Source organism: Cervus canadensis, chromosome 18 (assembly GCF_019320065.1).
Source record: "Cervus canadensis isolate Bull #8, Minnesota chromosome 18, ASM1932006v1, whole genome shotgun sequence".
Taxonomy (NCBI): domain Eukaryota; kingdom Metazoa; phylum Chordata; class Mammalia; order Artiodactyla; family Cervidae; genus Cervus; species Cervus canadensis.
This window is the reverse complement of record NC_057403.1, coordinates 11,822,070-11,951,734: the sequence shown is the minus strand read 5'-3', so window position 1 is coordinate 11,951,734 and position 129,665 is coordinate 11,822,070. Positions and strand designations below refer to the sequence as shown.

At 50.4% G+C, this 129,665-nt stretch overlaps 1 protein-coding gene and 2 long non-coding RNA genes across 3 annotated transcripts; 2 read left to right on the top strand and 1 right to left on the bottom strand.

Moving 5' to 3' along the window:
- Positions 1 to 14,816: 14,816 nt before the first annotated feature.
- PEG3 (paternally expressed 3) lies at positions 14,817 to 37,614 on the bottom strand. Its single transcript, XM_043434690.1, is given in 12 exon segments — positions 14,817 to 20,763; positions 20,766 to 24,292; positions 24,509 to 24,601; positions 25,075 to 25,177; positions 27,184 to 27,284; positions 27,373 to 27,519; positions 28,229 to 28,318; positions 28,524 to 28,999; positions 30,162 to 30,278; positions 30,731 to 30,806; positions 33,695 to 33,770; positions 37,395 to 37,614. Coding segments are annotated over 8 exon segments (6,891 nt in total). The 5' UTR covers positions 28,915 to 28,999; positions 30,162 to 30,278; positions 30,731 to 30,806; positions 33,695 to 33,770; positions 37,395 to 37,614; the 3' UTR covers positions 14,817 to 18,324.
- Positions 37,615 to 37,867: 253 nt separating this feature from the next.
- Positions 37,868 to 115,657, top strand: LOC122420067. Its single transcript, XR_006263165.1, has 3 exons — positions 37,868 to 38,436; positions 69,917 to 70,090; positions 115,390 to 115,657. It is a non-coding gene; the product is annotated as an uncharacterized LOC122420067 (long non-coding RNA).
- Positions 115,658 to 116,241: 584 nt separating this feature from the next.
- LOC122420066 lies at positions 116,242 to 118,031 on the top strand. The gene is made up of 3 exons (XR_006263164.1): positions 116,242 to 116,699; positions 117,716 to 117,814; positions 117,931 to 118,031. It is a non-coding gene; the product is annotated as an uncharacterized LOC122420066 (long non-coding RNA).
- The last annotated feature ends 11,634 nt before the right edge of the window (positions 118,032 to 129,665 follow it).

Sequence of the window (129,665 nt, the reverse complement as noted above, 5' to 3'; positions counted from 1 at the left end):
ATATATTTATTAGATAGAACATGCAAATAAAATATTAACAGTTGGTGAATTTGGATGAACTTTATACCATTTTTGCAAAACCTGTGACTCTCACGTTCTTTTCTAATAAGATTTTCTAACGAGTCCTCCCCGGGACTGCGGCAGGCACTAACAGGAAAGCCGTTCTCGCAGGCAGCTGACCCAGGGCCTCCCCTGACCTCTCCCCACGGGCCCCCCTGGTTCTCACCACGGTCCCTCCAGCCTCCCTTCCTGCCTGTTAAGAAGCCCAGAGACAGAGCCGACGCCTCATTGGCCAAGGGTGAGTCACGTGCCCAGCCCAGGACCAATCACCGGGAACCTTGGCACGGCCGGCTCTGATTGGTCAGGGGCGTACCTGGCGCTGGTCTGAGGATGGGATCAGATCCACCCAAAGTGCGTGGAGACAGGGGGTCCCCCCAGAAAAGTCAATGGGGTTAGTAGGAGAAGTAGGACTGGTACCCAGGGGGTCAAGGCCGCAGCTGCCTCCACAGGAGGGACCGTTCCCTAATTCATTGCTTCATTTAATCAGCCCGAGTGTATACAGTGCCTGACGCGGGCTACATCTGTGCTAGGCAGAGGGGGATATGTCATTGAACAATGGAGGAGGGTCCTGCCCCCACAGAAGTACTCTAGGAGGGGAGGCAGATGATGAACACACAGATACAAGGTATGTTCTCAGAAAGTTCTCAGTAATAAAGCTGATGAAAATTCAGCAAGGCAGAGGGTTAGAGCCAGATGGGGAGGAAGTGTCTAAGGGAGGCTTCATGGAGGAGGTGACACTGGAAGTTGGAATTAGGAAAGAGAGGAGGCAGGAAAGAGGGCGGCATCTCCAAGAAGACCAGCCCCCAGAGGATGGGGCCACATCGTCAAGGGTATAAGGGGTGCCTAGCCACCCACAGGTTCTCCTGGGCAGAGAGGGTGATGTATGTGCCTTTCTTCTCAGAACCAAGGGGGCTCCGGTAAAAGTGACAAAAGAAGCAGGCTTACCAACGGACAGATAGGCAGGAGCTTGGCTGACATCTTCCCCTTCTCTTTGTTTAGCAGATCATCAGGGTTCTCAGAAGGCAGGGCTGAGTGGGGAAGAAAGAGGAGTGAGGCCATCGTACCCTATAAGGCTTGAGAAACTCAGTAGCTAGACCTTCATCATGAAACCAGTGATAAAAACTAACCCGTGTTGAGTACTTGTCATGTGCCAGGCACGCTTTTCAGCATTCTACAAGCAGGGGAGTCTCGGGACCTCCTGCATGAGGTCATGTCTGGGGGTTCATCCCGGGCACTGCTCAGGGCCCTCTTTCCTTTAGAGGAGCCAGGGACAGATATTTAGGGTTGGAGACCCATGGCCTGGACACTTCCCCACAGTTCCCACCCCACGTGGGTCTCACCTCCTTTCTCCGGAGGCTTGGTCTGCACCTCCTCGGTCTCCTGGCCCTCGATGGTGCTCAGAGGCAGCATGCTGACCCCACTGCTGCTCCCTGCGGACAGGAGACAGAGTGGTCAGTGCCTGGGCGGTGGAGCCAGGGGGCCCGGGTGTGGCTCTCAGAGGCCGGCTGGACTCAGACAGCCCCATCCCCTCCCCACGTCTCCAGGTCCCCAGCATCCAAGGGGACGTGCTGGCAATGCCTCCTCCTGGTTCCCTCCAAGGCCCACGGTGTGGCCTGGGGAGAGCGGTTGTCATGGCGCCCGGCAAGGACAAGGGCAGGGCTTGTGGCACCTGGGGCTTACCCCCTTTAAAACTAGAAAAACTGTGACACGAAGGGCCGGGACCAGGAAGCTGCAGCTCGGCTCACGGGGCACCAAAGGCGCCTCTGGGGCCTGGCATACAGCAGGCGCTCCGTAAGTGCACGCGTGGAGCAGTCCCTGTGCTGTGTTTCAGCTCCGCCCCAGGGCTACCAGGCAGCCTGACCCAGGGGTTCAGACAGGCCGGCCCCTGCTGTGCTCCGGGCATCCAGGTCCGGGAGGCATCAGTCCCGCCCTCAGGACCGAGGTGAGCGGAGGGGCCTCAGACCCCCCAGCACAGCCCTGGGGCGGGGCCGGCCCTGCAGGGAGGGGGCTCTTCACCGCCCGGGCAGGCTGTGTGTCTCGGGTGAGAACTGGGGGATTCCACTCTTAACAGTCACGAGCTGGGGATATCAAGGATCAAGTTCACCAGACTTAACATTATAACAAATATGCAGCAAACTGAGATTTGACTTTCAGACACACAAATCAGTTTGTAGTATGAATATCTCCAAACACTGCATGGGACGTGTCTACATTTTAAAACTTCATTTTTTATTTATTTCAGTATATTACTTTTAAGTATAGGCAAATGCCATGAAATATTTGGGATGTACCTATACTAAAAGGTAATTTATTATTTGTTGAAAATCTAATGTAAGTATTCGTCCTGTGCCCCAATTTGGGGATACTTAACCTCTTGTGCTGTCCGCTTTCCCCTCCACAAAAGGAGCAGAATGATGATATGTGAGGATTAAGTAGGATTAAACGCATGTCAAGTATTGAGAACACAGTCTGACCCAGACTCAGGCAGTCCTGTGTTGGATCCAAGTCTATCGCTGTTGGGGGAGGTCAGGAGGCCTCCCCCCACCGCCTCCCACCCACCTTCCCTGAATCACTGTCTCTGACGCTGGGACCCTCCAGCCTGACCTCTGACCTCGGACCTCCCCAGCGCCCCTCCCCATCAGTCCAGGGCCTCGTCCTGGGCCAGGTCGTCCAGGGAGAGAAACCCTGCAACAGGGAGAAGCCCCCCGGTCACCGAGCCGCTGAGCCCAGGGGCAAGGGGCGGGTCACCAGGTCAGGGGGGTTCAGAACTGGGGCGGCCCTCCGGGACCCTCAGAGCTGGGACGACCCCCCAGGAACGTGGTGACCCCCTCGGGGCCTCTCCCGCACTCTGGCTCTCCATGAGGCGCTCCAAGACTCTGTGGCACCCGGGGCGCCCAGAGGTGTATTTGAAAGACCCGAGAGCCACCAGAGGTGAAGACTCAATCCACCGTGTGCCCTCCGGCCCCGCCGGCCCACCCCGGACCCCCGGGCCCGGCGCCTCCCCGGAGGCCGCCCCCCTGGGAGGCACTCCCCGGCCCAGGTGCGCGCGCAGGGCCCGCGGGGCCGGGGTCAGCCGGTGTCTTTCCTCGGGAAGCGGGCGGAAGCTCCCCTGCGCGCCCCCAAGCCCCGCCCCGCCCCGCACGGCTCTCTGCGCCCGCGCTGACCCCGCTGTCTGAGGTGCCCTGACCGCCTGGCGCTCACAGCACCCCCAGCCCATCTCTCCCGCCGCCTCCAGCAAACCCCAGAGTCCCGGGCCCGCCCCCCGCCCCCCAGAACCTCGGGGGGCAGGACCCGAGCTCCCCTCCGCCTCCCCTGGAGGGGACCCCCGCCTCCGGACACCCCAGCCTCCTGTGTCCCCTCCAGGCTCCCCTCCTCCCAGTGGCCAGACAAACGCTCGGACTCGAGTCGCCCCGCGGCTCACGAGGGGCTGAGGACGCCCCCCGCCCTCAGGGGAGCCGGGGCTCCTGCAGGGCCCCCACCGCGCGCGCCCTGGGGTCTCGGGGGACCCCAGGCAGCAGCCCAGAGCGCGCCCGCGCCTCCTCCCGGGGCGCCCCCGCCCTCCCCGTGGGGACCCCCTCGCCCCGCGCGGCGCCCCCTCCCCTTTGGCGCAGACCCCTCGGAGCTGCGGCCCGCGGGACTGACCTCCGGACCCAGGGAACCCAGGCTCTGTCCCGGCTGCTGGGCAGGGGCGGGCGGGCTTGCTCAGCGCGTGTCCTTGGCGCTGGAGCCACGCTGGCTCTGGAGATGCGAAGGGATGCTGTGGACAAACTCGCGGGAATGAACGCGGCTGAGTCGCTTACAGACACGCACAAACCCCCACCCCCGCCCCTAAACACAAGTCAGGTGGTTAACACGGTCTCTGACACCCGCACAGGCGTTGGGATGTTCACCGCAATTTCATTATTCGTGGGGAGGGTCCCGTGCCTCTTCCTCCAGGAAGACCCCCAGCCTGCCAGCATCACGGTCCCTCTTCTGAGGTGTCCCTACTGGACCTCAGCGCACGGCCCCTCCCCCAGCGCCCCTCCCCCACTGTCCCGGCCAGGCCTTCCTGGGAAAGGCACAGAGGCTCAGGCTTCAGAGACCCAGGGGTGGGGGGCCGCTGGGGACCCCTCGGGGGTGGGGGAGGGGTGGGTCCTGCAGGATCACAGACACACAGTGACTCCCTCCCGCGAGCTGATCCCCTGCCTGGGACTCACAGACTCCCAACTCCTGGGACTCTCAACAACTCTCAGACACACCCCGGCCCCAGAGCCCCAGGTGTGCAAATGAAGACGCACTTGTAGATCCCGAAACACACGCAGATGGGCAGTAACACATCCTGAGGTTCAGGAACACTCAGGCACATGCACACACACACACACACACAGATGTGCAGATACACACAGCTTCAAATACTGGGCACTTCTAGGCACACACAGTGAGGACACACACTTTTGCACGCTTAGGACACCCTTTGCACTCAAAGGACACCCTATGGGACATTCAGACCACCTCTTTCTGACACCCCAGAGTCCACCCTTAGTCTCACCTGGGGACCCATCTCCCCAGAGGCCTCCCCCTCTAAGACCCCCCCGTCACTCCCCTTTACACTCTCTCCAGATGGTTTTCTTTAAACCTCAAAATCACTCCTTTGGGTTTATAGACTTGGAAAAAATTGAGACCTACTAGGAAATCAAATCAGACAGATATGCAAAATTCCATCCACAGAAATCCGGGCCTGCAGACACACACATACCTGGAAAATCAGTCACCCCCTTAGCCTTGTAGGCCTTTTAAAAACAGTAAAAGTCACTTGCGCCCCCACATACAAATATGTAGATTCAGATTCATACAACTTCAATCTGCATGGACACGTACACACACACTTGTAGAAACACACATTTTTCAGATAAACACTTTAGACACCTGGGCATAAAGACACAAAACGCACCTGCAGACATACCTCAGAAGCACCCCTAGACACATGACCCTGTCTGGCTGACACCCCGGGCCCAACCTGGACCCAGCACCCATGGCTGCCCCCTCTCACACGCGTGCACCAGCCGGACTCCCAGCCCCCACCGTGCCCCCAGCCCCTGCCCTCAGCCCAGCACTCCTGCTCATACCTGCTGCAAGCTCAAAAACCCTTCTAATTCCCCACACTTCACACCCACTCTGGGGAACACTCAGATGCCTCCTGAGGGTCTCTCTGCAGCTCCAATGCCCCCCACCAACTGCCTCAGGTGTTCCCTGCAAATCATTTATACTTGCCCCATCCGGCCAAGTTCATCACTGGCCCTCTTAACTCTCAATGCACCCCTCCAGCGTCCGGGAGGCCTGCCACCTCCATCAGATTAGCACGCCCTTCACAGAGTGAGCTGCCCGAATTCAGACACACAGTCAGACTCTGCTCCACGCGCACGCCCACACCCCCTAGGTGCCCACACACTCCACCTGTCAGAGCAGGTGCGGACTCTCACGGATGCCTCGCAAAGTCAGAATCCTTGCAGTGTGGAATTCCACGAAGGCTCCCGCCCTGGGACGCGCGGGACAAGGCCACACACTCCGAGTCAGTCCCACGCACCCCGGGCATCCACACAGCTCCCTCCCGCCCTGACACGCTCACCTCGCACCCTGACACGCTCACTCACTCACACCCACCACCCCAGACCCTTCACCCTCGGAGACACAACAGGTCAGGGAGGGGTGGCCCCGGACCCAGCCGCTGTCACCCCCCCCCCCCTCCCAGAGCGCGCAACTGAGCCACCCCGCTCCTCCAACCCTCTCCCCATGCCCCACGGACAGAGACAGAGCACACTCTCTCTCCCTTTGCCCTCCCCCCGCACCAGCCCACCTCCCATCCTCTCCTGCCGCAAACTCACCGCTCGCCCGCACTGTTGGCCTCGTCTCTGAGCCTAATGCAGGTGGGCGGAATTCAAACCTGGACTTAAGCGCGCCCAGCGCCCGCCCACCGAACTACAAGTCCCAGAAGGAACCGCGCCTCGCCGCCCCCAGCCTCTCTGTGTCTGCTAAGGAGCCCGAGTCAGGGTGGCGCGCGAGGGCCGCTGGGAAATGTAGTCCTGAAACCGAAGGCGTGGCGGAGGTGGTGGGGAGGGGGACCATGTGGCTTGCCTCACTCCTTTCACCCTAGCCCTGGGTTCCTGCGGCTGGAGAGAGCTTTACCTTCATCTGCATGTATGAAGGGGTAGGGAGGTGGGGGACTTCATGCTTAGTACCTCATCTGCTTCAGTTGAGTTCAGTTCAGTCGCTCAATCACGTCCGACTCTTTGCGACCCCATGAATCGCAGCAAGCCAGTCCTCCCTGTCCATCACCAGCTCCCGGAGTTTACTCAAACTCATGTCCATCGAGTCGGTGATGCCATCCAGCCATCTCATCCTCTGCCGTCCCCTTCTCCTCCTGCCCCCAACCCCTCCCAGCATCAGGGTCTTTTAAAATGAGTCAACTCTTCGCATCAGGTGGCCAAAGTACTGGAGTTTCAGCTTCAACAGCAGTCCTTCCAATGAACACCCAGGATCTCCTTTAGGATGGACTGGTTGGATCTCCTTGCAGTCCAAGGGACTCTCAAGAGTCTTCTCCAACACCACAGTTCAAAAGCATCAATTCTTCGGCGCTTAGCTTTCTTCACAGTCCAACTCTCACATCCATACGTGACCACTGGAAAAACCATAGCCTTGACCAGATGGACCTTTGTTGGCAAAGTAATGTCTCTGCTTTTTAATATGCTATCTAGGTTGGTGATAACTTTCCTTCTAAGGAGTAAAAGTCTTTTAATTTCATGGCTGCAATCACCATCTGCAGTGATTTTGGAGCCCAGAAAAATAAAGTCTGACACTGTTTCCACTGTCTCCACATCTATTTCCCATGAAGCGATGGGACCAGATTCCATGATCTTCATTTTCTGAATGTTGAGCTTTAAGCCAACTTTTCCCCTCTCCTCTTTCACTTTCATCAAGAGGCTTTTTATTTCCTCTTCACTTTCTGCTGGAAGGGTGGTGTCACCTGCATATCTGAGGTTGTTGATATTTCTCCCAGCAATCTTGATTCCAGCTTGTGTGTCTTCCAGCCCAGTGCTTCTCCTGATGTACTCTGCATATAAGTTAAATAAGCAGGGTGACAATATACAGCCTTGATGTACTCCTCCACTTACCAGAGGATAAAGTAGCATCACAGACTCAACGGACGTGAGTTTGAACAGAATCTGTGAGATGGTGAAGGACAGGCAAGCTTGGCAGGCTACTGTCCACAGGATTGCAAAGAGTGGGACACGACTGAGTGACTGACCAACAATGACATCCCTAGAGACCCTGCCTCAAAACTTCCAGCACCCCTGAGCAGCCTTGAGCCGCCCAGGGCAGTGTGTATCCAATAAAAAGCAAAAACTGCATTCAACAAGATCACAAGTTTATGCGGATTTTCTATGAGAGTAATTTTAAAATAGATTTCAAACAGTACTTTAAAAATAGATGTAGACATTTGAACACTTGGTATCTGGCAATATTAAGAAATTATTTTAAGGGTAATAGTGGTATTGGGAATAGTTTTTAAAAGAGAGTTGTCTGGTGAATATGTACTGGGATTCGAGGAGGGTTTAACACATGCAAATCATTAAATTATACAACATTAAGAGACAAAGATAAAGATCATATTATCATCTCAATAGATGAAGAAAAAGCTCTGGACAAAATTTAATACCCTTTCATGATAAAAAGTTCCAATACACTGGCTATAGGAGGAATGAACCTTAACTTAATAAAGGCCATTTATGACAAGCCAACAGCTAACATCACATAAGTGGTGAATGGCTGAAAGTTTTTCCTGTAAGATCTGAAATAAGACATGAATGCTTATTCTTACCAATCCCATTCTACACAGTACTGGCAGCACTACCCAGAGCGATGAGGCAAGAAAAAAGGAAACAAAAGGCATTCAAATCAGAAAGGAAGAAGTAAAATAGATATTTAAGCGAAAGTCCTAAATACCCCACCAAAAATCTGTTAGAACCAACACACAAATTCAAGGAAGTTGCAGGGTACAAACATCAACACTCAAAAACCAACAGCACTTCCGTATACTAAAAACCAACTATCTGAAAAAGAAATTAAGAAGCAATCCTATTTATAAAACCATCAAAGAGAGAAAATACTTAAGAATAAATTTAACCAAAGAGGTGAAAGATCTGTGCACGGGAAAATATGAAACACTGAAGAAAGGAATCACAGACAGACATAAATGGGACAATACACCATGTTCATGGATTGGATGAATTAATATTGCTTACATTTCTATTCTATCCAAAACAATCTTCAAATTCAATGTTGTTGCTGCTGCTGCTAAGTCACTTCAGCCGTGTCTGACTCTATGCGACCCCATAGACGGCAGTCCGCCAGGCTCCCCTGTCCCTGGGATTCTCCAGGCAAGAACCGTGGAGTGGGTTGCCATGTCCTTCTCCAATGCAGCAAAGTGAAAAGTGAAAGTGAAGTCACTCAGTCGTGTCCGACCCTTGGCGACCCCATGGACTGCAGCCCACCAGGCTCCTCCATCCATGGGATTTTCCAGGAGAGTGTACTGGAGTGGGATGCCATTGCCTTCTCCCCAAATTCAATGCAATCCCTATCAAAATTCCATAGCATTTTAACAGAAATAGAAAAGAAATCCTGAAATTCAGATGAAACTACAAAAGACCTGACTAGCCCATTCAAACTTGAGCAAGAAAAGACAATTTTGGAACCATCACGTTTCTTGATGGAAAAAAAAAAAAAACCCTTAAAAATCTATAGCCGTAACACTGGTATGGAACCAACATTAAAACAGATATAGAGCAATGGAACAGGATAGAGAGTCAGATATAAATGCATTGATCTTCAGATCTTCAAAAAGTTGCTAAGAACACACAGTGGGGCACAAATAGTCTCTTTAATTAATGGTGTTGCAATACTCAGTTTTGGATATAAATGACTATTCAAATACAAAATATTTGGACCTTCGTCTCACAAAACACTATACAAAAACTATTCAAAATGGAGTAAATACTTAAACATAAGACCTGAAACCATAAAACTGCTAGAAGAAAACATGTCAGGAGAGCTCCTTGACCTTGGTCCTGGCATTAGTTTTACTGGATATGACACCAAAAGCACAGGCAACAAAAGGAAAAATATGGAAACAGAATTATGTTGAACTAAAAACCTCTACAGCAAAGGAAACAATCAGGAGACTGAAAAGAACCTGTGGAACGGGAGAAAATATTTACAAACTCTTCCCTGGCACCTCAGCAGTAAAGAATCCACCTGTCAATGCAGAGGATGCGAGTTCTGTCCCTGGGTCAGGAAGATTCTCTGGAGGAGGGCATGGCAACCTACTCGTGGTATTCTTGCCTGGAGAATCCCATAGACAGAGGAGCCTGGTGGGCTACAGTCCACGGGGTCGCAAAGAGCTGGACAGGACTGAAGCAACTGAGCGTCCACGAAGGCACACACACATCTGATAAGGGGTTGATACCCAAAATATATGAGGAATTCATACAACTCAATGGCAGAGAGATAAATAACTGACTTAAAAAAAAAAACAGAAGGTCTGAATATACATTCTCCAAAGACATACAAATAGTCAACAGATATATAAAACAGTGCTCAACATTATTAAATATTCAGTTCAGTTCACTCAGTCATGTCCGACTCTTTGTGACCCCATGGACTGCAGCACACCAGGCCTCCCTGTCTATCACCAACCCCCGGAGTTTACTCAAACTCATGTCCGTTAAGTCGGTGACACCATCCAACCATCTCAGCCTTGTTGTCCCCTTCTCCTCCCACCTTCAGTCTTTCCCAGCAGGGTCTTTTCAAATGAGTCAGTTCTTCACATCAGGTGGCCAAAGAACTGGAGTTTTAGCTTCAGCATCAGTCTTTCCAGTGAATATTCAGGACTGATTTCCTTTAGGATGGACTGGTTGGATCTCCTTGGAGTCCAAGGGACTCTCAAGAGTCTTCTCCAACACCACAGTTCAAAAGCATCAATTCTTCGGCCCTCAGCTTTCTTTATAGTCCAACCTTCATATCCATACATGACCCCTGGAAAAACCATAGCTTTGAGTAGACGGACCTTTGTTGGCAAAGCAATGTCTGTGCCTTTTCATATGCTGTCTAAGTTGGTCATGACTTTTCTTCCAAGGAGCAAGCGTCTTTTAATTTCATGGCTGTAGTCACCATCTGCAGTGATTTTAGAGCCCAAGAAAATAAAGTGTTTTCACTGTCTCCCCGCCTATTTGCCAGTGAAGTGAAGGGACCAGATGCCATGATCTTCATTTTCTGAATGTTGAGTTTTAAGCCAACTTTTTACTATCCTCTTTCACTTTCATCAAGAGGCTCTTTAGTTCTTCATTTTCTGCCATAAGAGTGGTATCACCTGCATACCTGAGGTTATTGATATTTCTCCCGGCAATCTTGACTCCAGCTTGTGCTTCTTCCAGCCCGGCGTTTCTCATAATGTACTCTGCATATAAGTTAAATAAGCAGGGTGACAATATACAGCCTTGACGTACTCCTTTCCCTATTTGGAACCAGTCGGTTGTTCCATGTCCAATTCTAACTGTTGCTTCCTGACCTGCATACAGATTTCTCAAGAGGCAGGTCTGGTATTCCCATCTCTATAATAATTTTCCACAGTTTTTTCTGATCCACACAAAGGCTTTGACGTAATCAATAAAGCAGAAATAGATGTTTTTCTGGAACCCTCTTCCTTTTTCAATAATCCAACAGATGTTGGAAATTTGATTTCTGGTTCCTCTGCCTTTTCTAAATCCAGCTTGAACATCTGGAAGCTCATGGTTCACGAACTGTTGAAGCCCGGCTTGGAGAATTTTGAGCATTACTTTTCTAGCGTGTGAGATGAGTGCAGTTGTGCGGTAGTTTGAGTATTCCTTGACATTGCCTTTCTTTGGGACTGGAATGAAAACTGACCTTTTCCAGTCCTGTGGCCACTGCTGAGTTTTCCAAATTTGCTGGCATATTCAGGGCAGCACTTTCACAGCATCATCTTTTAGGATTTGAAATACCTCAATTGGAATTCTATCACCTTCACTAGCTTTGTTCGTAGTGATGCTTCCTAAGGCCCAGTTGACTTCACATTCCAGGATGTCTGGATCTAGGTGAGTGATCACACCATCGTGATTATCTGGGTCGTGAAGATCTTTTTTGTACAGTTCTTCTGTGTATTCTTGCCACCTCTTCTTAATATCTTCTTCTTCTGTTAGGTCTGTACCATTTCTGTCCTTTATTGAGCCCATCTTTGCATGAAATGTTCCCTTGCTATCTCTAGTTTTCTTGAAGAGATCTCTAGTCTTTCCCATTCCGTTGTTTTCCTCTATTTCTTTGCACTGATCACTGAGGAAGGCTTTCTTATCTCTCCTTGCTATTCTTCCGTTCATATTCTCTGCATTCAAATGGGTATATCTTTCCTTTTCTCCTTTGCTTTTCACTGCTCTTCTTTTCACAGCTATTTGTAAGGCCTCGTCAGACAACCATTTTGCATTTCTTTTTCTTGGGAATGGTCTTGATCCCTGTCTTCTGTACAACGTCACAAACCTCCATCCATAGTTCTTCAGGCACTCTCTCAGATCTAACCCCTGGAATCTATTTCTCACTTCCACTGTATAATCATAAGGGATTTGATTTAGTCACACCTGGATGGTCGAGTGGTTTTCCCTACTTTCTTCAATTTAAGTCTGTATTTGAGGGAAATGCAAATCAAAATAATAAGAGGGCCATTCCTGGCAGCCCGATGTTTAAAGACTCTGAGCTTCCCGGCACAGGTTAAGCCCTGGCTGGGAAGCTAAGATCCCACCTGCCTTGTGGCCAAAAACAGTCACGAGAGACAGCACCGCATGCCTGTTAGGATGGCTATTATCAAAAAAGACAAAAGATAACTAGGGTTGTTGAGGATGTGGAGAAAAGAGAACTCACATACTTTCAGAGGAAATACAAATTGATACAGCTCCCATGGAAAACGTGGGATAAACACTGCATGATCTCACTTACATGTGGAATTGAAGAAAGTCAAACTCTTAGAATAGTGGTTGCCAGTGTCTGGGAAGTGTGGGAAATGAAGGGGTGTTGCCCAAAAGGTATAAAGTTTTAGTTACACTGGATGAATACATTCTAGAGTTCTAATGTACAGCTTGGTGACTTTAGTTAATAATACTGTGTTATATACTTGAAAGTTGCTAAAAGAGTAGATCTCTCTTCTTGCCCCCCAAACATAACCATGTGAGGTGATGGATATGTTATTTATTTTGATTGCAATAATTATTATACAATGTATATGGAATCAACACATCACATTGTAAACCTCAAATAGATAAAGCTTTTTAAAATTAAAGGTGAACACCAGGCTACTGGCATATTTTAAATTAATTCATTTTTTGGCTGCGCTGGGTTTTTGCTGCGGCTCTCAGTGGCGGAGAGCAGGGACAGCCCTCTAGTTGTGGTTCAGGAGCTTTTCACTGCAGTGGGTCCTTTGAGGGGCCATCACATCCATGAGGCTGTCAGAACTGCCCTGCCCCCGCTCCAGGATCTGACTACACCAGCCGTACTTCCTCGTCTTTTTTTAAACTTATTTTGTATCGGGGTGTAGTTGTGACAGTTTCAGAACAGCCAAGGGACTCAGCCACAGATATTTACATGTGCCCACTCTCCCCCAAACGCCCCTCCCGTCCAGGCTGCCGCCTACCCCTGGGCAGAGTCCTCTGTGCTCTCATGGGTCCTTGTTGGTTCTGCATTTTGGATATAGTCGTGTGTGCACACGTCCATCCCAAGCTCCCTAACCACCCCCCTCCATCCTTTCCCCCTGCAACCGTAGGCGTGTTCTCTGCGTCTGTGTATGCTTCCTCCTTTTCAGTACGGGGGTTCAGCTCACCCCAAAGGACATCAGAGAGCATTCCGAAAGCTGCCGCTCCCACGGGCAGCGCCCCCTGCTTCCCCTTGTGTGAGAGGGAGGTGGTGGGTGAGGAGTGTTTTCAAGGGCTTGGAGCTTCAGAGGGGTCCCTGTGTTTCCAAGTCTCCTAGACACCACCATTCCGATTGCCAGGATTCCATTTCTCCGGGGCTGCCTGAGCTTTTCTCGCGGGAAACAGGGCGGGGCTCTGGACGTGGCCAAGCACAGTCAGAGGGAGACCCGCAGCGTCGCGGCGTGCATCAACAGAAGCCCACCTGCGGCTCTCACCCGGACACCCTTCACAGTCTCGGGGGTTGTGACAGTTGCTGTCAAGCCCTCCCCTATTCCCCACGCCCCCACCCAACCAGAGGAGCCGGAGGACTGACGTCCGGGCGGTATGCAGAGATCTTACTGCCGCGTGGCCTGTCTTCTGGGCCCCCCTCCCCATCCCGGGGCCTGACCCTGAGTTTTTCAGAGTATCCCAGTTGCCCTCAGGGTTTATCATGTCCAGCCCACACTCTGTCTCCATTAGGGCTCTTTGGGGCTACAAATGGCCAACTTTGGCCAAGTAGAGCAGGGGAGGAGAAGCCTGCAGGGACAGAGCGCTCAGAGGATGAATGGGAGGCATTGATGCCTGGTCAGCGCTGACCTTGGGAGGACTCTGTGTTCAAGGGGCCTGAGCGGCTCCAGGCTCAGCCCTGGGGACAGGGACGGGGAGGGGCCGGGAATTGAGCCTTCTCACCAGACTCGGCAATTCCCAGGGAGGGGAAAGGACTCGGGGCCGGTGACAAAGTCAGCTCGTGGGAGAGGGGTTCCGAGGGAGCCCCAGGTGACAGTGTCGCCAGGATCCCCAGGCGCTGGGCGCCCAGCGTCCCTGGCGCACGTGGCCGTGTCCATCTGCACACCCAGCCACGCTGGTGTGAGCGCCGGGCCGAGCCCTGGTCTGGGTCTGACGGGACCACGGCGACCCAGGGGCAGTCAGCTGAGGCCGGGGAGGGTCTGACCCGGGGAATGAGAGTGTGGTGGGGCACTGGGGAGCTGTCCGAGAGGGCCAGCGCTGGCCAGGCAGGCCCCAGTGACCCTCACCTTTTCCCTTCCTACAGGACATCCTTCAGTGACGGACCCTGCACGAAGTCAGCCTTAAAAGAGAACCGACCCCTCGCTCTGATGATCTCGGACGCAGGGGAGGATTATTGAAGCTGTCACTCGAGAGCTGGTCAGGCACCTCCAGACAGAACCATTCAGCTTCAGGGGAGTTAGGGACCCACATGTCATGTAACAGGCCTTCTGGTGGCTCAGACCGTAAAGAATCTGCCTACAATGCAGGAGACTCGGGTTGGGAAGATCCCCTGGAGGAGGAAGTGGCAACCCACCCCAGTATTCTTGCCTGAAGAACTCCGTGGACACAGGAGCCTGGTGGGCTATAGTCCCTGGGGTCACAGTCGGACACGACTGAATACAAAGAGATTCCAAATCACAGTATTTAAACATTTTTTATGTTACGGGGGATCATTCTTGTTTGTGTTTGAGGGAGTATTCTATTTAGATGAGATTAAAATTTTAAATGCAGACTCAAAGTAAGTGAAACTTACTTAACGTTTAATGTCAAGTTTAAAAACATTATTGAGATGTATCTTTTAATTTTATTAGTGCAGTTACAAATGTGGCTTTGTGTAGTACTGAGAGATCCCTTAGAAGTGAGCTCTTGAAATACACAATAATTAAAAAAGGCATGAGATTTGTAGGGCCTAAGGGGACACTAAGTGCTTGGATTTTGCTAACCACCCCAAACACTTCAAATGGACAAAAGAAGAGGCTGAGAGCTATCTTACTTTTAACTTTATTTTTATTGGTGACACGATTACAGATAGAACGGCCACAACCATACTAACAAACCAAAAACCTGTGCACAGAAACAAGATGAAGAAAACACGTCAAGATGTTAACCGTCGTCTTTGGGTGATGGCGACAGGGGCACGCCTCTCTTCCACACTTCTGTAACTGCCAGCTTTCTACCACGGGCAGACAATGCGGTTACCACGGAGGTGCCCGTGATGAAAGGTCGGTGACCGGGACAAGGAAACAAGCCTTCCAGGAAAGCGAGCCCCACAGCCTCACGCCGCAAAGACCACACAACCGTTTCCTCACTGCTTCCCGTGTTTCCTCTCCTCTTCCGCCCTCTGCATTCTCACCTCAGACACCCCCGTCCTCAGACTGTGCACAGATCAAGGTTTAACAGCAATGATTGTTGGGTGTCGGGAATATACGTGAATTTCTTTTGCTTTACTAAATCTCCCCCAAAATATGCCATGAGTATGTATTAAGAGTTTTAATGGAAAAACATACATAAGATTTAATACTCAAAACACCAAAGATCATTCAAGAAATTTGAGACAAGATAGTTAACCATAATCCCACAATGACAACACTACTTTAATTATTTTCTGTAATTTTTTCTTCATTGTAGACTTTATGCACACATAATCACCACGGTCATAAATCACAAGCTTGTGCACTGATACGAGATGGAGGAAACAGATCAAGATGTTAACAGTAGTTGTTGGGTGTTGGGAATATGGGCGACTTTTTTGTTCTTTTCTAATTTATTTTGCATTTTTCAATTATTCCTCTGGGTGTGTATTATGCTTGCTAATTGAAGCAAGCATAATAAACTTTGTTATCAGGAAACTATTTTAAGGGCCATCTGAAAACATTAAGATGAAAGCGTGTAACCGTAATTCCACAAAGGTAACACTTAATCTGAGTACACGTTTGGGACACAGTTTTAAGCCTGTGCACAGAAACAAGGATAAACAATATAGTGAGGCGTAGATCTGTCATCTTTGGATGGTGGGTATATGGATTTTTTTTTTTTCCCTCCACTTTTCTGTATTCTCCAAGTGCCTGAATAATGATCTCAAATTATGTTCACAATGGAAACGTGATTATAAACTTTTGATTAACACTATCATAAAGAACAATCAAGGAATTTAAGAAAATAATGCTCAACTATAAGCCTACAACAGCACCACCACCACAGCTTTTGACTATAAGCATACATTTTTAAACAGCTATAATTGTAGTATAAATATAATTCTGTGTCCTGCTTTTTCCACTTGGTATTCCGTAAATATATCTCCACGTCACTACATAACTCTCCATGATTATCATTTCTAGACAGCTGCATTCAGACTCCGCGGACACATGCCCTTCACCTTGCTCCTATTTTTGGCATTTGTCAGTTGTTCCTGTTCTCTCACTGACCGAAGGACGGCTGGAACGGACACCGGCAGGCGGCTCTCTGAAAACACTCTGCCAGTTGGTGCCGCCGACAGCGATGAGCGCCAGGTTCACCCCCACGCCGCCCGGGCTGGCTCTCAGCCCGGGCCCCCCCGATGCTGGCCTCGCGGCCCCTCGGGGCGCTGGGGCGTCCATTCCAGTGCTGTGTCTCGTGATGCAGCTGCCCTCAGGCCACCAAGTGGCCCTTCTCCTAACTGCCAGGACACCCTGCTCATTCATTCACCCCCCATCGGGCCTTCCAGTCCCTGCTTCCGATGTTCCTTCCATCCGACACCACCCTCCCAGGTCTGTGTGAGGCATCAGGACCCCCTGCTTTGGCTCTCCCCAACTTTGGCGTTCCCTCCAGCTCTGACACGCTCTCCCCAGCCCTCGTGGCAGGGACCTAGGAGAGGGGGGTCCGGACGCAACTCCAGAGCAGGCCTCCTCGCTCTGCTCTCCCAGATGATCTGCTCTTAGCTTCTGCTCACTGCATCTACAAGATCCTCTTTTTTTTTTTAAGTTTTTAAAAAAATTTTTTAAATTTTTTTGCCAGCCAACTCAAAGCCAAGAAATTTCTTAATAGTCATTATGCAAAGAGGGGGCGGGGAAGCAGAGGGAGGGCACAGAACAGGACGCAAGAGACCCCAGAGCGGTGAGGTCAGCTTGGGACGAGGACACGGGAAACCGGGGCCGCTCTGAGGACAGCGGGGGTGCTTGTCAGGAGGGCGCTTCCTGAGAGGGGGGGACAGATGGCAACGAAACAAATTAAGGCTGCCGGGGAACCTGAGTCCATGTTGAGCTTGAGTTGGCTGTAAAGAAAGATTTTTTTTTTTTTAAATGCAAGTTAGATACGGGGTTGGCTGAGGGTCAGACAGGTGGAGAGAAGGATTAAGTCTCAGGCTGGAAAGCTCTAAGGATACTAGCTCCTGGGCGCCCAGGGTGCAAACTTGCCATGTGGCGGCACGGAAGGGCCAAGCCACGTTGCTACTTGTCACTTAAGGCAGGAAGCGCGCAAAGGGAAGTAATGAAGAAGTAGCCCCTCATCCGTATTTACAACAGGAGAGCCCCCCTCCCCCCGGTGGTTCTCAACCTTCATTAGGCACACGTGATCTAGTGATGGTTACAACCCACTCTTTAAAGGCAAGGATGTAAGACTCACAGGGAAAAGCTTCGGCTTTTGTAAAATTCACTATCGAAGAGACATCAAGGTGGGTTAAAAAAATAAAAATAACAAAAACTTGTAGTGTTTTTTGCATGAGAACCACTGCAAGGTTACAAGGTGGCAACCAACCAATGAGGTTACAAAAGGCCAATCCACATGATAAAGGCTTACACAGCACGAGGTTTCAAAAGTGTCGGTGTAGACGAGGCGGCTGAAAAGGGAGCAGAGAGGCTTCCCTTCACACAGCAAAGCGGGCAAGGCGCGCTGCCTTTCATGCCTACACCGTGAGGGGGCTATGTAAAGAATAAGGAACCACACAGTAAGTCAGTCAAAAAGATACGGATAGGGTTCAAACAGCGCACAGTAAATCTTTCTAAAGCTCTAAAATGCTTACAAATATATTGTACTTTGTTGCTCTCTTCCTCCTCCAAAAAAAATAAAACAGCAAAACCAGAGTACCAGGTGAGGTGCGGCTGCAGGTGAACCGCCGGTGAGGGTCACACTCAGTCCAGTTCGCTGTGCTGTGTTCTGGGTACATCGCGGGAGGCGGTGGCGGAGGTCCCGGGCGGTCACAGATGGGTGCTCTCTGCAGCCGCGGAGGCCCCGCGGAGGGCGGGTAGGTGCCCTGCTGTCCCGCATGTACCTGCTGTGCTGGACACGGGAGCCGCCGGCGTCTGCACCTGGGGGCCGAGAGTGTGAATCCAGGCCGGAGGGTGCAGTGCAGGCCGGCTCGGGGGTCCGGTTGTGCGTGGGTGAAGGGGGCCGGGTCCCAGTGGAGGCCCCGGCCCGCCGAGCCGAGGGTCTGAAGTCCAGGTCGGGTGGGTGCAGTCCGGGCTGTCGCGGTGGGTCTGGTGTGTGTGGGTGAGGAGGGTCGGGTCCCGGGGGCCCCCGGGCCTCAGCCGGTGTGGGTGTTCTGGTGCCTGGCCAGGGACAGGCGGTCGCTGAAGAGCTGCCCGCACACGTCGCACTTGAAGAGCTCGTCGTCGGGCCGGCCGCCCTCGGGGCCGCCGGCGCCCTCGCCGTAGAGGCCGGCGGGCTCCAGGATGATGAGGCTGGCGTGCGCCGTCAGATGCTCGGCGTAGGCGGCGCCTGACGGGAAGGTCTCGCCGCACTCGCCGCAGTCGTAGTAGGGCTCCTCCACCTGGATCTCCTGCTCCTCGCCCTCCTCTTCGGGGTCCTCGATGCCCGCGCCGTCCGGCTCGTCGGCGTCACCCTCGGGCTCTTCGGCGCGCTCCTCCGGGTCCTCGATGCCTGCGCCGTCCGGCTCGTCGGCGTCCATGTCGGGCTGCTCCGCCTCGGCGTGGGGCTGCTCCGCCTCGCCGCTCGGCTCCGCGGCCTCCCACTCCGGGCCCTCGGCCTCCGCCTCGGGCTCGGCCGCCTCCGCCTCGGGCTCGGCCGCCTCCACCTCGGGCTCCGCCGCCTCCGCCTCGGGCTCGGCGGCCCCCACGTTGGAGCCCTGGAGGCGCAGGACCTCGCGGGGGACGAGGACGTTGGCCTCGGCGCCCTGGGCGGCGGCGGCGGCGGCGGCCGCGCCATCCTCCTGCAGGTGCAGCCTCTGGTGCTTGGCGAGGATGGTGCTGTGGATGAAGGACTTGCCGCAGTCCTTGCACTCGTAGAAGGGCCAGTCCCTCCTGGGTGGCTCCGTGAGGAAGGACGTGTGCACGAAGGCGGCCCCGTAGGCGTAGGGCTCGCTCTTCTCGTGCACCCGCATGTGCTCCTGGAGGTCGGCCTGGCTGGGGAAGGACTCGCCGCAGGTCTCACACTCGTAGCGCGGCTCCTCGCCCGGGCCCTGCTGTGGCTCCGTGGGCGCCGGGCCGGGCCCCGCCGCGCCCGCGCCCCCCTGGCCCTGATCCGGCAGCCCCTCGCCGGCGTGGCCCCGCACGTGCTCGCTGAGGACGGAGGCGTGGATGAAGTCCTGCCCGCACACCTGGCACTGCAGGGCCGCCCCGAAGGGGACGCTCTTCGGCGGGGCCTGGGGCCGCCGCGGGGCGGCAATCAGCGGCTGCATGAAGGGCTCGTACCGCCTGTGGCCGTAGAACTGGTCCTGCTCGTGGACCTTCTGGTGCTCGAAGAGGAAGGAGCTGTGCACGAACGACTCCCCGCAGGCCGGGCACTCGTAGAGCTGCTCCCCGAGGCAATCTTTCTGGTACTCGCTGACAGGAGGCGCGTGCACCGCGGGGCGCGTGTACTCACGGCTCTCCACCAGGGGCTCCCGGCGGTGGACCTTCTGGTGGTCGCGGAGGTCCGCGCGGTCCGCGAAGCCCAGCCCACAGTCCTTACAGCCGTAGATGGAGTCTTCGGGCTCCTCGGGCTCGTCCTGCTCCTCCTGCTCGTCCTGCTCCTCCGTCTCTTCCTCTTCACCCTCGGGCCCGTCCAGGCCCAGGTCCGGCATCACAGGCTCTCCAAACAGCTTCCCGTCATGGAAATTCTCTCGGGCATAGATCTTCTGATGTCTGGCAAGCTCTTCAACGGTGGCAAAGCATTCCCCACACTCCTTACATTCATTGAGAACTGGCGGCTCGCAGTAACTGGCCTCACTTGTTAGCTCAGCATAGCTGGTCTGAGCTGGTGGTTCAGAGTAACTGGTCTGAGCTGTAAGCTCAGCATAACTAGTCTGATCTGCTGGCTCAGAATAACTGATCTGAGCTCCTAGCTCAGCATAACTAGTCTCAGTTGGTGGTTCATCATAGCTTATCTGAGCTGCTAGCTCAGCATAACTAGTCTCAGTTGCTAGTTCAGCATAACTGATCTCAGCTGATAGATCAGCATAAGTAGCCTCAGCTGGTGGTTCCTCAAAGCTGACCTGAGCGGCTGGGTCAGCGTAACTGGTCTCAGCTGGTTCTGTATAACTAGCCTGAGCTGGTGGCTCAAAGTAACTGGTCTCAGCTGCTAGTTCAGCATAACTAGTTGGAGCCGCTAGTTCAGCATAACTGATCTGAGCTACTAGTTCAGCATAACTAGTCTCAGCTGGTGGTTCCTCAGCATATCTGGCCTGAGCCGGCTCCTCGGCATATCTGGCCTGAGCCGGTTCCTCGGCATAACTGGCCTGAGCCGGTTCCTCGGCGTATCTGGTCTGAGCTGGTTCCTCGGCATAACTGGTCTGAGCTGGTTCCTCGGTATAACTGGTCTGAACTAGTTCCTCAATGTAACTGGTCTGAGCTGGTTCCTCGGTATAACTGGTCTGAGCTGGTTCCTCAATGTAACTGATCTGAGCTGGTTCCTCAATGTAACTGGTCTGAGCTGGTTCCTCGGCGTAACTGGTCTGAGCTGGTTCCTCGGCGTAACTGGTCTGAGCTGGTTCCTCGGCGTAACTGGCCTGAGCTGGTTCCTCAATAGGTAACTGGTCTGAGCTGGTTCCTCGGCGTAACTGGTCTGAGCTGGTTCCTCGGCGTAACTGGCCTGAGCTGGTTCCTCAATATAACTGGCCTGAGCTGGTTCCTCGGTATAACTGGCCTGAGCTGGTTCCTCGGCATAACTGGCCTGAGCTGGTTTCTCAGTATAACTGGCCTCAGCTGGTTCCTCAGTATAACTGGCCTGAGCTGGTTCCTCAATATAACTGGTCTGAGCCGGTTCCTCGGTATAACTGGTCTGAGCTGGTTCCTCAATGTAACTGGTCTGAGCTGGTTCCTCGGCGTAACTGGTCTGAGCTGGTTCCTCGGCGTAACTGGTCTGAGCTGGTTCCTCGGCGTAACTGGTCTGAGCTGGTTCCTCGGCGTAACTGGTCTGAGCTGGTTTCTCGGTATAACTGGCCTCAGCTGGTTCCTCAGTGTAACTGGTCTGGGCTGGTTCCTCAGTGTAACTGGTCTGAGCTAGTTCCTCGATATAACTGGTCTGAGCTGGTTCCTCGGCATAAGTGGTCTGAGCTGGTTCCTCAGTATACTTGGCCTCAGCTAGTTCCTCAGTGTAATTGGTCTGAGCTGGTTCTTTGGTGTAACTGGTCTCAGCTGCTGGGTCAGTGTAACTGGTCTGAGCTGGCTCCTCAGTACAACTGGTCTGAGCTGGTTTCTCATTGTAATTGGTCTCAGCTGCTGGGTCAGTGCAACTGGTCTGAGCTGGTTCCTCAGTACAACTGGTCTGAGCTGGTTCCTCGGCGTCATTGGTCTGAGCTGGTTCTTCGGTATAGCTGGTCTCAGCTGCTGGGTCAGCATAACTAGTCTGAGCTGGTTCCTCAGTACAACTGGTCTGAGCTGGTTCCTCGGCGTCATTGGTCTGAGCTGGTTCTTCGGTGTAGCTGGTCTCAGCTGCTGGGTCAGTGTAACTGGTCTGAGCTGGTTCCTCAGTGCAACTGGTCTGAGCTGGTTCCGCAGTGCAACTGGTCTGAGCTGGTTCCTCAGTGCAACTGGCCTCAGCTGGTTCCTCGGTATAACTGGTCTCAGCTGCTGGGTCAGTGTAACTGGTCTGAGCTGGTTCCTCAATACAACTGGTTTGAGCTGGTTCCTTAGTATAACTGGCCTCAGCTGGTTCTTCAGTGTAACTGGTCTCAGCTGCTGGGTCAGTGTAACTGGCCTGAGCTGGTTCCTCAATACAACTGGTCTGAGCTGGTTCCTCAGTATAACTGGCCTCAGCTGGTGCCTCAGTGTAACTGGTCTGAGCTGGTTCTTTGGTGTAACTGGTCTGAGCTGGTTCTTCGGTGTAACTGGTCTGAGCTGCTGGGTCAGTGTAACTGGTCTGAGCTGGTTCCTCAATACAACTGGTCTGAGCTGGTTCCTCAGTATAACTGGCCTCAGCTGGTGCCTCAGTGTAACTGGTCTGAGCTGGTTCTTCGGTGTAACTGGTCTGAGCTGGTTCTTCGGTGTAACTGGTCTGAGCTGGTTCTTCGGTGTAACTGGTCTGAGCTCCTAGTCCAGCATAACTGGTCTGAGCTGCTTCCTGGACATAACTCATCTGCAGTGACTGGCCTTGGTAGCTGGTCTGAGGGTCAGTGGAGGTCAGGCTGCGAAGGACAGACCGTAGGTAGTTTTTATTTCCGGGGAGCTTCTTTCTGCTGTGGATCTTCTGGTGTTCAGCCAGCTCAGAGCTACGGACAAAGAACTCTCCACACTCTTGACATTCGTAAAATCTCTCTCTCGGGCGAAACGTTTGAGGCTCACCAAAACGCAGCGTGTGCATCATGGAGGTGTCATAATTCTTGCGCTCGATGTTCTTCTTCTTGGAGCGTGCCTTCTGGTGCTGGCGGCCGTCTGAGCTGGAGCCGGAGGCTTCACCGTCTCTCTTCCACCCGCTGGGGCCTTCCCCAGCAAGGTGGTCCAGAGGGGCGGGGCGCGACGCACGGTAGAAGACCGAGCTCCTGAAGAAGCTGTGTCTGCCTCCGGCGTAAGGGCTCTCCCAGGCCGGGGTCTTCTGAGGCGGGTCACGAAGGCCTGAGAGGTATGTGGAGGGCTCCCCGTCCTCCCTGAGGCCACGGGGAGGCCGGAAGGCGGCCAGGCTGTGGAAGATGGCCCTCTCGTAGGCACTCCTCTCATAGGCCCGGGCCTCCTGGCTGTCTTCGGGGTTGCTGCTGATGGTGAATGCCTTCTCGTCGTCGTCGTCCTCGTCCTCAGGTGGCCTGGTGATCGTGTGACTCTTCTGAGACCCAGGCATGGACATGCTGTGGAGCAGCGGCTTCTCGTACCCTCGGCTGTCGAAGCAGCTCTTCCGAGAATGAATTTTCTGGTGCTCCATGAAGTCTGAGCTCCGCCCAAAGGCATCCCCGCCCTCTCTGAAGTCGTAGAGCTTCTCCTTGGAATAGGTTTTCTGGCGCCTCTTCAGGGACTGGCCAGGAATGAAGGTCTCCTCGAAGGCTCTGGCCCTGCCGTCGGACGGGCTCCCGCGGCTGTGGATCTTCTGGTGCTCCCGCAGGGCCGCGCTGTGGTGGAAGGTCTCCCCGCAGACCTTGCACTCATAGCGCTTCTCCTTCCCGCAGGCCCTCTGCAGCTCGCCGAGCATGGGGGTGCGCCTCACCGCGCCCGTACTGCGCTCCCGCTCCCTCTCCCGCTCCCTCTCCTCACGGCTGTGGATCTTCTGGTGCTCGATCAGGGCCGAGCTGTGCAGGAAGGTCTCCTTGCACACCTTGCACTCGTAGAACTTGTCTTTGCCGTACATCTTCTGAAGCTGACTGACGGTGGGGCTGGGCAGGTGGGGCTCGTGCTGCTCCTCGTCCCCGCTGCCCCCCAGGTGCTCTCGGGCGGGGCCCCGCCGACGCTCGGCCGGGCCGGTGGCGCCTGCGGCCTGTGCGCCCTCGGGGCGCCGGGTGCCCGCGGGCCGGCTCTGGGCCTCGCTGACGGCTGCGCTGTGGACGAAGGACTCCCCGTACTCGTACAGGCTCTCTCGGGTGTGCACGATCTGGTGATCCACAAACTCAGAGATGACCGCGAAGGACCTCCCGCACTCATCGCACACGTAGGGCATGGCCCCCAAGTCCGGTGGCTGCGACAGGGCCACGGGCGGCGCGCCCAGGTTGCTGCCGCCCACTGCCCTGGCAGCCTTGCGGGCCTCACCGCCGCTTTCGAAGGGCCGCTTCCTCGCCCCGCCCCTGGGATCGTGCACTGGGCCCTGCCCCTCCGCGTCGAAGTGGTAGCGCCTTTTTCTCTCCAGAGCGCGCCTTTTGGAAACCAGGTCTGAGCTACAGCTGAAGCCTCCTCCCCCAAAGGCGCCCCCCTCTGAGGCTCCCGCCTCCCTCCTGCTGAAGGACGCTTCCTTCCAGTCGCCGCCCGGCCTCCGGGAGAGCCGGTGCGGCCGCTCATTCGGCTCCCGTGCCCGCCCGGACCTGGAGCTGCGCGCCACGTCCTTGATGAACTTCTCCATGATCACCCCGTGGGAGGACTCGGCCTCACAGATGCCCCGCCGGTGGGATGACTTCCTGGTCTCGGGCGCTGTCTTCAGACCTGGAAGCAGCCCCGTGTGAGCACTCTCCGGGGCCCCGACTGCGTGCCCCCAAGTGTCACTGCACGCCGCCACATGCCTGTGTGCACACCCGTGTGACTGTGTGTGCTGTGTCTGTGCACGCCGCCCCCCCCCCCGCCCCGCGTGGCAGTGCGTGTACACCGCCGTGTCTGTGCGTGCACCTGGCACCCGCTCCTGCCGCGGGGCCTCATGCTCACCTCTACTGGTGCTCGGGTAGGCACTTCTCTTTGACCTCGACGAGTGGCCTTGGGTCATGTGTGAGTGGCCGTCGTCCTCGGCAAGCTGAACCCCTGTCCGCAGGAAGAACACAGCATGAGCCGTGTCACTGCAGACGACGGGCTTTCTCTCGGGTGCTGAGCGTGCCCTGGATGGCCTGTGTCTCACCTTTCCTCACTGTCCATTCCTTGGCCCCTTGCCCATCTCTTCTTGGTTAATTCCCCAGACTCTGCTGACAAGATTGCGCAGAGGCCTCCGAGCGCCCCTAAACCCAGGGAGTCCTTGCTGGCTCTCTGGCTCCACAGGCTTCCCCACCTGACACGGCCCACACGACCCCTCATGGGCCCACTGCCACCTCAGACCCAACCACGTGTCCCCTGGGGAAGCCACCCAGGACTGCGGACCTGCCTCAACGCAGACTGGAGCCGCAGGGCGGCACTCCAGGGTGAGAGTCGTGTGGGCACAGCCCCGTCAGAGCAGGCCACAGGGCCACTCCCTCCCGCTCCTGCTCCGCCAGGAGCCGCGGGATCCCCCTTTCAGCGCTCACCCAGTGAGAGCAGCTTCCGGTAGTTCTCCATGTTGTCCTGAATCGGGTTCTGGGGCTTGTGATCCTCAGTGAGGGCCACCATGTCCTGGTACAACACCGCCTCCTGCAACAGCAGACGTGTCCTCAGTGGGGTCTGCCCAGGCGCCCGCGGCCAGGACCGCGCCGGTGGCGCGGGAGCCACACACACACACACAGTGTGCAGCAAGTGCTCACAGCGCCGGGGGTTCCGAGTGGTCTGGTCAGGCTCTACTAGGGACCTACGTCGTACCTACCTTGGCGCTACACTCTGAGGAAGCTCCCAAAGACGGAGGGCACATATTCCTTGCCCTCATGCAGCTTATCATTTGGTTGGAGAGAAACAATCAGAGAACAGTAAACAACAAAGTGGGGTGCAGAGAGTCGGCGCTAAGCGGGCATGGCAGGGGGACAGCTCAGGGTGGGCTGGGGGGTGAGCAAGACCCGCAGGTGTGGGTGGGGCCGGGAGCGCTGCTGAGGCCCCAGGAGGGGCACGGAGCCAGAGGAACGCCAGGGTCAGAGGAGCTCAAGCACCTTCACGACCGAGCAAGCTGGGAACAGAAGTCCTCCCAAACCTCAGCGACCTCATCTGTGAAATGGAGAGGAGGGTGTCCACCTGCCCCCCTCACGCCGTAAGGGTCCTGTCACGTGGGCCGCTGACCTGGGGCGAAGTACTGAGGGGCTAACAGTAGGTGTGCATGTCCCGCCACGTGGTCTGCTGCACGTGGGGCTAAGTGTGCAGGAAGACTCGGTGGGCCTCCCCTGGAGGGCCAGCACTTAAGACCCTGGGCTTCCACTGCAGGACGCGTGGGCTCAGTCCCTCGTCAGGGAACTGAGACCCCACACGCCATGTGGCTGGGCCCAAAAGTAAAACGAAAAAAATTATGTAAAGAAAACAAGTGTTGTCACTACTGAACTGTCGTGTAAAGATGTTTGACATTAAATCTGCCACGGTTCTGGGAGTGGCACGGGACACGACAGCCACGTGCAAGTGCAGCAGAGAGAACAAGCGCCGCGGGCACAGGTAGGTGCCGCTCCCCCGGGGAGAACCAACAAGCACAGGCGCTGGGGCTGAAGGGGAAGAAAACCGCCTTCACACAAGTGCCGGAGCTCAGCAACTAGAAACGAAACCCCTGGCAAAACGAAGCAGGGCTTCAGAAACGGACCCCTCGCCAGGCCAGGGCTGTGGAGTCCAGGGGCACTCAGGGCTGACAGCGCCCCCTGCTAAGGCCTCCCCGAGTTATCACAGCGCAGGAGACTCCGTGGGGTGGGCGGAGCACAGGTGTGTCTGCCACGGGACAGGCGGAAACAAACCGGAGCTCCTAGCTCAGGGCCGGCAGAGAGCAGATGAGGTCAAGAACTGGGGGGCCGAGGGTGCCACAGGGCACCACCCCTGGTGCTAACAGACCCCAAGAGGCAACGGCAGAAGGAAGTGGCACCTCCCACACCTTCCTGTCGGTCGAATCTGAGTGACACAACATGCATTACCTTCTGGACTACACTGTTCCCAGGAAAGAGCACGCTGCTCTGACTTGAGCTGGCCCGACCAGTGGGCAGCCCTAAGCAGGGTCCACTCTCTCACGCGGCTGCACGGGTGCCCTCCTCCACATGGCCACGTCGCATGTGGCCATCTTTCTCGAGCCCCTCCTTGCCTGTGCCCCTGTCCCTAGTGCACAGGGGCTGGAAGTGACAGCGTGCCCACCAGGCCACGCACTGTGCACCCCTCACAACAGCCCTGCTGAGGCTGTCGTCACACCCATTTCACAGATGAGGAAACTGAGGCTTGGTGCAGCTAGCGGGCTGGCAGGTGGTAGAGCCAGGCTGCAGACTCAGCTCTTTTCGGCTCCGGGACCTGAGCGCCCTCTCCCTCTGCTCTGTGCATGGGACAGCCGACCGCCAGGGGACATGAGTGCTGACCCCGTGAATGAGCTGGAAAGCAGGCGACAGTCACTGCGGCCACTGGTCACCCCTGGGCTCTCTCCCCAACCCTGGTGGGCTTCTAGGTGGCAGATAACTCAGCCTCCCGAGAAAGAAAGGCACCTCCAACACGGAGTGAAGACGGCCCTCCCAGAACGAGAGGAAACCTGGGCGCACCTCGGATCTGGCGTCCAAATCCAGCAGGGAGTCCCTGCGTCTGTGCTCTCTCTCCTTGGCTCTCTCCGCCAGAGGAAGGGTGAGGTCCCGCTGGTGAAACCCTGGGAAGGGAGAGGCGGCGTGAACGGATGTGGCGCAGTAGGCCAGACGGCGAGTGGGGCGGGGGTGGGGGGTCGCAGGGACACGTACTGCTCCTGGGGCTCCGGACGGACGGCCAGCGGTCCCGTGACTCCATGTCCCGGTTCCGGCCGCGGCGGCGCTCCCGCTCCCGCGCCCGGCCTCGCTCCCGGTCTCGCTCCCAGTCCTGGTCCCAGTCCTGGTCCCGGTCCCGGTCACCTGCGGATGCAGACATGCGGAGCTGACCGCGTGCTCTGCACACCCCTCCACACCCGAACGCTATGCCTGCTCTCCCCTGGGAGCTGGGGCCCATACCGAGGGGCAGTTGTCCCCGACACCAGGGCCTGGACCTGCTGCTGCGGCCTGGACCCACTTCCGGGGCTTCGCGCAGGCTGGCCTGGCCTCGGTCAGGCCGATGCCCTCTCAGAGGGGCCGATGCCCTCTCAGGGGGCCCGCTCCCGCTTCAGGCTCTCCCGGTGTCCCGGCTCCTGCGGTCTCCGCCTTCAGGAGGGCCATCTGCCAACCCTCCATGGCCTAGCCAACCCCAGCCCGGCTTAACGTGCTCCCCACTTGACTATAGAGAGAGAGAGCACCATCCCCAGAGCACCGCTGCTTCAGAAAGTTGTCTGGAGAACCCTGAACAAACGAACAGCTGTGCAGGCAAAGTGGCGATGAACTTCGCCTCCCGGAGGCTGTGGGCACAACCTGAAACAACCTACTGCAAATTCCAAATAGCTTCAAAATTTTAAATGTTTTCCCTCATCATTGAACAATAAAAAGTTGTATTTCACTCCATGGATGTGTCTGCCCTGATGAAAACGTCTCATTCCGCCATCCCAGAATCCCCCGCCCCAGATCCCCGAGCAGCAGCAGCAGGGCCCCAGCAAAGGGCTGTGCGCAGACCCCACGGCGGTGGGCGGCTACTCACCGCTGCAGGGGAGGGCGGGGCGCGGCGGCGGGGACTCCGCGGCCCTCCGGCTCACTCCACCTTCGCTGTGGGTGTCGCTGCTGTTGTCGTCTGAAGGGACACCAGACACGGCTCAGGGGCTCAGCCACGCTTGCCCATTAGCTTAGCCCCTGAGGGCACCCGCCACGCCCCTCTCTGCCGCCCCCGGCCCCTTGCGGGCAAGAAAGGCCAGGGTTGCCACATCCAGCCCCCCACCCCCGGCCCCCCAGAACAATCCTGCCAGAGCAGCGGGGGCCCCGCCTTCCCCTTGGCTCACCTTCCGGCTCGTACATCTCCTCGTAATCTTCCAGCAGAGCAACGAGCTCTTCGCAGTTATCCGGCTTTCTTGCCTGCACCCAAGGCTTGATCTTTTCCGGAAGGATGGTCAGGTACTGCTCCAGGACCAAGACCTCGATAATCTCCTCCTTGGTGCGAATCTCCGGCTGCAACCAATCGAGGCAGAGGTTTCGGAGTTTGAGAAGGGTCTTCCGAGGCCCAAGGAATTCCACGTAGAGGAAGTTCCGAAACCTCTGATGAAAGAACTCAGAGTCAGTGGCGCCTTCTCCTGGGACGGCGTCCGGCTCAGACAAGTCACTGTCTAGCTCATACTGGTTTGGGGCCCAAGACTTCTTGGGTTTGGTGGCGGACAAGGACTTGGGAGGCAGCATGTCTCTAAGGAAAAGTTTCACTGGAGGAACCCAACATGCGCCAACAGGGCAGACGCAGCAGCAGGGGCAGTCACTGCTCAGGGACCTGCGGATCGTAAGGAGACACACATGTCCCAGGGGTTGGGGCCCGCCCGGCGGGAGGACAGGCCCAGGGCGGGCGCCGCACCACACCCCCGACACACAGACACATGCGAGGAGTCGCAAGCAGCACGCCTGCAGTGGGAGGACTGCGCCCTGCTCCTGACTGCCTCTGCGACCCTGGGCCTTGGGGCCCGCATCCTGCAGTCTGTCCCTTCTCGGCAGGCCCGGGGCCACGGACCCGCGTGCCTCCCGCGGCCTCGGTGTACAGCACAGGAAAGCCGCGCACACACGAGACCGCGGGCCCGGGGCTTCGGGTACTCTGGGCAACTTCTCTGCGCCTGTGCTCTGCATGTGCAACATGTGCTGGCCAAGCTAAGGGCCCCTGAAATCGGCAGCTCAGCTCCTCTGTCCCACCAGCCGCGTCCCCACCGCACCAGCCGGCTGGCTGCCCTTTGTCTGCGGCAGCAGGCATGCCTTCTCCACGGCGTGCACCGAGGGCAGCCCTGGGCTCCTGTTTGCACCACTGCCTCTGGAGCCCGAAAGGAGGGCGATCTACTGGTATTCCGGGCACCCCTCGAATTTCGTCTTAAATATCTGAGCCAACTGGCCTGGGCCCCACTGTGAAGGGATCAGAGACAGATGCTTCCCTCACTGGGAAAGGCAGGGGTCAACACCGGCCCCGCCGGCGTTCCGTGGAGCTCGGACCCCGGTGCCCAGCTCAGCGAGCCAGCAGAAGGTCGGATGGAGCGCCGCTGAGTCCGTGGGAACCCCACATCTACTACTCACATCAGTGGTGATGACATGCCCAAGCGGCCAGCAGGGTTCTGTATGCCCCACACCACCTCCTGCTCTGGCCAGCCTCGTCTGAGATCCAGGGGTCTCCAGAGAAACCAGCTTGCTACTCCCTTCACCCTCCCGCCGCTGCGGCTCTATTCTAGGGTCTGCCCACACCCTGCTAAGAGAACTTCTCAGGCCGAGTATAAAAGCTGACTCCCCGTCCTCCTCTCGCTCTGGTGTCATCAGCTAAGGCTCCTCACCCCCCTTCACCTGGGCCACTCAGCGGCCCACGAGCTCTCTGGCCCCGCCTTGTCCTCAGTGGTCAGCCACGCTGCAGCAGGAAGCGGGCGGCACAGCAAAGAAGTCCAGGTCGGGGTGCAGTAACTTACCTGACAGTTTTGTACTTCTGACTTTACTTCCAGAGAAGGACAAAACCACATGCAGCAAAAATTCTTTTTTGTTTTAAAAGGAAAACCAGTAAGTTTAAAAAAAATTGTTTTTAATGTCTAAAGAGAAAACAAAAGGGGTTTCAATTATTTAGTCTTACAGCAGCCTTCCTGACTGGGGCGTGAATGCCTCACTGTGGTGGGCTTGCTCTGCCCCTGCACACACCCCCACTCTCTCTGTAGCGTCCTGCCCACCAGCTGGGCAGACCCTTGCCTCCGCCACTCCCGCTCGGCCTGCCCTGCCCTCCTCTCCTCCACAGCAGACAGGGTGCCAGGTGACAGCCTGCTGGGCAAGCCCCCAGGCTCTGGAGAGCTGCCGTGAGCTGACCCTGAGCCTGGCGAAGAGGGACTGCCTGACCAGAGCAGGGCCCTCAGAGCCCGTGGGCCTGGCGGGGGACAGGGCAGTGAGCCCCGGTCTCTCCATGGCCTCCGATTCAGAGAACTTGTTCCCCTAGACGGCCACGGCCCCACCTCTCAAGAGGCCACGGGACACCCCTGGGTATGTAAATCACCTGGTGGGAATAGGGTCCCTTCCGGAACTTCTGAACAAGTAGCTATCCACAGGAACAGAGTCAAAATGCCAGGCACCTGCAGACATTTTAAAGAAAGAGATACATGGACAAATCAACACAGAAGAAGTGTCAAGAGTGTCAGAGAATTCATTCTCCATGTGGCTGTGGACTGAGACCACGCTGTGGGCAAGGCCTTTAGGTATCGTCTTCAAGAGAAGGCCCACTCCCCCATCATATAAACAAACCAGAGACAGGAGGTAGAAAGCTTTTGTTTCTGCTATGAAACCTGAATAATTTAAGAAATCTAAGACAAAGAGAGAGCCACGGAACTCCAGACCAAACTCCCTTCTGAAGCGAACACACACTGCTATGACTGCTGAGCCGCACCCCCTTGAAACTGCAAGCCACACGCCTTGATCCCATTTGTTCCTACAGGAAATCTTTCATAGTCTCTATACATATTACATCGTTTCTAACAAAATGAGATCACACCAGGGGCTCTCTGTGTGTGTGTATTTTTAAACGCAGTAATTTTTGATCAGTACATATAGATTTTCCAATCAGTACATATAGATTTACGTCATTGTTTCTAAAGGCCACACAGTCATCCTTTCTATGGATACAGTCAATTCACACTTGATGTAAATGACTAATGTAAAAACTGTTTAAAGCATTAAATGAAAATACTAGGGTATGAAATGGTATATAGCATATCTGGCATTCTTACTGCAAACATACTCATTTATATGTACACAGAAAATGATGAAGATGTCCCCACATGGAATAAAATGCAGTTTTAGAAAGCAAAGCTATAGATGGAGGCGTGTTTATACTGAAATTCTTATGGCTGTTGCTAAAGAGCTGCACAAAATCATGTCCACACACAGAAACACACCCACATAAATGTAATGGACACAAGGTCCCAACTTTCACATCACGCCCCACCCCCAACCAAATGTTGCCTAACACCCCACTTACGCTTCACTCTGGTGGCCTGAGTTTGAAGCCTTAATGAATTGGGCATAGTCTTATTAAAATCAAAAAAGCTACATAGGTACTTAAACGTACGGAGGTGCGTACAAACCAAGGTAGAAGCCAACTTCCTTATAAACTGGGAACTTCCCTGATGGTCCAGTAGTTAAGACTCTGTGCTTCCACTGAAGGGGGCACAAGTCTGATCCCTGGTCAGGGAACTCAGATCCTGCATGCCACACAGTGGGCCAAACAACTACATAAATAAAACTTGTATAAGGACCGTTAGTAAAGTGGGGAAAACTGAAAAAGGAAATGATTAATAAAAGACACTTTATCATACATTTCAATTTAGAATGTTATTTGAAGTTCACAATCAGAAAAAAACCTGAATGTAAATCTGAAGTGAGCTCAGCAGCTGTGGGCTTTCCCCTCCTTTCTGTTGGCCAGTGCCCACAGGAGCCCTCCTCCTGTGTCTCCCTCCCTCTCCCACCTGCAGAGCTCCATGGAGCACCCCCACACACACACCCTTCAGGGCAGAACAGCACTGCTGGGGCCCCCGCCTAGACCCCGACATCGCCATCTGCTGTCCCCTCTGCCTCCCTGAACTCTGGCCCCGAGGGAACCAGCGTGGTTTCCGGGCCTGGAGGTGGGCTCTCACCGGCCCTGGTTGCCAGGCCCCCACCACACTCTCTCTGGAGCAGGAACCCCAGACTGAGTTGAGCAGCGGTCAAGAGCAGGATTTTAGAAGTCAAGGCCTGACCACACTCAGAGGGTGGGAGCGAGGGTGCGGTCACACAGAGCTGGGACTCAGGCCGTCTCTGGTTGTGGGGCCAAGCGGGGCATCAGCTCTGCGGGTGGGGTGGACAGGAGATGAACGAGGGCAGACGGTCAGGACGAGGTATCACCACCTAACCAGGCAGAGGGGTTTACGGGGCTCCAGCTCAGCTGTCCTCAAACACACTGGACAACGAGCGTGAAGCATGTGCGCTGTGAGCACTGTGTGCAGATGGAGCTCAGCGCTGAGCTGGGCCATCCCACCACGGCACAGCAGGGCTGCCCACAGGCCAGCAGCGCTGCCCCTTGGTCCATGTGGGGTATTTGGGCCGCACTTTCAATATCTTACAGTCCTTTACTTCTACTTCGTAAAAATGCATAGAAAACGAAAGCACGGCCTCACAACTAATGTACCTGAAACAAAGCCGGAGCTCACCACGTGTTCCTGCCACAGGTCAGGGGTGGGGGTGGGGGGTCTTTGGCCTCCAAAAAGATCAGTGGGTCAACTGTTCAACTGCACGGGGAGGAACTCGACTACTGGGGGCTGGACTGGTGGCTGGGCCATGGGAGGAGAAGTCAGACAGTCCGTGGCCCCTGGGGCCCCAGGCTCCCCACACCCCACTAGGGGTGCCAGCAGCTCCGTCGTGTGGTCTCCAAGCCCGGTCCCACTTGCTCACTTTGGGGCCTCGTCACGGAGCTCTGAGGCCCAGCCCCTGTCTCCTGCTCCCTACCTCATCAGAGGGGCTAGAATTGAGAAGTTACTGCCTTCGTCTCAGGGGCAGCAGAGGGCACGCACTCTTCTCTCATGCACTCCGTTCTCCTGCCTGTCTCTGCACACAGCCTTACTTTTTTCAATGTCTTTCATTACCCAAAAGACTATGAGCTCCAAGGAATCACTTCTTTTCCCACTCAGGGTCATGACTAATAGAAGACTCAATGAATTTCTCATGCTTCCTTAACTACCCAATAAGAAAGGGCAGGCCTGAAGGAGTAGCTGAGTGTTGGGAAGAGAGCCTGGACACCCCAAAGGGTGGCGTGAGACCAAGGAAAATCTGGTGAACACACGGTCCACCGGAACAGTCTGCACACTCTCAGCAAGCACGAGCGGTGCTTGTGGTCAGGTGGAGCGCGTGTGCAGCAGGGAAGTGTCAGGCTCAGGGAGCACGTGCTCATCCCCAGGATGGCGTGACGCGGTCAGAAGGGACTTCAGCTCACCTGGACCCAGACACCTGGCGTTTGGACCAAGTCCCTCTTCCTCCCGCCGATCACCTCGGAGAAGAAGAGAGCAGAGCTGGGGAGGGAAAAGAAAACATGAGACCTCAAATTTATTCTCCAAATCCTGGAATTCCCAGGCTGGAAATGACCCCACACAGTTTCATCTCTACCTCCCACAGGGTGGATAGGTCATCAGTCTCACCCCCTGGGGTGTACGTTGTACTGCGGGCTGTAATCACAGCCTTCCCCCAGTGAGGTCATGTCAATGGGTGTGCAGCCAACTCTGAGTCTGTGTCTCAGAACCTTCTCTAATAAGCAGAGCAAAATAGTAAAAACACAGGACTTGGGGCTGAGAAATTCAAGACCCCAATTTCCCACTTAATAGCTCTGCTGCACCGGCCACCCTTTTAAAGTCAAGGTACACACACTGCAGGTAGAAACTAGAGGGAGAAAATGGCTAAGAAAATAGTACTATTTATTGTTAATTACGTGCCTCCTATAGTGCTTAGCACCTTACTTTCAGCATCTCTGTTAGTTCTCACATTACTAATTTTCTACATATTTTACAAAAATGAAGCAGAGAACTCAACCTCAGAGTTCATGGCAATTACAGATCAACTAATGTCATTTTGGAAAACAGTACATCTACAGATATTTTCTATGGAAACCTTGTGAAACAATGATATAGACACCACTTAGAAAGATGAGCTGAAATTCTATTTTTGCCATGTGATAACCAGTGATGCAAGTCCAGACCTATGCAGCATGAAGAGACTAGCTTATATTAGGACCTTAATAATAGTCATCATCACTACTATGAGATAACGGCATCATTACTTAACCTTACACAACATTTTAGGTTATCAACAAGATCCCTGTGGACGACACTACACGTTTCAAATCCCACTGTGGCTCAGAGCATGTGTTCAATCAGAGGCCCGTAGAAGCTCCTTCAGGTCTGTGCCTCTGGCTTTTATTAACACTATCAGCTGTCAGCGCATGTATAATTAGGTCCCGCCCACCACACACTTGGCAACGCCCCCCTCACACCACCCCTCCCTGCTGGGGCCACCCCGCCCCGCCCCGCCTCCCAATCCCGCCCACCTGCCAGCCCCTCCTCCGTCCCACCAGGCCCCACGCCACGCCTCCCTCGTAACCTTCCACCACCGCACATGCTCCAGGCCATCTACGAGCTTGAGTTTTTTTCCTTCAAGTCACCGCCTACCAACCTCAGAGCCTCCCACCCTCAAATCTCATATGCACAGCCTCCTCCACTCTCTCACTTAGGAACCCACCCTCCCCCAAGTCTATTAAGATTCTGTTTCCCACGTGACCCCTGGATGTGCACAGTTGAGCCCTGTCCCACAGCCCCCGCCCCCACCCCCTCCAGGGAACACAGCGCCATCGCGCGGTCGCTGAGATGTGGCGCAGAGGCAAGCAGCGGTCCACCTGGCGCCTCGCACAGCAGAGACTGCAGGGCGGGCTCGGTCTCCCGGGACACCAGAGGTGGTGGCCCGCTAATCCAGCCCCGCTGGCACTCACGACGGCGCATGCGCAGCAAGCAAAGCCCACCCCCTGCCATTCAAGATGGCGCCTGCGCAGTAAGCCTCACCGCCACCTGTCGGTCAGCAGAGCTCTAGGTGGGTAGGGGTCTGCAGCCCCTCCCCCGGCCCACCCCCTGAAGCCAGCCCCACGGTCATTCAAGCCGGTGCCTGCGCAGTAAGCCTCGGCGCCCCCTGTCGGCCACCGGAGCACTAGGTGGGTAGGGGTCTGCAGCCCCTCCCTCGGGCTGCCCCTGCAGAACCACCGTCATTCAAGATGGCGCCTGCGCAGTAAGCCTCGGCCGCCACCTGTCAATCAACAAACAGCGCTGGAGTGGGCAGGGCTCTGAAGCCCCGCCCTCGGCCCGCCCCTGCGGCCAGCCCCGCTGCTATTCAAGATGGCGCCTGCGCAATAAGTCTCGGCGCCACCTGTCAGTCCACAGTGCTAGAGTGGGCAGGGCTCTGGAGCCCCACCTTCGACCCGCCTCCTGAGACCAGCCCCTCTGCCATTCAAGATGGCGCTGGAACTGTAAGCCTCGGCCGCCACCTGTCAGTCAACAAACAGCACCGGAGTGGGCAGGGCTCTGCAGCCCCTCCCTCAGCCCGCCCCCTGCGGCCAGCCCCACTGTCATTCAGGATGGCACCTGCGCGGTGCCATCTTCTCTTGCCATCAAGACTTGGCGCCACCTGTCAGTCAACAAACAGCGCTGAGTTGGGCAGGCTGCTACAGCCTCTCCCTCTGCCTGCCCCGAGACCCGCCTCGCTGTTACTTAAGGCAGCGCCTGGACAATAAGCCTCAGCTTGTCTGTCAACAAACCGCAGTGGGGAGGGCAGGGCTCCGCAGCCCCTCCCTCAGCCCGACCCCTGCAGCTCCGCCGTTATTCACAATGGTTCGTGCGCAGTGAGCCTCGGCGCCACCTGTCGGCCACCATATACACAGTCACAGCGCGCAGGGCTTCACAGCACTCCGCAGCACTCAGTCCCCACAGACGGCCCGCGGCCCCATGCCCTCGGCCCAGCCAACGGGACACCTGTGCAACGCGTCTAGGCTGTACCCGCCGCCCAGTCCCCACAGGGCCAACCAAAGCATGGAGCCAGAAACATCCCAGGGTAAAAGCAGTCCAGAAAGGAGTCATGCTCTGCAACCCCAGAGCAGCCAAAGAGAGGCAGCGGGCACAAGGACAGCCCGTGACCCTGTCCCTCAGGACAACAGCTCCTTAGTGACAACAGTGTGGCCCCTGCTGATCAAAAAGAAGCCCCCCTCCCGTCACCAGACCACAAGCCGGTCAGGGGTGACGCATCGCGGCAAGCATCTGCGGCAAGCGTCCGCGGCAAATGTCCACGACCGACCCGAGACCAGAAAAAAAGGGGTGAGACAGAGGACCCCCTCAGCCCTCAATCACAGCACAGACTCGGGCACCACGACCCGCAGCCCCGCCCCCGTGGCTGGCCAGCCGGACCGCGCCGGCCAAGCCTCTGCCGCCCCCATCAAAGATGGCGCCGCGGCGGCGGGTTTGACTGGACGGTCTCTTCTGAGACCCACTGTCACGACAGCCCTCGGCCCTGCCCCGGCCAATCAGAACAGCGTCCTTGCAGCCCATCTCCGCTGCTGCTTCAAAGACAGCTCCAGGGTGGGTGGGCAGCAGCTCGTCACCGCCCTGAGAACACACCCAGCAGGCACCGCCATCCTCGGCCCCGCCTATAGCTCCTCCCGCCGCCACTGCGGCAAGCAAGCCCCGCCCCAGACACCGGCAAGGATGCAGGGGTGGCCGGAGGGGACCTGGCTAGTCTAGGACCCCGGGGGATGGGGTGTCTTTTGCAGCCCCCAGGCCAAGCCGAGGAAGACGGGGGCACCCTGTGACTTCTCCTGCTCATCAGGGACCGCCGCCACTGCTCCAGCACCCACCCCAGCGGACTGCGGAGCCCGGAGCCCGTGGCAGTCCCACCCCCTGCCCAGGATGATCAGCCGTCCCTGTACACGCTACGCTCAAGACAGGTGGCATGGGAGACCCAACCCCAGACTCTGGCTGGCCGCGCAACATGGTGCGGCTGCGGCAAGCGCGGCAGCTCTCGCCCGTTGACCCGGGTCCCGGCTCTGCGGCATCCATCCCGACGCACCATCCAGATGCAGTGGTGCGGGCCGGGGCAGCCGGACTCACCTCACCGGACCTCAAGGCACCACCCTGCCCCGGGCTGACAGCTCGACCACAGCGCAGCCTGTGCAAGGTCTAGTGCCCCCACAAGGCTCCAGGCGCTCAGTGGCGCCAGCAGCCAAGGGTAGACATGTCCGATCCTCCGCTCCAACCTCTTTCTCCCGCGGCTCCCAGCGTCTGCACCGAGCCCCGGGCCCGCGGCTCCTTGTCTGGTTCTCCGCAGAGGCGGGGCCGGGCACCGGCCAATCAACGGCTGTGTGCGGCGCCCAGGGCCCCTCGCCACACCCCCAGCCCTGCCCATCGGGCCGCGGTTGCCGTGGCGACTGCTTGGCGCGAAGGCAGGAGGTTGACGTCAACGGAGCCAATGCTAGGGGCCCTGAGGAAGGGTCTGGAAGCGGGGGGGCGGGGGGGGGGGGTTGTTCGACCCCCAAACAAAGAAGGGGGGGGGGTTACACGGAGAAAGCCTTTCCAAAGACTCCCAAATGCAAATCCTCTGAAGAGACCACACAAACAAACAAACAAACAACCCCGTACATTTGTCTAAGAAAGTGAAAAGCTGGCGGGCAAAAACATGTATGTTGAAGTTAAAGACAAACGAGAAAGTGGGAGACGAGACTTTTCCGCCTGGGACACACGAAAGACCCGGGGCTAACTTCCCTAATAAACGAAGAATTTGGAAACCGATACGGTAAAGACCAAATCGCGCCTGAAAAATGGGCAAAAAGGGAGGACACTGGCAATTCACAGAAAAGCACAAATGGCTGACAGACCTACGGGACAGAACTCTTGACCCGACTTCCAAAGACCGAAAAACTGAGAGCGCAGACCTGCGCCGTTCCGCAGGCGCTCTCCTCAAGCGGCCGCGCGCGCCGCCGCCGGGCCGGTCCACCGCCGTCCAGCCAGACCGTTGACGTGCGGGGCGCACCGCCGCCTGCGGAGACCTGTGTGCGGCGGGAAATGCGGGCTGCGCCTCGCGGGACAGACCACCACCGAGGACTCGGCCGTCAGTCACACCGACAGTCAGGCCGAAGCATGCAGACACGACCCGGTAAGTACTCGCACTTGTTCGTTTGTTAAGGGTGAACACACACGCGGTTAAACCTCTGGGGAAGCGTGCAAGAAATTGTCAGCCGGTCACCTCGGGGGCCACGGGAGTGAGGGGAAGGAAGATGGAGGAGGGCTCCTGCCCGTCTCCAGTCCATTCTGCCGGACTCCCCTTCCAGAAACACGCGTTTTGTCGTGCGGTAGCCGCGGGGTGTCTCACAGAGCCTCCCGAGGCGCGGGTGATCCGGCCGCCCCACTCTCCAGGAATAAAGCGGAGAGGTGTGAGCGAGTCCATGCAGGCGTGCTCAGCGAGCGTCACTTTTTATGAGAAAAAGGCACTCTGTGGAAGCACTAAACCGTACTCGGGCAAAGCCATACCGTGCAATTTTATGTGGCCAGTTAAAATGTAAGACTTGAATTTTAAAGGAGAAGACTCATGAGATACGTTCAGAATAGGATATCCAAAATGAAAATTTATATTTACACTTCGTAAGTATAAATATTTATAAATCAGTGGTTCCTGGGGATACTGGAAGCTGCTGACCTGGGGCGGGGGGCGAGGAGGGCAGTGTTTGAAACCCTCCAAGCCTTCAACAGTCTCCGGTCAGCCAGCAGTGCCACGTAAACAGAAAATCTGAATGAAAATGCCTTTGCTCTGCACCCTTGAAATGTACTCCTCAGGAGCATCCACGGAAATTCTAGAGGTACCACTGAGAGTGAATGCGGTCCTAAGCTTAGGGAAGAGGTTTCCAAATCTGGCCACACACGTCAGGAGCCGCTGGGGGAGCTGTTGGACGCTGCAGGTGCCCAGCGTCCCACAGAGGTGTTTTTTCCGAACCCCGGAGGGGAATTTAAAGTCTGGCTAAGGTCTGGAAGGTGATTTAACACATTCAAGGGACCCCTCCATCCCCTCTCTCCTCAAAGACCTCTATCTGCAATACAGGTTTTTCTCCTGGATCCTGCATCATTCATTCCCATCAGCACATGCTCTCAGAGCGTCTCCCCTTTCTCAGCACTCCCTTCTGGCACTGGCCAATAAAGCCTTCTTGATGGAGTGGTCTCTGTCACAGACTCAACAGACTTACTGCGCATTCTCTCCCCTTACCATGCCACACGGGGGGCTTACTCCTTTCCACACTCCTGAAGCCATTTGGCAATTTCAGCAGTTCTCTATGTGGCTAGGAGACTTGTTCTTAATCTCACTTGATCTTTCAGTAACATTCAACATCCTCATTAAAACAATGATAAAAACTCAGACCATCTTATTTTCAGAGACACTACACTACCCTGGTTTTCCCCTTCTGTTCTCTTAGCTGGCTTCTGCTCTGTTCAAGCTCCCAGTGCTCAGAACTCAGTCACTAGCCTTCTCCCTCAACATCTACCCCCTAGGCAGCAGTCTCACCTCGCGGGATGGTTTCAGAGCCACCTGCATGCCAACAGCTCCCCCTGGCACAGAACTCTCCACAGAAGCCGAGTCTCATATACCCAGCTAGCTGCCTAACAGCTGAGTGCTCTACCAGGATGTCAAATGGGCAACTCAAAACACGAAAACAAACAGCAATTTCCCTTTTCCTTGTTTCTATAAACAGCACCAGCTGCAGTAGCCAAAAATCTTGCAATTGTTCTGGATTCCTGGTTCCCTTACCACCAACATTCACTTCATCAGCAGGTCCTGCTGGCTCTACATCCAAGATACACTCCAAATTTGTCCCCTTTTTGCTCTGCATGATAGTCCTAATCATTACCCCCTAGGTATTAGCCTACTCACTTGACTACCTGCTTTGACTTCAAACCCTTCCCTCTAGTATTTTCTAGAGAGCATCTTCTTTAACCGTAAATAAGACATCATGTTGCAGCTTGAATTACCTTCTATTCTTGACCCCAATCACACTTCAATATGTCTAAAATCCATACCATGAACAAAGTTAAAAGAAAAGGCATCAATATCTTTTGTCACGGAAGAATGTTAAATATTTGTGCTGTAAAATTTAATAATCTTTTCCTTCAGATTTCTGCTTTTTATACCTTAAGAAATCCCTCTCCACGCTGAAGTCATAAAGATATAATACTCTTAAGTTTTAGTCTTTTTAGGTTTAGTTTTATATATATTCTGTGGTATGGATTTATTTTTTCTCCTGACATATATCATATTTCTGTATGAGTGTTCCTAACCTCTAGTCTGTCCCATTGGTCCATCTGTGTGCATTAATTATTGGAGCGTTATAATATCTTGATATCTTAAAGGACAATTGCCCTACCTTGTTTTTCAAAAGTGTCTTTGGCTATTCTTAGCCGTTGACATTTTACTGAATCCACAAAAAAATTTAAAGAGAACCAAAAACATTTTATCACAACATCTCATCTTTGCCTATGATCTGTGCTACCTGTTTATTCATGTCTTCTACAGCCAACAACAACAGTACACTGTAATTTTTTCCCATAAAGATCTTAGTTGACTTTTGGAGGTCTTTTTTCCTATTACTTACCTAACAGGTTATTTTTGAGTTAAAACAGTGATAAAGCTTTTAAAAAATAATTTCATATTTATAGAAAAGTTGCAAAGATAATGTAAACATTCCTTCCTCAGTCCCCCCTGATGTTTACATCTTACCTAACTTCGGTATGTGGTCAAATGAAGAAATTACCACTAGTACAAAACTAGTAATTATACTATAGATTTGCCATAAATGTCTTCCTTCTGTCCCAGGACCCCATCCAAAACACCACATTACATTTAGTTGTGTGTCCTTAGACAACTCCAGGCTGTGACAGCTCCTCGGTATCTCCTTGTTTTTCATGACTTTAGCAGTTTTGAGTAGTGGTGGTCAGGTATTTTGTAGAAAGTCTCAATTTGAGTTTGTCTAACAGTTTCTCATGATTTGTCTTGGATTATGGTTTTTGAGAATTATCTACTATTGCTTTTTATATGTTGATTTTTTTTTTAATCCAGTGAATTTGCTGACCTGTCCTTGTTAGTTCTAATAGTTTCTCACAGATTTTCCTGGACGCTTTAAAAATGTTAATCTGTTTATGACAGTTTTTAGATTTTTATTGACAATTATATCTCATTTCTATCATAATGTATTCTCTAGGACCTCTGGGGAAATATGGAATAAATCTTGTTCTAGACTTGAAAGGGGATACTTATCTTTTACTATCAAGTAAAAATGTCCACAGTAAGCTTGTTTGCAAAGCCTCTTTGTTGGGGATTAAGGAAATTCCCTTTAGTTCTAGTTTTCTAAAAATTTTATCATGAATACATTTAATTTTTATGTAATGCCTTTTCTGTTATCTATTGGGAAGATTATGTTATATAATCTGTTAATGTGGAGAATTAAGGCAAATTTTCTGATGTTGAAACATGTAGCATTTGTAACCCCTACTTGATCATGATAATGAGGGGCTGATTTATATACACATGTAGCAGGATACTACTGAGTTATATTTTACTTTTGGTTTTTGCACCTAAGTTCTTATTCTACTATACTTGTTTCACTTTGGTATCAAGGTTATACTAGCCTTATAAAATTATTTGGATTTTCTTCCTGCTTATATTCTCTATAACAGAACATACAAAATAGAGTTTCTCATTTTTGAAAGTTTAACATAACTTACTATAAAATTAAATCTGATGTCTTTTTGCATGAAATATTTTTTACTTGGTTTCCTTAGTTTTGTTCTATATTTCTGCTTTATCTTGAGTCAATTTAGGTCATTTCTATTTTCTAACATATTTGTCCTCTTTACTTATTCTTTTTTTACATTTAATTTCTGCTCTCTATTTTATTATTTCCTTTTTTCTCTTTATTTGAGTTTCTTTTCCTAGCATCTTGAGTTGCACATTTAACTCATTTACCTTTAATCTTTCTTAATTTTTAACAGGTACATTTAAGGCTATTACATTCCTTTCAAGTACCACTTGAACCGCATTCCATACATTTCACTGTTGTTTGGTACTATATTCCATTGCTGCAAATAGATTTCCTCTTAGTCACACTCAGGAATGTATTTAGGTTTTTAAGTTCTTTAAAAGTCTTTTGATTATAGATTTCCAATTTAACTACATTATAGCCAAATGATATGGCCTATATGTTATTGATACGTTAAAATTTCTTTTGTGATCTTAGGATGTAATCAATTTTTAATTGTTCAGTGTATTAGAAAAGAATAAGTATTCTCTAATTATCAGGTACCAATTTCTATTTATGTCCATAGGATCAAGTTCTGTGTTTACATTTTCAGTATTCTTATTTTCTGTCTGCTTGATATATCAGTTCTAAATAATTATTTTTTAAAAAAATCTCCCATTAGCATATGGCTTCATTCACTGCTCCTGGTAATTCTTTTTAGTTTTTGCTTTATGTATTTCAAGGCCATGTTTTCAGGTAGGAACAAGCTCATGATTTCCTCTAAATCAGATATCAGAGAAATTAATCTTGAAGTCTGCCTTTAATAGGGGAGTTAATCTGTTCACATTTTATATTTCTGATATACTTGCTTGTTAAATGTTCCTTTTCCTTTGTTCCTTATTTTCTCCATTCCTGCCTTCTACTGAGTTGATCAAGCTTACTTTTTTTTCCCTTTGCTAATTTGAAAGCTTTCAATTAAACTTGTTATTTTATTGTCTAGCTTTAAATTCCTAATTATACGCAAGTACTTATTTTTTTAAACAGAGTGTAAAATAATAAAGGAAGCTGGCATACCTTAGCAATTCATTGAAGTTCTTATTCCTACTTTCCTGGTTACTGTCTAGAATTTTAGCTACATATTTTTAAAACAAACCCAAAGCACAATTTTTGCAGTCAATGATTAATTATGTTTATTGATAATTTATTCTCATTTCTCGAATTTTACTCCTCTCTAGGTTCTTTTTTTCCCCTCATTGTAATAAATCCTTAATTAAGCCTTTTAGTATAGGGGGCAGTCTCTCTATTTGTGTTTCTAAAAATGGCTTTAAGATATTTTTTTGAATGACAGTTTACTTAAGTATGGAATTCTAAAGTGACCCTTCTCTTATTTTGAAGATATTATTCTATTGTCTTCAACATCTAACATTGCTGATGAGGTCTGCTATGATCTAAGTGTTCCTAATAGCATTGGTTTTTTCCTCTGTGGCTTTTCAAATGGTGTCACATATGGATTTATTTTTGTTTCTCCTGCTCAGGACTTGTGTGACCAATGAAGGTCTTTTTGCCATTCTGCAGAATTCTTGGCCAGTCTATCTTGGCCAATATAGCTTTTCTGCCATTTCAACTTTATTCTCTTCTCAACCTAATAGAGTATATTTGCCCTTCTTAGTCTGTCCTTTGTTTATGTTCTCTATTTTTCATATACTTTTCTGGGTTGCTTTCTGAGTAACTCCTCTTTTAAACTGCATCCAATATAGTGTTTACCTTGATGTGTTTTACAGTGGCCATTTTTTTTTTCACGTGTAAGATTTTTAATCCATACTTTTTTATATCCACCTTTGTCAAATGGATGAACATTTTATGAATACTATTCTTTATCTTTCAAGAGTCTTAAAGTTACACTGAAACTATTAGAATTGCATTTTATCAGGAATGAATTCATCCTGACAGCTGATTTTGTTGTCTTGCTTATTAAGTTTTCCTATGCTTAACTCAGTGCTTTGTAAATTTAGTTTCTAAGTGTTTCTTAGAACACTTAGCTATCACCCCTGACCCCACCTGTCTCTTCCCTCCATATCTAGCTTTTTTCTCTTTTTTGGTTGTGTCTTCTTTGCTCTGAGAAACTTAGTCCTGAGACAAGTCAAATGGGGGCTCTGTGCCATGTGATAAAGGGGGTATGTCAGTCACTGAGCAAAATTTAAGCACAGGCTGGGTCCGCTCTACATGGCCATGTGTTCACTCCTGCCACTGCTCTTAATATAAGCTGAAGCCCTGAGTAACTATTACTGGCTTTTTTCCAGTCTCATTTCATGTCAGGAGAATCTCACCCCAGCCCCTGTTTGACACAGTGAGCCTGGGACCTCAATGTGCATGGAGTGCTTCTGGACCTTGTTACTCCACAACAGTCAAATTGTTAACTACCTCCGCCTATTTAAAGATCAGAAGTCCAACAGGTTCAGCTCTTCAACCCCACAGATCCTTGTTTTTCTGTTCAGTTTTTGATCCATACAAATGTCATGCACTTCTAGATCACTGGAAGTTATATTAAAAAGAGGTTGAAGTGTGAATGCAGCACTCACAGCACCAACTCAATCAAAAATATTATCCTTTTTTTGGTTGGGGGGAGGGCACACTGCCTGGCAGGTGGGATCTTAGTTCCCCAACCAGAGATCGAACCCACACCCTTTGCACTGGAAACGCAAAGTCTTAACCACTGAACTGCCAGGGAAATCTACAAAATACTATTTTCTAAATTATCTACAGCAGTTCTCACTTCTTTCCCAAGCGTACAATGGGGTTTTCCTGAGGCTCTATGACATGTGGTATCACCACCGAGTGAATGCTGAAGCAGTTGAGAATCTAGCTGTTTTCATTCAAGCCAGTTGTTAGATTTGTAAAGATTTAAAACAATGCCATTCTTCTCAGTAGTCTTTTGCTTTGGGAATTATTAATGTTAAATTTAAAAAAGGTTGCTTATATTAACATGTAATAAACTTACTACCTATTTTAAATTAATATACATTTAAAATTTTAATTTCTAAAACTATATATATTGATAGGTGTAATCCACATAAAAAATTCTTTGGAGTCCTCAATCATTTCAAGAGTGTAAATGGGTCTTGAGAAAAAAAAAGTTTGACAACCCCTGGTCTACAATAAATCTTTAACAGATTGGGTGATCTGGGTATTATGATCCCATGGATTTGCATAGAGTTTAGTACATGGTTAAGTCTCTCAACGAATGCTTACTCATCCATTCTTTAAGAACTATTTGAGTGCCATATATATATATATATATATGGACCAGTGCTAGGCCAGGTTCTGGCTCACTGCAATTAAATTAGAAATGGCCCCTGCCCTAAGTCATTTATTTCATAAATATGTCTTTAAGCTTCAGTCTAGCTGGCAAGATACATAAAGTTGACCAAAAAAACCCTTTAAAAATTGCAGTGAGGAGTCTGAAGAAAAAACAGGCAGCTACAATGAGGTGGAGAGGTGGGTAAGTGTTTGTATGGCAGTTAAATAGAGCAGTCAGGGAAGGCTTCTCTGAGGAAGAGAAGCTAAAACTAAACCGTGAGAAAGAGCTAGCCCTGGGAAGAGCAAGGGGAAGAATATTCTAGACAGATAAAACAGCAATATACAAAGACTAAAAAGGAAAAAAAAATAGAACAGACATCAGAATGCCTGGAGGATAGCAAGAATGGAGTAGAGGGGCGTAAAATGAGGTTTTACAGGTGTGCAAAAGCCAGTTCTTTAGGAACTGGAGGCCAAGATAAAGATCTTGAATTTGATCCAAAAGGTGATACGGAGTCATTAAAGATGTTTAAATAAGGTCTGACATAATCCATTGAAAGACAATTCATGTTGCTGTGTGGAGAACTAGGGGACTAGAGATTGAAAAGAGAGGAGGCCCGTAGACCAGTTAGGAGGCAGCTGTCTAGGCAGGATGACAGTGCTCTGAACCAGCAGGATGGCAGTGGAGATAAGGAGAAGTGGACAAATACAACGGGTGTTTTGGAGACAAAATAGACAAACCCTGCTGATAATTTGTGTATTTGTGGCAAAGAAAAAAACATCGCAAATGATTCCTATATTTTTGGTTTGAGCAGCTGGGTAGATGGAAGTGTTATTTAGTGAGTCGCTGAGTCACAGGTTTGGGCAGGGGAAGAGCAGAAAATCCAGAGCTCTCTTTTTGATGTGTTACATTTGAAATGCTTACCCTCAAGCAAGTGGAGATGTTGAGTAGGTACTCTGGAGAGGTTGGCTAGAGCTCTGACTCTGGAAGTTTTCCACACAGAGCTGTGAAGTGAACACTGTACTCTACAAAAATAAATTCAAAAATGTGTTCTTCAGTATTTAGTACTCTTGCATATATATTTAGTACTCTTGCATATTCAGTGCTGGATAGGTAATTATCTTAGTATACAAATTTGTATACAGTTCCTCAGTAATGCAAATCTAACCAATTTTCTTTGAGAGTGAACTTAATTTTTTAACCCCCTCTAGGAATTTCAAGACAACAGAAAACCAAATATTCACATAAAGGCAACCAACTCTATCACAAAAACTGCTTCTAAATTCAAATATTAAACAGTTAACTACACATAAGATTAAAGACAGGCAAAGGAGAACCCTGTCACAAATCTGACGTTAGTAGAGAAAAATTCAGTGTCAAATCTGGCTGACGGTGTTAAGGTTCAGAACTATGAGACTTCCTATAGGCCAGGAAGGCTCGCCTACCCACAGTTCTGCTCACACACCCCTGTCCAAGAGGGCAGCAGGTGCCTTCTCTCACAGGGAGCACAAGCACTCAGAGTCAAGTTATCACATGCCAAGCAAAATACTTATCTAAAAAACAAAAGGTTATTCACATACTTTTTTCTCATATTGGTTTGCCAGGCAGAAAGCTCTAATCCTGAACTGGCAAAATGGTAGACACTCATTTATTCAACCATTTAATAAGCAGGTATTATCAAACACATCCAGACACTAGGGATAAAACGATAAAGGAGATGCAATTTCTGCTTTCATTGGGGTGTATGGTTCATGGTGACACCAAATAATTATGAACAGCCACATAAATAAGAAGAATGACAAGCAGTAAATGTGACGACGATACACTGTGCTATAAGCATGTATGTGAGGGAGTCTGACTTGGACCAGGTGCTGAGGAAAAACATTCCACGTCTAATAAACAGCATGTACAAAGGTCAGGAGGTAGAGAGGACTGTGGAGAACCATGCAGCTAGAATACAGACCGGCTTAGGACAAAGGAGGGAGAGAGAAGTCGGATCTTGCAAGGCCTTGGAGGCCACTTAAGGACTGGAGATCCCTGACGATCACAATCTCTAGCTCGCCTCAAAAATTCCCCCCAGGGTGATCAGCCAGCACTCGAATCTCACTCAAGTCTCCCAAAAAGTGGCATGATTTCCACACATACTCACATGTCAACACCTCAGGATGTGATGAGAATGTTATGGAGAGGTGATCTGGCTTCCACAATGCAGATTGTCAGGCTAGGAGAGAACCCACACTCTTATCTGGTTCATTTTGCCAAAGGCCCACCAAAATAAATCTGAAGAGAATAGGAAAAAGACCATCATCGAGATAAAAGTAAAACATGAATCAGAAAGCAGAAAAACAGCTGGAGATTAGAGAAACATTTTATAAATTCTACACATTTCACATAATAGAAACTCCCATAGCCATAAAAAAAAAAAAAGATGAGAAATACCTTATGGAATGATCTCCAAGATACACTGTTAAGTGAAAGTCAAGGTGCTGAACACTGAATATAATATGCTTCATTTGTTAAACAAAGAGGCAAACAATATACACGTTTGCTTCAATATACATGAAATAACTTTGGAAAGAATATACACAAAACTAGTGACGCTGGTTATCTACAGGGAGGGAAACTGGTGCTGAGAGAAGGGATGTGGGAAGGAAATTTTCACTGTATACCCTTTCTCCTTTTTGAATTTTGAGCCACACAAATAAATTACCTATTAAAAGTTAAAGCAAACATGTTAATATTAACCAAGGTTTTAGACAAATGATATGAAAATTTTAATGAGAATGAACATTGTCACGGAAAATGCTGCTGCTGCTAAGTCACTTTAGTTGTGTCCGACTCTGTGCAACCCCACAGACGGCAGCCCACCAGGCTCCTCTGTCCCTGGGTTTCTCCAGTCAAGAATACTGGAGTGGGTTGCTATTTCCTTCTTCAGTCAAGGAAAATAAGAATTACTAAAACTGACTACCAATGGAATAGGAAAAAAATTAGGAGAAATCTTCTTACAAAGAATTCCTGTGTGCTAAGACTCTCTATTTTATAATTTCTATGCGAAGAGCTGACTCACTGGAAAAGACCCTGATGCTAGGAAAGACTGAAGGCAAAGCGAGAAGGGGTGGCAGAAGATGAGATGGTTAGATAGCATCACCAACTCAATGGACATAAATTTGAGCAAATTCTGGGAGATAGTGAAGGACAGGGAAGCCCGGCATGGTGTATAGTCCATGGGGTCAGAAAGAGTTGGACATGACTGAGCGACTGAACAAGACTCTCCACATTTAATAGCCTAGCACAACGATTTTCAACCTCACAGTCTCTATGAGATTAAAAACTAATATTTATTTAGCACTTCCTGTATGCAGGATACAGCATAAAACATTATATGTATTTGCAGCTCCTCCTTACTGAGATAGAGGTGACCTCGTGACCTGTTTTACATGTAAGCAAACTGAAGGTCATGGAGTCTTATTCCAACTTCCAAACCCAGCAAATGACTGCAGAGTCAGACTCTTCAACCACTATGCTAAGATAATTTTATGCTAACAAATTGGAAAATCTTAAAGGAATGCATCACTTTCTAGGGAAGCAGAAATTATTTGAAATCTCAGTTTGACTGGAACTGTCCTTCAAATGCTCAAGGAGCAAATTATTCTTAGTTGGTACACATTGTTCCAGAGCATTTAAAAAGACAGAAGGTTTGCAAGTTTATTCAGCTAAATTAGAAGAGTGGCCTTCAAGAACAAATTTTTTACAATAAAATGGCTATCTTGTATGAGGCATTTGCTCTATGTCAAGTTTTAGGAGTCAAGTTCTTTAAAAATGATCTGGGTGCTACTTGGAAAACAGTCTGGCAATTCCTTAAAAGGTCAAACAGTTACCATAAGACCCAGAAATTCCTTTTTCTGGGTGAAATGAAAACATATTCACATAAAAACTTGTACATGAATGTTCACAGCAGCAGTATCACAAGAGTGATACTGAAGTTTCCACTTCAAAAAGTAGAAATAACTCAACTGCCCATCATTTGATGGACCCATTGTTTGATAAATGGATAAATAAAAGGCGGTATATCCATACAACAGAGTATTTGGCAATAAAAAACGAAGTACTGATACATGCTACAGTATTGATGGACTTTGAAAACATTATGCTAAGTTAAAGGAAACAGTCATAAAGGCCCACAAGATCGTATGATTCCATTTATATGAAATGTCCAGAATAGGCACAGACAGAAAGTAGATTAACAATTGCCTAGGGCTAGGGCAGAGGGGAATGAAAAGTGAGGGTTTCTTTTTAGGGTAATGAAAATGTTTTAAAATTGATTTTGATTATGGTTGCACAATTCTGAATGTATTAAATACCAGTGAAGTGGGTGAACTGTATGGTAGTGAATTAATTACATCTAGATGAAACTGTTATTTAAAAATATGTATCTGGGTGAGTGCTCCCAATAATCTTAATGAAACTAGAACTAATATACTTGTTTTATAGATGGGAAATCTGCAGCTCAGAGAAGATGGCATTTACTCAAGTTCATAATCTGGTTGAGACAGTCAAGACTCAAACCTAGGTCTTTCTGTCTACAGTGCTTTCTACTTCCCAACACAGTTCTATGCAAATAAAGTGAGAATCTTCAGGAAATGGCCCCCTTGTTGAGAAACATAAACTGATGGCTAACAGGTTCACGAGAGCAATGTCCTAAGAACAAAAAATTCCTACATTATTAAACATTCCAAACTTAGAATGAGAGAGAAGGCTGCCCATTAAAAAACCTAGCAAGTGGTTTTCCATCTCAAATGGGTCTGACTTTAATAAGAGTGCCCTGGAGGACAACAAAAGTAATAGCTGTCATTTATTAAACTTTTACAACAGGCAAGGCCTGGCATCAAGCACTTTATATGCATCAGTATGTTTAATCTTTACAGAAACTCTATGAAATAGATACTATTATTATCCAAGTTTCATAGATCAGAAGTGAGCTATGGGAGGTGGGTAGCTTGTCTCACGTCACATGTTAGTAGACGGTAGAGTCAGGAATCAAATCCAGATCTGCGAGACACCCAAGCTCTCACCACCGAATACACTTCTGAGATATGAAATTTGAAAGCCATAATGGAATGGATCATTCTTGAGAGGAAGGCAGATAATAAAAACTTGGCAAATATCAAGGGAGTGCTTTCTTCAGAAAGTGCCCTAATCCCTTGCCATTTACCAGCAAGTTTCCTCTCATTTCCAAGGTACAAATCCTATGCTTTATAAATTGCACCATTTCAGGGGAAAGAGGCAAAAGTCTTTCATTTTAACAACACAGCACAGGAGTTTTTAACCCCAAATATATCTTGTGAAATAGTAACAGCTAATATTAATGGAGAACTTATATGTGTCAGAAATTTTTCAAAGTGTTTCATTAAGTGTTAGCTTACTTAATAGTCAAGACAATTGTCTGAAGTAGGTACAATTTGGACACAGAATAGTTGAATGAAAAAGTGGTTAATTGATTGGAAAAAAATCAAAATAATACTTTGTGACACATGAAAATGGTATGAAATCCAAATTTCAGTGTTCATAAATACAGTTTTATTGGACACAGCCACATCCATGTTGACATACTCTATATGGCTGCTTTCACACTACAGTGGCTCAGCTAAGTAATTCTGAAAGATACCACATATCCCACAAAGCCTGAAATATTTACTGTTTGGCCCTAACAGAAAAGATTTATGGACCCTCATTCTTTTGGGTATTAAATTTAAAACTCTTAGTGAAAAATGGAGGGGGAGTATATAAAAAGTACTCCCTCAAAGAAGAAAAAGCATGGCTTTAAAGGGTGACTGGAGTAGGAATGGAAACTTCCTTCCAAACTTTCAAGGAACAAATTTCTATGTTCCAGAACGCGTTCCAAGGCCTCAAAAACAGTGGAGGACGTCCCAGTTCCTTTTAATGACTGGTTCATAAAGGTTTACAACCCCTCAGCTGTTTTAGTTGGAAAGAACTCTGCATAATGAAAATAACAACAGCTGACAGTTACAGAACTTTCCCTACGATTCCAGGTGCTTTGCTAAATACAAGATTTCCATGTAATCCTCAACCAAGGAAAGCAGGGTACCATTGTTATCCAATTCTGTGGGTGAACTGGAGACTCAGGAGGTTAAGCACATTGCCCAAGGTGCTAAAGGTGATAAGAGCTCAGGCCTCTAACCCTTGCTTCTGTCTTCAGAGTCTACACTCTTAACACGACACCATTTAATTTTAATCTGGTCTGCAAATATTGAGGAAATGCACACTTTCCTGAGCAAATAAAAAGTACCAAAAACTACCAGAATAATCTTGAGGTGGGGAGGAGTATATAGAAGCTTCCTACTGACTCCCAGGGCTTCCCTGGTGACCTGTACGGTAAAGAATCTGCCTGCAATGCAGGTGACAAGGGTTCGATCCCTGGGTCGGGAAGATCCCCTGGAGAAGGGCATGGCAATCCACTTCAGCATTCTTGTCTGGAGAATTCCATGGACAGAAGAGCCTGGCAGGCTACAATCTATGGGGTTGCAAAGAGTCAGCCACAACTAAGCAACTTTCACTACCACTACCGACTCCCAGGGAACAAATAATTATGTGCCATAAATTGATTTGAGGGTGTGGAGAAGAGAGCCCTCCTACACTGTTGGTAGGAATGGAAATTGGTGCAGCCACTAAAGAGAACAGCATACAGATTTCTTTAAATTAAACTAAAAACAGAGCTACCATATGATCCTACAATCCCACTCCTCGGCATATAGCTGGAGAAAAACATGGTCCAAAAGGATACGTGCACCCCCGGCACCCCCAATGTTCACTGCAGCACTGTTTACAACAGCTAAGTTCATGGAAGCAACCTAAATGTCCACCCAGAAATGAATGGATGAAGAAAATGTGGTGCATATATACAATGGAATATCACTCAGCCATTAAAAAAATAAAATAATGCCATTTGCAACAACATGGATGGACCTAGAGACTGTCACACTGAGGGAAGTAACTCAGAGAAAGAAAAATATCTATCGCTTGTATGTGGAATCTAAAAAATAAAATAAAATTACAAACTTATCTACAAAACAGACACAGAGAAGGAACTTATGGTTACCAGTAGGGAATTGTGGGGGGTCAGGGATATTTAGGGAGTTTGGGATTAACATTTACACATGACTATATTTAAAATGGATAATCAACAAGGACCTGCTGCGGAGCATAGGGAACTCTGCTCTATTACCGTGTAACAACCTACATGGGAAAAGAATTTGAAAAAGAATAGGTACAACTGAATGTGTCTGTACAACTGAATCACTCTGCTGTACACCTAAAACTAACACAACATTGTTAATCAACTATACTCCAATAGAAAATAAAAAGTTAAAAGAAAAGGCCTCTCAACCTAACACACCAATGTTATACCCTAGCTGAGTCAGTTGCAATAGCACTCATTTGTTGACTCACCACCCTCTCTCCCCTGGAAAGGAATCCCTCTAAGATAAGGAGAGTTAACCTTTTCAGCTGGAGTGTGTGTCAGGGCACTATTTTAAGACTTTCTATGCAGTAATTCATCTAAGGTAGGAATGATTACTTCCTGAACTGAGAACCACAGAGACTAAATGGCTGTTGACAGTCTCACAACTAAGAAGTTAAAAGCCAAGTCAGGCAGCAAAGTCAGCATCCTTAACAGACTCCCTACCATTCCATGGTAATAAATCTCAAAATCCTAATCAAACATGTTCGACCCAGGGAAAACAGAAATTGGAAAACCTGAGCCAAACTTATGGCAGGGGTTGTGGGGGCAACGGCATTCCAATAGTGCCCAGTCAGCTGTCTTCACAAATTATCTAAACTCCCAGCAGAGCAGTTCTGAACCAAAACCATCTGACTTCCCAACTCTTGATAAAGAGACTTCAAAAGCTTTATGCTAAGTTTAAGAAGCCAGCCGCAAAATACCACATACTGTACCATTTCATTTTCATGAAACTTCCAGAAAAGGGAAATCTAAAGAGACAAAGTAAACTCATGGTTCCTCAGTGGTAGGAGCCACCACTGACTGCAAACGGGCGGGACCGAATGGAACTGTTCTAAAGTGGCCTTGCAGCGGGGCCTGCACAACTCCTTAGTGAAGTCAGAGTCGCTCAGTCGTGTCCAACTCTTTGCGACCCCATGGACTATACAGTCCATGGAATTCTCCAGGCCAGAATACTGGAGTGGGTAGCCTTTCTCTTCTCCAGGTGATCTTCCCAACCTAGGCATCGACCAGGTCTCCCGCTTTGCAGGCAGATTCTTCACCAGCTGAGCCACCAGGAAGCCCGGCACAACTCTTTAATTGTGCTTTAAAAAAAAAGAAAAAAATTTGAGTTGAACACTTAGAGTGGGTAAGTTTTAAGGTAAGTTAATTTATGTTTCAAGAAAGCTGTTTCAAAGACAAGAGGCTGGCTGTTTCGACAACCGATTCCTAATCGAAGGCAGTTTCCTAGACTCAAGGCTTCCTCTAGTCAAGTCAATGGTAGTCACGGGAAAGCCCAAATTCAGAGAAAACACGGGGGCGGAACAGAGGTAGGGAGCGGGCCCCGAACTTCAGAAGCTCTTCCTGGAAGGTTTCTCGCTGTTTGAAGAAACCTGGCGGTGAGGCTGGAGGTCTTCAGTGGGCCCGGCCGAGAAGCAGCCCCGCAGCGCGGGCAGGCAAAGGGAACCGAGGTTGTGCGGGCACCGAGGAACGCCTCATTCCCGACGGCTTGAGTCCAGCGCGAGGCCTGACAAGGACGCCCGGAGAGGCTCCGCAAGGGAGGGAAAACCGACGTCCCGAGGGGCTCCACACGCGAGCCCACCAACCTCGCAGCCCCGAACGGCCAGGACGGGGATGGATCGCCTCCCGCGACGGCTCAAGATGGTGCCCGGACCCTGAGGGCCCGCGCGCCTGCGCCCTGGACCGGCTTTGCCATTGGGCCCACGCCGGGGCGTCGGCCTTTCAGCGGTTCTCCCACCGGTGTGGACTAGTAGCCCGATCCCTCGGTAGCGAACGGACAGAAGAATCACGCCCTCCATTTACTGCGGCTTTAGGGTCGCAAGTCTCTAAGCCGAGCCCGGCTCCCTGAGGAGAACCGGCGAGCGACCCGGGAACAGGCGTTGCCCTGGCCAACGAGTCGGTACTTAGTGCGCAGGCGCGGTGTGGGGCTAGGCGCAACGGCGCCTGGGAAACCGCCCGGAAAGCGAGCCGGGCCTTGCCCTCAAGGAGCTCTCACAGGAGCCAGAAGCAGAAGGAAAGCGGCAGGAGAGTGTAGGTATCCGTTAGCTCTACCTGAACCGTCCGTTGTAGAGTTGGGGAAATGTGTTTTCAGACACAGTAGTTTTATTTCACGATCTAAACAATGAGTTCATCTTTTGTCAGTGAATTTCAGTTTCAGAATTCTGTGAGGTTATATTTTGAATAGATTTCACTATGTTCTGGGGAAGCGATTCCGTGACCAGAATGAAAACTCTGAGCGGGCAGGCACTTGTCAGTACAAGTACCCACTGCACCTAAAGGGTACCTGGCACAGAATGAATGCTCAATGAATAGTTTTCAGATCTCTGAAGTCTGTAAAGGAGCGTTGTTTTTTAGTCACTAAGTCGTGTCTTACTCTTGCGACCCCGTGGACTGTAGCCCATCAGGCTCCTCTGTCCATGAGTTTTCCCAGGCAAGAATACTGGAGTGGGTTGCCATTTCCTTCTCCAGAGCATCTTCCCTACCCAGGGATTGAACACGCGACTCCTGCGTTGGCAGACTGAGCCACCTGGGAAACTCTCAAAAGGCCAAAAGTTAGAGTTCCTGGTAAGTGAACCATCCGCTAGCTTGGCTGATAAAACCAAAGTTTCATTTGTTAAAAAGTAGTCTAGTGTGCGAAGTAGGGTTGCATGATATAGCACGTAAAATTACAGGATAACCCAGTTAAATTTGAATTTTAAATCAATGACAGTTTTTTAGCGTTAGTATTGTCCCATACTGGATTTTCTATATTTTATCTGGTACCCTAGTGAGAAGGCGAGAAGGCAATGTGTTAAAGTGTAGAGGGAAGATGATTTCATTCCTCCAAGAAAGAACTGGAGAAGGAAAAAAAAAAAAGGGCCCATGGAATTTATAAATAAATACCTCCAATTATGAAACAGACCAAAGACAATGCTTGAGAAACTTTGATTTAAAGTCCCCCTAGCCCTGTGCTAAGGATTGTATTTCCATTATCATAATTGAAATGTTCTCTGCAGTAGGATAATTATTATTTTTATTTTACAAATGAAGAAAGAGGCTCAGAGATAGGAGGTGGCTTGCCGAAGTTGCCATATTTTCATTCAGTCACCCTAAAAATAGTTACTGAGAATATTTTTGTGTGCTGTTCTGGTATTTTTATTCCACACACAGGCTGCCTCCTGAGCTTGAAAATTTCAGTCTCTGCTCACTCCTTAGGCGCCTTCTCTTTCCCCACACCAGCTGTTGTTTCCATGGTAACCGACCCTCTTCTGCCTCTGTTGCTAATAGAGCTAAGAGCTCTTGAAGGGGAAGAAGAGGAACCAGTGACGTCAGTGTAACCTGCCTAAGGAATGGGAGGAGTGCCTGGAGCCCTAAAGCTGAGTCTTTCAGTGGTTTGTGCAAGATGCCTGTATGTGTTCAGATCTGCCTTTGGTGGGGTGTCTGCAGAAGAATAAAACGTTGACCGCATGAACCTCTGTAGACTCCATGGAGTCAAAGATTGTCAGTTCACAAGCTGCTGCGAGCACCAGTGACATTAACATTTTGCATGCTTAATACTTATTAATTCATTTAGTCTGTCACTCAATCAGTAATGATCTGCAGAGAGCTGATTTCCTATGTGTGCTGAATGCTAAAGGTACTACTGCTATCAATACTCTTATGGTCTCTACTGCCCTGTTCCTTAGAGTCCAGCAGGAAAGATACTTATTTATTTGTTTATTTTTAATGATTTTTTTAATTGATGCATCTTTGATATACAATATTATGTTACAAGTATACGATATAGTTATTCAGAATTTTTAAAAGTTATACTCCATGTATAGTTATTATAAAATATTGACTATATTCCCTGTGTTATACAGTATATCCTTGTAGGTTAGTTTATGGTAATAGTCTGTACCTCTTAATCCCCTACCCCTGTTTTTCCCCTCCCTGCTTCTCTCTCCCCATTGGTAACCACTAGTTCTTTCTCTACAACTCTGGTTATTTGCTGTATTCACTAGTTTGTTATATTTTTTAGATTCCACATATAAGCACTATCATACAGTATTTGTCTTTCTCTGACATTTCACTTAGCATAGTCCCCTCCAAGTCCATCCATGTTGTTGCAAATGGCAAACTTTCATTCTTTCTTCTGGCTCCGTAGAATTCCATTGTATATATGTAGCACATCTTCTTTATCCATTCCTCTGCTGATGGACACTTAGGTTGCTTCCATATCTTGGCTATTATAAATAGTGCTGCTCTGAACATTGAGGTACATATACCCTTTTCAAATTAGTGTTTTCATTTTTTTTTCAGCTATGTACCCAGAAGTGGAATTGCTTAGTCAAATGGTAGTTCTGTTTTTAGTTTTTTTTTAAGAAACCTCTGTACTGTTTTCCGTAGTACCTGTACCAATTTACATTCCCACCAACAGTGTACAGTTCCCTTTTTCCCATATCCTCGCCAACATTTGTTTGTGTTGTTTTGTTATTTATTTGTTCCTTTTGTTATTTTGTTATTATTTATTTGTTCATCACTATATTCTGAGAGCCCATTATGTGTGAGACATATTAAGAGTCTGGGAGAAACAGAGTGAGTTTAAAAAATAAAACAAAATGCTGTGCTGCATGGAAATGAGCATGGTAGGTCTGAGGTCAGGTATTAAACAGATAATCACAAGCATGGCAAATATTTACTAAGTACCTACTGTGGTGCCAGGCACTGTTTCAGACAAAGGGACTGTAGCAATGAACAAAATAGACTTTGTATCTATTCTCATGGAGTTTACATTATGGTGTAAAGAGAAGAAATATATGTAAATGAATCAATTAGTATCTTTCATTTACAACATTAGAGAAGGAAAATGGCAGCCCACCCCAGTTTTTTTGCCCAGAGAATCCCAGGGACAGAGGAGCCTGGCAGGCTATAGTCCACGGAGTTACGAAGAGCTGGGTGTGACTTAGTGACTCAACAGCAACAACAACAACAGTTACAAGGTATTCAACTCAAACTGGCTTAAATAAAAAGGAAAATTTATTGGCCTAACTCATTGAAAATGCCAGAGAGATAGGTGGTCTCCTCTATTTAGAAGCATGATTTCTATTATTCTTGCAAATCTCTGTGGTTTTTCTGCCCAGTATTCCCTCCTCCTGTTTCTTGCCACAGAAGCCTTCCATTTTCTATGGAGAACTGATGAGTGTTTGACCCAAGCTTTGTCAGACGCTCTGTTCTGTTGCCGTGTCCACCGTGATTGGTTCAGGAATGAGCATGTGACTCCTGGTGAGGCATTTGGAGATAGGCCTGTAAGGAATGATAGCTCTTTGCTAGGATGCTAAACTGGTCCTGTCTGCCTGTTAGGGACAAAAGCAAGAGAATCAGAGCCTCCCACTGCCTCTTCTGATGTGTTGAGGGGATAAGGTATGTAATGGACTTAGCACAAAGTGGGCTCTCAGTAACTGTCAGCTAGCATTGTGGGTGAGTTACAAAGGGAGCGGTGAGAAGAAAGTCTTCCAAGGGACCGGAAGCTCACGAGTTTGTCGACCACTTCAAAATAAAGTCAATCAGGAGGTTTCTTGGAGTGCATGTTGCTGTTGTTCAGACTCTGAGTCATGTCTGACTGCGACCCCATGGACTGCAGCACACCAGACTTCCCTGTCCTTCACTCTCTCCCAGAGTTTGCTCAGATTCCTGTCCATTGAGTCGGTGATGCCATCCAACGGTCTCATCCTCTGCCTCCCCCTTCTCCTCCTGCCCTCAATTTTTCCCAGCATCAGGGTCTTTTCCAGTGAGTCAGCTCTTCACATCAGGTGGCCAAAGTATTGAAGCTTCAGCATTAGTCCTGCCAATGAATATTCATGATTGATTTCCTTTAGGATTGACTGGTTTGATCTCCTTGCAGTCCAAGGGACTCTCAAGAGTCTTCTCTAGCACCACAGTTTGCAAGCATCGATTCTTTGTCGCTCAGCCTTGTTTATGGTGCAACTCTCACATCTGTACATGAGTATTAGAAAAACCATAGCTTTGACTGTACAAACCTTTGTTGGCAAAGTGATGTCTCTGCTTTTTAATACACAGTCTAGGTTTGTCATAGCTTTTCTTCCAAGGAGGCAGCATCTTTTAATTTCGTGGTTGCAGTCACCGTCAGCAGTGATTTTGGAGCCCAAGAAAATAAAATCTGCCACTGTTTCCATTTTCCCCCCTCCATGTATAAGTGTTATCATGTAATATTTGTCTTTCTTTGACTTATTTTCCTTAATATGATTGATCATTTCTAGGTCCGTCCATGTTGCTACAAATGGCATTGTTTCATTCTTTTTAATGGCTGAATAACATTCCATTGTAAATGTGCACCACATCTTTACCCGTTCACCCGTCAGTGGACACTTAGGTTGCTTCCATGTCTTGGCTGTTGTGAGTGGTGCTGCTGTGAACACGGGGGTGCGTGTATCTTCTCAAATTAAAGTTTTTGTCTTTTCAAGGTGTACGCCTAGGGGTAGGATTGCTGGATCAAATGGTAGCTGTTTTTAGTTTTTTAAGGGCCGCCACTGTTCTCAGTCGGGGCTGCACCAAATTACATTCCCCCCAACGGTTTAGGAGGGTTCCTTTCTCTCCACAGCCCCTCCAGCATCTATTGTTTGTGGGCTTCTTGATTACGGCCATTCTGACCTGTGTGAGGTGGTGCTGCCTTGTACTTTTGACTTGCATTTCTCTAATCATTAGTGTTATTGAATGTCTCTTCATGTGCCTGTTGGCCACATATATCTCCTTTGGGGGAAGTGTCTAGGTCTTCTGCTCAGTTTTTTATTTTTATTTTTTTCTTTTGATAATTGAGTTGTAAGCTGTCTGTATTCTTTGAAAAATAAGCCCATATCAGTTGCATCATTTGCAAATACTTTCTCCCATCCTGTAGGTTGTCTTTTTGTTCTGTTTATGTTCTTTTTGTCTTTTTGTTCTGTTTTGCACAGTTTTGCTGTGCAGAAGCTTTTAAGTTTGATTAGGGCCCATTTGCTTATTTTTGCTTCTGTTTCTTTCACCTTGGGAGAGTGATCTAAGAAAATATTGCTACAGTTTATGTGAATGACTGTTTTGCCTGTGTTCTCCATTAAAATGAAAATCTGACTGTTTTCCTCTTCCTACAATCCTCAAAAAGAGTCCTACAGCTTTTTAGCCAAAGACCCAGCTCCTCACCAAGGCTTGCAGGGAGTGGAGACTCCAAGTTCTCTTTGGAAGGTCCACGTGGTGGCATTTGGCTTAAAAATAGGTGAACGCAGGGTGTGCCTGAATATGTCTGGAAGCTCCACTTGCATCACTTTATGAATGACTACATCATACTACTATTCAAAAAACCAGTGTTCCTCAATGTATACTTATGTTTTGGGGGGTGTGTGCATGCGCTAGTGTGTGCGTGTGAGTACAGACATGGTGAGGTGACAAACAGTAACACTGAAAATAGGGCTTCCCTAGTGGCTCAGTGGTAAAGAACCTGCCTGCCAGCGCAGGGGTCAGGAGTTGGATCCCTGATCTGGGAAGCTCCCACACACTGCAGCACGCCGGGCTTCCCTGTCCTTCACTGTCTCTTGGAGCTTGCTGAAATTCATGTCCCTTGAGTCGGTGATGCCATCCAACCGTCTCATCCTCTGTCGTCCCCTTCTCCTCCTGCCTTCAATCTTTCCCAGCATCAGGGTCTTTTCCAATGACTCAGTTCTTCGCATCAGGTGGGCAAAGTACTGGAGCTTCAACTTCAGCATCAGCGCTTCCAGTGACTATTCAGGGTCAATTTCCTTTAGGATTGACTGGTTTGATCTTCCTGTGGTCCAAGGGACTCTCAAGAGTCTTCTCCAACACCACAGTTCAAAAGCATCAATTCTTTGGCGCTCGGCCTCGTTTATGAGCAATTCAGATCGTGTCCCTGTTCTCGCGGAGCTGACAGTCTTGGGGGCCACCACCATCCTGCAAGCGGGGTGTTGGAGAGTTCCCACAAGCTTCAGAAAAGAGCCAGAGAAGCAGGCTGCCAACCAGAGTCCGTCAGAAGCACCGTGGCTCGCCTCAGCGAACGCGCTTTTGCAAGCCAAACAGTCCATGTCAGCGCTCTACCCTGCAAGCTCAGCCAGTGAAAGAGCCCATCAAGGGTGGACTCACTCTGATAAACACGCCTCCGGATGCCAACCAGTCAGCGGGGATCTCATTTGAGAGACCACAGTCCTACAGACGGCACGAAGCTGTTGATGCCTCCAAAGGTCCGCCACCCTTCCAGCGCCAAACCATGCATGAGATCAGTCCATCCAGGACAGAGAGACTGCCTGACTAGCAGAGCTCTCCCTTGCTAGGGGAAAAAATAAGTCTGGCACTGTCCTTTTATTTTATTTCATTTTTTACCTTTTTGTTTTGTATTGGAGTGTAGCTGCTTAACAATGCTGTGATAATTTCAGGTGGACAGCAAAGGGACTCAGCCACACATACACATGCACCCACTCTCCCCCAAACTCCCCTCCCACCCAGGCTGCCTCATCACATGGAGCAGGGTTCCCTGGGCTGTACAGTAGGTCCTTGTTGCTTATCCGTCTTAAATACAGCCGTGTGTACATGTCCGTCCCACACTCCCCAACTGTCCCTTCCGCTGGCAGCCGTCCGTGCGGTTCTCAAAGATTTGTCAAAGTCTGCGAGTCTCTTTCTGTTTCGTGATAAGCCTGTTTCCATCATTTCTTTTTAAATCCCACACATGAGGGGTGTCACGTGATGTTTCCCCTTCTCTGTCTGACGGACTCCACTCAGGGTGGCAGTCTCTAGGTCCTTTCGTGTTGTCGCATCATTTCATTCTTTTTAGTGGCTGGGTAATATTCCGTCGTGTACATGTGCCACGTCTTCTTTATCGGTTCTGTGTTGATGGGCGTTTAGTTTGTCTCGGCCATTGTAAACAGTGCTGCAGTGAGCGCCGGGGAGGCACTGTCCTTTTATTTGGGGTATGAAGTTGTATCAGTCTGCTAGTGCCGCCGTAACAGAGCAGCACAGACCAGGGGGCTGAGACAACAGAAGTGTCTCGTCTCATGATCTGGAGACCAGAAATCTGAGATTAAGGTGTCAGGGGTGCAGGCATCTCCTGAGGCCTCTCACCATGGTGTGCAGACGGCCACCTTCTCCCGGTATCCTCGCGTGTTCTGTAGCGCGTGTGTCCAGACTCCGTCCTCTGATAAGGATGCTGACCGTTGGATTTGGGCCCTCCCTAATGACCTCAGCTTACTTTAACTATCTAAAGACAAAAAAGACTACATCTAGACTAACTGTCTGAAGACTAAAAAGACTAAATCCAAGCTCAGGCACAGTCTGAGCTGCTGGGGGTCCGGGAGGGATCAGGACTTCAGTGAATGAATTTAGAGGCATAGAGTTCAGCTCATAACAGAGTAGTAGTCTCACTTGACTGTCTTTGTTTTGTATTGTTTCTTTCTAAAGATTTTTTGATGTGGACCATTGGGCTTCCCTGGTGGCTCAGTGGTAAAGAATCTGCCTGCAGTGCAGGAGACGCTGAGTTCAACCCTTCGGTCAGGAAGAGCCCCAAAGATAGGACTGGCAACCCGCTCCAATATCCTGGCCTGGGAAATGCCATGGGCAGAGGAGCCTGGCCGGCTACAGTCCACAGGCTCGCAACAGCCAGATACAACCGAGAGACTTAACCACCACTTTTAAAATCTTTACTGAATTTGTTACAGTTTTGCTTCTGTTTTATGTTTTGGTTTTTGGGGCCATGAGTCATGTGGGATCTCAGTTTCCCAACCCGGGATCAAACTCTCACTCCCTGCATTGGAAGGTGAGGTCTTGACCACTGGACCGCCAGGGAAGTCCCCGCACTGTGTTTTTTTCTTTCTTTAAATATTTCTTGTGTACGAGGGTAGAGCCAGGCAACAGGCAGTGTTGTGATAGTCTCAGGTGAGCAGCGGAGGGGCTCAGCCACCCATGTGCACATATCCATTCTCCTGCCGAGTCCCACGCCCGTCCAGGCCTCCCTGCGTTTTGCCAGAGTCAGTTCACAGCCACACACGTGGGAACAGGTGGCCTCCGCCTTCCTAAGCTCTCTGCTCTCCCAGGCGTGTCTCTTTCTTCCGCTGGGAGACACGAAGCCCTTCTCAGCCCTGGGTTTTGGACATAGGCCATGAGTTCTCCGAGTGCACACACGTTCTCTCTCCTGGAATGCCCACTCACCGATGGCCTGCCTGCCCCCTCCCCGAACCCCTACCCCGCCCACCCGGTCGGCCTCACTCAAGGAATGCAGCTTTCCACTGGAGAAACTCGGCCACACTCCAGCCTTCGCCTCCGGGTGTTAACTAGCGCCAGGAAGCTGGGGTCATTTCTCGCTACACATCCTGTGCTCCCAGTTGGAAAGGAAAGACCCACATGGTGAATCTCACGGGACTGGAATCAGCAAGCACCCAGCACGTCTCATGCATTCAGGGGCCCAGGCTGGGGTGAGGGACTCTCCCACAGTCTAGGGAGGCAGTAGAAAACTCGGTAATGTCAAGACGTGTAATGTTTTTCCTTTATTTTTTTAAAAAATATTTTAAAAAACATGGACCATCCTAAAGTCTTCATTGAATTTGAATTTGTAACAATGTTGCATCTGTTTATGTTGTGGGGGTTTTGGGGCCGCGAGGCACTAGGGGGTCTTAGCTCCTGGACCAGGGATTGAACTCTGGCCCCCCGCATCACACAGTGAGGCCCTCACCCCAGGACTGGCAGTGCGTGCCTGCTGAGGCGCTTCAGTCACGTCCCACTTTCTGGGACCCAGCCAGGCTCCTTGTCCATGGGATTCTCCAGGCAAAAATACCGGAGCAGGTTGCCATGCCCTCCTCCAGGGGATCTTCCCGACCCAGAGCTCAAACCTGTGTCTCTTATATCTCCTGCGTCGGCAGGCAGGTTCTTTACCACCGGCACCACGTGGAAGTCCTAAACGTGTAATGTTCTCAGAAGACTGACTCTGGGCCGTGCTGGCCCCGCTGCGGCGCGGGCTTTCTCTCGCTGCAGTGAGCGGGGCTGCCCTGCAGCTGCGGCGCTCGGCCGTCTCGCCACAGGGGCTCCTGTCGCTGCGGGGAACGGGCTCGAGTGGGGAACGGGCTCAAGTGGGGAACGGGCTCGAGGGCGCGCAGGCTGAGTGCTGTGCTGCCCAGACTCGGCTGCCCGGAGGCGTGTGGGGTCTTCCTGGGGCGGGGGTCGAACCTGTGTCCCCTGCGTTGGCAGGTGGATTCTCAACCACTAGACCACCAGGGAAGCCCCAAATATATAATATTTTAACACAGTGCTTTTAAAAAAAAATCACAATGAATGCAAAGCGATCAGAGATGAAGGATTCCTGTTGGGATTCGTGGTGTCTGAGGCCTGGTTTAGGATAGCCTCAGGTGACCCAGTGAATGGCCCGCTGGATGGGTTTGTTCCTGCCCATGTCCAATCTTCAGCGCAAATCTGCCTCCAGGGCCCCCAGTCCTTTCTCAGGAGGGGAGCTGGGGGAGGAGAGGAGCAGAAATGCCTCTGAGCCGCTCCCAGGCTGGTTCCAGCCGGGCTGGCGACCCTTCCTTGGAAGGAGTTGACCTCTCATTCTCAGGGAGCAAGGCCTTGGCTGGTCATTAACCTGCAAAGTATCTGGGAGCCCAGGCCTCCCAGACCCTTCTCTTGGGGGTGGGAAGTGCCTCTCACGGTCATGAGGCAGAAGCATGAGCTCTCCCACGGACAGTCTCCAAACAGCACAAGCCACAGGGTCCGCGGGTCACGCTCCCTCAGTCTGCAGGCCTCTTCCCCGTTCCCTCCTTGATGCCCCAGCCCCATCTTCCCCCTAGCTTACCCCCCTGGTCTCCTGAGGGCACCCCCACTTCCATTCCTGCTCTCCCACCCTCCAGTCTATCCCCCACATAACTGAGATTTTACCATTTCCCAGTGCTTCCCCAGTGGCCCAGTGGTTAGGACTTCGCCTTCTGATGCAGGGGGTACAGGTCTGATCCCCGGTCAGGGAGTAAGATCCGACATGCCTCTTGGGCAAAAAAGCCAAAACGTGAAGCACAAGGAATGTTGTAACAAATTCAATAAAGGTTTTAAAATAGTCCACATTAAAAGAAAAAAAAAAAGATATTACCATCCCTTACTTCAAACCAACCGGTGCCTCCGCATTGCCAGTAGGGGAAAAAAAGAAATCTATGCTCCTATTTTAATTTTAATTTTATTTTTTTTCAAGAGACAAAAATTTATGTATGCAGTTTTATATATAATGCAGCATCACACCCTGTAGGGCATTTACTCATATAGTTTAAGATATGTTTGCAACACTTCTTAAGGCTACAAAACAGAACAGAGAAAAATGAACAGAAATATATTCAGCATTTATAAAATGTAATATGATAAACATATAAAGTACTATTTTCCTTTCAACACTTCAAAAGATGTGTATGTGCTTTTTGTTTTTTAACAAGTAACATCACGAATATAAACTCTAAGCCCCTTTTTAAAAAGGAATTAGGAGAATTTCCCTGTTGGTCCAGCGGGTAAGAGTCTGCCCTGCAGTGCAAGGGATGCAGGTTCAATCCCTGGTCGGAGAACTGAGATCCCTCATGCCACAGGGCAGCTGAGCCCACACATTGCAACCAAGACCTGGCAAAGCTGAATAAGTAAACATTTAAAGTTATTAAAAATAAATAAATGCAGGCTTATAAGCAGTGGAAGCTTCAGAATCTCCACCATGGAGGGCTGAGGAGAACAATTCAGTTACCTGGAATGGAGTGACAGGAGGCAGTTTGACTTTGCCTGAAGCGGCAGCTGGGTTTGTACAGGTTTTCTAAACAGAGTAGTCACTATTTGTAAATATGTTACAATATAACTCATTGCATTGTGTGTTTGTGTGTGTTTATTGTTGTTCAGTCCCTAAGTTGTGTCTGACTCTGCAACCCCATGGACTGCAGCACGCCAGGCCTCCCTGTCCTTCACCAACCATCTCCTGGAGTTTGCTCAAACTCATGTCCATTGAGTCAGTGATGCCGTCTAACTGTCCTAGCCTCTGTCGTCCCCTTCTCCTCCTGCCCTCAATCTTTCCCAGCATCAGGGTCTTTTCTAATGAGTCAGTTCTTCGCATCAGGTGGCCAAAGTGTTGGAGCTTCAGCTTCAGTACCAGTCCTTCCAATGAACATTCAGGACTGATTTCCTTTAGGATGGACAGGTTGGATCTCCTTGCAGTCCAGGGGACTCTCAAGAGTCTTCTCCAGTACCACAGTTCAAAAGCATCAGTTCTTCGGTGCTCAGTCTTTATGGTCCAACTCTCACATCCATACATCACAACTGGAAAAACCATAAGCTTTGACTACATGAACCTTTGTCAGCAAAGTGATGTCTCTGCTTTTTAATATGCTGTCTAGTTTTGTTATAGTTTTCCTTCGAAGGAGCGTCTTTTACTTTCATGGCTGCAATCATCGTCCACAGTGATTTTGGAGCCCAAAAAAAGAAAACCTGTCACTGTTTCCACTGTTTCCCCATCTGTCTGCCATGAAGTGATGAGACCGGATGCCATGATCTTAGTTTTCTGAATACTGAGTGTTAAGCCACCTTTTTCACTCTCCTCTCTCAGTATCCTCAAGAGGCTCTTAGTTCCTCTTATCTTTCTGCCATTAGAGTGGTGTCATCTGTGTATCTGAGGTCTCTGGAGTTGTAATTCCTTGAGACGGAAAGTGCAGTGGTGGTTTGCAGGGCCTCAGAGAGGGAGGGTGGAGAGCTGGTGTTTAATGGGGACAGAGTTTCAGTTTTGCAAGATGAAGAGTTCTGGAGATGACGGTAGTGACAGTTGTACCACATTATGAGTGTATTAAACACTGCTGAACTGTACACTTAACAGTGTTTGAGAGGGACTTCCCCGGTGGTCCAGGGGTAAAGAGTCCGTCTTCCACTGCAGGTGGCCCAGGTTCGATCCCTGCTCAGGGAACTAAGATGCCAGATGCCATCTCGTGTGCCCAAAAACAAAAAAGTTAAGATGGCTAATTTAATGTTATGTGTATTTTAGCAGTTTTGTTTTGTTCTGTTTTTTTAAAAACAAAGATGTCGGGTTGTTTTCATTCATCTGAAGGCTTGACTAGTGGGAAGATCCACCTCTAGGGTGGAGAGTGGCCACCACAACCAGTAAAACCCAGTAACTGTGAAGGAAGAGGATGGCAGTGGGTTCTTCCCTGAAGCCTCCGCGGTGGAACCCAGCCCAGCCCCACCTTGACTTCAGCCTCGTGAGACCCAGTGGAGGCTGCCTGGACTTCTGACCCTGCAACAACGGTCAGGTGATCTGTGGGCATCGTTTCCAGACTCCCAAGTTTGCAGTAATTTGTTCCAGAGCGATGAACACTAACAGTTATTGTCAGAATGGACCGTGGAATTTAAATTAGATCAGGAGGCGCTGTGGTCAGGTGCTGTGAACTGAATGTGCCAATAAGTCACAGAATTGTGGGGGGGGGGTGGCGGGTGGGGGGGTGGTGGCGCGGGCAGGAAGACCTAAGGAGACCAGGGCCAGGGTTGAGAGCAACGACGATCTGATACGTGATTTCAGGCATGGTGCTCTTTCTGATGATGACAAAGTCAGAGTAGGTAGGTAGACAGATAGATAAGTATGCATAGAGCACAATAATGGAATAAATATCCCCAAACGTCAAGAGTCATTATCTCTATGTCGCCTGATAGTGGATAATTTTTAAACTTAATCACATTTGATATTTTTTATTTTTAAAAATTTTTAAACTTTTAATTTTTTATTTTGTGTTGGGGTATGGCTGATTAACAGTGTTTGATAGTTGCAAGTAAATAGCATAGAGACTCAGCCGTACATATACATGGATCCATCCCCTCCCACATGTTTATTTTGTTTGTTTTTGGCTGCACTGGGTCTTCCTTGCTTTCTCTAGCTGTGGTGACCGGGGGCGGCTCCCTAGCTGCAATGCCAGGGCCTCTCACTGCAGCGGCTCCTGTTGTTACAGAGCTCAGGCTCTAGGCACGTGGACGTCGGGAGTGGCGGCCTCCCGACGTAGTTGCCATGCAACTCAGGGCCTTCCTGGCCCAGAGGTCTCTGCGTTGGGAGGCAGGACCCCCAGGGAAGCCCCGCAGAAGCTGTTCAGGTTACTTTTGATGGGGGTGTAGTCGCTTTGCGATGCTGGGTTAGTCTCTGCGGTAGAGCAGGGTGGACCAGATGTCCGTACAGTACACACGCCTCCCCTCTCTTATGTCTCCCTTCCCGTCTGGGCCACCACAGGAGCCGAGTAAGGTTCCCTGCTTCACAGTAGGCCCTCCTGAGTCGCCGAGTTCGTGCACAGTGTCAGCAGTAGCTTTGTGCCAGCCCCGGTCTCCCAGCTCCTCCCGCCCCTCCCGCCCCCTCTGGTGCCCACACGTTTACTGTCTGTGTCTGCGTGTCTGCTGCTCCTTGGCAAAGGTTTTCATCAGCTGTAGCCCTGCTTTGTCTCCTTTTGCCTTTGCTGCCTGTGTTTTGGCATCCTGTCCGTGAAGCCGTCCTCTCATCCTGTGGAGCTCAGAGAGCTCTACCCTGTGCTCTGCGGGGACCTGGACGGGAAGGAAGTCCAGAAAAGAGGGGACATGTGTGTACACGCGGCTGGTTCACTCTGCTACACGGCGGGAGCTAGCACAGCATTGTAAAGCAACTTGTTCAGTTGGTAAATCATCTCCGACTCCATGGACCGCACGGACTGCAGCACGCCGGGCCTCCCTGGCCATCACCAACTCCCGGAGCTTGCTCAGACTCATGTCCATTGAGTCGGTGATGCCATCCAACCATCTCATCCTCTGTCGTCCCCTTCTCCTCCCGCCTTCAATCTTCCCCGGCATCAGGGTCTTTCCCAAAGAGTCAGCTCTTCATATCAGGTGGCCAAAGTATTGGAGCTTCAGCTTGAGCATCAGGCCTTCCAATGAATATTCATGATTGATTCCCTTTAGGGTTGACTGGCTTGATCTCCTTGCAGTTCAAGGGACTCTCAAGAGTCTTCTCCAGCACCACAGTTCATAAGCACCTTTGTTGGCAAAGTGATGGCTAGGTTCACGAAAGCTTTTCTTCCAAGGAGCAAAGGTTTATTAACGGCATGGCTACAGCACCCCCCCCGCCCCGCCCCGCCATCTGCAGTGATTTTGGAGACCTAGGAAAGAAGACCTGTCACTGCTTCCACTTTTCCCCATCTGTTTGCCATGAAGTGATGCCATGAGCTTAGTTTTGTGAATGTTGAGTTTTAAGCCAGCTTCCCCACTCTCCTCCTCCACCCTCATCCAGCGAGTCTTCAGTTCCTCCTCACTGTGTGCCCTTAGAGGGGCATCCTCTGCACGTCTGAGGTGGCTGGTGTCTCTGTGGTGACCCAGAGAGGAAGGAGATCCAAAAGAGAGTGGATACATGTGTACGTGTAACTGATGTCCTTCGCTGCACAGCAGGAACCATCACAAGACTGTAAAGCAACTGGATTTTTTTTAAAAAGTGGAAATCTGGAAGAAAGCAGAGAAGCCGTGCCCTGGATGTCAGTGCTGGGGCAGTGCCCCTCGGTGGGGACGGGCGCAGGATGGACGGGGCGGGACGGGGGCCTCCTCTGGCCCCTCCACGGGCCTCTGGCCCCAGCTGGAGGATTAAGGAGAGCAGGCTCCTGGCGCCCCGCAGTCTGCGGCCGCCGCCGGGGAGTGTCCCGGGAGAGTCGGAGGGGCCAGAGGGCTGGAGGCTCCCAGAGGAACCGGAGACCCGAAGGTCAGCAGAGCCCTGGCCTTCCAATTAGGTTCCATGTGACCCCAGAGGCGTGCACACCCTCCACGCGGGGGAGAAAGGCTGAAGAGAGGTGAACTGCTGGAGACAGGCCGTTTCCCAGAGAGGCGCCTGGGGTTCCCATTTCACTGTGACCCTCCGACCACTTTGCAATTAAACAGCCCACCTCTCCCCATTCCCACCCAAGTCTCACCAAGGCACATCCTCCTGGGGTTAGGAAAGGCCCTGCGGGGGCGGGGGGGGGGGAGGGTCCCCACGCTGAGAGACCATTCAAAATACTGTTAAAGGCAGCAGGGAATGCAAAATGCCAGAATTAGGACTAATGTGTCAAGTTAAATGAATGTATGGGGCTTCCCTGGTGCCTCAGCGGTTAAGAATCCACCTGCAATGCAGGGGATGTGGGTTCTGTCCCTGGGTGGGGCAGATGCCCTGGAGAAGGGCATGGCAACCCACTCCAGTGTTCTTGCCTGGAGAACTGCATGGACAGAGGAGCCAGGCAGGCTACGGTCCTTGTGGTCACAGAGTCAGATACGATTTAGCACAGACACCCACAAAGGGATGACTGGGATAACGCAGGCCTTCCTCTCCCCTGTACAGTCACCGGGCACGCAGGAGACAGGCTGCCACTGGCTTTTGCTGGAAGATGTTGACATGCTGCAGCCCCAGATTCCAGACTCCAGATAAATCTTCAGTTCCCCGATAATCATCTCCCTGCCGGCTTATCCCCACCAAGCGCTGCTCCACGGGGTCAGCTGAAATGCATATTGTACAGTAAGTGATGATGGGCGATCAGTGGTAAGATTGTTCTATGTTCTCAGCATGGATGATTTCATAACTGTACGCTCAGGTCATTGTTCACACATAATTATACATATGGTGGTTATATTCAGCACTGTGTTCTTTTCTGACGTTTGTTTATTTCTTTGGGTGCACTGGATCTCAGTTGCAGCATGCGGTGCGGCATATAAGCTCTCACTTGCAGCGTGAGGGATGTAGTTCCTCGATCAGGGATCGAACCCTGATCCCGTGCACTGGGAGCGCAGAGTCTTAGCCACTGTTTGTTGTTCAGTTGCTAAGCTGTGTCTGGCTCTTTTGCAACCCTATGGACTGTAGCCTGCTACCTCCTCTGTCCATGGGATTTTCCAGGCAAGAATACTCTAGTGGGTTGCTCTTCCCTTCTCCAGGGGGTCTTTCTGACCCAGGGCATTGAACCCGAGTCTTCTGCATTGGCAGGCGGGTTCTTTACCACTGAGCCACCTGGGAAGCCTTAGCCACTGGACCTCCAGGTAAGTCCCAACATTCTATTCTGTATTTAATTACATGTTATCCTATTGTTGTTCAGTCACTAACTCGTGTCTGACTCTTTGCCACCCCATGGACTGCAGCACGCCAGGCTCATCTGTCTTCCACTATCTCCTGGAGATTGCTCAAACTCATGTTCATCGAGCTGGTGATGCCATCCAACCATCTCATCCTCTGCCACCCCCTTCTCCTCTTGCCCTCAGTCTTTCCCAGCATCAGGGTCTTTTCCAATGTTCTTCACATCAGATGGCGTAACATTGATCTCCATTATCTTGTAGTAACTTTGAATGGTCTATAATCTATAGAATTTTGAATTGCTTTGATGCACTCCTGAAGGTAGTGTAATCTTGTGTATCAACTATGCTTCAATAAAGCAATAAAGGATTGTGTGAAGTGGAAGCAATGGTGTGTAAAAAGTAAAGATGGGTTTGTTAGGTATAAAATAAAGGGTTTCCCTGGTGGCTCAGTAGTAAAGAATCTGTCTGCAATGCAGGAGACTGGGGTTTGATCCCTGGGTCGGAAAAATCTCCTGGAGAAAGAAATGGCAACCCACTGCAGTATTCTTGCCTGGAGAATCTCATGGACAGAGGAGCCTGGCGGGCTACAGTCCAACGGGGTTGCAAAAAGGCGGACACAACGGAGCAACCAAACAACAAGGAAGGTGCATTGCTCTGAAGGCAGCTCCTTCTGGGTGGTCCCACAGGACACCCCTGGTTGCAGGAGAAAGACGCCCGGTTCGGTTCAGCTTGGCCCTCCCCCCAGATGAGGTTTTCAGTGCGCACCCACGGGGGCTCTGTAGACAGGCAGGGCACAGCTGGTCTGGCCGGGCTTGGTAGACAGAAACAACTCAGGCTTGTTCAGGCCAAGAGGGGGAGTTTCCTGGCTCCAGCAAGCAGACCAAAGAATTGATGCTTTCAGACTGTGGTGCTGGAGAAGGCTTTTGAGAGTCCCTTGGACTGCAAGGAGATCCAACCAGTCCATCCTAAAGGGAATCAGTCCTGAATATTCACTGGAAGGACTGATGCTGAAGCTGAAGCGCCAGTCCTTCGGCTTCTGCCCGATCAGTTGAAACCACCGTAACTGTCTCCAGGACGGACACGTGGCTGCAGCTGGGAGAGCAGGCCCAGGGCTGGGGCATTTGGGGAAGGGATTCAGGGTGGTTCCTGCTGGGGAAGGCAGAGGCTCGAGAGGGGAGAGGCGGGCCCCTGAGGACCTGGGTGCCGCCGTGCCTGAAGCCAGAGGCCCCTGTGCTCGTCCGGCCTGAGTCAGTCAGCCGTGTGAACAGTTAACTGCCACTGGGGTCGCGCTGCTCTACGGTCCCGTGTTGGCTCCTGCTGTGCGGCTAGGCGAATCGGCCGTGGTGTGCAGACACCCGCTCTTGGATGCCCTTCCCGTCTGGGCAGCACACAGCGCTGAGTAGCGTTCCCCGAGCTCCACCGGCGGTTCTCACTAGTGTCTGTCTTACACACGCATCACCAGTAGGCATGTGTCAGTCCAGTCTCCCAGCTCATCCCACCCCTGCTTCCCCTCGCCGTCTCTACTTCTGCCTTGCAAATACGAGCCTCAGGATCATTTTTCTAGATTCCCCACATTTACACATTAACAGATGAGAAAACTTTTATTTCGGTTCATTCCTTTGTCTCTGCATTGGCAGTTAGCATCTCTGTGTCTCATCACTGAGGAAACGTTTCTAAGCCGGAGCGTGGCCGAGTCAGATGTGCATTTCAGGAGGATGTCCTCGAGATGGGGTGGGTGGATGGAGAGAGCGCGCAGTGGGGATTAGCGGTGGGGTGGACTCGCGTTCTGTGATCGGCGGGAGAGACGGAAAACGCGTGAGCAAGAGCGGCACGTGTGAGAGACATGGGAGCCACGGTTGGGCGTGGACTGTCCGAGACCCGAGCGCTCCGAGTACGGAGGATGGAGGAGGGGGAGGAGTCGCGGCGATCTGCGTTTTGTGGATCGGGGGATGGAGAAGAGGCAGGTGTTGCGGTCATCTGCGCTTTGTGGATCGTGCTTGTCTGATTCCGGCTGTGCGGCTCTTCATCGCCGCGCTGGGGCTTGCCCGAGCCGCGGTGAGCGCGAGCGGGGCCCCTCTGGCTGCGGCGCGGGGCTTCTCCTGCTGCTGAGCATGGGCCCCAGCAGCTGCGGCTCCCAGGCTCTGGCGCACAGGCCCAGCGGCCGTGGCCCACGGGCTCAGCTGCTCCGCGGCCTGTGGGATCTTCCCGGGCCAGGGATCAAACCCCTGTCTCCCGCATTGGCAGGCGGATTTTTCTTTTTTAACCACCGAGCCACCAGGGAAGCCCTTAACTGCTGTTTTATTTTTTAATTGGAATAAAATTGCTTTACACTGTTGTGTTAGTTTCTGCTGTAGGACGACATGAATCAGCCAAATACACTTACGGGGGATAGTCTGGAGGCGGGGAAGGCTAAATGAGGAGTCTGGGTCAGCAGGAACACACTACTAGACAGTCAGCTTCCCAGGGGGCTCAGTGGTGAGCAACCTGCCTGCAACACAGGAGACGTGGGTTTGGTCCCTGGTGGGGAAGATCCCCTGGAAAACGGAATGGCAGCCCACTCCAGCACTGTTGCCTGGAACATCCTCCTGACAGAGGAGCCTGGTGGGCCCCAGCCCACTCCACACTCTTGCCTGGAACATCCTCCTGACAGAGGAGCCTGGTGGGCCCCAGCCCATGGGGTCGCAAAGAGTCTGACATGACTGAGTGGCTACATCAGCAAAGTGTGTCCATGTCAAGCCGCACCTCCCAGTGTCTCCCTCCCCTCCTCCCCTCTGGAAGCCATAAGCTTGATTTTTACATCTCTGACTCCGCCTTTGTTTTGTAAATAAGTTTATTTATACAATTTTTTTTACATTCCACATATATGTGATGTCACATGATATTTCTCTTTCTCTGACTTATTTCACTCACTATGACAGTCTCTAGGTCCAATATTAATACTTTATAGATCTACATCCATCTATCCAACATTATACACATGTGTATCTCTATCAGGCATTATATATATACACACACAGAAATGTATGTATGTGTACATATACACATACAGTAAAATTTAATATATAATAATTTTTATATTTATTATAGGTTTCTTTATTATGTGTTTATCATATATAAATTCTTATATATATCATTGGCATGTGTGTAAAGAGAGATAGATTCATGTAGAAATTGCTAAAAATACTTATGTAAGGGTTGTATGATTATGATAGTTTCTTAAAGTTGTTTTTTAAGACTTTTTTAAAATTAAAAATATAATATGCAATTGTTGATAAACCTCCAACTATATCAGAAATGTAGAAAGAAAAACTGTAAAAATCCTTTCTATGTCCATAGGGTCAATAGCTTCTGACGTTTTCTTGTTTTTCCCCTCTCAAGATTTTCTATACAACTCAGAGAGTGAACTTATGGTTGCCAAGGGGGAAGGATGGGGGAACGGGAGGGTTAGGGAGCTTGGAATGGACATGGACACACGGCTGTATTCCAAATGGAGAACCAGGAAGGACCTACCGTAGCTCAGGGAACTCTGCTCAGGGTTATGTGGCAGGCTGGATGGGAGGGGGGTTTGGGGGAGAGTGGGTACGTGTGTATATGGATGGCTGAGTCCCTTCACTGTTCGCCTGAAACTATCACAACACTGTTCATCAGCTGTACTCCAATAGAAAATAAGAAGGTTAGAAAAGAAAGACGGCTGTCAGAGCTGACTGCGCTGTTATCTGCATGTAGCCCCTCCCTCCACCTCTGCACCCTTGAAACTCCCCTTTTTTGCTCCATGATCATCAGTGGAGGAGTCAGCATTTGGGCATGAGTCCACCTTCTCCAACACTATGGTTTTTCCAGTGGTCATGAATGGATATGAGAGTTGAACTATAAAGAAAGCTGAGTGCTGAAGAACTGATGCTTTTGAACTGTGGTGTTGGAGAAGACTCTTGAGAGTCCCTTGGACTGCAAGGAGACCCAACCAGTCCATCCTAAAGGAGATCAGTCCTGGGTGTTCATTGGAAGGACTGATGCTGAAGCTGAAGCCCCAATACTTTGGCCACCTCATGTGAAGAGCTGACTCACTGGAAAAGACCCTGATGCTGGGAAAGATTGAAGGCGGGAGGAGAAGGGGACAACAGAGGATGAGATGGCTGGATGGCATCACCGACTGGATGGACGTGAGTTTGAGCAGACTCCGGGAGATGGTGAGGGACAGGGGAGCCTGGCGAGCTGCGGTCCGTGGGGTCGCGGAGAGTCGGACACGCCTGAGCGACTGGACAACAACAACAGCAGCAGCAACCACCCTCTCCCCCGGTTGCCAGTCTCTGAAATACAGTGACTTTTCTTTCCACCAAAAAAAAATGTTAGGGGTTTTGACCACTAAATAGTTTTCTTCACTATTTTACCCCCCAGTCCTCAGAACAGCATCTGGTACGTGACCCGAATGCAAATACTGTGTCGATTCCATCTCAGCCCCGCTTCCTCTCGCTTCTCCAAGGCCCACAGAGCCGGCCAGTCGTTTTAAACTAAGAACAACCGAAATCTGCCAAAAGCCATGTGCACACACGTGTAATCCAGGCAGCTGTGTCCAAGGTCATGATTAACTGCTAAGCCCCCCTGGATCTGTGCGTTCACTCGGTCAGCACATTCTCTTCCCGGGAAAGCGGCTAGAGGCCCAGTGGTGTGATGTAACTCTCACCACACCCCATGAGAAACATGTCTTGTAATCATTTCAGTTTAGAGATGCGGGATTTGAGGCTCAGAGCTGCGAAGGGCAGATCAAAGTGGCCTGTGAGGCTGACCCTGTTTTATGGGGTGGTTGGATGGTAACCAGGACCCCGAATAGGGATCAGGAGCAGAAGTCTGTTTGTGGGCAGATGACCACAGGCGGTGACCTGAGCATAAGAGGTCTGGGAGCCTCAGGCAGCGGCATTTAGGAGCTGGGTCTGGAGATTGAGATCGGGGCTGATGTTGGAACGCTCTGGTGGTGGCTGGACTGTGACCTGAGCTGACTTTTTGGGGAGGAAAGTTGGTGAGGAAGGTGGATAAAGGCCCTCCACGTCCTCTGTGCTTGAGTTCTGTTGGGAGCAATGTTGATTCAGTCATGTCTCAATTGCACACATGAGAAAAGCCTACCATGGTGCCCTGAGTGAGTAAGGGCTTAATTTTTTCTCCTCTAACTCATGATGGACTCTTATGGCTCAGTCAGTTCACCAAAGCCCCAAGTTCCTTTTTCCTGTCTTCTTCTCCTTTCATGGTGTAAGGCTGTCTTCCTCATGGTCACAAGATGGCTGTTGCACTTCCAGACATCAAACCCATGTTCCAGGCAGGAAGTAGGAGGGAAGGCCAAGTGCCTCCTCCTCATGAAGCTTTGCTTTTTATTCAAGAAGGAATACTGAGACGATTTTTGCCCATGTCTCGTTGGCCAGAACTGGCTTGCCTGTTCCATTCATGCAGCTGCAGGGGAGTTCTGGGGTGGGGGGTGCTTGTAACTGAACACATCGCCGTGTGGAACAAAATCAGAGTTTGTTATTTATTTATTTTTTAAAGAGCAGAATGGGTATAGAGTGAAGAGGTAACTTGTTGGAAAAGGCGCTGATGCTGGGAAAGATTAAGGACAGGAGGAGAAGAGGACAGCAGAGCATGAGATGATTCATGTCAGTGGACATCAATTTGAGCAAACTCTGGGAGATAGTGAAGGACAGGGAAGCCTGGCGTGCTTCCGTTCATGGGGTCGCAAAGGTCAGACACGACTTAGTGACTGAACAACAACAAGCAACCTGAGTGCTTGGCGTAGTCCTTGATGAAGTGGGGAGAGAATTTAGAAAAGAACGGGGCGTGAACAGGATCATAGAAACCAAAGGTGTCTCCAGGAGGAGGGGCTGGAGACTTTTCCCCCTTAGGAGTCAGGGTCTGGAGGAGAGAGGGAAAGGGAATCAATCGCAACACCTTTCCTCTTTATCAAGTGCTTGTTACAGGCCAGACACTGACCACAAACCCTCTTCCCAACAGCTCTTCTTAGAGCCTCACCACCACCCAGTGACTTTTTACGTCTTGGTTTATTTTGCTGTGTCAAGTCTTAGTTGCAGCACCTGGGATCTGAAGCTTTAGTGGCCACCTGTGAACTCTTAGTTGTGGCCTGTGGGGTCCAGTTCCGTGACCAGGGACCCCCTGTCTTGGGAGCCCAGAGTCTTAACCCCCGGACGACCAGGGAAGTCCCCACCCGCTAATGTTGACATTGTCACCCTCTTTTTACCAATAGCAAAAGGATGTCTTATGTCTTACACAAGTTAGCCAGGTCTCATCACTGTTGCAATTTCTTGACACCTTTCATTTATTTTTTTGGATACATAATAAACATACTTTTTACAAAGATCCCAAAAGTAGCAAAGACTAGTTCAAGAGTGACTTCTTCCTTCCATCCCCGCATCTCACTCACCTAGTTTTCTTTCCTGGAGACAACCCGTGTTAACACTTACAGTCCTTCTGTGTTATTTGCGGATTCTGTGTTTACAGATTCGCCTACTCCCTAAAATGTGTAATAACCCCCAAGTCAACATTCACTGAGTTTTCCCAGACGTATGCAGAGTGGTGAAAAATTTGTCATCCTGCGTGAGGTTCTGCCTTCTTGTTTCAGGTTTTGTGCTGTAAGTGGGTGTCTTTTGAGCAGGCTCTTTAGTGCCACGTATGACAGTGAGGGCTTCCCTTGCGGCTCAGCTGGTAAGGAACCCACCTGCAATGTGGGAGGCCTGGGTTCGACCCCTGGGTTGGGAAGATCCCCTGCAGAAGGGAATGGCTACCTGCTCCAGTATGCTGGCCTGGAGAATTCCATGGACTGTATAGTCCCTGGGGTTGCAAAGAGGCAAGCACGACTGAGCGACTTTCACTCACTCATGGCAGTGACTGGGGCTTCCTGGGTGGCTCAGTGGTAAAGAATTCACCTACCAACGAAGCAGATTTAGGTTCAGTCCCTGGGTGGGGAGGACCCCCTGGAGGAGGGCACGGCAACCCACTGCAGTGTTCTTGCCTGGAAAACCCCGTGGCTGGCGAGCTACAGTCGCATACGACTGAGCATAGGTGCGTGTGGGAGGGCGGCTGACGTCCCCACACTTTGGCCAACACAGTGTGGGATCAAGTGTTTTTCTTCGCCAGACTGGTGAGCAAGAGGTCGTGTGTGGAGGTGTTATTCTGGGTCTCTTGTACCATGGCTGAAGCCATAGTCTTTTTACACATAGAAGGGATATTGTGTTTCTCTTCTGTGGGTAGTGGCTAAGTCCTGCGACCCCATGGACTGCAGCATGCCGGGCTTCTCTGTCCTTCACTATCTCCCGGGGTTTGCTCAAACTCATGTCTGTCGAGTCGGTGATGCCATCCAACCATCTCATCCTCTGTCATCCCCTTCTCCTCCTGCCTTCAATCTTTCCCAGCATCAGGGTCTTTCCCAATGAGTCAGCTCTTTGCATCAGGTGGCCAAAGTATTGGGGCTCCAGCTTCAGCAACAGTCCTTCCAATGAATATTCAGGGTTGATTTCCTTTAGGATGGACTGGTTGGCTCTCCTTGCAGTCCAAGGGACTGGACAGAGTTTGCCTGAACGAGCGGTTGCTTGCCATCCATCCCGTCACTGGGAATTAGGTCCCAGGAGGACAGCAGGGCCCGCGGCTGGTGCTGACTGCCCATGGCCCCCGGCTCAGAGCTGGTGGTCGCGGGAAGAGCTCACGGCTGGCACGCTGTGGGGCTGGGGCTGGGGCTCAGGCTGCCTGACAGCCCCCCACCCCCGGGGTGGCCGCTTTTGATGCTGCGGGCCCGCAGCCAGGCACAGGGTCCCGGCTGGTTTGTATCCAACCTCTCGTTGGCCTCTTACTGCGTTTGCCTGAGTCCTTTCCCCCTTTCCCAACAACCGCGGCTCCGAGAACACCCAGGGGAGCCAACCTCAGGGTCACAGGACTCCTGAGCAGAGGAGAGGGGACTTGAGCTGGAGACAGCTGGATTCGAAAGGCGGTGCAAACGCTGAGGCAGCGTGGTTTGATTTTTAACACATGGCCCAGTTTCCAGAGGCAAATTCAGCTCATCAGCCTACCATGGGATTTTCCTCCAGGCTGGAACGCCAGGTTGGATTCCAAGAAACATACACATTGCAGTGTAATTAAGCAAGGAAGCCACGTTCTTGGAGCCTGGGTGCTGTGTGATCAGCTTTTGGGCCACATCGACTTCCTGGCAGTAAACAGATTTAAGTGCACCATCTGTTTCGCAGTTATTCCCCTGGACCTGCTTTTAGTCAGTTCCTCTCCTTTTCAGGTTCTGACAACCTTGTTTTCTTTTTCTCTCCTTTTTCTTTTTTTTTTTTTCTAACTGATGTAAACCAGTATTTGCTTTTTTCCCCCATGTGCCAGGTTAGATTCTTTTCATTTACATACCATCATTTGTTCCATAAAAGTAAAAAGCAAGCCATCTTTCTCATCTGTTTTGTCAACATTCACAATAATTAAGAATTTAGAGAATTACTATTCAGTTTTGTCCTCAAACTGAGAGAAGGTAGTTAAAAAAAATTTTTTTTAACATTATGTCAATTTAATATCACTTTATTACATTTTTAATTAAAATAATAAGCTTTCTTCTTGAAAAGTGAAAATTACCCATTCCCAATAATATGTGTGTGTGTGACCAGTTGTGCCCGACTCTTTGTGACCTCATGAACTGTAACCTGCCAGGCTCCTCTGTCCATGGGATTTCCCAGGCAAGAAGACTGGAGTGGGTTGCCGTTTCCTCCTCCAGGAGATCTTCCCAACTCAGGGATCAAACCTGCATCTCTTGCATCTCCTGCATTAGCCTGTGACTTCTTTACCACTGTGCCACCTGGGAAGCCCAATAATGTGTTCCACAGACTAAAGGGCAAATATCCAATTAAGGTGTGTTTTGGTTTTTTTTTTTTGATAGATAGGCATGGGAAATAAAATTGATAGGAGATGAGTAGAATGTGATCATGTGGTCTTAAAAGTCTGTTAACTTTGGGACTTCCCTGGCAGTCCAGTGGTTAAGACCCTGCACGCCCCATGCAGGGTGGAAGGATTTGACCCCTGATCAGGGAAATAAGATCACATAGCTTGTGGCTTGGCCGAAAGAAAACAATCACGTTGCTTCTTAGGACATCAGAAAGTGCCTTTGGGCAAATTCATGGGGGGGGGGGGTGACATTTACTGTGGTGTCTGTTGTTGCCGCTTGCAGGTTCTGTCTCTGTCTCTGGGGCAGAAAGTCTCGAGGTGCTGAAGCCCGTGTTGTGTCACAGGCAGCCATAAGCAGCTTTCCGTCCACCCTCTTCATTTACACTGTCAGACAGTCCTTTTATTATTATTATTATTACTAATCCATTTAATTTTCTGGAACCTATTTTATTGAAGTGTAGTTGATTTACAGTGTCGCGTCCACTTCTGCTGTCCAAGAACGGAATAACACCATCTGCAGTAACACGGGTGGGCCTAGTGCACAGGGTCAGACACCTCCTAGGACGTGCCCGCTGCACTGCGGGCCAGTGCTTCCTAAGTTTCTGGGCGACTACAGTCCGCCCGCCCAGTGTCCGTCCTGACTTGCTGAATCCACTCCGTCCTCATTCACCCACCTGGAAGTGTCCACAGGGCGGACTGGACTGCAGCTCACCCCGGCATCTGATGTCCATTGTAACTCAGTGCCCAGCCGAAACTTTTCTTGAAACGCTTCTTTGGGGGAAAGCAGTGCCTCCCAAAATCAACTTAGTCATGACATAGCATAATAAAACACAACATAACATGACAACATAGTACAACATGATACATTATATAACATAACGCAGCATAATATAATACAGCATAACATGACAGAGTATGTTGTTGTTATTCGGTCAGTAAGTTGTGTCCACCTGTCAATGCAAGAGACGAAGGTTCGATCCCTGGCTCGGGAAGACCCCCTGGAGAAGGAAACGGCAAGTGGCTCCAGTATTCTGGCCTGGAGAATCGCATGGACAGAGGAGCCTGGCGGGCCCCAGTCCGTGGGGTCACAGAGAGTTGGATACGACCGCAGAGCTGAGCATAGCACACATAAAATAGGTAACTGGTGAGCACCTCCCGTGTAGCTCGGGGAGCGTTGATAAGTGCTCTGTGTGACCCAAGTGGGGAGAAAGTCCGGAAAGAGGGGACGCGTGTATATGTGGAGCTGGTTCACTTTCCTGTTCAGCGGAAACTGACACAGCAGTGTAAAGCAGCTCGAATTCAGTAAAAATTAATTTAAAAAAATAAAAAAGAAATTAAAAAAAATTTAAATATTGTATTTGATACTGTTAAAATATTTTAAATGTACAGTGGGAAGCTCTGAAATAGATCATTTAAAATATTTTTTTGCATATGCTGCTGCTGCTGCTGCTAAGACGCTTCAGTCGTGTCCGACTCTGTGCGACCCCATAGACAGCAGCCCACCAGGCTCCCCCGTCCCTGGGATTCTCCAGGCAAGAACACTGCAGTGGGTTGCCATTTCCTTCTCCAATGCATGAAAGTGAAAAGTGACAGTGAAGTCGGTCAGTCGTGTCCGACTCTTAGCAACCCCATGGACTGCAGCCCACCAGGCTCCTCCATCCGTGGGATTTTCCCGGCAAGAGTGCTGGAGTGGGGTGCCATTGCCCTCTCCATTTTTGCATATACTTTTGGGCAAATAGGAGAGTCTATCCTGACCTGTAGAATCTCCTAAATTAAATTGTTAAAAAAAAGAAAGAAAAGAGTCAAGTTTGTGAGTGTATTCATTTCCGACGGTTGTTGTAAGAGGTCACCACAAACCTGTGGCTTTGAAACAACAGGAATCCATTTTCTCGCAGTTCTGAGGCCAGAGCCCCGAGTCTGGGTGTCAGCAGTGCGGGTTCCGCGTGGGCGCCTGCCTCTGCCTGCCTCCTGGCCTCCGGCGTTTGCCGCCGGTCCTCCCGCCCAACTGAGCCCCTGCGGCAGCCATCACACGCTCCTCGTCTCCGCATGTCCCGAGCCTCCTCCCCTTTTCTACAAGGACACTCGTTACTGGAACTGGGGTCTCCCCCTACTCCAGGACACGCACGTCTGCAGAGACCCTGTTTGCAGATAAGGTCATGTGCTGAGGTTCAAGGGGGAGTTGGGCCTGGGCTGGGATGAGGGGGACACTACTGAGCCAGTGCAGAGAGTCGTGGGCACCGGCTTAACGCTGGATGTGCCTGGCCTGCAGAGGCCACGTGGATCGCAAGGGGAGCTGGTTTTTTTTTTTTTTCCTTTGCTGTTTCGGTTTCGCTTGGGCCGAAACAAATTTCGGTTTTGCCCTAGTTTTTGTTTCATTTGGGCAGGCTTGTCCTGATTTGCACAACCAACTCTATCACCCATCAGATGCGGGTGTGATCCTCACCTGAGGCATGAAGCTGCTCTCTGACGTTTAAAACACGTCAGAAAGGTACGTGGTCGTGCCGTTCAGACATCTGTGCACTCAGAGAATCTCAAGCAGCCAAGACAGTCACAAAAACAGGTTGGGTGCTGGAATCCTGCTCTCCTGTTTACAGCACCTTTGACATCCCAGGCCCACGGAATACTCTTGGTTGATCCACCCAGAGGTTCTTCATTTTAAGAAATTAAAAACCCTCAGAGTACCCTAAATTCCAGTTTGGTTGTGACAGGACAGCTGTTAGCGTAAATCTGAACTCGCACTCCGCTCCCCTAAAAATGAAACTAAAACCTCAAATCACGCAAAAGCTCTCTTGCAGATGGGGTTGCTGTCACCATCCGAAAGAGCTCAGAGGAACACACTCTTGCTTGCTGCTGTTGTGTAGATAAAGTTGATGCATGTGTCCACTTCAGGGGAATTAGCCACGCAGCCAAAGCCGTCAACGGAACAACTGATTCTCAGCGCATCTGAAAGCTGAGATCTGGCAGTCGGAAAACACGGCCCGGCCCGTAGCTGGGCTTCGGTTTCACAAATGTCTGTTTGAAAGTTCCAGTTGCGTCTCCTCATGCATTCTTCTCTATGTGTGACATATTTCACAGAGAGATAAGGGGAGACATTCCCACGGGTCAGAAAGAACAGAAACGGGATTTGATTCAGCTTGTTCGGGATGAAACTGGTGGCCACTGACACAAAGCTATTTAGAATTAAATAATAATAGTAACTTTTTAAAAAGGTCTCACCCCAGACGCCGTCTGCAGCTTTGGAAGCCCGCCCCAGCCCGCGAGCGCGCTTCCACCCCCGCAATAGGCACGGCGCGGTGGGAGCTGGGCCCGGGGCGAGGCTCCTGCAACCGGGCCTGCCGAGCAGACCCGCACGCCGTCCCTCTGCCCGCCGGCTGCGCCACCTCCCTTCTTCCCTCCCAGCTTTCCTCTCTGTACTCTTCATATTCAGAATACCTCTTCTTGTCTTTCTTTTTAAAAAACAGAAACTGGTATCTGTTTCTGTTGACTCCTGAGTCAGCTTCAGGGGCCCTCGAGTTAACTCCTAGGCCTTATGTGTTCCTAAAAGGAAAAGCATCGTGTTTTGTTTCTTCCAGTCTCAGTCACAGAGGTTAAGAGCTTTCTAGGCAGAATTTTGCTTTATTCTTTCACAGGGAGGTGTTTTGTCTGGACACCTGAAAAAAAAAAAAAAAAAGACAGCTCATACACAAGAACTGGTAAAATGTGATTATTGATTCTTAAAATCTGATAAATAGAAAACCGTCTGATACTCAGTCTTATATATGTATTTCCTTGGGACTTTCCCAGTGATCCAGTGGTTAAGATTCCACTCTTCCAATGCAAGTGCTGCGGGTTCGGTCAGGGAACTAAGATCCTACCTGTCATGCAACGTGGCCAAGAAAATAGTCTTTAAAAATTTAAATATTTATATGTGTGTGTGTGTATCTTTTTTATTTTTGGCTTTGAACTATTTGGGGACTTACTCTTTTTGTCTGAAAATAGGAAGAACTTTCAAGACTCCCTTGTTTGTGCCAGGGGGCCCCCCATGGATTGCACGAGCAAATCCCAAATGAAGTGATGGAGAAAACACCAGAAGAAAGGGGCTCAGCCTTTTTTGTTCAAAGGCAGTTGGCTCTGTGTGTTGTTGTCAGGTCGCTCAGTCGTGTCCAACTCTCTGTGACCCCACGGGCTGCAGCACGGCAGGCTCCTCTGTCCTCCCCTGTCTCCACGGAGCTGGCTCAAGCGTGCGTCCACTGAGTCAGTGATGCCGTCTCATCCTCTGTCGTCCCCTTCTCCTGCCTTCAGTCTTTCCCAGCATCAGGGTCTTTTCCAACGAGTTGACTCTTTGCATCAGGTGGTCAAAGTATTGGCGCTTCCGCTTCAACAACTGTCCTTCCAGTGAACATTCAGGGTTTGATTTCCTTTAGGACTGACTGGTTTGATCTCCTTGCAGTCCAGTCGACTTTCAAGAGCCTCTGTGTGCAAATACATTTATTCTAGACTCTGGTGCTTCCTCTTTTCATTCAGAATAATCTCGAGCTCGTTGTAACAGAACAGCGGAATAAAGAGCTCTGAGAACCGACAGAGTATCCTTGACTCCTCCACCAGCACCCACAGTGTAACAGGATAAAAAACGGTTTGCGTTTGCTGCTTCTTCCCATGGATTAGTACACCAGTTCAATTTTATGATCACTTTTATTCTAATCCTTTGCTTTCATCGCTGACACCTGATCTTATACAAGTGTGTTAGTCGCTCAGTTCTGTCCGACTCTTTGCAAGCCCATGGTCTGTCCATGGAATTCTCCAGGCAAGAATACTGGAGTGGTTAGTCTTTCCCTTCTCCAAAGGATCTTCCCGACCCAGGGGTCTAGCCCTGGTCTCCTGCATTGCAGGCGGATTCTGTATCATGTCAGCCAGCAGGGAAGCTCATCTTATATGGATCAACACTAGTAAGAATTTTTTTTTTGTAAATAATCACTATCGGTCCAGCATGAAAGTTTCCCACATTCAGTGCTCCTTTCCCATTTTTAATTTGTGTGCTCTCACAGTTAGAGTAACTACTGACATTTACAAAGTGACCATTGAAAACCAGGCACTGTGCAGAGCGCTAACAGGCGTTTTTAAATTTATTCTTCAGAAAAAATGATACCCTGGAGGTATATTGGCTCTCCTTCCATAGATGCGGAAGCTGAGGTTCTGAGACATGAAGTGAGTCACCCAGTCACACAGCTCATATCCAGCAGAGCGGGGACTCGAACCCTGGTTTGCCTAAACGGACACACAGCTGAGTGTTTTGCTGTGTTGTTTCAGTTTCTTTCGGTTTTTATTTTTCTTAATAATACCTCATAAGCTTGTTTCCATTCTAAATACTCGGTTAATTTCTTCATTCAAAAAGTATTGATTGGGAGCTTCCTGGAGGTGCACTGGTTAGGACTCCCTGCTTTCACTGCTGAGGGTTCAATCGCTGGTCAGGGAATTAAGAGCTCACAAGTGATGTGACTGGCCAAAAAAAAAGTATTGATTGCAGGGCTGCTGCCTGCTAGGTGTAGCATCTAACCAACACAAGGCCTGTGTGGCTCTTGAGGGGCTAGAATATGCTCCCCCCAAACATGCTTTCTTGGCACGTGGATTATTCTGAGTTTCGAACCGTTGAGAACTTTGAGACAGGCAAGGCTCTAAAATCAGGGCCGCAGCCTCCCCGTCTCCCTCTGAGTAGCTCATATTAAGGTGTCTGTCTCTCTCTCTTTTTTAATTGTTTTATTTTTTATCCTCCCTTCGTTCCTCTGCATCACCGTCTATCCATCCATCTATCTGTTTTTGGCTGCACTGGGCCTACATTGCTCTGCGCGGGCTTCCTCTGGCTGCAGCAATCAGGAGCTGATCTCCGTCGCGGAGCAGGGCCTTCCCGTGGCTGTGGCTTCTCTGGCCGCGGAGTACCGGGCCTCTCGACGCTGTGGCTCCTGACGGTCCACTCCAGTCTCACCTCCGGCCTCCGCGCGCCTGGACAGCCCCAGCCCCACCCGCGGGCGGCCGTCAGCCCCTGAACCTGCCCTCCACCTGTGCCCAGCCCCACTGCCCTCGCGTCTAACGTAACTGGCCCTCTGTCATCCTTCTGGCTGTGGCTGCGCTGAAGTCACTTCCTCTCCATTGTCTTCCGTAATCATCCAAGTGAAAAAACATCCCCGCTCTGGTTATCTGCTGGGTCCGCCTTCCCAGCACTTGGCACCTGCGTGCTAGGTCACTTTAGTTGTGCCTTTAGTTGGACTCTTTGCGACCCCATAGACTCTAGCCCGCCAGCCTCCTCTGTCCAGTGGATTCTCCAGGCGAGCATCCTCCTCCAGGGGATCTTCCTGGCTCAGGGATCAGACTCACAGACCCTCTGTCTCCTTGTAACTTGTTCTGTGCATCAGTCTGTCCCCTGACCTCTTCTTTATCTCCCTTACCTCAGTTGCTCAGTCGTGTCTGATTCTTTGTGAGCCCGAGGACTGTAGCCCACCCGGCTCCTATGTTCAGGCAAGAATACTGGAGTAGGTTGCCGTTTCCTTCTGCAGGAGATCTTCCCCACGCAGGAATGGAACCCAGGTCTCCCGGGATTCTTTGCCACGGAACCACATGGGGAGCCCCTACGTAAAGGCTTATATCCTGCTTTTTCTCCCCTCGAGTATTTTATGAGGGACTTCCCTGATAGCTCAGCTGGCAAAGAATTCGCCTGAAATGCAGGAGATCCCTGTTCAATTCCTGGGTCAGGAAGATCCGCTGGAGAAGGGTTAGTCTACCCATTCCAGTATTCTTGGGCTTCCCAGTGGCTCCACAGTAAAGAATCTGCCTGTAATGCAGGAGACCTGGGTTTGGCCCCTGGGTTGGGAAGATCCCCTGGGGAAGGGAAAGGCCGCCCACTCCAGTATTCTGGCCTGGAGAATCCCGCGGGGTCGCAGAGTCGACTGAGCAACTTCCAGTTCACTTTCATCGCACTTCAAATACAACGTGATCTTAAGTGTCCTTCAAAAACAAATTTGTATAAGTTTATTTATTTTTAAGTGTCGTGTTAGTCTCCGCTCCCCGTCAGTAGGAATCAGCCGCCGTCGGTACACATTGTGTCCCCTCCCGCGTGAACCTCCCTCCCAGCCCCACTCACCCCAGCCCTCTAGGTGGTCACAGAGCACCGGGCTGAGCCCCCTGCATCAGACAGCAGCTTCCCGCCAGCTGTCTATTGTACACGACGCCGTGTGTGTCTCAGCGCCCCTCTCTCACTGGCCCCACCCTGCCCCTCCCCGCTGCGTCCACAGGGCTGTTCTCTAGTCTGCGTCTTCACTCTTAGCCCGCGTATCCGTTCATCACGACCGTCATTTTAGGTTCCATATGTATGTGCTAATATGTGACCTTTGTTTTTATCTGTCTGACACACTTTCAGAGGAAAGCATTTGCTTTTCCTGACAGTAAAACACTGCCTCATCGTCACACTTGGTGCCCTTGTGTAGGCGTGGTGTCTTCTCCCCGGGGCCCCCCGCTCTCCTTGACCTCATGTTGCGATGACGCCCTGTGTCTGTCATATTGTGAGTGTCCTCACAGTCCAGAAGCTGGCTTGCGTGTGCTGAGTTATGTCTGTACTTAACTCCAAGGCCTGTCTTCTGTGTTCTCCACAAAGCCTGTGCCAACCACACGCAGCTAGCTTAGGGCTTTGCCCCTTTCTCCACGTCTTTGACAGCCCTGGATTTTATTGCTTTTTTCATCTTTCTCACTTTTGTTTTTTTTTTTTTTAATAGTAGTATTTTTATACAACTGAGGAAGCAAGGAGAAGAATATTTAATAAGCATGTAGCATGCATCAGTGACATTAGAATGATTATACGGACTTCCCTGGTGGTCCTGTAGCTGAGACTGCATGTTCCCAGTGTAGGGGGCCCAGGTTCAATCCCTCGTCAGGGAACTAGATCCCACATGTTGAAACTGAGAGTTCACGTGAGGATCTCCAGTGCTGCACCTACCGCCTGGCACGGCCAAGTAAATAAATGTATTTTTTAAATTATTACAAATGGCTTTCAATGTCTTGAGAAGACAACACGTCTCAGATACAGTTTATCAGTCTCATGGGACTAAGCAGCCTCTCATTTTGGTTTCGATGTCCAGGTTTTGGGTCCCAAGTAAGGTAGTGTTTTTCAACATTTGACCCCCTCCCCACCCCCACCCCCGGGCAGTACCCTTTGCCTACATGTTTATCTTGAGGTCTTCTCCTCTCTTTGACCTCTTCACGGTCTGGGCTTCTGTGCCTGTGTAGATATGCTTTGAATATACGTTTTGTGACATTTTCACTCAGGTGTTCATTAAGGCTTATTCTTGACAGGGTTTCCCTGTCTCTCATTTTTCCAGTTTGTGGAGACAGACTTATCAATGTTTTCCTTTATATTCACCGGCTTCTTTGCTACGTGTACTGGGCCCTTGCCCCATCCCACGACTATGAAAGTGCATCTTCACCTACATTGTCTCCTGGTGAAGTGAGCAAAGGCGTGTTCTGCCTGCTCCAAACACTTCCCCCACCCTGCGCAGACACACACGCAGCGTCCTTTAGCGGCCAGGCACCAACGCAGACCTGGACCAAACACGGACACAAGCCAGGGTCCCGCTGAAGGTGGCTGTTTCTCAGCAGAGACGAACTGACGCTGAAAACTAGCCATCAGGATGTCAGCTCGGACCCAGCTGCCAAATAAAACGCCAGGGCAGACACCCACCGTGGAATTTCCCCCTGATTAATGACCTACGGAGGCCAGGCTCAGGTCCAAGCTCCGTATACATCGACACCCGGCTCAGGAAGGGAGCTGTTTTCCCAGAAAAGGCACAAATGCCCAGTATTCTGGCCACGTCCACTTCTAAACCATAAAGAGGTTTAACATTAGCTGCCTGTTTACAGATTAGATCCCTGAGCCGTGCACATAGCTGGGTTTTCTCTGGTTTTCTGGGGTGAGAGATCTCATGTCCTTGTTTGGAGATGAGTTGAATGTTTGTTCCCTGTACGTGTAGTCCACTGTTTGCCTCATATATGAAGGTTTTAAATGTCGACGCACAACGGCCGTCTACTTCCAGGTGTGTTTGTTGAGCTAAGTCACACAAACACAGGGATAATAGCTCGACAGTGAGTCCCTTTCTGCTCCTGTTCCTCCGTAGCTGACTTTATAAATCCCTAAATACGTGCATTGAAGGGAGTTGTTTGCTTTCTTTCCAGTGGGCTGTCTCATGTAACAGCAACCATTATGGTGCAAACACTTCTGCCAGGCACATCCCTGAAGCCCCCAACCTCCAAGCTTGCCCCCCCAACTCCCTGCCGTGTGGAAATTCCAGAGTTCCCTCTGCTTGTAGCTCCTCATGAAGAGCTGGGCGTGCATTCAAAGAGTGATGCCAACTCCTGATGTGTTCTTGGCTTGGCCGTGACCCTATCTTCCCTTGACACATCTCTTCTTGGTTTTCTTGACATTTGACCCTCCAATTTATTATTATTATTTAATGATACAACTTCATCTCATTGAAGGCAAAAGGAGAAGAGGACAACAGAGGGTGAGATGGTTGGATGGCATCACTGACTCAATGGACATGACTTTGAGCAAACTCTGGGGGATAGTGAAGGACAGGGGAGCCTGGTGGGCAAAAATCAGACACAGCTGAGTGACTAACACTGTTACTTTTCACTTTTTTCACGGCCGCTTTCATGCCCCAAAGGCAGAACTGAGTGGTAGTTGAGTCAAAGACCACATCACCTCTGAAGCCTAAAATATTTACTCTGGGACCCCTTGCAGGAAGAACTCAGCTCAGCCCGTGTGTCTCATGGTTCAGAACTTCACGTGGACCCAGCTTTGAGGAGCGTTCAAACAGAGCCCCCTCCAGCATAGCTGGCACCCCCACATTCCTCTGAAGAGGCGACCTGGGCCCCTAGAGCTCGTGGACTGTTCTGCTGTTGCTGCTCAGTAGCTCACTCGTGTTTGACTCTTTGTGACCGGGGAATGCACCTTTGGTGTCCACAGGGTTTCCCCCAGGCGAGAACACCGGAGCGGGTTGCTCCACGGGCTCCTCCCGACCCGCCGGCTGGACCTGGGTCTCGTGCCTTGGCAGGCGGGTCCTTTACTGCTGAGCCCCCTGGGAAACCCCCGTGGACTGTTTTGAAGGGGGTGGGATTTATCCTCAGAACAAGAATGGGCTGAAAGGCCCGGCAGATGGTGGTTTGGCCAGGTTTTCCTTAGAGAAGGAGGAATAGTGAGGGTTGTTTTTCAGGCAGTTGAGCAACAGGTAAACAGGGTGGGCTGGTGAAAACCCAATTTCTTTTTTAAAAGTTTACTTATTTGGCTGTGCCAGGTTTTAGTTGCAACACGTGGGATCTAGTTCCCAGACCAGGGATCAAACCGGTGCCCCCTGCAGGAGGAGCCTTGGCCCCTGGACCACCAGGGAGGCCCCCAAACCCTCCTTCCAAGGCAGAACCCGCAGGGCTTGGGGGGCAGTCGGCTACAGGGCTGTGAAGACAGGGAGCTAGCACTGCTGTTCTCGTTTTTTCGTTTTCAGATATGGTGAGTGAAATAAAATAAATGACTAGCATTCACTTTAGCTTTCTTTTTCCCCCCCTTTTGAAGTCATGGCTACTAGAAAATGTTAACTTATTTACACGGCTTGGATTCTGTTTCTGTTGGACAGCGGTGGTCTAGGGAGAGCCGTGTGCTGACTTTTTGATCATCGAGGTTTCTTGTAAACAATGCCCCCAGGTTTGAAATGTGTGGAACTTGAATTTTGCTTTATAAGTTTATGGAAGTGGAATTCCCATGCCATAAAATTAACTATTTTCAAGAGAACCATATAAAATAGATAACTCAGTTCAGTTCATTTCAGTCGCTTAGTCGTGTCCGACTCTTTGCGACCCCATGAATCGCAGCACACCAGGCCTCCCTGTCCATCGCCAACCCCTGGAGTTTACGCAAACTCATGTCCATCAAGTCGGTGATGCCATCCAGCCATCTCATCCTCTGTCGTCCCCTTCTCCTCCTGCCCTAAATCTTTCCCAGCATCAGGGTCTTTTCCAATGAGTCAGCTCTTTGCAACAGGTGGCCAAAGTACTGGAGTTTCAGCTTCAGCATCAGTCCTTCCAGTGAACACCCAGGACTGATCTCCCCTAGGATGGACTGGTTGGATCTCCTTGCAGTCCAAGGGACTCTCAAGAGTCTTCTCCAACACCACAGTTCAAAAGCATCAATTCTTCGGCGCTCAGCTTTCTTTATAGTCCAGCTCTCACATCCATACATGACCACTGGAAAAAACCATAGCCTTGACCAGATGGACCTTTGTTGGCAAAGTAATGTCTCTGCTTTTTAATATGCTGTCTAGGTTGGTCATAACTTTCCTTCCAAGGAGCAAGTGTCTTCTAATTTCGTGGCTGCAGTCACCATGTGCAGTGATTTTGGAGCCCCCAAAATAAAGTCAGCCACATGTCCCCGCCAAAGAGAGAACCATGCAGTGGTGTCTGGTGCATTCACAACATTGTACAGCCACCACCTGTATCTAGAAGCAAAATACTTGCTCCCAAAGGAAACCCTGAGTCCACTAAGCAGCCCTTCCCCCCCCCCCCCCCCCCCCCCCCCCCGCTTCCGCTCAGGCCCTGGCCATCTGGGTGGGCGAGGGGCTTCGCGGGAGAGGAATTGGAGGGTCGGTAGGCAGATGTGAGCCCAAAAGGGAGGACATCCCGGGGCTCAGTGCAGACACAGTGCGGAAGACTCCGCTCAGGTCTTTCCCTAATACTGCAGAAGAAGGCGGAAATATCAGCCACCCCTGTGAGTGTTCCATCAGCGGTGCAGCCCAGCGGCTCTCGAGCTCCGGGGAGCATCAGACACCCTGGTGCGCCCATTAGCATCCATGGAGGCGTCCCCCCGACTGGACGTCCCCCAGGTTCTCAGGTGCTGCCGCCGCGGGTCTCGGGGGCGCCCCTCCACTGTGCAAACACCGGCCAGTCACTCATCATCCTCTTCATGGGCCCCTCCAGCCTCCCCATCCTCCCGTCGCCCTGGAGAACTCTGTTCTCCAGATTAAGCTTTTCTAGGAGTTTTCAATGGAGGAGAAACTGCTCTTAAAAAGGAAAAGGAAATGATAATTATGTGGTGTGACAGAGGTGTTAGCTGAGGGGACAGTGGTGAGCCTGCTGTGACTCATAAATGTATCAGTTCAAGACGTTGCCGGCCTTAAACCTATACAAGAGTATAGCTCAGTTCTATCTCAATGGAAAGAAGACGTTTTAAGTCCAAAGATAAAAAACAGAAGGTTTTCTGGAATGCAGAAATCTGGTCCCGCATGCACTCGCTTGTGCAGAGGATGGGTGTGGGGTGGGGGTGGGGGGGGTGGCGCGGATGGCGGCCTCGGCCGGGCCCCATCCCCCGCCAGGCAATGTCATTATCGCGGCTCCGCTTTGTTCTCTGCGGTACCAGCGGCGGCCGCGGGCAGGCTTATCGGTCGCCATGGAAACTGCCGCCTGGCGTGGGAGGGGCGGGAGCCGGTGGAAGCGGCCGAGAGGGAGCCTCCGAGCCTGGAATTTTCCAGACTCCGGAGGTAAACAGGCTCGGGTTTGAGAAACACGGGCCAGCACGTCGCTGTCACGTCTCTGCGCTTCTTGACAGAGGAGGGGGGCGGCCCATCTAATTGCTCCAGGGTTAGATTCCTCCTGGGAGGGTCAGCAATCCCGCGAGTGGGCATCTCCTTGCAGCAGACAGTCGACTCCCTGAACCGCCCTTTTTAATTGAATTATAGCTGGTAGGAGGCAAAACAGTAAGGAGAGCTGTAAACACTTAGAGAAAGAAGATGGATGGGTGCGCCTGGAGATGATCGCACTGAGGCATCCAGCCAGGCGGAGCAAGACAAATGTCCCGGGGCACAGCCTGGGGTGGGGGCTGGGGGGTGGTCTTTGAAAAGCGATAGGGATGAGCTTGTTTACAAAACAGAAATAGACCCCAGACACAGAAAACAAGCTTACTGGGTTACCAAAGGGGAGAGGGGGCCGGAAGGAGAAATTAGGAGTCTGGGATTAACATAAACACACAAAATAGATAGCAACAAGTAATAACCCAGAAGGAAAAGTAATCTGAAATAGGATATAGCCATTCTGTAGTAGTTTTTTTTTTTTTTTTTTTAAAGAGAAGATGTAAAGCTTTTATATAGTTGTTTAGTTGCTCAGTGGTGTCTGACTCTTTTGCGACCCCATGGACTATAGCCCACCAGGCTCTTCTGTCCATGGGATTCTCCAGGCAAGAATACTGGAGTGGGTTGCCATTTCCTCCTCCAAGGGATCTTTCCTAGGGGATCGAACCCGAGTCTCCTGTGTTTCCTGCACTGACAGGCAGGTTCTTTACCACAGAGCCACCAGGGAAGGCCCCAAACTTTTTTACGGAGAATGAATAAACAACAAGTTTCTTCCGCATAGCACAGAGAACTGTATTCAGTATCCTGTGATGAACCATAATAGAAAAGAATGTATGCAAGAGAATATATATATGTGTAACTGAATATATATCAGTATATGTATATAGAACTGAATCACTCTGCCATACGCCTGAAACTAACACGACTTGGTAAATGAACTATGGGCTTCCATGGTGACTCAGCTGGTACAGAATCCACCTGTAATGCAGGAGATGCATTCATGTACACTCCAATTCAACTACACTATACTCATTCAATTCTACTCCAATTAAAAAAAAAGAAAGGGAAAGAGAAAAAACAACAACAAAAAACCAAGAAGATGGTTTCAAAACAAGCGCACAGGAGAAGTCTTGTTGGGGAGGTGATTGACAGCTTCCATCCATGATGGCGCCATGTTGGGACTTCGGCTCCTGACTCAGTAACTGTGTTGCCCAAATGTGTTCCTGGGGAAGCTTGGAGCTGAGGTTCATTCATTGGCGTGGCTGTGCAGTGTGTGAACAGGCTCTGTTTTCTGTAACAGATCCATTGGTAACTTTAGACTCCCACACCCCCGCCAGGTTTTCCTTACTACACACCCCACTAGAGAGGTTGGCGCGAGTCCTCGTCTGATAAATAACTGTTGCTGGGTTCGTTCTGGTATTTTTCTCCTTCCTCTATGTGGAGAGTCTCTCCAGGGTGTTTGTCCAGGAAGGGAATTAGTGGCCGGTGTTGGAATTCGTTGTTTCAACCTGTCTCCACGTTGTGACATGGCTGTCCCGATGGGTAGTTTGTTTTCTGCTTCTCCTATTAAAAGGAGGCCCCCAGAGGACAGAGACATTTTCTGTCTTCCCTCTCCATCATGTCAGAACACCAGGTACACGGTCAATACCCAGTGCAATTTGTAGATGAGTCATGAAAGTGCAAATTATTTTTTTGCCCAAAATTGGGATCGTGGCACATATAAGAATTTTAATTTTCTTCATGTAATATGCTGTTATGATATTAAGTATCTTGTTAAAAGTTGTTTTCATTTTTTAAAAGCTTCTTTTCAATTGGAGGATAATTCCTTTACAGTGTTATGCTGGTTTCTGCCATATGTCAACAGGAGTCAGCCATAGGTGTACATACGTCCCCTCTCTCTGGAGGGCCCCTCCCACCTCCCACCCCAGCCCACCGCTCCAGGCTGGCAGAGAGCCCCGAGCGTAGCTCCCTGCCGTATGCATCAGCTTCCCATTAGCGACCTGTTTCATACATGCTGGTGCACAAATGTCAATGCCACCCTCTCAATTTGAATTTGAAGGCAAAAAAGCAGCACCTCTGTTTCAAAAACACTGATAAATCCGTGGATCTGTAGGAATGCGTCTCATGCCGCTCAGTCCCTTGATCTTGGCAGGGAAAGAGGCGCCTTCACGGGGTCTGAGGTTGCTCACTGTCTCCGTGTGTTGCAAGAACAGTTAACGACTTTTCTATCTGGGGCGCTCATCTCATTTTTACCATTTCTAAGGGGTGGAAAAATGCACGTCGCATGACTTTCACCTTTGAAACCAGTTTTCATGGGCAGTTGTGCACTGCTAGGGACGTTCCTGCTGTGGTGAGGGCAAGGGTCTCATCTTGCCACACCTAAACTCTGTGCCCAGCAGACTCTTCACCGTCCACCCCCTGGGCACCAACCGTTCTCCCTCTGATTCTGACTCTGGGGGCCTCACATCAGTGGATCCTACAGCTGTTGTCCTTTTGGTCTGATCACTCTGGGGCAAAATTATTTTCACAAGAAGAGGCGATGCAGCCAAAACCAGCAAGCACACATGCATGACACACAGGAGGTGCATTCCAGAGGTGCCCAGGCCGTCAGTTGATAAAACACCGTGTGTCACTGAGGTGACACTTCTTGTGATCTGAGCCATTCCGTGGTATCTGGGGGGTGATTCCCTGCTGACTTGTACACTCATCCTGAGCACATTTTCACTTGTGTATCACGTTTTCCTATTTGTTATTTTGTGTTCTCTTCCTCGGGAGAAGGACATGGCAACCCACTCCAGTGTTCTTGCCTGGAGAATCCCGTGGACAGAGGAGCCTGGTGGGCTGCCGTCCATGGGGTTGCACAGAGTCAGACACGACTGAAGCGACTTAGCAGCAGCAGCAGTGTCTTCCTCAGAGAGGCTCCCCACCTGCCCCCCACCCAAACGGCCAGACTCCAAAGCCCACTTGGCCCGGGTCTCCTCTGGGTCCTCAGCACCAAGTGGACCAGCTGTGTGGGGCACCCACTCCCGTCGCGGTCTGTGTTACACGCGGTGCTGTGTGTCAGGGCTCATCCCAGCCCATCCCCACCAGGCCCGTGAGCCTGTGCTCCACGTCTGCGTCTCCATCGCGGCCTTGCACAGAGGCTCAAAGCTGTTGTTGGAGAGCTTACTCTGACACACTCGGGGCTGTGTGACACGTCCTTGTTCTTGGTTTCTTTACTGTCAGAGTCAAGGCCTCGCCTCACCCCCGTGTGGGTGGGTGCTCTTGTGTGGATGCCGACGGGCAGGGGCAGAGTCCCAGAAGTGGAATTATTGGATCAAAGGGTAATGTGCATTCTAAACTCTATAATCCCTGCCAGAATGTTTGCTAGGAAGGATGAACCAGCCGTCCCTCCCCGACACCCCTTCCTCCAGTCCCCGTCAACCTTGGGTGGTATCAATTCTTTCATCTTTATCTGCCTGATAAGGAGGGAAATGACGTCTCAGTTTGGTTTCAAAGTCTGGGTTTTGAAACATAAGAGAGAAGTTATCGAACACTTGACCCAGAGGAGATCCGGGCTTAGTGGGCTTTGAAGTTGGGCAATTGGGGTGGGGGGCGGGTGGGGAGCCTCTCTGAGGAAGAGCATGCAAAACAACAAATCGGGGAACGTGATACACAAGTGAAAATGTGCTCAGGATGAGTGTACAAGTCAGCAGGGAATCACCCCCCAGATACCACGGAATGGCTCAGATCACAAGAAGTGTCACCTCAGTGACACACGGTGTTTTATTAACTGACGGCCTGGGCACCTCTGGAATGCACCTCCTGTGTGTCATGCATGTGTGCTTGCTGGTTTTGGCTGCATCGCCTCTTCTTGTGAAAATAATTTTGCCCCAGAGTGATCAGACCAAAAGGACAACAGCTGTAGGATCCACTGATGTGAGGCCCCCAGAGTCAGAATCAGAGGGAGAACGGTTGGTGCCCAGGGGGTGGACGGTGAAGAGTCTGCTGGGCACAGAGTTTAGGTGTGGCAAGATGAGACCCTTGCCCTCACCACAGCAGGAACGTCCCTAGCAGTGCACAACTGCCCATGAAAACTGGTTTCAAAGGTGAAAGTCATGCGACGTGCATTTTTCCACCCCTTAGAAATGGTAAAAATGAGATGAGCGCCCCAGATAGAAAAGTCGTTAACTGTTCTTGCAACACACGGAGACAGTGAGCAACCTCAGACCCCGTGAAGGCGCCTCTTTCCCTGCCAAGATCAAGGGACTGAGCGGCATGAGACGCATTCCTACAGATCCACGGATTTATCAGTGTTTTTGAAACAGAGGTGCTGCTTTTTCACTTTCAAATTCCTGAACAGCTGCAAGAATGTTGTCCGCGGTGGATGACAGCCGCTCAGAACTTGTTTTCCTCTCTTGAGTAACCTCTCCGAGAGAGAGATAGTGAGCGGCAAGCAGCACAGCTCCCAGGCACGCTGTCTCACCGAGTGCCCCAGGGTGACAAGCCCAAGGTGGGCCATGTCTGGACAGTCCCCGCGGCGTCCAGAGCAGCAGCGGAGACGCGGCGTCCTACTTGGCGCCTGGCGTGGAGAGTCCGATCTGCCACTTTGTTTAGTAAACACTTCCCCCGTTATTTAAATTAATTCTTTATATACAGTTCTGTTTAAATAAGGCACATTTGTTTTCTCACTTTGATTTTTTTTTCCTCCTCCTGAGTGCCCAAGATGAGTATGATGACAACTCCCATGAAATTTATTTAAAGAGTTATTCGAAGAGTAAATATTCCTTCTTGTCTGGCCTAGTGCATTTGTATTTGAATAATGTATCATCTGAGTCAACACAGCCTTCTGTGCTCTGCGTAAAGTCTTTGCCGTGTTGCATAGCTCGAGGTATATTTTCCTCCTTTGAAAACCTGTTTGATGCAAGGAATGGTGTTCTGGTTGAAAACTGTATACAAGCAAAACAGTGATGTGCAAACGTTAGTGTTCAGAATAACTAGGCTGAATCTCAAGATAAGCTGTGTACTGTCATGGCCTACTCAGTGGGTTCTTTGTAAATATTACTGAGATCACACTTTGAGGGGAAGAAAACCGTGTTGAATGGAAGATGGCTCACTGCACAGTTCATGATGAAAGCTCAGAGTCCTTACTAAAATCAGCAACTTTTTTTCTAGCTTAACTTTTTTAGGTTTCATTGAGAAATGACTGACAAACATCACTGTCTGTCAAGAGGGGCAGCATGATGGTCTGCTTTAAATCTATTGTGAAATGATTATCCCCGGAGGTCAGCTGACAACCGCCTTCTTACAGAGATATGAGAGAGAGAAGAGGTGAAAAGAGTAAAGGAGAGACATTCGCCTTATGTTTAGAATTCTTAGGATTTCTCTCTTAAGAACTTCCCTACATATCATACAATGCTGTTAGCTATGGGCTTCCCCGGTGGCTCAGCCGGTAAAAGTTCTGGCTGCAATGCAGAAGACCCCGGTTTGATTCCTGGGTCGGGAAGACCCCCTGGAGGAGGGATAGGCTGCCCACTCCAGTGTTGATGAGTTTCCCTGGTGGCTCAGATGGTGGAGAATCCGCCTGCAATGCGGGAGACCTGGGTTCGCTCCCTGGGTCGGGAAGACCCCCTGGAGGAGGGCGTGGCCACCCGCCGCAGCAGTCATCTTGTGTGTGATGTCCCCTCCACACACCCTTGTTGCTCAGTCGCTCAGTCGTGCCCGACTCTCTGCGACCCCTGGACTGCAGCACGCCAGGCCCCTCTGGGTCCCACTGTACCCCGGAGTTTGCTCAGGTTCATGTCCCCTCCACATCGCTACGACTGGGGGTCTGCACCTTTTCACCCCCTGGGTCTAATTCCTCCTCTTCCCACTCTGCTTCTGGTGGTCACCGCCTGTTTCTCCCTGGGTCGGCCTTGGTAGCTTGTGGGTTTCTGAGAATGCTTCCACTGCTCCTAGGTTGTACGGTTGGCTGGTGCAGTTGTTCACACAGCCTCTTACGACCCTCCGGGTGTTTATGGTGTTAGTTAGCATAACCATATCTCCTATAAAACCAGCATAAGTGTATGGAAACGGGGCTCGTGCTGACCTCCTGGCCCGTTTCTTGGCGACCCAGAAACTGCGGCTTGTGTTTGCTCTCACGTCCATGTCTCCTTCTGCTTTTAATTTCCTGTTTGGAAGAGTTCTGGGTTCTTGTAATGAGGGGGAAAAAAAAAAACCCAAAATCTTCTGCAGTTGTTTTCACGACTTCTATCTTTTTGGCTGTCATAGCTCTGTTTCTTTTCATTACGACTTTTGTGTAACAGCGTTTTCAGTTATCTTCAAATTAGGAAGGCCCTGCCAGACTTTCTTTCTTTCAGACTGAAACTTGGCTTCCATGGGCATGTTTCAATCTCTGGCATATCTGAATTCTGATGTGATTGATAATTCTGAAAAAAAAAAAAAAATATATATATATATATATGTAAATCTGATCTGAAACTAAATCATACCCAAGGGCAGTTGAAATGCTTTTCTAAATTGTCATCATGTTGTATGTACAGGGTGGTGCTGAAAAGTCGTGTGATCAGATCACTGTTTCACTAGCGAAACTGATGGACAGACTGATGAAGGAGGGCTTCCCTGTGTCTCAGACAGTAAAGAATCTGCCTGCATTGAGGGCGACCCCGGTTTGACCCCTGGGTTGGGAAGATTCCCTGGAGAAGGGAATGGCAACCCCCTCCAGTGTTCTGGCCTGGAGAATCCCATGGACAGAGGAGCCTGGCAGGCTACAGTCCATGGGGTCTCAAAGAGTCGGACACGACTGAGGGACTAAGACGGTCACTTTCACTTTCTGATGAATGAACACATACAGGAACTAGGCCACTGAAGCACTTCCTTCTTCGGTTGTCGCCTCTGGGTCAGAGGGCCTTGTCTGTGACACTCTGACTGGAACCACCAGACCTCGTCAGGACCACACGCGTCAGACGCTCATCCATAAGTCTTCTCAAACGGTCTTACTTCCTGTTTGTCCATCACGTCTGACCCAAGCAAAGCAGAGCTTCTGCTAAAAATCTATTCCACAATTTACCAAAATGGTATCATCACAGACACTGCCCTGAGGAGGAGTGAACGGCTGGCAGGGAGTGACTGGTGCATGGCCAGGCATTGGTGATGACTGAATCTTTGCTTACAGGCTTCACATTTCTCATGTTTAGAAGAGTTTTCCATGAACTGGCTTCCACTTTGTGCCTCTCAAACCTTATTTCTTCTCACATTTCTGGTGCCCTGAACCAAGAGACAGGTTCATAGCAGGAGGACTGAAGCTGAAGCTGGAGCTCCAATACTTGGCCTGCCTAATGCAAGGAGCTGACTCATTGGAAAAGACCCGGATGCTGGGAAAGACTGAAGGCAGGAGGAGAAGGGGACGACAGAGGATGAGACGGTTGGATGGCATCACCGACTGGATGGACAGGAATTGGAGCAGACAGTGAAGGGCAGGGAAGCCCGGCGTGCTGCAGTCCACGGGGCGGCAGAGAGTCAGACACGACAGAGCGCGCAGGAACAGCGGTCAGTGGTCATGTGTCCCGGCAGCCTTCGGAAGCCAGGACAGAGCGGCCCCTCCTTACTCATCTGTGACTGAAACGCACGCAGCTAGTGACTGGGGCAGGGGATCTGCTGGTCAGGCATGCTGAGGGCGGGTGTGCCCAGCGCGCCATTGGAATTCTGCTCATGGTGACCGTGGGGCTTTCCCCGGGCTGCGGTACAGAGCGCCGCAGACCAGGCGTCTTAAGCATCAGAAGCATTTTATCTCCTGGCTCTGCAGGCCGAGACGGAGGTGTCAGCAGGGCGGGCTCCTTCTCAAGTCATGTGGGAAGGTGGCTGCAGGGCTCTCCCCGCCGCTGACCAGGCTCTGATCTCCCCGGCCCTCTCTCTGCACCTGTCTATCTGCAGATCTCCGCTGCAGGTTCCTCGGGGCTTTTGCCCTCAGTGGGGCAAGGATTCTGTGTACGTACTAAGTCACTTCAGACTCCTCGTGACCCCTATGGACTGTAGGCCGCCAGGCTCCTGTGTCCATGGGATTTCTCAGGCAAGAATACTGGAGTGGGTTGCCGTTTCCTTCTCCAGGGGATCTTCCCAGCCCAGGGATCGAAGCCACATCTCCTATAGCTACCTACATTGGCAGGCGGGTTTTTTACTGCTAGTGCCACCTGGAAGCCCTCTACCATCCCCATCTGTCCCCAAATCTCTTCTTAAAAGGACTCCAGGCGTATTGGACTGGGGTCCACCCTATGGCCTGATTTTAACTCGATTACCTCTGCAAACACCCCCTCTCTAAATAGGGTCACATTTAGAGGTCCTGCAGGTGAATACCTCAACAACTGAACTGCCAGTTGGGGGAGCGGCATGTGGTCCCAGTGGTAAAGAATGCACTTACCAATGCAGGAGACACAGGAGACTCGGGTTCCATCCCCAGGTGGGGAAGATCCCCTGGAGGAGGACACCCACCCCAGTATTCTGGCCTGGAGAGTCCCATGGACAGAGGAGCCTGGCGGGCTACAGTCCACGGGGTCTCAAAGAGTCAGACGCGACTGAGCAACTGAGCGCGCGCACACACACGCGCACACACACACATATTTTCTGACTTTTTTCCGCTGCAGGTTATTGTAAGATGTTGCGTGTCGTCCTCTGTGCTGTGTAGCAGGCCCTTGTGGTTCGCATACTTTTATCTGTTTTGACCTGTGGCTGCACGCAGTCTCTCTGCGGTGCACGTGGGCTCTCTAGGTGTGACCTGCAGGCTCAGTGGCTGTGGCACGTGGGCTCGGGTGCCCTGTGGGGACTCAGTTCCCCACCAGAGATGGAACCCGTGCCCCCTCCATTGGAAGGAAGGCAGATTCTTGGCCACTGGGCCACCGAGGAAGACCCCCTGTTTATATATGTATATATGTAAATTAATTTATGTAGTAATGTCAGTATGCTCTTCCTTATCTCCTAATTTTGTTATACTTTAAAAATATATAGAAACATGCATTTAATGTATTCAAATTTCTGTTTTTGCCCTTGGCTGGGCAGGGGTTTCCCCGCTTTGCTGCAGCGGACCTGCGCTGGGAGATGGCACCCTGCTGGCAGGGGCCCCCTCTGGGCGGGTTGGTTCTCAGGGCCGGCAGTGGCTGATGCTGCTGACGGCTGTGCCCTCCCCAGGACAGTCTGATGGTCGCTTGTGCGGCTACGGAACCTCCCTGCTGCCACGTTTTCAAATGTAGGTTGTATCACTCCTTGTGTGTGGGAAAGCAGATGGATTCCTCCTGTCTTCTCCAAAAGGCAGGCAGGAGAGACTAGCAGTCATGAGGGTTTCTTCTGTTTTTCAGTCGCTCAGTCATGTCTGACTCTCTGTGACCCCATGGACTGCAGCACGCCAGGCTCCCCTGTCCTTCAGCGTCTCCCAGAGCCTGCTCCAACTCATGTCCACTGAGTCAGTGATGCCATCCAGCCACTGTACCCCCTGCCCCCCTTCTCCTTTTGCCTTCGGTCTTTCCCAGCATCAGGGTCTTTTCCAGTGAGTCAGCTCTTCACATCAGATGGCCAAAGTGTTGGCGCTTCAGAGGGTTTACCATGTGCTAATCATTTTGCTTGTCTAAATTACTTCAGTTAAGCCTCAACATCACCCTAACAGGCGAGGTGCTCAAGAAAGGTGTAACATGAGTCACCGACCCAGAGCCAGCGTATAATAAGTGCACAACCGATATGAACCATATGGCCAAAAAAACCCCAAAACAAAAAGATGTACATGCGTTTCACGTGCACGCGGGGCAGTCTCTGGGACTGGCTGCCTGCTAGGCCATGAAACAAGTCTCCGCAAATCTAAGAGGGTAGAAGTTACATCCCAAGCATCTTTTGTGACCACAGTGCCGTGAAACAAATTAACGATGGAAAAAGAAATGAGAAAAAAACGTGAGAAGGCAGCACTGTCACATACGCACTGCTGTGGGTAAGACAGACAGCTCGCGGGGAGCTGTGCGTGGATCAGGGAGCCCAGCCCGGGGCTCTGTGACGGCCCAGGTGGGGCTGGGGGGCACTCGAGAGGGAGGGGACATACGTGTCATTATGACCGGTGCGCTCTGCCGTATGGCAGAGGCCAACGCCATTTTGTAAAGCAGTTATCCTCCAATTAAAAAATAAACTAAAAAAATGACTGCTGCTGCCGCTGCTAAGTCACTTCAGTCGTGTCCGACTCCGTGTGACCCCACAGACGGCAGCCCACCAGGCTCCGCCGTCCCCGGGATTCTCCAGGCAAGAACACTGGAGTGGGCTGCCATTTCCTTCTCCAATGATTATTGCAGTAATGTTATACGTTATTACAATAGCAACAATTACAGTACAATTGTGTTATACATTATTACAATAATAATTACAAAAATGATTACACAGCAAGTGAACAACATTCTACAAAAAAATAACCAACGAGTCAACGATGACATCAGAGAGGAAATTTTTAAAAAGATGAATCCTGCGGACACTCAGAGCTTCCCAGGTGGCTCAGGCAGTGCAGGAGGCACAGGAGATGTGGGTTTGATCCCTGGGTCGGGAAGGTCCCCTGGAGGAGGACATGGCACCCCACTCCAGTGCTCTTGCCTGGAGAATCCCATGGACACAGCAGCTTAGCGGGCTACAGTCCGTGGAGTCACGAAGAGTCGGACAGGACTGAGGACCACAGAAACCAGAAAGAACGGACCCTCAGTGATTTCCCACTCAGCTCACAGATGCCGGAGCGGGCGCCCCGAGCGCAGGGCCCGGCCGCCTCCAGCCTGCGCCCTGCCAGCCTCAGCTCACTCTGCTCCAGCCAGCTCCCCTCGACGCCTGCTCCCCCTCAGGCCCTCTGCAGCCCTGTGTGCTGTGCCCTCTGCGGGGAGGCTCCTCCTCTTATCTGCCCCAGCTCTGCGCCCCTGGAGAGAGCCTCCAGACCTTCTTGTCTAAGCCAACCCCCATGTCTCACCATCGGCGCAAGGACCCTGAGCTAGTCCTCATCTTAGGACTCCACACCCCACCGTCACTTCACATGCGTGCTCACAGCCCACCTCCTGGACGAGAATACGAATTCCCAGTGACCCAAGGCCTCTCCCGCTGCTTTCAGAGAATCCCTGGTCTCCTGCAAGTGGGAACTTGTGTAAGAAAGAGTGAATGAAACGACACTGTCTGAGTGAGGTAGTGTCTCCTGTGGCTGAGACTCCTAGCCCTAGGTGTGGCAAACAGGAAGGACCCGGCCCGATTTCACCACGTGAATAAACGCAAGAATGTGTGAACAGTGAAATGGACAGTGTTGGTTACCCCTGGAGCTTGCGGGGGTCGGGGAGGGCGGTGGAGGTGGTTGTGTGCGGAGACTCGGGAGAACACGGTTTTGTCACCTTTTGCAGAGACCCTGCCTGTTGATGCTGTTGTGTTTTCACACTACGTCGCAGGCACAGAGGCTGTGCCTGAGACGTGCCAAGGGGGCGGGGGCCACCCACTGGACCTTCCCCGGCCCCCTGGCGGGGCTGCATTGCTTTAGCTGCTTGGCTCTGTTCATCCCTCGAGAGCTTTCTCCCTGCAACTGTTGCCATGGAAACTGGAGCCAGGGCCACGGCAGAGGCGCGGGGCTGTGGAGACGGAGAAAGACCTGCAGAATCGGGAATTTTCCAGCCTCTGAAGATGGACACAGGTGGCCTCGAAGGTGTCTCAACACACCCTCGACATGGGGCATCAAACATGGTAGCCACTGGCCACCCTCAGCTCGTGGAGAGCTTGAAGTATACTGGTCTCGAATATGTGGGATTCATTATACGTGGACTCTAAAATAATATGGTGCAGGTGAAATTATTTACCAAACAGAAATAGAGTCAGAGGTGTAGAAAACAAACTTACGGCTCCCAGGGAACAGGGTGGGGAAGGGATAACTCGGGACTTTGGGACTGGCATAGGCACACTGCTATACAGAAAACAGGTGACTGATAAGGACCTTCTGTGGAAACAGGGAAGGCTACTCGGGACTCCGTAATGACCCAGACAGGAGAAGCATCCAAAAAGGAGTGAATATATCTATACACATAACTGATTCACTTTGGCATACACCTTTAAACTAAGACAACATTGTACATCAACTCCAATTCCAGTAAAAAGTTTTAAAAAAGATAACTTGGTGCAATTAGAGATGTATTCTCATTGCAAAACACTCAATCGATTTCAAAAAGTTAGTACAAAAAGCTTTAAATGCCTGGTTTAATATTTTGTATTCTTAATTTCACATATCTTTTTTTTTTTTTTTTGGATGAAAGCAGTCCCTAGAAGACGTAGAGTTTCATATGTGGCTTGAATTTGTGGCTGTTATATTTCTATTGCACAGGGCCCTTCAGGAGTATATGTAAGTGAATGAATGAACGAAAGATTATTGGTCAGAACTGGGATTGCCATATACTATTTTCTGTCCTGCTTTCTTTCCCAAACAATTTATTGCTTCAGTAGGTAATTAAATATCTCTTGACAAGTTTATAGATAACAGTTTTCAGTAGTGGATTAAAGTGGGAGTTAATTACCATTTTCCAAACCTGGCATTAAAACGCCATTTATATTTTTAAAAAAGGAGCCTCCTGGTCCTGACTGTAAGACGCCACACCGTCACGGCAGTCGACACCCTCGTGGGTTCGTTCCACGCACCCGCTTCTGCGGCCTCACTGTCATTTACAGTGTCAGCATGGCCGCCGTGTAGACAGGCAGCCCTTCCGTTGACCAGATTCCCAGGAGCAGGGTTGCCAAGCCCAGGGGCACCCGTGGACACTCGGCGCTTTGGGACTTGTTGCTGAAATGCCCCTGTAAGCCCACACCTGCCTGTACCTGTACCCCTTCCCACTGGCCTGGTCTCAGAGGGTCCACTCACCCTCCTGCTCCCGCCAGCGCTGAGTGTCATTGTTCATCTTTGTAAGCGCACTGACGTTTCCTTTGGGTTTTGACGTCTGAGTTTCCTTTTTCCCCCCACTTTTTATGTCTTCCAGCTTTATTGAGATATAGTTGATGTATAGCACATATGGGTAGAGCATAGTGATTTGACTAATACATTATTAAATGATGATCATAATAAGTTTAGTCAGCATCCATCATCCAATATAGATACAAAATTAAAGCAGTGGAAAAATATATCTTTTTCCCTTGTGGTGACAACTCTCAGTATTTACTCACTTAGTGATTTCATATACAACTTGCTGTTGTTCAGTTGCTAAGTTGTGTCTGACTCTTTGCAACCCCAAAAACATCAACACACCAGGCTTCCCTTGTCCTCACCACCTCCTGGAGTTTGCTCAAATTCTTGTCTATTGAACCATGCTGTCTAACCATCTCATCCTCTGTTGCCCGCTTCTCCTTTCGCCTTCAATGTTTCCCAGCATCAGGGTCTTTTCCAGTGAGCCGGCTCTTCATATCAGGTGGCCAAAGTACTGGAGATTCAGTTTCAGCATCAGTCCTTCCAACGAATCTTCAGGGCTGATCTCCTTTAGGACGGACTGCTTGGATCTCCTTGCAGCGCAAGGGACTCTGAAGCGTCTTCTCCAACACCACAGTTCAGAAGCACCACTTCTTTGGCCCTCGGCCATCTTGCTAGTCTGTTGTGCTCCAGGTTCCCTCTTGCTGCCCCTTCCCATATCTGGAGTCACGATATGTTGCAGTCCTTGACCTTACAGAGCTGTCTACCTTGTACTGTGTCTCAAGTCACTCTCTGGGGGCCTCAGTCACACGTTTGGTAACCGAAGGAACGATTACCTCATAACGGAGGCAGAACACAAGTAGCAGATGTCATAACCCTGACAAGGTCATGAGCAAATGTTTGAATCAAGATCTTCTATGAGGTGCAGCTCAGATTCGCCCCAGGTCATCTGACCAGTCAGTTCTGTACCAGTCTTTAAGAGGAAAAGATTTATTGTTCTTGCCCATAAAACAGAGGGCCAGGGACTTCCCTGGTGGTTCAGTGGCTAAGACTCCGTGCTTCCAATGCAGGGGGCCCGGGTTCAAACCCTGGTCAGGGAACAAGATCCCATGTGCTGTAACTAAGACCTCACGCAGTCAAATAAATAAATAAATATATATTAAAAAAAAAAAAAAACAGAGGGCCAAACAATTGATGCTTTCCATCTGTGGTGCTGGAGAAGGCTCTTGAGAGTCGCGTGGACAGCAAGGAGATCAAACCTAATGGAAACCAATCCCAAATATTCATTGGAAGGACTGATGCTGAAGCTGAAGCTCCAGTACTTTGGCCACCTGGTATGAAGATCTGACTCCCTGGAAAAGACCCTGATGCTGGGAAAGACTGAAGGCAGGAGGAGAGGGGATGGCAGAGGGTGAGGTGGTTGGATGGCATCACCGACTCAATGGACATGAGTTTGGGTGAACTCCGGGAGTTGGTGAAGGACAGAGGTGCCTGGCGTGCCGCAGTCCGTGGGGTCGCAAAGAGTCGGACACGACTGAGCGACTGAACAACAATGAAGTTCCCCAGAGATGTCTGCACGTACACGGCAAGCGGTGACTCATCTTGACCCCTTCCAGGACTGAGGAAGGAATGTTATCTTCTGAGGAGCCGCACGGCTGGCTCCAGAAGGAGGGAGGTTGATCTTGATGGTGGAGCAAGTATTTCTGCCTTTGGGGAGAGGAGGTCAACCCAAAGTGCCAAGGCAGAACACAGCAGTGGGGAGGGAGGAGGCCAAAGGGCAGAGGACAGGCTCTCTGTCTGCTTTCTTGTCTCGCCTGACTTAAAGCTCGGGTGCTCATCTCATGGGTCGTTAAAGCTTACTTGTGACGGGGGTTTTCATGTTCTCGCCTTAATGCTCATGGATGGAATCAGGTGAAGCACTCTCTTTGTGGTTGTTGATGTTTGGATTGCCTGGGTTTTTTTTTTTTTCCGGATCCGTTCAGTTCAGTCGCTCGGTCATATCCGACTCTTTGCGACCCCACGGACTGCAGCACGCCAGGCCTCCCTGTCCATCACCAACTCCCGGAGCCTGCCCAAACTCATGTCCATCGAGTCGGTGATGCCATCCAACCATCTCATCCTCTGTCGTCCCCTTCTCCTCCCGCCTTCAGTCTTTCCCAGCATCAGGGTCTTTTCCAATGAGTTAGTTTTTCACATCGATAGCCAAAGTATTGGAGCTTCAGCTTCAGCATCAGTCTTTCCAATGAATAGTCAGGACTGATTTCCTATATGATAGACTGGTTGGATCTCCTTGCAGTCCAAGAGACTCTCAAGAGTCTTCTCCAACACCACAGTTCAAAAGCATCAGTTCTTTTGTGCTCAGCTTTCTTTATAGTCCAACTCTCACATCCACACATCACTACTGGAAAAACCATAGTTTTGACTAGATGGAACTTTCTTGGAAAAGTAATGTCTCTGCTTTTTAATATGTGGTCTAGGTTGGTTATAACTTTTCTTCCCAGGAGCAAGTGTCTTTTAATTTCATGGCTGCAGTCACCATCTGCAGTGATTTTGGAACCCAAAAAAATAAAGTCTGACACTGTTTCCACTGTCTCCCCATCTATTTGCCATGAGGTGATGGGACCAGATGCCATGATGTTAGTTTTCTGAATGCTGAGCTTTAAGCCAACTTTTTCACTCTCTTCTTTCACTTTCACCAAGAGGCTCTTTAGTTCCTCCTTGGTTTCTGCCGTAAGGGTGGTGTCATCTGCTTATCTGAGGTTACTGATATTTCTCCCGGCAGTCTTGAGTCCAGCCTGTGCTTGCTAGATTCCTTGGTCCCTTCCTGCCTGAGCTGGGTCTCTGTTGCTGCGCGTGGGCTCTCTCGGGGCAGAGAGGGCGCTGCTCCCGGGGTGCCGTGCCCCTGGGCTCCTCACTGCAGCGGCCTCTCCTGTCTCGGAGCGCAGGCTCGCAGGTCAGCAGTCGCCGCCATGGGCTCGTGACTCCGCGGCACACGGCGTCTTCCTGGACCAGGGACTGAACCTGTGTCGCCTGCGGCTGTTAACCACTGCACCTCCAGGGAAGCCCTGGATTGTCTTGAACAAAGCATTTCTCCCCGCACCCCGCAATCAGAAACATACTCTCCTGTAGTCTGTGTGTGTGTGTGTTTGGCCGCACCTTCCCGGCAGGGACGGGACCCGCGCTCCTGCAGGGAAAGTCAGGGCCGTGAGCACTGGGCCGCGGGGACGTCCCTCTCCGTGGGCTCAGAAAAGAGCGCTGCCCCTGTGCAGCTCCTCCTCCCTACACCCAGAAACTAGCGCGGACGACGGCCCCCAGGCCTCAGCGTCACAGCAGGCACTGGCCACATCTGCGCTCTGTTGGCAGTTGTCCTTGCTGCGTCGCTCAGTCGCGTCCGGTCTTGGCGAGCCCTTGTGCTGCAGCCCGCCAGGCTCCTCTGTCCATGGGAGTCCCCAGGCAGGGATCCTGGAGTGGGTTGCCTTTCCCTTCTCCCGGGGATCTTCCCGACCCAGGGATCGAACCCACGTCTCCTGCACTGGCAGGCCGATTCTTTACTGTCTGAGCCACCACGGAAGCCCCTCAGTCAGGAGACAAACGTCTAATTGGTGACTGGTGGTCCTGGAGAGGAAGGAGCTTGCATGTCGCTTCCTGGCCCAATCATCGTTATATTTTAGTTCAGAGACGCACCATGGCTCATCAGCTCAGCCAAACAACACATACTCTGCCTCCCTCGCAGGAAGCAATTGAACTTCTTGGAAATGACTCAACGTTGACCTCTGTTCCGAAGACATGAGTTTTCAAATCATGAAAATATTTCACGCCAGCCATCTCCCTTCCAGACCCCACTCTTTCATGTTCTTCTTCCTCAGCTGTCCCCTTAGCTTTCTAGGGTGAAATTCCTGCCTCCTCCTTTTCTTCCTGATGGAATGGGGGCCTGCTTGGGTCCTGGCGGCAACAAAACGCGGCCTGGGGGGTGGGCTTGTGTGCACACGGGGCAGGTTTTTATACACAAAAGCCATCTGGTTCTGGATGTGCTTGGCTAAACCGAATTACACAATGCGCGGCAGTGTGGCTGGGTCAGTGAGAAGAATTTCACTTCTGTTCCTTTGTGTTCACACGCGCACCAGCATATGCACATATATTCAAAGGAAGCGTTTGCATTGTTTCTAAAGGCAGCCGGTGAGAGTCGAAACATCATGCAAATGAATCTTAGCCGCGGGAAGCCCCGCCGTCTTCTTCAGCCCCGCCTGGGTAGACTTTCTGGAGGAGCGCCCACCCACCGCTGGCGTCTCGCAGGAGGGAGCTGAGTCTTTGCTTCCAGAGCAGAGGGAATCCATCGAAGTGAACTAAGCTGAGATACAGCCCTGCTTTCCTCAGGGACCTGTTACGTCTCCGGGTGGGGAAGGGGTGTTAGATACTTCTATCTGTGTACGTGTGTGTGTACGTGTGTGTGTGTGTGTGTACGTGTGTGTGCGTGTGTGTGTGGGTGTGTGTGTGTGTCTCCAAAAATTGGTCACAGAGAATGAATATATTCAGAGCTCTGGAGTTCAGTGACCACATTTTCCTCCATTATCAGACCGTCCAGTGAAAAACATCAGTTATATCTAGCCGCGGTTTTTTCCAATCTTTCTCTCTCACGCACATCTCCATATGGAGTCTTACAGGAAAATTGACATGTGTTGGCTCAGTCATTATGTCATGTCTGGCTCTTTGGGGCTCCATGACTGCACCGCGCCAGGCTCCCCGGTCTTTCACCATCTCCTGCTCAATCAAATTTCATGTCCACTGAGTCAGTGATGGCGACGGCAGCCATGAAATTAAAAGACGCTTGCTCCTGGGAAGAAAAATTATGACCAAACTAGACAGCATATTAAAAAGCAGAGATATGACTTTGCCAACAAAGGTCAGTCTAGTCAAGGCTATGGTTTTCCCAGTAGTCATGTATGGATGTGAGAGTTGGACCATAAAGAAAGCTGAGCACTGAAGAATTGATGCTTTTGAAGTGTGGTGTGGGAGAAAACTCTTGAGAGTCCCTTGGACTGCAAGGAGATCAAATCAGTCTGTCCTAAAGGAGATCAGTCCTGAATATTCTTTAGAAGGACTGATGCTGAAGCTGAAACTCCAATACTTTGGTCACCTGATGCAAAGAACTGACTCATTTGAAAAGACCCTGATGCTGGGAGAGATTGAAGGTGGGAGGAGAAGGGGACGACAGAGGATGAGATGGTTGGACGGCATCACCGACTGAATGGACATGAGTTTGAGTAAACTCCAGGGATTGGTGTTGAAGAGGGAGGCCTGGCGTGCTGCAGTTCACGGGGTCTCAAAGAGTCGGACACGACTGAGTGAATGAACTGAGCTGAGTTGGTGACGCCATCCAACCATCTCATCCTCTGTCGTCCCCTTCTCCTCCTGCCCTCAGTCTTTCCCAGCATCAGGGTCTTTTCCAGTGAGTCAGCTCTTCTCATCAGGTTATCAAAGTATTGGAGCTTCAGCTTCAGCATCAGTCCTTCCAGTGAATATTCAGGGTTGATTTCCTTTCATCCTAACATCTCTGTTCATACCTCAGCGTTTTCTCATGCCATGAAATCTGCTTCAAAATATGCCTTTAGAGTACTTCCCTGGCAGGCCAGTGGTTAAGACTTGGCACTTTCACTGACTGGGGCCAGGTTCAGTCCCTGGTCAGGAACTAAGATCTCATGAGCACCATGGCATGACCAGAAAAAAGAAAAGAAAAAAAGAAAAAAGAAAATTTTGAGAGAGAAGAAGAACTTGACTCTTTATTTCTCCCCCTTCCCTTTGAAATTTCATTATCTTATATTATTATGGCAGGGACACTTAAGCTCAGCCCTCTTAACACATTTTTTGAAGCTTTTCATTTTGTATTGGGGTATGGGTGATTAATAACCGTGTTGTGATAGTTTCCGGTGAACAACAAAGAGACTCAGCCATATATATATGTACATATATCCATTCACCCCTGAGCTTCCCTCCCATCCAGGCTGCCACGCCACATTGAGCAGAGTTCCAGTTTTTTAACTAATTAATTTTCTCTTCAGCGTGGCCCTCCTGCTTTATCTTTTTAAAAATTATTTCATCGGAGTGTGGTTGCCGTACGCTGTTGTGTTGGCTCCGGCTGTCCATCAGCGTGAGCGGATCTGCGGACGTGCACCTCCTCCCCGTGAGCCGCCCCGACCACGCCCGCCCCCCCTCCCTGGGTCATCCCAGCCCTGCGCGGAGCTCCCCGTGCTGCCCGGCAGCTGCGGTGTGTGTTACACAGGTGTGTGTATGTGGATGTGGATCCCTGCCTGCGTCACACATGGGGCTGTGTGTGTGTCAGCGCTCCTGTTCCAGCGTGTCCCACCCTCTCCTTCCCCGGCTGTGACCACAGATCGGTTCTCTGTGTCTGCATAAACACACTTTTTAGTGCCTGATGCGGCGTTGCTGGCTGCAGGTACAGCGGGGCACAGATGAAGCCCAGCGATCACGCCTCCTGCTCAGCGGAGACGGACAGCATCCAGTCACTGGACTCAGCCTCCTGGTCGGGGTATTTTACAGACCCAGCTGCCGCCGGTGTCTTCTGAAAACAAGGCCGCTCAAATCCCCCTTGTATAGCCGCCGCTGGCACATTTGATGGGTTTCTGTTGAGGGTAAATTCCTAGACACGGAACTGAAGCATGGGTCAAAGAGATGAAATTGTGTCCAAACTCCCAGTCTACCCCTGGGGTTGGCAGATGCGTTTAGGGTGGATGAACAACAAGATAGGTCCTACCGTGTAGCAAAAGGACTATATCCAGTCTCCTGGGATCAACCATCTCAGAAAAGAATACTCCAGTAACAATTTAAAAAATAAGATAGATAACCAACAAGGACAGGAAACGCTACCCAATACTCTATAATAACCTAAAAGAGAAAAGAATTTCTGAAAGAATAGATTCATGTACATGTATAACTGAGTCACTTTGCTGCACGCTTGAAACTAGGACATTGCTAATCAACTCTACTCCGATATAAAATAAAAATTTTTAAAGTAAAAAGCAGTTTATAGATAAAAACTTAAAAATAGTAAAAAAATGTATATATGTGTATGACAGTCACTTGTAGAGCAGAGATCGGCACAACACTCTAAATCAACTATACTTCAATTAAAGGTAAATAAAACATGTTTAAACGTTTTATTGTAAAATATTTAAATTGTAGAGGAGCAGGCAGAGTGCAGTGAACACCTACCTATCTGCCCAACACTTGGCTTAAACCCCTGTGGACCTGTGGCTGTATATATTTTAGCCGTGTGTATGTGTCTGTTTCAAAGTTCATCACTTTACATCTAGACATGGCAGCTTCTCACTCCTAAATGCTTTAGAGAGTAAGAGCAGCCTTCTGTGTGGCCCCCAACACCACCTCTCCACCTACGACGTGAAGAGATGCCCTCTGCGGGGCTTCCCTGGTGGTAAAGAATCCGCCTGCCCACGCAGGAGCCCTGGCCCAGGAAGATCCCAGCCGCAGCTGCCGAGACCGCGCCCTCAGAACCCGGGAGGCGCGCGCGCCGGGCCCCGCCCTGGAGCCTGCGCTCCGCAGCGAGAGGTCACCGGGGTGAGACCCCACGCTCTGCACCTAGAGAAGGCCTGCGCACAGCGACGAAGACCCCGCACCGCCGGAAGTACGCACGTAGATAAAATGCTTTTAAAAAAGAAATGCCCCGTATGAATGAATGACATGAACACACGGAATATTCCAGTCCATCATTTAGAAGAGGACTTGTGTGGATGCTGGCTTTTTACTGAAAGCTTTTAGCCTGAGGTGATCACAGATTCACTAGCACTGCACTCTCTTTTTTAATTTTTATTTTATATTGGAGCATAGTTGATTACCAAGTGGCGCTGGGGTAAAGAACCTGCCTGCCAATATAGGAGACATAAGAAACGCAGGTCTGATCCCTGGGTCGGGAAAGATGCCCTGGAGGAAGGCATGGCAACCCGCTCCAGTATTCTTTTCTGGAGACTGCCATGGTCAGAGAAGCCTGGGGGGCTGTGGTCCATGGGGTCGCAGAGAGTCAGACACGACTGAAGTGACTGAGCACGCAGGCATCATGGATTAACAATGCGGTGTGAGTTTCAGGTGCACAACATGAGGATTCAGGTGTACATATGCATGTATCAGTTCTTTTTCAAATTTTTCAAGTTGCTTGCTCCTTGGAAGAATAGCTATGACAAACCTAGACAGTGTATGAAAAGGCAGAGACATCACTTTGCCGACAAAGGTGCATATAGTCAGAGCTATGGTTTTTCCAGTAGTCATGTATGAATGTGAGAGTTGGACTATAAAGAAGGCTGAGCACCAAAGAATTCATGCTTTCAAACTGTGGTGTTGGTGAAGACTCTTGAGAGTCTCCTGGACAGCAAGGATATCAAACCAGTTAACTCTAAAGGAAATCAACCCTGAATATTCGTTGGAAGGACTGATGCTGAAGCTGAAGCTCTAAGACTTTGGCCCCCTGACTCGAAGAGCTGGATCATTGGAAAAGACCCTGATGCTGGGAAAGATTGAGGGCAGGAGGAGACGGGGGCGACAGAGGATGAGATGGTTAGATAGCATCACCAACTCAGCAGACATGAGTTTGAGCAAGCTCCGGGAGATGGTGAAGGACAGAGGAGCCTGGCATTCTGCAGTGCATGGGGTCGCAATCAGTTGGACATGACTTAGCTACTAAACAACAACAACATGTAATGTATCAATATGGCACCAGGAACGCACCACAAGGACCTTAGCTGACTGATTTGTCAGGCTCTGTTCATTGACTGAAACAAGCGTCCCACCCTTGGGCGGGGGAGGGGTGTCAGTAGTGGGCTTTCGTGTACGTGGGGCCAGGGGTGTGGGAAATCTTCATGCTTTCTGCTCAACTTTTCTGTGAACCTATGCTGCTATAAAAAAATAAAATCTACTAGAAAAAAACACAAAAAAACTGGGTATGTTCGTGTGTGGCACGGTTTCCTAACCCAGCTTTCCCCTTACGCATGTTCCCTACAGGCTGTAAGCGTGAGTGTCTGCCCCAGGCCTGACTCACAGTTATTCCTCAGTGACCCGTTTTCTTTTAGATTCTTTCTATCATCTGTTACTCTAAAGGTGTGGTTCTCAAAGTGTGTTCCTTAGGCCAGCCAAGAACTTGTTAGAAATGCACGTTCTTTGACCTTATCCCAGACCTGTTGATTCAGAAATTATGGGGGTGGAAGCCACCACTCTGACCACAAACTGGCCCCTCTAGGGGTTCTCATGACCCTCGGGTTTGAGAAGTCCTGGCCTAGAAATAGCCTGTCTTTACCGGGTTCCTCGTGTGAGGCGTACAACTCTGACAGCGGTGTTACAACCTCTATTTCTCAAGTGTCCCAAGGATGCTGCTTTCCTAAAACCATTCTAGGTGCAGAGGAGAAAAGCCCATTCATTGACTTCATCCAGTGGTTAGAAAATCAGAGGCTCATGTTGATGCGTTGCAGAAACCAACACAATATTGTAAAGTAATTATCCTTCCATTAAAAATAGATAAATTAAAAAAAAAAAACGAAAATCAGAGAAGCGAAGAAAGTAAAGGATGCGTCGTACAAAAAGAGATCAGGGACTTTTCCCTGCTGGTCCAGTGGTTAAGACTCCCCACTCCCTCTGTAGGAGGCCTGGGTTCAAACCCTAGTCAGGGAACTAGATCCCATATGTCACAACTAAGAGCTCACATGCCCCAGCTAAGACCCAGGACAGCCAAATAAATAAGTAAATAAATGATAACTTTAAAAAAAGGAAGGGAGGGGATAAATGTATACTTATGGCTGATTCATGTTGAGGTTTGACAGAAAACAGCAAAATTCTGCAAAGCAAGTATTCTTCAATTTAAAAATTAATTAATTTTTTTTAATAAAAAGGAAAAAGAGATCAGATTCATGGTTACCAGAGGTGGGGAGTGGAGAGGGAGGATTGGATGAAGGGGGTCAAAAAGTACAAACTTCGGATTGTGAGATGTGAGTACTAGGGGTGTAATGTACAACGTGATCAATATTGTTAACACTGCTGCGTCATGTGTGAACGTTAAGAGGAGTGAATCCTGGGAACTCCCTGGCAATCCAGTGGCTGGGATTCTGTGCCTTCACTGCCAAGGACGTGGGTTCAATCCCAAGTCGGGGAACTGAGATCCCACAAGGCAGGCGGCATGGCCAAACAGATAAATAGATAGAATTCGCTTTAAAAAAGAAACGTAAATCCTAAATGTTCTCATCACAAGGAAAAAGTTTTCTTTTTCTTTTTTCTGTCCTGCAGCTAATGAGACAATGGGAATTCACTAAACTTACTGTGATCATCGCTTTGCGATGTTTGTGAGTCAAACCATGATGCTGTGTGCCTTACATCTACATGCTGGATGCCAGAGATATCTCAGTGAAACTGGAAGGAAAAAAAGTAAAGAAAAGGAGAGTCCTCCATGAAATAAGTGGAGACATGGCCTAGGAGAAGACTCCTTCCGTTGTCCACAAAGACGTGGGTTTTGACATCTATAGATGTAGAATTCCATCCAGTCACACATGTGGTGTGGAACGCAGTGGAATTCAAGGGAAAGGTCTGGGCTGGGGTGGCAATGTGGGAACTTTAGGCTGAGCAGAGCCGGGGAGAGGATGACGTGGTGTGGGGAGAGGAGAGAGAGAGGGAATAAAATAAGCGTTCATGACAATTTTTAAATGAAAAACAGCTTATTAATAATCACCTCCTTCACATGAATTTTGGAGGATGCAGCCCCATCCATAACGGAAGGTCTGGGATGGGGGCCTGAGATCCTGCGTTTCTACAAAGCCCCCCAGGGGACGCCCGTGCTGCTGGTCTGCGGACCACGCCAAGCAGTGAGGCCCGTAGAGGTGAGCTCGGCGGGGTCGCCCAGTCGTGTCCGACTCTTGGCGACCCCGTGGACTCTAGCCCGCCAGGCTCCTCTGTCCATGGGATTTCCCCAGCAAGGATACTGAACTAGGTTGCCATTTCCTCCTCCAGGGAGAAGTTACTTTCTCCCCGAATCTTTTGTGACCCCATGGACTGTAGCTCAACAGATTCCTCTGTCCATGGAGCTCTTCAGGCAAGAATACTAGAGTGGGTGGCCATTCCCTTCTCCCGGGGGATCTTCCTGACCCAGGAATTGAACCCAGGTCTCCTGTATTGCAGGCAGATTCTCTACTGCTGAACCACCGTGTTAAGGCCAGGCATTCTGGAAACGTCAGCTGTGGCCCATTTGAAGCATCCCGCGGGAGCAGGTTAGAAATGCAGGTTCACAGGCCCACCCAGATTTCACGGCGTGGAAACTCCAGGGCATTCACGCACGGATCTGCCAGGTGTCTCTCATCCCCAGCGTTCACTTCCCGCCTTCACCTCAGCGACGTCAGATTCCCCAGGTCACCACATTCTCCACGTGGATGGCGTCTCCAGCCACCGAGGACCTGGAAACAGGGATGCAGAGACCTGGTTTCCTGTGAAGTCGATTCTGAGCGTGGGGCCGTGGCACGCACGCCTGCTGGGGCTCGGGGGGCCCAGCCCGTCCCGGAAGGCCTCAGCTCTCCGCCCTGGGGTGTTTCACTGTCCATCTGCAGCAGGTGAGAGGCTCAGGCTGTTGCCGTGGGAACAGCTCCAGGTCGGGGTGGGGTGCTGAGGAAGAAGCTTCAAACTGGAGTTTTCCGAGCCCGGCGGAAACAAATACCTGCAGCTTCAGAGCAACATCTGGGCACATTGTGGGGCATCGTCTACACATTTTTGAAGAACAAGCCACCCAGGCCACCCCCTGCCACGAGCCTATCTGTCTATGTGTCACAGAGAAGGCTCCTTCTGGGCGAGACCAGCTCTGGAGTCTCGGGAACGGCTCATTTAGTCCTCCCGGTTATGACAGCTCATCCGTGGGCGACAAGGAAACGGGAAAGGGGAAGGAAGGGTGGCACACTCAGATGGTGGTGTGTGCTCAGTCCCTTCAGGCGTGTCCGACTCTCTGCCACCCCAGGCACTGTAGCCCCCCAGGCTGCCCTGTCCATGGGATTCTCCAGCAAGGATACTGGAGCACGCTGCCATCCCCTTCTCCACCCCCGTCTCTTACGTCTCCTGCGTTGGCCGGCCTGGGAAGCCCCAGGTGATGGCAGAGCAGTGAGGAAAATTAAAGCAAGCGGGACACAGCAGTAACTACCTGAGGGCCTCAAACCCATGGGGCCCTGGGGTGAGGTCTGCGACCCCGCCTCAGCCTGCAGCTTGCTGCCTTTGGCTGGCATCCTGCTCCTGAGGCTTGTCCGTGTCGGCTTGGCTGGCCTGGGCTGTGTGTGGTAATCGCCGTGCGACCACATCATCATGCATTTATTCCTCCTCCCCGTGGTGGGCACTGGGGCTGCTCCGCATCCTGATTTTTGAGTTGTTTACCTCTGGTATCGCAGTCCCTCCGAATACCTCACACAGTACCCAGTGCAGGCGTTTACTGAATGAGCGGAGGCTGCGGGGAGCATCGTGTGGCTGCGTTACCCGCGGGCTGCAGAATTTCTCCAGCTCAGACAGGCACAGAGGGAAGCACATTCTGTTTTTAGACGGTGCCGGATTTCTCTGAGGCTGTGTTTTCTTCGTTTTCTCTTGGCAGCTCCACATGCAAGGACCTGCCTCGTGTTCATCCTTCAAAACGTTCCCAGCATCTGGTGCAAAGTGTCGTAGAGTCTTGGTTTGCGTATCTCAGATACGGGTGAGTACATGAATGGATGCATTTTTTTTTCCCCTCAAAATTGGCATTGAGCCGTCTACTCATGTATTTATCCTGCCTTTTCATTGAACGTGCTATGACATCTGATGTGCCTCAAGAGACAAGACCTTTTAGGAGGAAAGAGTTCATTTCACGTGATGATCATGTGCATGTGTTGTATACACTTGTCGCCAACTTCTTGCCGTCCCAAAGAGGTAATAACCACTCTGTAGATTTCTGAATATTCGTGAATGTTCATAGACTTTAGATTCCCAGAAATGGACTTGCTAGATCAAAGCACACACACTTATGTATTTATAAATGTGTTTTTAATTGAAGGGTAACTGCTTTGCAATACTGTGTTGGTTCCTGCCATACATCCGCATGAATCAGCCGTAGGTTTACATGTGTCCCCTCCCTCGGGCCGCCTCCCACCCCGTCCCGCCCCGTCCCGCCCCTCTGGGTCGTCCCAGAGCACGGGGTTTGAGCTCCCTGTCACGTAGCAGATTTCCACCGGCTGTCTAATTTTACACATGGCAACGTCGATGTTTCGATAGTGCTCTCTCGATGCATCCCACCGTCTCCTTCCCCTCCTGCCGTGTCCACAAGTCTGTTCTCTACGACTATATCTCCACTGCTGCCCTACAGATAGGTTCATCGGTACCATCTTTCTAGACTCCACATATAGCGCTCATGTGTGACATTTGTCTTTCTCTGTCTGTCTGACTGACTTCAGTCTGTATAACAGGCTCTAGGCTCATCCACCTCGTCAGAACCGAGTCAGAAGCATTCCTTTTTATGGCTGAGTAATATTCCACTCGTGTGTATATGTGCCACAGCTTCTTTACCCACTCGCCTGTCGTCGGGCATCTAGGCTGCCTCCACGTCCTAGCTGCTGTAAGCAGAAAGCATGCACGCGTTTTAGGCTGTGGTACCTGTGACCAAATACACACTCGACCACCAGCATTTGAGAATGTCCGCTTCCCGGGAACCTTCCTGACTTTTTCCCTCAACTTTGCCACTTGGAAATATCACCTTCCCCGAGCCCTTTTGCGCCGGGTGTCTGTTTTGATATTAGACCTGTGATGGCGTGTCTTTGTTGTGTTTATCACACACGCGTACACCCCCCTGTAGATAGTCGGTTCACATCCTCTGCGCGTTCTTCTACTTTCGGTGTCCAGCTTTCTCTCTGCTGTGACTCTTCACGTGCTGGTGAAATAAAGCCCTGTGCCGTCACCTGTGTTTCCACGTATTGCCCTGGGGTGGCCATTTCAGCCGTAGGTCCAGTGGAAGCTCCCCTCTTACGTACATTTTTCAGTGCTAGTGGCGTCAGCTTTACGGGTCTGTTCCTAGTTTGTGCTCATTGACTTTTGGCCATGTTTAGTAAACCCGCCTTCATCCTCTTGCTTCAAAAATATTCTCTTCCGTTCTCTTGCCATGACTATGACTCAAAAGCCAGGAGTCCTGTCCTCTGCTCCAAACGCTGCTTTTCCTACCCAGACAGAACTCTCAGGCCAGACTGTCAGGAGAATCGCCATGGGGCACTTGTGGCTGATGAGCCTTTCAGACGTGGCTGGGCTGAATCAAGATGTGCCACATGGTGGGTTTCAAAGACTTGGTATGAATGTGCGTGTTCAGTCATGTGTGACTCTTTGCGACCCCCCCGCCATGGACTGCAGCGCGCCAGGCTCCTCTGTCTATACAATTTTCCAGACAGGAATACTGGAGTGGGTTGCCATTTCCTTCTCCACTCGGTATGAGTAAAAGGATGTAAAATATCTCATCAACAACTTTTACATCAATAACGTGTTGAAACAGTAGAATTTCTGATGTACTGGGCTACACACAATGTATTAGGAAAATCAATTCCACCTCATTTTTTTTGTTTTTGGTGAATTAGGTTTTATTTCTGTGGACTGGGGGAAACAGGTCTGACTTTAATTTAGTGTTGTTATTCAGTCGCTAACTCGTGTCTGACTCTGCGACCGCGTGGACAACAGTGCACCAGGCCTCCCTGTCCTTCACCGTCTCCCAGAGTTTACTCAGACTCACGGCCACTGAGTCAGTGATGCCCTCCAACCATCTGATCCTCTGTCGTCCCCTTTCTTGCCCTCAGTCTTTCCCAGCATCAGGGTCTTTTCCCGTGACTCGTCTCTTCAGCCCAGGTGGCCAGAGCACTGGGGCTTCAGCCTCTGCATCAGTCTTTCCCATGCCCCAAAGTGAGAGCCTCTGGCTCGTGATAAAAGTCCTCAGCACGCTGTGCCCCTCAGTGAGGGTGTCTTGCCAAAGCTGTCTAACATGGATTAGGAAGGCAGGTGTAGACACTGTTCCGTATCAGCTGAGACCTTTTTTGTGTCTCTGAAGGCTGTGCCAGAAGCTGAGCCAGGTCCATAACCCTTTTTTAAAAATTGATGTTTATTGAAGTCTAGTTGCTTTGCGGCATTGTGCTCGTTTCTGCCGTCCAGCAAAGTGAAGTCAGTCACAGGTGTACATGCGTCCCCTCCTTTCCGGACGTCCCTCCCACTGAGGTCGCCGCAGAGCGCTGGGGAGAGTCCCCCGAGCCCTGTGTCGGCTCTCGTCAGTCATCTGTTTCACACGCAGCATCCGTCGTGGACGCGTGTCCATCCAGCCCCCCAGCTTGCCCCGCCTCCCCGCCTCCCCGCCTTGCCGTCTGTGCACTTGCCCTCTATGTCCGGGGCTCTGATTTCTGCCCTGCAGGTGAGTTCATCCATACCGCTTTTCTCGACTCCACATATAAGCGATGATCGTATGATGTTTGTCTTTCCTCGGTCTGACTGACTCCACCCTATATGACAGCCGCTCGGTCCATCCATGTCTATTCTGATGGCAGTGTTGCGTTCCCTTTTATGACTGAGTAACCCCACCTCCTTCAAAACAGGTAATAGAAAATAAAGGTGGTGTGCCACCTCGGCTAACAGAAAACTCAGTTTCAAGGTGGCGCACATCGCGATCTGGCAGCATCGCTCTAGGGCCCTCAAGACAGCGTCAGCCCCGTATGCGAGACAGCAAAGGAGACGCAGATGTAAACGGCAGACTGTGGGACTCTGTGGGGGAAGGCGAGGGTGGGATGGTTTGAGAGGAGGGCATGGAAACGTGTATGTTACCGTATGTGAAATAGGTGACCAGTGCAAGTGCAATGCATGAAGCCGGGCACTCAAGGCGGGTGCTCTGGGACATCTCAGATGGATGGGGTGCGGAGGGAGTGGGGGGGGGTTCAGGATGGAGGGTGCATGTGTACCCACAGATGATGCATGTTGATGTGTGGCAAAAACCACCACAATACTGTAAAGTAATTAGCCTACAAAAAAAAAAAAAAAAAGACAGCATCTGTAGCCACAGGAAGGATCTGGGCCCAACCGAAACAAATCGAAGAGGTTCAGACGGCAGAAGCCGTTCTGACTGGAGACTCTCAGTCCACCAGAAGTCGTCTGAACGTCAACATCAGGCCCCGCTGCCAGATAAAACCCCAGTTCAACGACCCACCATGGAATTTTTTCCCTGATTAATGAGCTGGATGCTGGACTGGAATCCGAGCAATATATACATTGCCATCCAACCCGGGGAGGGACCGACTTTCTCAGAAAGAGCACAACCCAGCCAGTGTTCTGGAAACCTCTTTCCAGACCATAAAAAGACGAAATGCCAGCCATCCGTTTTGTGGAGTGCGTCCCTTCACTGACTTCCTTCCCCCACCCTCTTCACTTTCTGGGGGTGAGTGTCCTGACCTCTCGGGTCCCGCGTCCCGGCTCGAGGGTCTCTTGAGGGTCCCACTGTGCAGATAACAGTTGCGTGTGGACGTCTCACCTTGTGGTGCCTGACGCCAGCCTACCCCCAGCTGAAGGGAACTCTGTCGTGCGTTCAGAGCAGAGCTGGACACGTAGGAATTCACCTTGGTATGTTTTCATAACAGCCTTACTGAGATGTCCTTCACAGACTCTGCAGTTCATCCAGAGTATTCACAGAGTCGTATAGCCACCACCACCATGCATGTTATTTCATTTACTCACTTTTGTTTATCTGGCTGTGCCGGGGCTTAGCCGCGGCCTGTGGGAACGTCAGTTGCTGCGCTGGCATCTACTCCCCAACCAGGGATCAAACCCGGGCCTCCTGCACCGGGGCTCAGAGTCAGCCACGTGACCACCAGGGAAGTCCGGTCACAGCGAGTTTTAGGACGTCCTCTCCAAAAAGGAACCCTGGGCTCACTGCTGGCCACTGTCCCCTGGGCCCCGGGCAGCGCACTGACCTGCCTCCTGTCTCCTGACCTGCCTCCTGTCTCTGTAGGTTTCCTGTCCTGACACGCAGCCTTTGGTGGTCAGCTGCTTTGACTTATCTTAATTTTTCAAGTTCATCTATGTTGTAACATGTTATTACATGTAACATGGGGTTTTTCCAGGCAAGAATACTGGAGTGGGTTGCCATTTCTTTCTCCAGGGGATCTTTCCCACCCAGGGATCGAACCTGCGTCTCCCACATTGCAGGTGGATTCTTTCCCACTGAGCCGCCAGAGAAGCCCCTATTCTAATATGTCTCAGCACTTAATTTCTCTTTATGGGTAAATATATTTCACTGTATGGATAGACCATGCTTTATTTGTCTGCTCATAAGTCGATGGACATCTCAGTTTTTTCACTTTCTGGCTATTATGGACAATGCTGCTATGAAAATTTAGGTACAAGTTTTTGTAAAAAGTTAGGTTTCATTTCTTTAGGAGTGGAAACCCTGGGTCATACCGTAATCCCATCATAACCTTTCAAGGGACTGCCGCTGTTGTCCAAAACGCCTGCACTGTTTTACATCCCCAGCAGCATTTACGAGGATTCCAGTTTCTCTATACCCTTACCAATACCTGCTTACAGCCGTCTTTTCTGCCACAAAGCACGGCCTGCAGGACCTTAGCTCCCCCCGGGGTGGAGCCTATGCCCCCTGCCGTGGGAGCACAGATTCCCAACCCCTGGACCCCCAAGGAGTTCCCTCAGTCCAGTTCAGTCGCTCAGTCGTGTCCGACTCTTTGCGACCCCATGAACCGCAGCACGCCAGGCCTCCCTGTCCATCACCAACTCCCGGAGCCTGGTCATACTCATGTCTATCGAGTCGGTGATGCCATCCAACCATCTCATCCTCTGTCGTCCCCTTTCTCCTCCCACCTTCAATCTTTCCCAGCATCAGGGTCTTTTCCAATGAGTCAGCTCTTCACATCAGGTAGCCAAAGGATTGGAGTTTCAGCTTCCAGTGAACACTCAGGACTGATTTCCTTTAGGATGGACTGGTTGGATCTCCTTGCAGTCCAAGGGACTCTCAAGAGTTTTCTCCAACACCACAGTTCAAAAGCATCAATTCTTCTGTGCTCAGCTTTCTTTATGGTTGAACTCTCATGTCCATACATGACTACTGGAAAAACCATGGCTTAGGGAGTTCCCTAAATCTGTCTTTTTTATTATAGCCACCCCAAAAGGTATGAAGCAGTATCTCATTGTGATTGTGATTTGAAATTTCCTTGATGGCTAATGATAGCAAACATCTTTTCATGAGCTCATCGGCCATTTGTCCATCTTCTTGGCACAAATGTCCATGGAGAACCTTTGTTCACTGATCACCTTACATCCGTCCAGTTTTGGAGCAGCTGGTCTACCCGTGACAGGTTAAAATTTGAATTTCTGTGTACAGTGTAATCAGGGAAAACAGAAAGGTTACAAGAGCAATTTAGACAGTAACCAGAGAGATCGTTGAGAGACAACCTTGACTGTATCTGCTGAGGGATGAGCTTTGTTGAACAGGATGAGATCAATTTTGAACTTTGTTGAGGGTCCAGTGCCCAAACCCACCCAGCTCAGAAAGGCTCCTGGTTAAGGCTACAGGGTTGAAAGGTCACTCTGGCTTCAGGGAAGGAGGGGGCAGGAGGAAAAGAGGGGGACAGAGAGATACCAGAGGAGTCGGCTGGAAATAAAGGATAGAGTTCATTCTTCTCTTGGACCTTTATGAATTTATTTATAAACGGTATTCACATAAAAATGTTACGTGCAAAGTAAAACTTAGGAAACTTCCAGTGTGTGTGTGTGTGTGTGCGTGCGTGCATGCTCAGTCACATTCAACTGTCTGTGACCCCATGGACTGCAGCCCACCAGGCTTCTCTGTCCGTGGGATTCTCCAGGCAAGAATACTGGAGTGGGCTGCCATTTCCTCCTCCAGGGGATCCTCCCGACCAGGGATAGAAGCTGCATCTCTTGCACCTCCTGCACTGGCTGACCACATTTGAGACCACAGTCTAAAGTGCCGCACTGTGGAGGGAGGCCAGGGTAATGGCAGAGTTTTAAGAGAGGACGGGAGGACTGGGGAGTTATTTAGGGCGAGTAGAATGGCTGAAGGTATTAATACATTGCGGGGGGTGGGGGCTGCGACTGGCTCCGACGTCCCGGTGGACTGGGTCTCTCATTTCTCACGAGACCCATTGTGAACGTCTCTAGATGGACATGTCAGGCCTCTTCTGGTTTGGAGTTTATCTGCAACTCCAAAGGGGTTTCTGGGCTGTGGGGTCACTGGGCTGGCAGTCGTGGAGAAACAAGCTGATAAGCGTGGCCAAGGGAGAGGAGGAGGTGGTAGCAGGGAGGAAGAAGCAACCCCAGAGCCCCAGCAGGCCCTGAAAACTCCTCCTGAAGACACACGTCTGGGCCGCAGCCCCTTCGAGGGTCCAGGGTGTGCCCAAGGGCCTCGCAGTCGCTGCCTTTGTCGTGGAAGCTGGACGCAGCTCTTCCTGTCGAGAAAGGAGTTCTCACTCAGACCAGAAGCGGTGGCTCCCATGCCCCCACGGCCCGCTGCTCCCTAAAGAGCTCACCGAGCACGCATTTCAAGGTAGGAGAAAACCATGCCGTGAGCACTGAAGGCTTGGGCCCCATCCCCATCTGTTTTGTCAGCTCTGATCTGCTGAGATCAGCATGGTCACGCGCTGGCCATTCATGGAAACCAAGAGACGGCACTTGTGAGCACTCCGGAGGCAGCTGTCTGTGGGTTCAGGGGTCCAGCCTCGCATGCAGCAGGTGGCTAATCAGTGTTTGCAGAGGGAACGGATCTCTACCTCCCCCACCCCACCCCCCGACACCCCCAGCATTCTGTTCCCTAAGAACCATCTTATCATGAAACAAATATTTGTGAGCTTAGAATTTTTTAAAAAACCCTTCAGGTCTTTGAGATATGAGCTCTATATTCTGCAGTTTGTCCATTTTTAGTGTACAGTTTGCTGTCTTCATCGTGGTGATCAGTCATGCAACAGCCGTTACTGTCAAGATGCTGCTGTTGTTCACTCAGCAGCGTCTGACTCTCTGGGACCCCATGGACTGCCGCACACCAGGCTTCCCTGTCCATCACCATCTCCTGGAGCTTGCTCAAACTCATGTCCATTGAGGGGGTGATGCCATCCAACCGTCTCGTCCTCTGTCGTCCCTTCTCCTCCTGCCTTCAATCTCTCCCAGCATCAGGGTCTTTTCTAAGGAGTCAATTCTTCGCATCAGGTGGCCAAAGTGTTGGAGCTTCAGTTTCAGCATCAGTCCTTCCAATGAACATTCAGGACTGATTTCCTTTAGGATGGACTGGTTTCATCCCCTTGCAGTCCAAGGGACTCTCAAGAGTCTCCTCCAGTACTTAAGTGACTTCCTTGGTGGTCCACTGGTTAAGACTCTGGACTTCCACTTCAGGGGGCATGACTTTGGTCTCTGGTTAGGGATCTCAGGGGCTTCCCAGGTGGCACTAGTGGAAAAGAACTCACCTGCCAATGCCGGAGTCGTAAGAGACTCAGGTTCCATCCCTGGGAAGACCCCCTGGAGCGTGGCATGGCCACCCACTCCAGCATTCTTGCCTGGAGAACCCCACGGACAGAGGAGCCCGGCAGGCTGCAGCACAGAGGGTGGCAGAGAGCTGGACACGACTCAGCGGCTGAGCAGCAGCCACTTTTAATCGGAGGGTAACTGTTTTACAATACTGTGTTGGCTTCTGCCATGTAGCAACATGAATCAGCCACAGGCGTGCATGTGCCCCCCCCCCCGTCGTGAACCTCCCTCCCACGTCCCACCCCGTCCCAGCCCTCTAGGTCGTCACAGAGCACCGGGTTTGAGCTCCCTGCATCACACAGGCAGTTCCCACTGGCCGTCCATTTTACACATGGGAATGTACATGTTTAACAGGAGGGGAATTTTCTATTTTTTCTTGCTCATTTCAGTGCTAAGTTCTCATCTGATATGCCATTCTGTTTTTAAAAAAGTTACTTGCTATGATTCTGGCCGTGCTGCGTGGCATGGAGGATCTGGGCTCCCCAAGCAGGGCCCAAACCCATGCCCCCTTCCGGGGGAGCACGGAGTGCTAACCGCTGGGCCGCCGGGGCAGTTCCGGACACGCCACCCTTGTGTGTGATGGTTTGTTTCCAATTATCTCACCAGCATGGTGTGACCATGCCCTCTGTCCACATCTTTGTGTACTTGGGTTGCAGTAACGAGGGATCAATCCTTCCAATCGGATTAGCGGGAAGACCAAAGCAGACGTGTCATGACCTTGGTGCGTACAGTATTGACGAAGTGTCCGTCAGAAAGGTCGCTGTCTGCCTGATGGACGGAGGAGGGGAGGGGCGGTGGGGAGACAGGGACGGCTGTGCCGTTCACCCCGGCGGGGGCGGTGGGAGGGTGGGAGCCGCCCCCAGGGGTCTGGCCTTGGCCCCCCGGATCAGCCCGGGACGCAGTCAGGAGACCAGAGGGGGCGGCACTGAAAGTGCGAATCGTAGGTGGGGGCAGCTCTTAGAGCGTCCAGGGGCCAGGTGGAACCTCACACGGCAGCCTCCGAACGGCTCCGGATCTATGAGGTTTATGAGATTAACTCCTGGCTGCAGTGCTATATAGATGTACATACATGTTGTTGTTCAATCGCTCAGTCGTATCCAGTCTTTAAGACCCCATGGACTGCAGCACACCAGGCTTCCCTGTCCTTCACCATCTCCCGGAGTTTGCTCAAACTCACATCCATTGAGTTGGTGATGCCGTCCAACCATCTTATCTTCTGTTGTCCCCTTCTCCTCCCACCCTCAGTTTTTCCCAGCATCAGGGTCTTTTCAAATCAGTCGGCTCTTGGCATCAGGTGCCCAAAGTACTGGAGTTTCAGCTTCAGCATCAGCCCTTCCAGTGAACACCCAGGACTGATCTCCTTCAGGATGGACTGGTGGGATCTCCTTGCAGTCCAAGGGACACTCAGGACTCTTCTCCAACACCACAGTTCAAAAGCATCAATTCTTCGGCGCTCAGCTTTCTTTATAGTCCAACTCTCACATCCATACATGACCACTGGGAAAACCATAGCTTTGACCAGACGGACCTTTGTCAGCAAAGTGATGCCTCTGCTTTTCAGCACACTGTCTAGGTGGGTCATAACTCTCCTTCCAAGGAGCAAACATCTTTTGATTTCATGGCTGCAGTCACAGTCCACAGTAATTTTGGAGCCCAGGACAGTGAAATCTGTCACTGCTCCCCCTTGTACACATGCCCACATACATGTTTCCATCTCTAATTCTGTGTTTGGGGTTTTTGTTGCTCTCTCTTGTTTTGGCTGTGTCACGAGGCGTGGGGAGTGGGGACCGGGGCCTCTGCATTGGAAGCACAGGGTCTTAAGCAATGGGCCACCAGGGGATTCCTGTATTTCTATCTCTGTATAAACATATATATCTTGGTAATTTAGTGGCTCAGTCATGTCCAACTCTTTGCAACCCCATGGACTGTAGCCCACTAGGCTCCTCTGTCTTGGGATCCTCCAGGCAAGAACATTGGAGCGGGTTGCCATTTCCTTCTCCAGGGGATCTTCCCGACCCAGGGATCAAAACTGGGTTTCCTGCACTGCACATGGATTCTTTACCAACTGAGCCAGCAGGGAAACCCAAACATATATATCTTGTACACATATATTTCTATATAAACACATGTATCTTACACATAAAAAATATATAAACATACATGTGACATATATTTTTTTCTCATCTGTATAAAGAAGGAGAGAATTTCGTTCCCCGAAGAAGCACATTTTAGGTGATACTGCTAAAGCATGCTGATATTTTTCTTTTATGATCACTTCCCTTGTAACCATTCCAAAGTTTTAACCGTAGAGAAAAGGAAAGACCCCTGCCCTAAAAAGTAACACATCTGCCGTGGGCTCAGTAACCGCTTCCCTTGTCACGTCCAATCGACCTGTTTATCTCTCCTTGGTGGGGGGAGAGACTGACCCATTTGCAAGCAGATTTCAGACCTCCGGCCCTTTCCCCCCGGACAGGTCAACATCGCCCTCCGTTAGCAGAAACGGTCTCCTGTATAAACACAGTGCCATTAGCCTCACTGGACAAAACTAACAGCACCCCTGTGTGCAAACAGAAGTTATACATCAACCAGCGCTTCTGGAGATAACAGGCTGAAGCCCCGTGTTTACCGAGTTGTTCTCAATTTGTAGGGCGGGCTGATAAGCCCGCCGTGCACGTCTGGGTGTTTGAGTATCTTATCCTGAGGGGCTGTCACAGATCCGGCGCACAGTTAATGTTCAATGAGCACTCGCCACCCGGGTTGTGCAAGGCGTCCTGAGCACGCTCAGGCAGCGTGACGCCTGTGCATCTGCTGGTCTCTGCCCTGACACAGCAAGCCTGTCAGCCACACTCCGCCGCACACGTCCATGCTCACGCGGGCTGTGGGCTTCTTCTGAGGCATCTTTGTCGGCGTACAGGTGCTTTGCAAGGTCGTGTTGGTTGCTGCCGGCAGCAGGGACTCAGCCGCTCGTGTGCACACACACATGCCCCCTCTGCTTTGGGCTTCCCACCCACTCGGGCCACCACGGAGCACTGAGGAGACTTTCTCGTGCTCCACACTCTGTTCTCATCAGTCACCTGTCTTATCCACAGTATCACCAGGGTGTACATGTCAATTCCAACCTCCCAGTTCCTCCTGCCCCCCACCTGCTGTCAGAGTACCCACACATTTCTTCATCTGAATCTCTCTTTTTGCTTTGCAAATAAGAGCATCTGTACCGTGTTTTACTAGATCCCACACTTACCTGTTGTATGATGATTTTTTTTTTCTTTCTGACTTACTTCTGTACAGCACGCTCTAGGGCCATCCACTTTGTATGACACTCTCGAGGTTCATCCACGTCTCCACAAATGACCCAGTTTCCTTCCTTTTTATGACTGAGGCGTATTCCACTGGATATCTAAGCCATATCTTCTTCATCCGTTCCTCCATTGATGGACATTTAGGCTGCTTCCATGAGTGTACTAAAAAACAGTGCTGCATTGAACATTGAGGGGCATGTGTCTTTTGGAATGATGGTTTTCTTTCAGATATAGGCCCAGGAAGGGAATTGCTGGATGATATGAACATTCTATGTTTAGTTTTTTAAGGAACCTCCACACTGTTCTCCATAGTGACTGAGGTTTAGAATGCTTTTTTAAAAAATACACATATTTATTTATTTGGCTGCACCAGCTCTTAGTTGCAGCCTGTGGGACTTACTTCCCTGATCAGGAGTTGAACCCGGGTCTGTGTGGTGGAAATGCAGTGTCTTAGCCACTGGACCACCAGGGAAGCCCCTAGAACGCTTTTCAAACTAGCCGGCCAGAGAAATCCTGCCAATGCCTCCCACCAAGCCCCTCGTTGCTTGCTGGGGGGCCTCTCAGCAAGCCTGCCTCCCCCGGCCCCTCCTCCAGGAAGATGCTGCTGGGCCCAAGTGCCGTGGGCCTCGGTGTGGGGAGGGGGGGGTCATCCTAAAAGCGCCAGGAGTGTGACTCGAAGGGGGTCAGGGCCAATTTAACCTGAGGAAGGAGGCAGGG